This window comes from Cibotium barometz, chromosome 50 (genome assembly GCF_041138505.1).
Source record: "Cibotium barometz isolate CiBa-2024 chromosome 50, ASM4113850v1, whole genome shotgun sequence".
Taxonomy (NCBI): Eukaryota; Viridiplantae; Streptophyta; class Polypodiopsida; order Cyatheales; family Cibotiaceae; genus Cibotium; species Cibotium barometz.
The window spans coordinates 42445804-42589982 of NC_141095.1; the positions used below are offsets into that span (position 1 = coordinate 42445804).

General features: G+C 42.7%; 2 protein-coding genes across 6 annotated transcripts in view; both read left to right on the plus strand.

The window, feature by feature from the left end:
* Nucleotides 1-21254: 21254 nt before the first annotated feature.
* LOC147610122 (UDP-rhamnose/UDP-galactose transporter 4-like) lies at nt 21255-84917 on the plus strand. 2 transcript variants are annotated; one of them, XM_086786775.1, is made up of 5 exons: nt 21255-21726; nt 21819-22003; nt 22091-22291; nt 83923-84084; nt 84176-84917. In XM_086786775.1, exons 1-5 carry the CDS (start codon nt 21594-21596, stop codon nt 84506-84508), a joined length of 1014 nt encoding a protein of 337 aa, XP_086642901.1. In that variant the 5' UTR covers nt 21255-21593; the 3' UTR covers nt 84509-84917. The 2 variants fall into 2 exon arrangements, with proteins under 2 accessions (XP_086642901.1, XP_086642902.1); XM_086786776.1 differs by having other exon boundaries at nt 21256-21726; nt 84344-84917.
* Nucleotides 84918-124386: 39469 nt separating this feature from the next.
* Nucleotides 124387-144179, plus strand: part of LOC147610123 (phosphoglucan phosphatase LSF1, chloroplastic) — a 104557-nt gene continuing 84764 nt past the window's right edge. For 2 of the 4 annotated variants that reach the window (XM_086786778.1, XM_086786781.1), the window contains exons 1-2: nt 124387-124853; nt 126473-126579. In XM_086786778.1, the coding sequence (XP_086642904.1) occupies nt 124503-124853; nt 126473-126579 (458 nt within the window). In that variant the 5' untranslated portion in view covers nt 124387-124502. The remainder of the gene's footprint in view (nt 124854-126472; nt 126580-144179) is intronic. The other 2 variants (XM_086786777.1, XM_086786779.1) reach the window with 2 other exon arrangements.

Below are 144179 nucleotides of genomic sequence, written 5' to 3' on the forward strand. Positions count from 1 at the left end.
CCCAAGTGATGATAACCAATCACACCCCAAAATCACATCAATAGGACCCATCTCCAACACTATCAAGTCACCCTTCCAAGTGTATGACGGAGATAAAACCATCTCAATAGAAGGATATGCCAAACTAGTCTTCCATTGGCTACTTGCACTGGAAAGGTTATGGGTAGTTTCACTGGAGCAAGCTTGAGAGAGTTAATGGATTTGGTTGATGAAGCTATGGGTACTTCCGAAATCCACTAATATATACACGACTCTCCCATTGATGGATCGAACCAAATGTAATATGTTTGAGCTCTTGTAACCCGCCATTAGCTCTTGAGAAATAGAGCATACACTTGCTGAAATTTTTGCATTTGAGGATGCGACTTCATCCAACACATTCCCTTTGTCTTGTCCACTGAGACCAAAAGGAAATTCCCCATCTTCTTTTATGAAGGAGTGATCCTCAAGTGACTCTTTGTGTGTTTCATCATTGCAATCCTCAAATTCTTCCCCATTATGAGAGTCCTTGGCATCTTCCTCCTCATTCATAAGGATCATAGTGGCAACCTTCTTTGACTTGCATTTGTGCCGGGTGAGCACCTTTCTTTGCATTTGAAACATAGGCCCTTCCTCCTTAACTCTTCAATCTTAGGGTCATCTACACTTTGATTTTTATTAAAGGTTGGGGAAGCTTAAAGTTTTGGGAAGGATTTTTGTTAAAGTTATCCCCTTTCTTTGCATCATAATAGGCTCTGCCCTTGGATTGTCCACCCCCATAAACTATAGGGAATCTTGGAATGGATGATTGGGTTGAAGGAAGAGAGCTTTTGCCAAAGTAGGAAGGAGTGTCAATTGGCTTAAAAGAGTCCTTTATGGTACCCATAGGTTGGGATCTCCTATATTTGGGTTCATAAAGCTCCACCATGTCATGGCCTCTTTGATAGTGCTTGGTTGTTGGGCTGAAACATCTACCTTGATGTTGAAATCCAAACCATGCACAAATTTTTTCGTCTTCGTTTCCTCATTCAATCCTTCCACAAAAATTGAAATCTTCATAAACTTCTTGATGTACTCTCTCAACATCCCTTTTTGAGATAGCTCATACCACTCCTCATGGTATCTATCAAGTACCAATGGAAAAATGAATGCCAAATTCATCTCCCTCTTCACACTCATCCCATGAGTGCGGCATGTTCCCTCGTTTGACTATATGTGTCCACCATTGATGAGCATAGTCCTCCATATATACAATTATGCAAATTGAACTTTGTCTTGCTCGTATTTTGGATAGAGCTGAAAGTATGTCTCCAATTTAGCAATTCATTCCTCCAAATCATATGGGTTTGAACCATCACCTTTGAACTTTGAGATTGTGACCTTGTCCTTGACATACTTTGAAGTATGGATTAAGTTCCCAATATGTGGAGAAGGTTTGAATTCCTGCATTTTGGAGTAAGATTCTTGCATCTTGGATTGAGTTCCCAATATGTGGAGAAGGTTTGAATTCCTGCATTTTGGAGTAAGATTCTTGCATCTTGGATTGAGTTCCCAAGACGTGGAGAAGGTCTGAATTTCTGCATTTTGGAGTATAATTCCAAGAATTGAGAGAAATCCTTGTACTCCCACTTGATGAGATGAGGTATGTAAGATTCCTCCTCAGCCTGAATAATGAATAAGCTTTACTTCAATCCCCTGTAATCATTTCCTATTTTTTAATACAATAAAATATTATTTTTCCTTGTTTTTGCCTAGGGAGATGAAAAATTCTAGAAAGAGGTAATTCAATATTGAGATATTTTTGGATAAACAAATTCTCCTAATATCAAAAATATGTTTCCTTGAAACATAAATTCAAAATAAATTTTCCAAGGTGCATTAGGAATCAAATAAAAATGATTTAAAAGACCTTAGCCTAAGGGTCAAGATTTTTTGAAAGTTTTGGATTATGGTCCAATTAAGGTTCCTATGGGTCAATAAGATTAATCCAAGTGTTGAGATGAGATAAATCCAATGAATAAAAGAAAATACCAAAAAATGAGTAAATGCTCACATAAGATGAAGAGTTGACTGAGTACAAGGTTTATTAGTTAAAAACTATGAGATATTAAAAAATGAGATATTTTGATATAATGACACATTTTTGACACCTTGGTAAGGAGGGGGGGAGAATTTAAGGAGGTGCCTATTTCACACGTGGATGAGTTTTTAATTCAAAAATATTAAGATATTTTTATCTCTCCTCTCTCTTGAATCAAATAGATCAAAATGGGAGCTAAACTGGTCCAAATCTTGTCCAAATTTAGCCAAACTGAAGCTGGAAAATTCTCAAACTTAGTTGGACTCAGTTAGTGGCCTCCCTCAACTATAAATAGACCCTCATTCTTTGTATTCTCATCTGTCCTACATAGGAGGTATGCTATTATGTCATAACGTACCATGTGAAAGTGGGTCTATGGCTGTAAATGTCCCTTCTGCATCATGTTCATCAGAGGAACTAGGACATTTCTTAGTACTAACCACAATATTCCATAGCCCTTTAGCTATCAATATATGCTACATCATATAGGACCATAACGGGTAGTTGGTCCTGTCAAGCTAACATCCGAAATACATCATTGTCTACCATTTCTGATAATACCCAATCAAGTAATTGCACAACCCACAAGTGCTAAGTGATCATTTTATATAACCAAGGGGACTACTAATAAGGCCACTGACAATGGAGATCTTCAAGGTGTATGAAAGAAATGCAGAGTAAATTGAGTATAAATTTTACTCATAAGATGTAGAGATCGATGTCGTTAAAGTGTAGCTCATGGACAAGATCTAGTGTGGTGAGTGTCCGATAATTCTTTCATGTGTATCTTCACACCCATTTGTAGTAGATCTGACAATACTACTCCAGAATTTCACGAACAGTGCAAATATTGTCCCGAAGATATCTGTATTAAAAAAACATCAAAAAACTGTGGTGGCGAATGCATCCAAAATAAAAATTTGACTACAAATTTATAGTACAAAAGTACTGCCACACTTAACAGTCCTCCTTCTTCCAGAAGGGTTCCTTGAATCCGATTCAAGAAGACAAGCAACTTGGGGTAAAGGCAGTAGCACAAGGGTGAGGCGCGTAGGCTCTGATACTAAATATTAGAATTAGGGTTGTAAGAATGCACACACACATACACGCATGCATGCACATAACATACACATAATGGAGAAGCTTAAGAGAGCACACAATGAGATGATAGATAGATAATGAGTGTGTGCCATACAAAGATGACAAGTATACCCCAAGATAGGTGGGTGTATACAAGTACGGGGAAAAAACCTCTAAAGATGGAAAGAGTGCCTCGGGTGGACCTAGTGTGTTCACACACATCACTAACAAATATAGCTACATATTTGAAGCTAGAGCTATGTCCCACCAATGACATACAAGGCAAATGATGCCTTTTTTTTGCCAAAATCGCAGGGCATTCCTACTATAACCCTTTTGACTCTTCTATGATTTTAGGAGCAGTGCTACTGATTTTATGAGAACAAATTTGTCCTATGAAGTCAAGGGATTTTGAGGACCCCTTTAATAATTTCATCACATTCTCCAATCCCTTTACCTAGTGCAACTAGTGGGTAAGAAAATAAGGCATATATGCCAACCAAGTTTAGGGTTTAAAATCTCCACATACATTTTTGGAAGGATCATCATCTCCTAAAAAAACACAGGTACATAGTTCTTTTATGTTTCTCTTTCTACTTTGAAAACTCTATAATAACCATTTATGTAAACTAGTTTTTTCTTGCTAAACTCTACAGTAAACATTTAGGTAATCTAGTGCAGTATTTTTTTCTTGCTAAACCTCACCATTAATCCATAGATTTGTGTGGTGGGAAACCCTTGTTTGTTGCTTCTTCTCACTTGTTCTATGTATGGCAAAACAACGTCCCCGCAGACAAACCCTTGTAATCTACAAAAGGTAACTATTTTGTAAGTGCTCATAAAGCCCACCCTAGCATTTCCTCAAACGTCCTCTCTATCTGTAATCTTTATTAAAATTCAATATGCCCCTCCATTATGCTTTTGGATTCCCTCTCCAACCAAGACCCCGTTCTAATGCTTCTCATGTTGCAAACTTGGAGTAGCTTCCCCCAACACCTTACTTTAACCTCAATTCTCAAAATGAGGATGATGGCATGGTTCTTGACTCACAAGTTGGGGCAAGCATGCCAAGATGAGGCCAAGATCAATCCATCAAGGAATGGGATTTTTAACTAGTGGTGGATCAATGGAAATCAACCCGACAACACTTCCAAATGATTTTATAACCATGAATCCACAACAAGTGCACATGCATGTAAATCAACAGAATCCAAATGGTCGAGTTCCTTCAACTATTATAGGAGGATAATCAAACCAACAAGCATGTACTACAAAGAAGAAATCAAGTGACAAGGTGAAGCCTTCATTTGGGTGCATATATTAGGATCTTCACATGTCCCTAATTCTAGTGGAGGCTAAGAATGAGTATGAAATTGTACGTAGCAATTATGGTACAAAAGGCAAGATGAAGACTGCTATGAGTAATGGCAACCTTTATGTCAAGAGAGGGCTAGCAGTCATGAGCCACCAACAACGTGGTGAAAATGGAGAAGGATGTATGATCATTATAAGGAGATCCGTGATTGGGAAAGGAACATCCCTTCAAGAAAGAGTAGCTACTGGGGCATGCATCCTAGCCATGCTGAGGAGAATAGGTTCAGGCATTTGAACTTTGATCGAGGACACTTTGATAGTATAGATCATTATTGGGGCATCCATAGAGTTACTAATCTTATGACAGATGTCATTGACACTTCCAACTCTGAGTAAGCTTGTCCTTTAATATCATGGATGTCTCTTGTGTTTGGTGTTATTCACATATCTGCTATAGTACCTCCATTAACAACTTCTTTGTGTGGTAGTTGCTAAAGAAAACAATCCCATAAATGGTTCCCCCATAACTGTATGAATTGTCAACACTTCAAATTTGCCAAATGGGTTAAGGGAAATAGCTCTACCAATAGTGGTGTGCAAAAGAAAACAAGAAAGAGAGTGTATACAATGGAAACTGGCCTAAAGGATGCAACCTTAGACATCAAAGCTGGTCTTGATGGATGTTAGCCTAAAGGATGTAACCTTAGACATCAAAGCTAGTCTTGATGTTGGCAAAGAAAGGGAGGATTACTCAATATAAAGAACTAGTGAAAATGTGGAGATGCAAAAGATGGACATCGAGCTTAAGAAAGTGGACATTGGCATGGCGATTTCAAAAGGAATGTTGGGCATGGTGGAGGCCATGAATAAAATGGCTAACAAATGATAGATAGATGCAAGTTTACTAGAATCAATAATGTAGGCTAACTGCTGATTTTACAATGAAGCTTTGTTGAATGCAGCCTTTGAGCACTTAGGTTTTTGAAATTTGTGTGTCACTTGTTGCTAGGCATGCAATGAGTTATTGCAAAGTTCTCATTCCTTTTCTTGCTTTGCACATAAATATTTTAAATCAAATGTTTTTTTTTTTACATAAGAGTTTCTTGCCACGTCCATAGCTATGCTTGTATGTATTAGAGGTAAGCATGTTTATAGAGACTAGGGATACAATAGGTGAAAGGATTTTGTCTACTCTATTAGGAAGGTCACAAAGCCCCCTTCTTTGCCTCCTATGAAGCCAACGTTAAATCCTAATGCTACCAAGATTAGGCCTACATCAAAACGTCATAATTATACACATCAAATCCTAATGTAGACCCGCATGAGTAAGTATACATTAGGTCCCAAATGCACCCATTGAGCTTTTATGTGACCCCAATATAGTCTATGATTCAGACCTTACTGAATGCATTAAGCCTACACATGGGGATATAATAGGTGAAAAGATTTTGTCTACTCTATTAGCAAGATCACAAAGCCCCCTTCTTCACCTCCTATGAAGCCAACATCAAATCCTAATGCTACTAGGATTAGGCCTACATTAGCCCCTCATGAGTATACATCAAATCCTAATGCAGATCCCAATGCATCTATTGAGCTTTTATGTGACCTCGATTCAACCTATGATTCAGATCATATTAAATGCATTAAGCCTACACATGGAGATACAATATGTGGTGAAAGGAATTTGTCTACTATTTTAGGAAGGCCACAAAGCCCCCTTTTTGCCTGGGGATACAATAAGTGAAAGGATTTTTTATACACTATTAAGAAGGCCACAAAGCCCCCTTCTTTGCCTTCTATGAAGCCAACATCCAATCCTAATGCTACCAAGATTAGGCCTAAATCAAACCCTCATGAGTATACATTAAATCCAAATGCAGACTCTCATGAGCATAGATCAAATCCTGATACATCCATTGAGCTTTTATGTGACCCCAATTCAGCCTATGATTCACACCTTGCTAAATGCATTAAGCTTACACATGGGGATTGCTAATTTTTAACTCCCATTAGAAAGGTCCTTAAAGGAGAAGTAGATTCATAAACCATATAGGTTAAATAAGCACAAAGATTGGACATGTCTACTCATACCAATGATATAGGTCAAATAACCACACAAGTAAAAAGTTGCTTGAAGGAGAAACAGATTCACCAACCATATAGGTTAAATAACACAACGAAGATTGGACATGTCTACTCATACCACAATATTTGGTGCCTCTTTTTGTGTAGTCAACTCTCAAACTTTTTTTAATGGATTATGTGGATCATAATTACATACATATAGTTGATTGAGAGTAGTATTACATGACTCAGAGTTTGACCAAGAGAAATTATGTATGCAGGTGCAAAAACAAAGAAATAATAATAATAGTAGGTTTGCCATTTTAATCACACCCCATTTCAACTTTATAATCATATTGTTCGATCCTCCTTTGATCTAGGTTTTAATTATTGTAACATCGGCTATCATTTTGCCACCCCTCTATCCTAAATCTAGGAGTAGTAGCATGTTTCTCACCGCCATGAAAAAACTTATTAAAATTATGGCAGCACTAGAAGAAAGACTTGTGAGACAACATGTGACTAATATGTCATGAGGCAATGTGTGCACCATTTTTTTGGGTGTACAACTTTGATTTAGGGGTACTTTGTTAGGTCACTGCACCTTCCACACTAGAAGAAAGACTCGTGCGAAAACACAATGTGACTTGGTCATGAGACAATGTGTGCACAACATTGATGTAGGGGTACTTGGTTACGACACTGCACCTTCCACATGGGTGCAATTAAACGAGAGAGAGAGAGAGAGAGAGAGAGAGAGAGAGAGAGAGAGAGAGAGAGAGAGAGAGAGAGAGAGAGAGAGAGAGAGAGAGAATAGGCCAGGATGTATGTGACTATTTATAGCATTCTTTAACATAAACCTGCCCAAGCTCTAATAAGTACGGCTGGTCCTTCCATGGTCACCCATCTCTTCTAAGTCCTAGGCAATCACCTATGTATAGTAACGTGGTGGTAAAGGGGTCAATTTGGTGCCACTATTAATTTTTAGTGGAAGTCTTTGATCGAGTGATTTTATTGCTACCATTTATCTTGTAAGTTAATTAACAAACACATAAATTCGAAAAAATGAAGCAAAATATTGAATTAGTATTAAAGTATTTTGTGGTCCAAGTTCACTTTGGTGGCAGCGGGGGTGCTGGATGTGATCACCAACATTTTCAGCCATTGATCCCAACACTCCAACCACGTGTGACTTAGTCATGAGGCCGAGTTTACTTGTGGTCCAAGGAAGGGTGTAGAAAAGAGCCACTCTTGTTATGGATTTAATACCAATCTCATATTGACACGTAAGAAGAAGTGTCACTATATTGGAGTGCATTCATTAAAGATTTAGGGCATGAGTGCTATATTGAACAAGGAGGTGATAATATTGAAGTGCATACATTAAAGATTTAGTGCATGAGTGTGATATTGAACAAAGGTTGTAATTTTATTGTACATGATTGTCATTGTAGGGTATTTACAGAAAGGACCATTGCTTGACGTCCTCTAATGCTCGACGCCCGTGGCCATCACATCTTGCCCCAATGCTTGGGTTTTGTGCAGGTAGGCTCCATTTTCTTTGTATAATATATATAATGACTGCGAGTTATATATATATATGAGAGAGAAAGAGGATAGCGGCCACAAGAGAAAATAGACCAGTGGATATGAATGAATCAATGATAAAGAATATAATGAATGGCAAGAGAGACATGTAAAATAACATGAATGAATGTGTAAGAACATGAGAGAGAGAGAGAGAGAGAGAGAGAGGTGAATGACACGTGTAAAATTACTTGAATGAATAGCCACGAGAGAGAGAGAGAGAGAGAGAGAGAGAGAGAGAGAGAGAGAGAGAGAGAGAGAGAGAGAGAGAAATATATGACATTTGAAGAATATTTGAATGAATGATAGATACATGAATGAATGATACTACACATGAATGCCAAATGTGTGTGCACGTACATGTGCGCGTGCATGCATGCGTGTGTGTGTGTGTGTGTGTGTGTGTGTGTGTGTGTGTGTGTGAGAGAGAGAGAGAGAGAGAGAGAGAGAGAGAGAGATGCAGTAATAATCTCTTACCTTATTATGTTACTTATAGATGTCTCCATATTACGAGGAGATTACACTCCCTGATGGGAGAATGGTCGACAATGTCAAGCATCTCAAACGTGCTCCAAGAGGGACTCTACGTATGTTAAGAGAGTCCACATGATGCACCATTTGAAGAATGAGTGGTGGACGTCCCCAAGCTTAAGGTGGGGCGACCTAGAGTTGGCATCCAGAGGTCATACCTTGTCCTTGTTTATGAGCGACAAGCGAAGTCTAGGTTTGAGAATGTGGCGAAGAAGTTTGAGAGGAACCTACACAAGTTTCTTAAGTGTCCACAGATAGTGGAGGGGAAGTGGGAGGCTCTTGAGGACAAGAGCGCCACTACGAGGGAGGCATTTAATGGGAAAACTTAAACATGCTGAGATCTCATACATGGAGACAAAGGAGAGTTGCATCTCGCGCATCGAGAGGCGTATCAAGAGGCCATGGCTATGATAAATTTGTAAGTGATGTAATTACAATAAACTAAATACATTATTATAAAATGAGAATAAGACTTAAACTTTTTGAGTAAATGTGTTGTAGAAACGAAGAAGAAAGGTCGAGGCCGCAATGTGTGAGGAGGAGGATGAAGATATGGATATCCTGGGGAGTCCGGTAAGTCTATGAATATGGGCACGCATTGTCCACATGTCTAGCATCTTGAGAGAATACTAACATTGTCATGAATAAAGATCGAGCATGTGGGCATGGCACCAAAGAAAGATGCTCGAAGAAGAGATTACGATCCCTTCTCCGCAGCAGTGAAGGTATTTGAGGAATGCCTAGGTGAGGAGGATTTGGAGGTTCTTCGATCTCCTACACTTGGCATGGCCAAGAACGAAGTAGTCTTCAGAGTTTCTTACGGCATGATCGAGTGCATGAGCCCTAACTTGGGCGATGAAAAAACCCACTTAGAAAGGTAATATTTGCAATCATGATTGTTTTTTTTTGGCTTCGAGATTTAGAATATAAGATGACATCATGTAATATTGTGCTATAGGTTGAGAGAGGGTGTCACCTATTGGATAGGTGTCATCTCCAGATGGTGTCACGCTAGTGCCACACTCTTTAGTCTCTAGGCATTTTTGGGATTTATAGCATTCATTTCCATTTTTTCCTATTTACACATATTTTTGGGTGGAGGAAAGGGTGGAGGAACTTTCCTATATATATGAGGCATTGTAGTTCATTTTTAATGAAGTTGGCTAGTGGTTCATTAATGAGTTCTTGAGTACATTGTCTCTTCTCTCATCTCTTCTTTCTCCATGGTATCAGAGCAAGGTGGTGGCGCACATAGAGCCTCCTTATCCTTCTTCCTCTCTACCTCTAGTCCTCTTCAACAACCCCGCTTTCAATTGCGTTTTTTCATTCTTTGATTTTCTGCCAAACGAATGCATTTTTGAGGATTGTGCCCGCTGCACCTACTGGAATCATCGTGGTCTACAACTTTGTAGAAGAAAGTTTTCGCAAATTTCTCACCGTTTTTTAGTTATTCTTTGCAGACTGCCTGCATGCAGAATTTCTGCTTGCGTTTTTTACAGAAGCCCTTACTCATCATCCTTGCACTCATTCAATGATGCAAGAGGCTTCAAACCAGCCCCTTACCATCCTCTACAAGTGTGTTTTTAAAGCACTTCAATCCGAGTCCTACAACTTGTAGTGAAAACATTGCCAACTAGTTTTTTTGGAGGCTTCTTGTGGAGAGATTTCTTGGCTGCGTTTTCATCATCAACTTCAGCCCTCTTCATGGTGTTTTGAGGTACATATTCATCCTCTTTTCTACACCTTTCTACCGGCTGAAAATTCCACTTTGCTACACACTTTGTGTTTGCGTTTTTGTGGACAATCAACTCCTCCATACTTCCTCTATCTAAGGCTACATTCTCAGCCCTTTTTTGGTGGTTTCTACTACGGAGTCTATTGGTTCATATATCGGCTGCGTTTTGTGGGGCTGCATTTTTGCACTATCTTTGTGCATATTTTGGAGATACTTCCTTGGTGGACAGCCCATCTATTGGCTGCATTTTTGGAGGTACGACACTTCTTCCCTTGTGTTTTCCCACCCTCCACTCCCTATGGGATCTCGGAAGTCCTCTACTCCAAAAGACAAAGGCAAACTTGAAGATACTATGGATCCTACATCTCCTACGACGGTTGGACTGGCAACTACTACAGTGGAAGTTGGTGCAATTCCTTCTTCGGTAGGTGCTTCTACTTTCTCTTTTCCGTCATATCCATTACCTTCTACGGATCCTTTCTCTCTTTCTTCTTTGTCCTTTATGCCTTCCTATCCACATACTTCTATGTCCTCTATGGTATATCCCCATACATTATCTATGCATTGTATGGCAACTTCATCTACTATGATTCCTCCTTCTACTACTTCCACTACTACTCCTCTCCCCACTTAATCATATCAGCCCTTTAACCCATTCACTCAATCTTTGAGCCTTCCAAGTCTTTCCGATTCACAAAAGCTTACCCCAAACAACTACCACACTTGGTCCTTGTTTATGCAACTTCTTTTGGAAAGCGCCGGGGTGTGGTCTATAATCACTTCTCCTCATATGGTGCCTTCTCAATATCAAACCTATATGGATGCACGGACCAAAGTTTTACTTGTGCATGGCATGTCTACATCGGTTGTGTCTCAATTTCTTTCAACGAGTACGGCTCAACAATTATGGCATGCTATACAAATGCAATATGGAAGACTTTCAACGGTTAAGATGGCTAAGTTGGAAGAAGATTTGGATAAGCTTTCTATCTCTGAATCCGACAACATAGTGGAGAAACTTGGAGAATTCAATCGAATCAAGCGGTAACTTGAAGAGTTTGGTACATTGGTAAGCTCCATTTCACATGCACACGCTTAGGATTGAGTGTTGAAATGGAGGGTAGACTAATTGACAATGACTTTCAAATGGACAAAGACAATGAACATACTTGTGATGTAAGTACACTTTAAAACAACTTTATACAATGCAAATAGATGTGACCTTATGTCTTGCTAACCTCAAGTTCTTGTAGTTTGATGGAGAATAAGCTACCACACGACATTTTCAAGGAAATCTGGTTTGTGGATAGCTTGTGGTATGCATATGTGCCATCTAGGGTTCAGAATCATTTGACGATGGATAACTTTTTTGGGCCCTTGGACTTGGCACAACATGTGCTTACTTTCTTTCCTATCTTGCATAGGTAATACTATGATGGAAGCTCTTTATGTAATACTTTATCTTGCAAGTGTTTATGTAACTTAAACGAGTTTATTTTACAGAAATTATTGGGTTCTTGTGGCAATTTTCAATGGCCACAAGGTCCGTATCCCAGGTTTGCCAAGAGGGAAAAGTGCTATATTGTTCTTCGATTCTTTGTCCATGTGCACCTTGTCGAATTATCTAGACGATGTGTATCAGTAAGTTTCTCAACTATAACTTTTATTCCCTTGTGTCACAGTATTTTATAATAATATACATATAATGACATGTTTAATGGCAGAGTGTTACGGCATCTTAGTCGGCATTACTCTAACTCTGCAATGAAGCATGAGTTGGAGAGCCCACAATTGCACTGTGTCACGCAAGAGGTGGAGGCATATGGACTTAGGGTTTAGGGTAAGCATTTACAGGTATTGTTGCATAAATAATATACATATAATGACATGTTTAATGGCAGAGTGTTACGGCATCTTAGTCGGCATTGCTCTAACTCGACAATGAAGCATGAGTTGGAGAGCCCACAATTGCACTGTGTCACGCAAGAGGTGGAGGCATATGGACTTAGGGTTTAGGGTAAGCATTTACAGGTATTGTTGCATAAATAATCATAATATATAATTTCTTCTACATTGTAGGTACCCGTCAACCTAATGAGGTGGATTGTGGCTTTTATGTAATGGCCACAATTTGGTCTTTGATAGAGGAAGCTATAATTGGTAGGCGGAAGGAACATTGGGTAAGTTGCATTTATGTTTTGAATGTGGCTTGGGAAAAATGCTTAACCTAATTGTTATTTTATTCCTTGTTTTTAATAGTTGAAATCAAATTGTTATACTTATAAAGATGTTGATAAGATCAAGAGCCACCCATTGTCTTGGTGTCATGTCACATTATGTAAAGGGCTATCTTCTTGATGTCATGTGACATGTGGTCTCATTTTATATCGAGATGATATGGATCTTGGTCTGATTTTTTATCTCGGTTTACATTTTGTATTGATGACAGTATCTTGTCACATTTTGTATCTTAATTTACATTTTGTTCCATGATATGTAATCTTGTCTCATTTTGTATCTTGTCACATTTTGTATGTATCTCGTCACATTTTGAATCCATGATATGTATCTTCTCAGATTTTGTATCTCGGTTCATAATCTGAATGGTGAAAATTTGTAATCTGAAAATCTAGGCTTGTGATGAAGAAACCCAAGGTCTTATATGTGTTGGCTCTCTAGAAATGGATTGTGTCCTTTTATTGGCAAATGCAAGTGCTGGCTCTTCTAGAAATGGATTGCGTCTTGCAAATGCAGGTGCTGGCTCATTGGCAAATGGATGTGGACCTGCATCATGTTGGTATGTTCTAAAAATCTAAAATTTGAAAATCTGTCATGTTGCCTATGTAGAGCTATGCCAGAAGGAGGATTTTCATGGTGTTTATTTAGTCTTGGAATCTGGTGTTATTATAGGACTTGGTGGAGAACGAGGAGGTTTAGGGCAAGTGCCATGTGTTGGTATGTTCTGAAATCTGAAAATCTGCCATGTTGCCTATGTAGAGCTATGCTGGAAGGAGGATTTTCATGGTGTTTGTTTAGTCTTGGAATCTGGTGTTATTGCAAGACTTGGAAAATCTGAAATCTGAAAATCTGATTCACCATTTAGAACTTTAGTCTTTGTGTAGGGTTTATCTGTGAATGGTGAAAATCTGTAATATGAAACTCTGAAACTCTGTAATATGAAACTCTGAAAATCTGTAATATGAAACTCTGAAATCTAAAAATTTGAAATCTGAAAATCTGTAATTGATTGGGTCATTGGCAAATGGATGTAGGTGCTGGCTCTTCTAGAAATGGATTGGGTCTTACAAATGGATGTGGACCTGCATGTTGGTATAATCTGAAAATCTAAAATATGAAATTCTATTATCTTGCCTATGTAGATATATGCCAATCTGAAATTCTGTATCTTGCCTATGTAGATATATGCCAATCTGAAAATCTGTCTTTCATTAGAGTTGCTTGCTCTGGTCAGCACATAAGCTCATTCCATGCAGTTTTCCTTTTTAAGATTGCCAATTGAAGGTCATGGAGCAGAATTCAAGGTAATCTAAAAATGATGGCATCATTAGGCATCTGAGTGGTAACATCATTAGTTATAGTCTGATTCACCATTTAGAACTTTAGTCTTTGTGCAGGGTTTATCTGTAATCTTTGTCCGTATTATTTTGTAGCTTCCTAGAAACTGGTTGTATTTACATTTCCTTTGGCCGATTGGAGCAGCTATGGCCATGCTGTCATCAGAAATTGCAACAGATGTAGCAGTAGCCTTACTGTTTCGAGTGTTTTCACAACCGGCTTTGCAGTAATTGTATTCATTTTCAAGGCATCCGGTTAAAGAACAAGGAAGCAAGACATAAGGAAAATGTGCTAATGTGTCTGTTAGAGACCTTGATGCCCAGGATGAGTGAGATTGTAAGAGTTCAATGTGTGGAGCCATCAAGCATGCTGTTTAAGAGTTCAATTGGCAGCCACATCTATCTCCTACGAACATACATTTAAGTTTCATGTACCCATGTTTTGGATGATTTGTTAGTGTTTATGGGCTTCACATTTTGGCAACCTTTTTGCCCTGCAAGCTCAACAGTAGTGATTCACCTATACTCTCTATTTTGTTAAGATGTGGTTGACTGGTTCACAATATTTTACTAACGAATTTAATGTTTTACTGTTCAATTTAATGTTTTGTTGTTTTACCTAATCTGGACTATGGAGAGAGAGAGAGAGAGAGAGAGAGAGAGAGAGTGGCTCCAAGAGCGCATGAAGCCAACATCCACGGCTGAAATTTTTTCACTGATAGATTTCTTATCTCCCATTGTGCTTAAAGAAATGTCTTCTTGTTGTGAGTAAATTGCAGTCAACTTTCCATGAACTCAGCGCAATCCATATATCTAACTCCACAAAGTGAACTCGAACTGTGAAGTAAACTCGGACCGGTCCGAGTTTACTTGTTCAGCCATTTTGTTAAAATATATCTCCCAAAGTAAACTTGGACTCTAAAGTAAACTCGAACCGAGTTTACTTGTACATCCATTTTGTTAAGATATATCTCCCAAAGTAAACTCGGACACTGGTTCGGGTTTACTTTTCCATTCAGTCCTATTGTAGAAATGTATGTCTCCTAAAGTAAATTTGGGGTCTATAAAGTAAACTCGGACCGGCCCGAATTTACTTTTACAGTCCTATATTTTTCTCTCTCGGACTGATTCGAGTTTACTTTGCAATCCCGTTGCTGCTATTTAAGAGTTCAATTGGCAACCACATCTATCTCATACGAATATACATTTAAGTTTCATTTTGGATGATTTGTTGATGTTTATGGGCTTCACATTTTGACAGCAAGCTCAACAATAGTGAGTATACTCTCTATTTTGTTGAGCTGTGGCTAGACGCCGAGTTGCCGAGAGAGAGAGAGAGAGAGAGAGAGAGAGAGAGAGAGAGAGAGAGAGAGAGAGAGAGAGAGAGAGAGAGAGAGAGAGAGAGAGAGAGAGAGAGAGAGAGAGAGAGAGATTGCCAGGTTTTGGATTTATTGTTGGTGTTAATGGGCTTCACATTCTGGCAGCCTTTTTGCCCTACAAGCTCAATAGTAGTGAGTATACTCTCTATTTTGTTGAGTTGTGGCTAGCTGGTGTATGCTAATTTTACTAATGAATTTAATGTTTTACTGTTCAATTTACTGTTTTATTATTTTACCTAATCTGGACGTCAAGCTGCACAAAGAGAGAGAGAGAGAGAGAGAGAGAGAGAGAGAGAGAGAGAGAGAGAGAGAGAGAGAGAGAGAGCGTGGCTCCAAAAGCACATGAAGCCAACATCCAAGGTTGAAATTTTTTCACTGATAGATTTCTTATCTCCCATTATGCTTAAAGAAATGTCTTCTTGTGAGTAGATTGCGGTCAACTAAAGCAAACTCAGAGCAGTCCATATATCCAACTCACAAAGTGAACTCGGACTGGTCCGAGTTTACTTAGGGAGAGGAGACATACATTTCTAAAATAGGACTGACTGGAAAAGTAAACTTAGAGCAGTCCATATATCCAACTCACAAAGTGAACTCGGACCGGTTCGAGTTTACTCAGGGAGAGGAGACATACATTTCTAAAATAGGACTGACTGGAAAAGTAAACTTAGAGCAGTCCATATATCCAACTCATAAAGTGAACTCGGACTATGAAGTAAACTCGGACCGATCTGAGTTTACTTGTACAACCATTTTGTTGAAATATATCTCCCAAAGTAAACTTGGACTGGTCTGAGTTTACTTCACAGTCAGTCTTATTGTAGAAATGTATGTCTCCCATAGTAAACTCAGGGGGCTGTAAAATAAACTCGGACCGGTCTGAGTTTACTTTTACAGTTCTATTGTAGAAATGTATCGGTCACAACAATGTGACTGACTCAATCTTGCACGGGATTGGATGACCTAGATGGACATGGTCTATGTTCCATCTTGCAATGAGCTTTACATACTACAATGATGTCAACATGGCTTATGGGATTATTAGAAGTGCATAAGTGGCATCAATAGCTTTAGAAATGATATTAATGCATGAATTATGAAATTACAAGTACATGAATGGCATCATTCTCGTTTGAGATGCCAATGCTTTCATAGTATCATCAGTCATTGAAGATGCAAAAAAAAGCATCGCTCATCATCTTGAGAGTTTCCATACTCAATTGCCATGATCCTATAACGTCGAGATAAGAAATTACCACAAATTTGCACCTCCTTGTTGATGAGAGTCACCTCAACACCAACAAGTGGGGCATGCCTCATGGTCAAAGGCAACAATGCATGACAAGTGTGACATGATATGGTAACTAGGGGATCTATCATCAATGTTTTTGTACAACAATGAGGACACTAAATGCGAAGTCTCTTTTCAAAGCAAACACAATGCTTGCCTCGTTGTTGTTTTTGCCTTAGGACTCCAGTAACATGAGTACACTTAGGTTGGGGAGAATCCTCGTCTAAACTATTAGGTATCTTGTGTGGAATTCCATGACCCAATCTAGTGCGTGTAACATCTGCTTGAATTTGGCGAATGCTCCCACATGTTGGCATGTCAATCTTCTTTGGAGCTACCAAGCTCATGAGGTTATCCTTGGATATCTTTAATTGTTGTAGTAGAATAGCTTTCTCCATCTCATCTTTGTTTTGCAAACCATCTTCAGTTTGACAAAGGATTTCCCTAAACTCCTCTATACATTTGGGTAACTCCTCACTTGCACCCATCTCACAGAGGTCTTGATCATCATTTTAAAGAACTGGTTCTTCATTAATGCCATGGTTGACCAATGCATGTGCACTATCAACAATTGGCAAGATGGAAAGCAAATATGGAAAGTGGCTAGTGATATCAACCTTATACCAATGAGATGCTTGCAATCACTTCTCCAATCAGGGCAATCACAATAATTAGATTGCATGCTAACATGATACCATTGACCTTTTGTTGAGATGCTTTGTATCTTGAAAAGTAATGTCATCTCATTCACAATTTCCAAACATGACTTGATAATGTTGAAGAATTCGCTTCCCTTCGAGCAATCGTGCCGTATGTATCTTCTATGGTCCATGGATGTTGTAACGTCCACAATCAGCTACCACAACATAAGATGTAAGAAAATGACATGGGACATTGCAAAAGATTCATGCGAGTTGTTGCAAATTACAAAGATATTAGTAGCGGTCAACCTATCTCCTATTTTTGTTTGAAGAACTCAAGCAAAGTTCCACCCATGCGAGTGCCGGTTTGTGAATCTCCAATAAGTGCATGTATAAGATCTACCATAGATCTATTAATCCTTGCATCCAATAGGGTGTACTTGATGTATTTCCATAATCTTTCCACCAAGTTGGTGGTGTCGACATTTCCATAACGAAACAATCATCCAAATTTAGGCCACCTCCTCCTCCATATAAAATTGTGACCACACCACCCCTTTTGTTACATACCGCATGATATTGTTGTGTACTGTGAATACCGCCCTAGAAGCTGACTGTACTGTATCTTGAAGTCTTCTTCTGTGATGGTGTGCAAGAGATTACACATAGATGTGTATACTTCGTCACGAATTTCTTTTGGAATCTAAATTCAAGGTACATAATCCTATTTAGGCTCTCTACAAAAACATGAATGCATTGTCAAAGCAAACTCGGTCTAATAAACCAAACTCGGACTGTGAAAGTAAAATCGGACTGGTCCGAGTTTACTTTTGCTGGACAGAAACCACAATGCTCTATCTGGTAAAGTAAACTCGGACCAATTTGAGTTTACTTTCACAGTCCGAGTTTATTTTTTGTTGTGCAGACACTACAATGCTCTGCCTGGAAAGTAAACTCGGACTGTGAAAGTAAACTAGGACCGGTCCAAGTTTACTTATGCTCTGTCTGTAAGCTTCTGCTCTATCTGGAAAAGTAAACTCGGATTGTGAAAGTAAACTTGGATTGGTCCGAGTTTACTTTTGCTTGTGCATGCAGAAACTACAATGCTCACATTATAGTAAGCTCGGCCTTTGAAAGTAACCTCGGACCAGTCCAAGATTACTTTCACAGGTCGAGTTTATTTTTGCTATGTAGAAACTACAATGCTCTGCCTGAAAAGTAAACTTGGACTGTAAAAGTAAACTCAGACTGGTCCGAGTTTACTTTTGTTGTGCAGAAGCTACGAACTGTGAAAGTAAACTTTATCCAATACATCATGGAAGAATGGAAAATAACACACCACAACCTAGAGGAATATTTCTTCATGTCTTTGGAATCATATTTGTGGAAGAAGATTCTTCACCCATGGCTTCTTCGTATGAAACCAACATAGTAAAACATGGCATGCTATTTGTTGATGACAACCTCTATCATCAACAATCCAACAATGTGTATCTTCATGCATGACCTTAAGTGGGTTGAACATTATTCATTCTTTGAAAAATAATGTGAAGTGTCTGATAAGGCATTTACTTATTGATTGCAACCCAGGTCATTAGAGCACAACATGAACCATATTGGAATGCCTATTCCAATTCGGTTTGGTAAAACTAAAGCATAAAATGGTAGCCCAAAGACATTTGTTTTAAAGGTGCTATCTATGGCCCAAGAATTATTACACACGAGAAGAATCTAGCCATTTGGAACATCCATTCATCTTGTATAATAAGAATAAATGGCTTATCCTTATCTTCTAGTGCATTATGACAATATGGTTGACAATATAGTACCTACATGAGAGTGTCGTCGGTTAAATAATTAAAAGCACAAAACCATGTGACATGATGAATGCTATAAACAAATAACATATTATGGTATCTTATTTTGTTCACGTAGCTTTAAACACTCGATGTACATCATGGTCCAATCATCTTTTGAGATTTTTCCTACAAAGAGAGATAGGTCTTGTTATATTAAATAGAATTAGTATTTAAGTTTGCAAAAGTCACTAAGCAAAAGTCACTTGCATTGCGTACTCCATATGACATCAAAGCCACTTCCTTTGGGATCATAAGCAAAAGTCACTTGCATTGTGTACTCCATATGACATCAAAGCCACTTCCTTTGGGATCATAAAGAACCAATAGATAGTGCGGTCTCCTTTGACATCTTTGCCACATGTTGAGATGTGCCGACGTCAAATAGATCTTCCATGTAACATTCAATGCATTACCTTTGGATGAATGGGTAAGTGATATAAATCACTCTATGACTTCCCGACACATGTCCTTCATGAGTAGAGTGTATATGAATCAAAGCATCTGAATTGCCACTTGGATACTCCACTTGAACCTTGAACGGACAATCACATTTCTTGGTTGATTTTAATCTCCTAATGATTCCCTTTCGGCTAGTTGTACCACCTCTATGGCACATGTAATCAACCACAACCTTGGATGCACCATTTATTTGGGCTGATCGAACCATTACATTATCTCTTTCAAGTGGTATTTCACATTTTTTTAATCTACAGTTAGTACTGTTGCTTGTATTCTTTTTTTTTTTTTGGCTTGGCATTCTAATTCTCCTCCATGGTTTGATCTCTTACAACCACATGCATTGATGAAGTCCCTAATAAAAGAGGTTGGTATCTCGTGCTTTCTAACATCAGTACACCATCTACATTTGATTGTTTCTATTGTCTCATTTACTCCTTGGTGATAATCATCCTCCACAATATAATGAGACAGTGCCATAATGCTTTCCCACTCTTCTAACCATGCAATCCTTAGCTTTGGTGTGCTATTCAAGCAAAGACAAGGCGCACCATCTTCTTTCATCCCCAAGCAAAGACCATCCATCATTTTTCTTCATTTCTTTAAATCTTGATTACCTCTAGAATCATGAGCTTTACCTCTAGAATCATGAGCTTTCAAGGTTTCTAATGTGACTATCACATCTCCTTGAATGGCTCTCATCATAGTTATAGCTTGCCTTGTCAAATGAAAAGTATTTAGGAGACAAATATAACATGGGATTAGGTGAAACAATGTTACTTTGATTGGATCGAACATGAAAACTTTCATTGCTACCTCGAAAGAGATTTTCCATGTCTGAATCATCACTCGATGGAGTGACTTCTATCACCATTGGAGCACTCTTCAATATTGAAGTCGCTCTGGTCTTGGTTCAACAAATTCATCCTTCAAAGAACATAAACTGATTAAGATTGTATAAAGCTTCATTTCAAGAACACAATACATATCCCACATTATCACTTCTATTTCAATCATGCTTTCTGTAATTGAGATTCAATTCCTATCTATTGTAAATGATAACATACATAATCGAAGAATATACTTACAAATTTCAGAGAAAGATAGAAGAAATCTCAATATGGATGGAGAAGTGATGAAAAAAATGTAAAGAAAAATGCATTCTATGGACTGTGTTAAAGCCGAGTTTACTTGGACAACCCGAGTTTACTTTTGGTTCGAGGTTACTTCTGGTCAGAGTTCACTATCAGTATATCCCCCATTAGAGACCATAAATTTTACTTGCGTGTTTGTCGTAATAACAATTATGTTGGTCTGAGTTTACTATTGGTCCGAGATTACTTTAGTTCTCCACACCAGAGCTACTCTACTACAAAAGATACATTGATGACGCTTTAGGTTTTTGGCATGGGTCTCACACCACTTTGTTGACTGTGTTCTCGCCGTTCACTACCCAGTGTGACTGGGCCGAGTTTACTTGTGATCCGAGTTTACTTTGGTGGTGACGGGGGAGATCCGACGGTGCATGATGCTAGATGTGATCACCAACGTTTTCAGCCATTGATCCCAACACTCCAACCCACTGTGACATAGTCATGAGGGTCATCCCGAACAATTTTCACTCCATCCTTAAAAATTCGTACATAAGCGAGATCTAAAAAAACTTGAAGGTTATTTTATTAATTTCTTTTTGGAAAAAATAAGCTAAAAAAACTCGAGAGAGCTACATTCAACCAAGACAAGAAGTACCATCGTCTCTCTCTCTCTCTCTCTTTCTGTGTCTCTGCATGCGCGCTCGCATGGCCTCCGAGTCTTTAATACCACAGGGGTTGCTTTCACGCCCTTAGTCAAAGTTGCCCCTTCGCATGCGCCTTCATTTGCCTCGTGCTAGCGTCGCACCGGGCCTCGTGGGCTTGAGAGGCTGCTCGGCGCTCTCTGGATCTGTGATTGAGGAGGCGAGATGTGGCTCGCGTGAGGCCGCGCTTTTCCAAATCTGTGTCTCTCTACGTGTGTGTGGCGATGGCCCCGGGCAACAGCAAAGCCGATCGCAAGGCCGCTCTGGATGTGGCGGCATGGATGTTTAACGTAAGCACTTCCGTGGGCATCATCATGGTCAACAAGCAGCTCATGGCTGTCCATGGCTTCAGTTTCGGTAAGAGCCCCCACCTACGCTGTCCCTTCGTCGCGGATCCAGCCCCAAGGGCGCTTTTTTGAACACAACATGCTCTTCCTTTCCCTTTGCAGCCACCACATTGACAGGGCTTCACTTTGGCATGACGACACTTATGACTTTTGCTCTTCGCTGGCTCGGTTATTTTCAGCGCTCACATTTGCCTGCTTCCGAGCTAGCCAAGTTCGCTCTCTGTGCTAACTTCTCCATCGTTGGTATGAATGTCAGCCTGATGTGGAATTCCGTGGGTTTCTATCAGGTAACATCTGATAGTCTGTCCTGCACTCTATGGAATCCTCAGAGAAGAGTGTGATTTCTCACAGCGCCCTTGTGTCGGGTCTCACAGATAGCCAAGCTCAGCATGATCCCTGTTTCTTGCCTTTTGGAAGTGCTCTTTGATAAAATTCGTTATTCTAGAGACACCAAGTTGAGTATACTTATAGTGCTGCTGGGGGTAGCCATCTGCACAGTGACCGATGTCAGTGTAAATGGAAAAGGCTTCTTTGCAGCTGCAATAGCTGTTTGGAGCACCGCATTACAACAATATGTGAGTATAATATGAGTCTATATAGAGCTTGGCCATTTTCACTTGAAGTATGCGTACAAAATGCAAGTTCATAATTAGGAGATTTTGCGTCACTAGAATGTATAGCCTTTAATTGAGCATTTCATATCCTGCAAACATAAATAGATTAGCAATGTCCCAAGTTCACCATTTAGCATATCTATGCCAGCACAATTTTCGATCTTGCTGTAAGCAACAGGTGATACTTACCTCCAGTGTCCATATCACTGCACAAGGTACAGAGTCCACACAACATGTTCATTGTGGCCTTGGTGAAAAAATCAACTTAAGTCCTTGTGGAGGATGACAAGAGCCTATCAAATGCCCTTTCGGCTGCACAGGGATTTGCTGCCACCTTCATTACAGTGTGGATTTGACTTATGTAGATTGTGCTCAGGCCTAACCGACTATGTAGCATGGGATGCGCCTGGGGGAAGGGGGGGGGGGGGGTTCTGTGACATTGCGACACAGAAAGCAAAGCATGCCAAGACATCATTGGATGGAGGAAGTTGGTTGTTGCCAGTTGTGGATAGATACATGTTCTACTTTGTGGCAGTAATTTAAGCTTTTTAGTTGGGCGCTTGAACTGGAATGCTCATTTTTTCTCCATCACAAGTAGAAAACCTTGGCTAGTCTGTCTATGAGTCCGAAGGTGTCAAGCATTGCTGAATTGAAGCCTATTTTTCAGACCATAAAGACAGGCTTTAAAAAAATTACCAGTGATTTTATTCACACAATCTTCTTAGGCAGTCCATTTAGTCAAAACACCTCTTGAATGAAGCTGCATCAACATCTGTATGCTGTAAAAACGCAGTTGTACATCCTTAAGCTGGCACAAACAGTAGCGTATAACTGTGCAATAGGATCACGTGCTCTCCTGTCCATTCAGATGTATTGCACACACAAATGCACTATGGCAGGAAGAGCAGGTGCTACTGCAGTATGGTCCCCTATTGATGCCATATAGATGTGTGCTCCGCGGGGGGGGGGGGTGGGAGCTTCATCCCTCTCCACATACCCACCATGGTGATCTATGAGCCTCCATAGCCTGGGACCCCTTATTCCAATATGGTATTAGAGTTTGGGTAAGCTTCATAGCTATGCTTCAAACATGACCTCTGTGTTTTTTAATCATTGCTGTGTTTTGATACTGCTGGCTACTTTGAGATCGCTGCCACTTGCGGCCTTTTCCCTCTTCTGGCTTGCTTTGACAACAGCGCCACCCAGCCGCTGGCTACTTTGAGATCGCTGCCACTGGAGCCAGCTAGCAGCTAGACATCGCCACCAAGCGTTGGCAGCATCCCCTCATCTCTGCCAAACGCTGGCGGCGCGAGTGCCGAGCACACTGGCCGAGCTGCCTGGATTTGCCACTGGCACCGGTTGTGACTCCTAGAAGCGCCCCCCCCCCCCCCCCCCGGGCCTGAACCTCACGCCGGGCCGCCACTGTTCACCTACTCTGCCCGAGCGAGCAGCTCACAACGGCCGCCCCTGCATTATCTCAATGCTAGCTCTACTGTGTGAAGCTCTGCGTTAACATCTATATGCACTGGCCGTAATGCATTAACCCGCCACATGCACCTTGACTACTCGAGCGCCAGCACGTCTTCTTCGACATGCTCTAGACATACCTTCTCATGTTCACCGGCTACTGATCAAACTGCTGCGTCTCTTTCACATCCCCAGCTGCTTGTGTACTGTGTGTGAACAATCATCAACTATAATGGCGTACTCTTGTTCTCCTGAAGATTTTGCAACAACATCGTATGTCAGTAAGGTACTTAGTGCTCATATCATTCATATTTTGAGATAAAATATCATGGAGGAGCTCTTCTTTTTCCTTGGGTCCTCTGCCCTTGCTATCTTGCGTGAAAGGATTGTAGCCATCAGTGTTGTGAGCACCCTCTGTTTATTGCAAGTATACATCCCACACTTGAACATCAAGTGTCGAAACCTTGGAAACGTCGACGCAAGAAGATGACATCAAATCCTCATCGACGTTCTACTGTGTGAGAAGTTTGTTAACTTCCAAAAATCTATCTTTTCAGTTGTATGTGTTGGGTTCTTTGCCAGGTAGTCCCCCAAAATCTGAGTTATATATTTTGGTAACGCCTTGTTTTCTTTCCATGTCTGGTCTTTGATTGTGTTGGAGTATGGGACTATTGAAGGTGATGCACGCAACTCCACCATTACTTCGAAGGGGGGTTTGTTGTGTATTTTGGAGTTAGTGTGGAGTCTGGTTGTAATTGCACCCCGCTAGGAGTAAACTCGTATTGGGCACCGTATCAAAGTTTAGCAACACTTAAATACTTGAAATCCTTATGACAGTGTAAGACAATAGACGAAACTGAAGATAGATAATGCTCAATACACCACACTGGGGCTGGAATCCCGGGCCGACCCCCCTCTCAATACCAAGTATATTATTGGAGTATTTTATTGGTGTAATGTTCCACGGGCTTTTAAGCCAGATTTTCCATAAATGCTCTAGGCATGAATACAAATACCGAACAACTAATTCAGAGAAGAACCCCCTTCGTAATCGATGTTCCTTGAGAAAATCTTCTCACCCTTCACTTGAGTAAACAATCTCGATACTAGTTTTTCGGGTCCACACACAATGTTGGTACTGGTGCTTGGACTGGGTACTCTTGGTGGGAGATAACTCGTTGAACAAAATGGCGATACTGTCCGCCCTAGTCGTGGAGGCAACCAATAGCCACCAACAGTCACGGAGGCGACCAACAACAATATCTGTATGGAAGGTGGCCTGTATGGTTCTCTCAGGCGATCTTCTAGAGTTTCAGGGAAACAAATTCATGAGGGCAACATGTTTGTTAACTATGCTCTTATGTCCTCTATCATTCATGGCCCTTCTGATCCCACTTCTGTGGACGAGGCTCTTTCACATGAGCCTTGGCGTTGTGCTATGCAGGCAGAGCTGGATACTATTGAACGGAATCGCACTTGGATTTTGGTGCCTAGACCACTGCAACGTAAGGTGATTGGTGTGCGCTGGATCTTCAAATCAAAGTTTCGAGCTGATGGCAGTTTGAACAAGCACAAGGCGAGGTTGGTTGCCAAGGGTTATGCTCAGCGCTTTGGAGTCGACTTCGATGAGACCTTCGCTTCGACAGCCCGGGTGACTACCATTCGCACCGTTCTTGCTCTTCCAGGACATCATAGATGGCCCGTATTCTAGATGGATGTCAAGTCGGCTTTCCTGAATGGAGAGCTTACACAGGAGGTTTATGTTGATCAGCCATCGGGATTTGTTGTTCCAAGCAAACAGGATCAGGTGTACCAATTGAAGAAAGCTTTATATGGTTTGAAGCAGGCTCTGCGGGCTTGGTACCGGTGGATTGATGAGTTCTTTCAAAAGCTTGGCCTGTGTCGTTCTCATGAAGATTCAAACCTTTATATCCTCCTTGAGAGGGGGTTGATTGTTATCATTGTGGTCTATGTTAATGACCTCATCTTTACAGGTTCTTATTCTGTGAGGATTCGTTCAGTCATGGATGTTTTGGAGACAGAGTTTGAGATGACGGATCTTCTCCTATGGATACTAGTGAGAAGCTCTCTCTTCTTGATGCTTCTCCAGGGATTGATCAAGGACAGTATCGGGTTCTCGTCGGTTGTTTGGTTTGGTTGACCTACTCCGAATTGGACGTGTGTTTCGCAATCAGCTTATTGAGTTCTTTCTCATCCAAACCCCGTTAGCAGCATTGGCAGTGTGCTCTGGGAGTTCTTCGGTACTTGCGTGGTACTTTGGACTTTGGCATCTTCTATGGCCAAGGATGCACTTTTCTTGGATGGTCTGATTCAGATTGGGTTGGAGATCCAGATACTTGGCGTTCGACCATCGGTTGTGTTTTTTCACTTTGGTCTGGAGCCATTTCATGGAGCAGTAAAAAGCAGCCCACTGTGGCGCTTTCCTCTACGGAGGCGGAGTATCGTGTGGTTTGTTATGTTGCATGCGAGGCAATTTGGTTGTGGAGATTATTGGAGGAGCTTCGCTGTCCTCCTACCAGATCTATCTACTCTTCTTTGGTGTGACAATCGGAGTTGCATCGCCATCGCCAAGAACCCTGTGTTTCATGCTCGTACGAAACACATTGAGATACAGTATCACTATGTTCGTGAACGGGTTCTTGCTGGAGATTTGCGTTTGGAGTATTGTCCTTCAGTGGAGAATGCAACAGATTTGTTCACCAAGCCGGTTTCTCAGGCTTCCTTGGCTCCTCATCTTTGGCTTCTTGGAGTATGTTCAGCATATGATGCTGAGAGGGTGTTAGCACATTCATCCCCAGATTTTGCTCATCATTGGAGTCCCCTTTTTGGTCCCTTTTCATGGCCCTTGGTTGTGGGCTGGCCATCCTATTTTTGTACATTTTTCTGGGATTTTTCCTATGTGGGGTACCCTTTTCCTAGTCGGCCAGCAGATCCATGTCCAGTCGGCGAGCCCCTCTTACCTATAAATAGGTGGGCTGGCCTTCCACTTTTCTCATAGTCTAGTCTTTCCTTTTGCTCCCTCACTTGATTGTATCACTTCAGTATATTCAGCATAGCTGCTTCATATCGCTCTCTCTCTTGCACTTTAGGGCTGAATCTGGGGCAGCAGAGGAGTCGCTGAACTGGGAGCGATGATACCATGAAAGAGTGCACAGAGCGGAAGCAAAGGAGCACTAGAGTGTGCTGAATAGAGAGTGCAAGAGAGAGAGAGAGAGAGAGAGAGAGAGAGAGAGAGAGAGAGATGGAGCAACTATGCTGAATATACTGAAGCAAAACAGTCCCAAGCAAGAGACACAAGTAGTCTCATAAGTGAGGGAGCAAAATATGTACAAGACTGAATAAAAAGTGAGAGGCCAGTCCCACCTATTTATAGGTGAGGAGGGCTGGCCGACTGGAGCTGACTGGAGTTGAATAGCTGGCCGACTGGGAAAATACCAAACAGATTGGGAAAAATCCTAGAAAAATATGTAAAATAGGGGTGGCCAGCCCACAATCAAGGGCCATGCAAAAGGGACCAAAAGGACACCAGAAATGGGCAGAAACTGGGGATGAATGTGCTAACAAAGTGGCCATTACCAGATTGCCACTCTTCACAAAATTGAGGACTTGGGAGAGAGAGTGTTGAAAGTTTGTAAACTCCATTCTCCACTCCGCCTTCCCAAACTACCTGGCCTGTTGCTTTGTCTCGGAGAGCAACAAAATGCTCATCAAACTCCACCTGTATGCCAGTCTTACAAACCTGATGCACTGACAATAGATGAAAACCATCGGGAACTATCTCCAATCTGCTCTCACTGTGAACTGGGATAGTGGATGTATCCCCAATAAGGATGTGACCAGAATACTTGCAGAGATCAACTAAAGCCGAATGGGGGAGTCATGTGCCTGGAAGCACCACTGTCTAGAGTCCACTCCCGAGTATCTGTAGCGGAGAGTCCTCCAACCTCCTCCCTGCACGAAGAAAATGAAACATCGGTGTCCATAACCTCCAGCATAGTTGTCAAGTACGATACCGTACGGTTCGTATGATACGATATCATACGGGAAAATACAGTACGATATAAATTTTTTTCTTATCATACGATAAATTACGGTGTTTTAAAAAAATACTTATAAACTTAGGTATTTCCAAGTCTAGATATGGAGTATTTTAGAGAGGAGGGAAGCATCATAGTAGAGAGGAAGCTCAAACAGCCATATATAAGCAAAAAAAGGACCATTACCTACCAAAAAAATTAATTTTTTTTTGAAAAAAATTAATTTTTTTAATTTTTTTTTGAAAAAATCATACGAATCCGTAATCCTCCCATGTGATGGTGCTAAGCCTGCCACTGGTAATCAACGAAGAGTAAAATGTTGAGTAGTGAGAGGGCAAATGTGACAGCAACGATATGGCCATGTCTTTCGATGATATCTCTTTCCTAACTTGGAGAACTTCCTGCTGAAGAGCCTACAGCTTGTTGATGTGCTCCCGCATCGTCGACGACTTTGCAGGATTCATCACCCGCATTTGAACTTCCAAGGAGATCCTCTTCATGGGCGTTACCGTGTTGTAGAGAGAAGCCAAATGTTGCCAAATACCTTTGGTTAACGTCATATGCTTGATATGATTGATTACCTGTGGTGAGCAATTGAGGAAAATGAAAGAACGGACTTTGGCATTGACACGATCCCATAACTGTGCCTGTGCCTAACATTCCTTCTGAATCGAGGGTAACTCCCCTTCCTCTTAACTGTGCTGCCGAATACGACGAAACGAATATGGCCTGTCTCACGACCAGGTATCACAGCATCTCGGATTCTAACCAAGCCTAACCTGACCATGCGGTTGAGTCGTATGCGTGAAGCATCTCTGTCTGGCCAAACAATGACACGCGACTCCACAAATGTTTCTAAGTGCAAAGAGTTCAAAAGTAGTCTTTCATGACCAAGATCCCATCGAGCCAATAGTAGAACTTCATGCCAAGAAAGGAGAATGTGAGATGAGCGAATACGGATAGGATGAGCCGCATTCACAATGTCCCACCATGAAGCCTGCACACGTGTCCGTCCATGTGACAATCCCTCCAACTCAATCAAGTCACGAGCCATGAATACCCAAGGTTGCTCTTGCAAACACATATCCTGAAAAAGCGCCCACCTACGCGCCACCATATGCAAGCGGACATCCAGTAAAGCAACCCCACCCATTCTTTTGGGCGTCGTAATGTGATTCCAAGCTATCCATGTTTGACCCATAATATTTCCTTGCCTCTTCCACAGCATAAACCGAATGGGAGCAACCAAACGGAGAAGAGATTTGTGCGTCCGAGGTAGCAAAGGCAAAAAATAGGAAATCATGCTAAGCATAATAACCTGAGCTACCTTAACCCTCACGTGTATAGGCCACCCTTGAGCTTTCCAATACACAAATTTATCCGAGATCCGAGCAGAAATCCAAGCAAGAAGCGCTTGGGGGTCCACATCCACACCCACCGGATACCCAAGACGACGAACAATGTCTCCTGTATGCACCACACGGCCTTGCCACCCTAATGCCTCAAGATCAAATTCCGTGCATACAATGAGGGCTGATTTTGTTGAATTTATTTTCAGCCCAGAAGCCAATGCAAAATTATTCCAAGCTTCCATTGCTTGATCTATATTGGCTTTTTCGGCCCTGAGAAACATAAAAGTGTCATCCGCAAGGGCTTGAGCAACTGTCACCAATTGGCCGACCATTTGGTCCATCTCCAGTTTTTTTGTCTCGTTCACATGTGAAGAGGCCAGTGTCTCATGTGAAGAGGCCAGTATTTTGCTGACATGGACGGGAGCCAGACTGGTGCCACCCGTGTATGACCTGGACTGTGTTCTATCCATGGGATTGTCACGCCATGGAAGAGCCAGTATTCGTGCCGTGTCTTGCCTATGGGACTGTCACACCATAGGGAGGCTCGTGCCTGGAACTGTCTTACCTATGGGATTGTCACTCCATAGAAAGACCAGGTTTTTATGTTTTACGTCGTGCCATTTTTGTGCCGACAGATATTTTGTACTTGTTCCATGAACGGGAGATATGTCCATGATACTATTTGCACATGCACACATGTTTGCATGTTTGAAACTGTTTTTGCATGACATGTATTTTTGTGTTTGCCTGCTTGACGTGTTACTTTTACTGAGCGGGGACGCTTGCCAGTGAGTCGTGAAGTCTGCTCTGTCTTCTGACGAGTTTTGGTGCATGTGAACAGGTGGTAAGTATATTGAACATGTTAGTTTAATACTTTTATTTCTAACCTTTTGATTTATAAGGTTACATGTTCACACCCACTTAAAAGTGGGCACCCACTTAGGGGACAAGGTGGGGAGCCCCACTTAAGTGTGTGGGAGTGGGCATGGTCACCTACCACACCCCTTTGGAACTGGCCACCCACATGCAAGCGTGGGGGGCCAGCCAAATCACTAGTCGTATTACTCCCTCTCCAACCTTAATAAAAGAAAGCCATCACCTCCATCGAATGCATGCTGGCGATCATCTCTTTGTATTTATTTTTTTTTACAAACGGCGCCATCTTCACGAAGGCTGCAAGTGGTTGTATTCGCTCCGGCGGCTGCTTCTCCCTCCTCCAACCGGCGGCTGTTCTCCCTGCGCTACAGGCGGTACAAGTTGCAGTCAGCCGCTTCCTGTTCATACAGGCTGTAGCGACTGCAGTCGGCGACGACTCCTTGACCAGTAGGCCGCGTTGTATCCCCAGCAGACTGCCGCCAGGTAACCCAGCAGGTGGTTGTGTGTTCTTTTTTTCATACGGACAGTACAGATTGCTGTACTTTCAGTAGCCGGCTAACAACTTCAGCCAGCTGCACTGAGCAAGCAGCTGCCACCCCCAGAAGGTTTTGCTGCTATCTTCACAGGCTGTTGGTACTATTCCTAGCAGATGGTGCTGCCCTTGTAGGCGCCTGTGTGCTCTCCTGCGCGCCTGTCTTCCAGCAGGTTACCTTTCCACTGCTGCAGGCACCTACACTACCTCCATCTCCTCTTTGCAGTCAGAGTGTTCATCTGCAGCCAGGCAACTATATACTGGTTGCTCTTCCACGCCTCTTGAGGCTGAGCCACCTTCTCCTATACAACAGGTGGCTGTGTTCCTACAGCGAGACTTTACTTCTCCTAAGGCGGCTGCTCTATCGCCTATTTGCAAGAGGTTGCACTTCTTTTCCATTGGCGGCTACAAGAGGATTTCACACCACCTAGGTGGCTATACCTTCTACACAAATACCATGGGTATTGGACTTCCTTCTGCCATCCACAAGTGAGTGAATTTTCAGATTTAAATAAAGTACTTTGTGTTAAATCTGATAAGGGATTTATTTCCCACGGTAACACCCGTTCGGTGTCGGGTAGTCCAAGCTCTATTGGAGAACCTCGGTCCAAAGGTGTTGAGATCGGGAGAGCCGGGCTTTAGTACGAGAGCGCCTGTTTGTGCGTGGTCTCGGAACACCAGTGAGGCGCTCTCCGCGCAGTCCAGTGAAAGCACAGGACCGTAGAGATTGGACCACGCTTGTGGTCGTTCTGCTTTGAGCATCTACTTCGAACGTCGACTTCGAACCTATTTGTTTGGTACTGTATTCATATGTACATGGACATCATCTGGTTCTTGGAACCCATGGAGCATTGTATTTGTTAAATACTCCCAATAAATATATCATATATTGAGGGGGGGGTCGGCCCGTTCTGGCCCCAGTGCTGGTGTCCATCTTTCCATTTCATTTCATTTCAATTCAAGTTGTATTAAGTTGTCCATTTCAAATTGTGGTTTTAAAGTTGTGCTATTACGCGCGTGGGTGCCCAACGGAGTCTTCCCACTTGACGGGATCGGTTTCAGCAATCAATTGCTTGCCATGAGGGAGATGCAAACCAACCACTTCACCATGCGATGCCATAGCATCTAGGCGAGATAACATAGGATGAGTGGCAATGGCAAAGAAAAGAGGGCTAAGAGGACAGCCCTGCCGGAGAGAACGGGTGAGAGAAATACCATCCGAAAGTCCTCCATTGAGCATAATCTGCGTGATAGAGCCAGAGCCAAGTAAATGCACCAAATTAGCCATTTTGGGACCAAAGCCCATGGCTGTCATTAACTGAGAAAGGAAAGACCAGCTGACATGATCAAAAGCTTTTTCAAGATCCAGCTGCACCATCACAATCTCTTACTTCTTTGCCTTGGCATAATCCACTCCAATTTGAACATTAAGAATATTATGCAAAATATTCTTGCCATGCACAAATCCATATTGATATGGATGAATAAGAGTAGGAAGCACCTTCTGCAAGCGATTGGCAAAAATCTTTGTAAAGATTTTATACATAATACCCATAAGTGAGATCGGGCACCATTGAGCCAAAGAAGTAGGCAAAGGGACTTTGGGCAACAAACGAAGTATGCCCAACTTCCAATCGGCAGGCATATATCCCTCATCCCAAACCCTTTGACAAATAAGTGTCAAAGGCTCTGCAAGCTGATCAGCATATTTTCGAAAAACTCATTTGTCAAACCATCCCAACCAGGGCTCTTTCCCATGGGAAGTTTGGAGAGAGCAGCTTCCACTTCCCCTTGAGTAACAGGAGCATCAAGCTGAACCGTCACATCAGGGTCAACTTGATATCGTACTTCAGCAAACAACGACTCCCTTGCAGCCAGGGCAGCCGGCGAGACATCCTCTCGAGGGACAAGCAAATCTTCATAAAACCTGATGCAATGCTGAATAACCTCAGAAGGTTGAGTAACAAGGTTGCCTTGGGCATCCATCAGCGTAACAATATTCTCACGCATATGTTTTTGATGCAACTTATCATAGAAGCGATGATATTGACAGTTAGCATCCTGCAAAGCATCAAGACGTGCAAGTAGTTTAAAGCGAACATATTGTGCTTCTTGCACCCTAGATAGCTCCTTTTTCAGCCATTCTATGGCATCCACAACTTCAGCATCCATAGAGTCAGTAAACATGAACGCCTGCAAGCCCTTTAAAAGCGACTCAAGAAGAGCCACATGCTGTTTTTGTATAGAGGCATTAGCAAGACCATAATGCTGCGCTAATTTCTGAGTGTTGGTAAGGAACACTGGCCAAGCATGATAATCAGCCATGGACACTCTTGTGGAGAAATGTCGTATCAATTGACGCATATAAACATCAAAAACTTCATACTCCAAAAAAGTGTGATTTAAGCGCAAAGGCAAGCGTCCCAACAAGCCTTTATATGCATCCACAGGATGATAGACCATTTCAAACACAAGTGGCCAATGATCCGACAAAACCTGTTTGCTGATCAACCATCATAGTAAGAACCTCTGGCAAAAAGAGATCTTGATGTAAAATATACATCCTATCCAATCTAGCATAAGTGCCCCGAAACTGTTGTGAGGCATAAGTGTAACCCGTTTCATCTGGATGCAACCAAGACCACATGTCTTGTTTTAGCGACCTTGCTGCAAAAGCTTCCCACGCCATTCTCTCCGGGCCATCCATTACAGAATGAGGCGACGTGGCTTGCTCCCTGGAGAGAGACATATTTTGAGCAGCCATGGATGGAAGTACGTGATAAAAAGACACGATTTGTTGTCCCGCGGGGGGATTTCTCAGATGTTGTTAGACGTGGGCCTTTGCGTACAGGGGCCCTTACATACATATGCTCGTCACCCTTTGGGTTGAGGTGCCCAGCAACAGACCAGGATAGAGAGGCCGGGAGGCCAACTTTCTCAGGGTACAGGGGCTCTTGGGGTGGATAGAGTAGAACGCTATCCTATTAGAAGTCGCCTAACAAAAGAAGCACAACAACAATTGCCTCTTGTGTTTGGTTCGAAGGGTGAGGTCATCTCGCCATGGGATGGTCATTACCCTTCGGCACGTGCTCGAGAACTCCAAGGGCAGTCTGAGATCACAAATACCATGTCTAAAAATGCAATGCTTCAAAAGGTTCGTGATTTGGCAGATTGTCCTGGGCCTAGTACACGGCCTTGTTGATTCCTTTTCTAGGAAGGCTTATGAAAATTGTACAATGGAATGTAAAGGGTATTTCTTCGCGCCAAAAGCAGTTCAGGCTTTGGCGTACAACTTTTTGTCATGGTTGGGATGTTTTGTGTGCAGTTGAACATAAGCAGCATAAGTTGGCTGGCAAAGCCTATGTATATAAGGGGTTTCATGTTTTCTACAACGGACATCCTGCTTCGCAATCAGGTGTTATGTTTGCTGTTCGTTCGCAGTTTCAGCCTTCTCTTGTGCTTCAAGATGTTCATGGAAGATTTCTAGTGATACAGATTGTTTGGGATGATACACCTTTATGGTTGTTAGGGGTGTATGCTCCAAATAATGCTCGTGCACGCCGTTTGCTGTGGAATGACTTAGTGTGCTCTTTCAATCTCTCATCTTGGCTTTGTGACTCATTCTGAGCATCCACATGTACATCCATCTGCTGGGCATCACGTAAAGGAGCATCATACTCATCTTCCACGGGCAACTGCCCATCAACGATATCCTTGGTAGCAACAACTTGTTCTTTCTTGGGACATTTGGAGACAAAGTGGCCCATCTCACCACATTTGAAACAGTGGCCAGCAAATGTATCCCACCTCAATTCATACATTAAAGGTTGCAGCCCAGCCATATTGACACGCAAATGTGTCGGCCTAGGTCTCCCAGTATCCCACAACATGCATGGACGATTTCGGTTTCTAGATGTCATTCGAGGCACCACCAAGACATCACCGATACCTCGTGAAACCGGCCTCTGATAGAAACCAGAGTGCGGTAGACTAGCAGTCACCCGTCCACTTGTAGTCTAGATATGAAAACAGAAAAGATTGGGGCTAGAGTGCCCAAATCTGAAAACAAAGCGACACCTGTTGGCCCCAAAGCTTGGCGCCCCTTGCGGTATTTCTTTATTCAATTCCAAAAATATGAATGGCTGAGTACAACAAAAATCAGCCAAGAGATTACACCTGTATGTCCAATCTGACGGCCCACAATACCCTCTTAGCACAGAGGATCTATGCACACAGATCTGTGTCTCAAAATAACACACTATGCCTTCCTCTGATCAGCCAAGACCACTAAGCAGGGCAGCCATGAGCATACACCTGGGATAACTCAAGTACATGATTCAACATCTCAGCTCATACATACATGTACTGTCCAAACTCTGTCTCAACCCTTGTCAATCTGCCATACCCCTCCTCTCACAAGGGGCCAGATAACTCCAATCTGCGCAACAGACATCAAGCAGTAGAAAGAGAGATAGATGAACAGATGCGGAGCTTACCAAAATCAGCCCGTGAATCAGCACTGGAGGAAGCAACGGTACCAATCCGTACTTGCAGGCACTTGTTTCCACAACCGTGCTTCACACGCATGCACGTACTTGTCTGTACCCTCCTCCTTGTGTTCACTTCTATGCTGTCTTTGATTGTACAGATCTGAAAAACAGCCCCGTACCCGTCTGTACTACCTCGGGATACGTGCCAAGAGTTGTCCTTTCAAACGCCGCCTGCAGCCAGCACCTGTACTTGCCTGAACCTGCGCAGTCAGTCTGTCCAGAACCTGTCCAGCGCCGCCAGCAGCAGTTCTGTCCAGCGCAGCCCGTGTCAGTCCTGTCCGTACACTGTACGGCAGTCATACAGTGCTGTATGACCTGTACCTGAACCAGCAGCCTCCTGACAGTCGCCTGCTACAGCCGCCTGCAGCAGCAGATGTACACGCAGCAATTCCTGTGCGTCGCCTGTACCAGAGCATGTACTTGCAGCAGCCTGTCCATACAGTGCTGTACGGCTGGTTTGCACACAGAAATCAGCAACAGCACACCTTCTCAATCGACTCTTCCTCTTCCTACTTTTCCACGCATGAGAACAAGCAAGTTTGCTCCATGACTCTTTTTCCCAAAAGCTAGAGAGAGGGAGAGGAGAGAGAAGCACACACTCCAAAAGTGGTGTGGTCCCCTCCCCATAATAATCCTAGGGCCCCAAACTTTAAAAGTCCCTAGGGGCCACTAAGGCCTAGGGGCAACTTTAATAAACATTAAAAGTTTAATGTTCTAGTTCCCCCCTTCACACCTAGGGATGTCCACACATCTTTAACTCTGTCCGGGCACCCCCATGTGAATCATTCAATATTCTGACTCAGCAACCACCATGCCCACACTTGTGCTGTTCCATTTTCACAGGGCCATGACATACCCCCCTCTTGAAAAATGGCAAGCGTCCTCGATTGCATTCTGGTGATAGAGCAAAATATCCAAAGTGAAATATACAATATGGCAAGATTAGCGTCCCAATCTCTCTAAGCCATGCATATGTATCAACATTCACTGCAAACCAATGGCGTAATAATAGTCCAAGTTGTATACCACTGTGAACCATACATATCCACAAAATCTCATGTGACTAGTACACATATATCATAGAAGTCCCATAAACAGATGTACTGTTAGCCTCAGTACCTTCGGGTGAGATAAAAACTGCACCAAGCGACCTCTAGATGTCATCTGAGCCTGTCTGTATCAAGGGAGTGGAGGTGCTACCCCCCTCTTGAGCATCAGGTAATGCTCCAGACCCATGCTCTGTTGAACCTGAATGAGCCACAATAAGAGTCGGCTCTAACTCAAAGGCATCAAGATAAAGCTGCAAAACTTGAGGTGAATCTGTTAAGTCACCTTCCTCCATCCACTTCGCATCCATCGGTGAATAGTTCTTGAACTTCACAAGATAGCGACGGGAAACTTTACCTCGTACCTTCCTTTCTTTATGTGCCAGTATCTGCTCTGGAATCAGAACCTCATCAAGTTCCTCAACTTCCGGCTGAGCCTCATCTGATACATCCTCAGGCACATCCCCACGGAAAGGTCTAAGAAGACTCACGTGAAAAGCATTGTGAATCCTCCAGTGATCTGGTAACTTCAAACGATAGGTTACCTCACCAATCTTTTCCAAAACCTGAAAAGGCCCATAATAACGCATACTCAACTTAGGGAATAAGCGCTCTTAACCCTTCATCTTCTTGAGTCTAGCCTTTTCAAAGCGCAAAAGAACCCAATCACCCAAAGCAAACTGTAAATCACGTCTGTGACGGTCTGCGGCTTTCTTTTGCTTCTGCTGAGTTTTCTGGAGTGCCAACTTAACTCTCCGATAAGCTTCATCCAAACTTTCCACATACTGATCAGCCTCAAAGATCGTATCCTTTGTATGCAAAATGGGTGGTACCTTCTTCCCTCCTTCCACAATCTCAAAAGGCGCCTTGCCCTTCGAGCTATGTACAGTGTTGTTATATGCAAACTCCACCAAAGGAAGATACTTTTCCCATTGTTGCTTGTGCTCTGACACATAACACTTGAGAAGATCCAACACTGTAGAGTTAGCCTCTTCTGATTGACCATCTGTCTGTGGATGAAATGACGATGAAAACTTGAGAGTTGTACCCATGTTGTCGAACAACCCTCTCCAGAACAAACTCGTCATCCGTGGATCACGGTCACTAATGATAGACGTAGGCAAGCCATGATGTTTGAAGATGTTCGCCATGAACAACTTCACCATATGATCCACTTTGATCGTCTTACGCACGGGAATGAAATGAGCCTGCTTACTGAACCTGCATATGATAGTCCAAATGCCATCATTTCCCGTTTGTGTCCGTGGAAGATCAAATATAAAATCCATGGCAATGCTCTCCCAAGGTCTATCTGGAATAGGTAAAGGTTGTAGTAACCCTGGTGTCTTCTGACGGTCAAACTTTACCTTCTGACATACGATGCATTGCCTCACAAAGGCATTAACATCTCTTCTCAAGGTTGGCCAATAAAAGAAAGTCTCCACTGCTTTTACCGTGGCGTCAATACCTCTATGACCTGCATACGGTGGAGCATGGCTTTCAATCATAACCTTGAGTCGCAATGGCCTGGTAACACACAGTCTGCCATGCATCAATAAAAACCCATCTCTGAGAGTATAGTGCTCATGCTGCTGACCCTCAGACATCTGATCATACAACCTTTCAAAGTCCTCATCATGGGCATACTGCTCTTTCATTTCATCAAGCTCATGATGATAAGCAAGTGAAACTGCAGAGACATGTGGCTTGCGTAACAAAGCATCTGCCACTACATTCTTTTTGCCTTCCACATGGACAATTTGGAAGTGAAACATTGACAAAAAGTTTGCCCAACGCATATGCTTCTCTGAAAGCTTAGTCTGCGTGAGGAAATAACGCAAGGTCTGATGATCTGTCTGCACAGTGAAATCAGTCCCAAGCAAGTAGTGTTTCCATGTAGAAAGAGCGTGAATTACAGCCAACATCTCTTTCTCATAAACCTGTAAATGCTTCTCAGCATCTTGCAAAACTCTACTCTCATAGGCTATCACATGTCCCTCTTGCATGAGAACTGCACCAATGCTACTTCCACATGCATCACACTGGACAACAAAAGCCTTTCAGAGGTCCGGTAACACCAATACTGGATCCGAAGTAAGCTTTTCTTTGAGCTTTTTGAATGCTGTAATTTCCCGATCAGCCCATCTAAACGGAGTTGCCTTCTTCGTCAAAGCATGAAGAGGCGAAGCAATTTCAGCAAAGTGCCGTATGTATCGCCTGTAATAGGAACACAATCCTAAAAAACTGCGTACATCATGTACGATCCTCAAAGCTGGCCAATTAAGAATTGCTTCCACTTTTGCTGGATCCATACGGACTCCATGCGCAGACACAATATGCCCCAAGAAATGTATCTCTTGCAAAAAGAACTCACTCTTCTTGCCATTAACAACCAACCTATGGTTTCTGAGTTCTGCAAACACAATGGCCAAATGCCTTCTATGCTCTTCCTCAGTTTGTGAATGCACAATCATATCATCAAAGAATGTGCCCACAAACTCTCTATGAGGCCTGAAAATCCTGTCCATCATTCTGTTAAATGTGGCAGGCGCATTTGTCAAACCAAAGGGCATAACCAAGAACTCATACAACCCAAACGTGGTTCGGAATGCTGTCTTATGCACATCCTCGGGTCTAATGCGTATCTGATGATACCCGCTTTTCAAGTCAATACGACTAAAAACTGTGGAGCCCTGTAAGCGGTCCAAGATGTCATCGATCCTCGGTATAGGGAATCGATTCTTGATGGTATTCTTGTTCAGCGCCCTGTAATCAATACACATGCGCCAAGAACCATCCTTCTTCTGCACTAAGAGCACAGGTGAACGAAAGGGTGATGAGCTAGGCTGTATCAACCCTTTATTCAAAAGCTCCTGCACCTGACTCATAATCTCTTCCTGTTGGGCTGCACTAACACGGTACGGCGGTCTATTCGGTGGAGTACTACCAGGAATCAGATCTATGGCATGATCTTCTGGCCTCTCAGGAGGTAATTCTCCTGGCAATGACTCGGAAAAACAATCTTGAAACCCACATAAGAAATCAGTCATGTCCTTATCTAACATAGACAAATTAGATTTAGACTCATCATCCTGTGCATCCTTTACATAAATCAAGTACGCGGAAAGATGCTTTTTCATTACTGATGAAATCGCCGAAGCGGATACAATAGGAACAGATTCCCCTTTGAGTTTTACATCCAATACATGTTCTTTCCCTCTATGAGTCAGAGTGATTTTCCTATTGTAAGTATCCACCACCGCATGTACCGTGTGGCACCATGGCATCCCTAACAAAACATCACAGCCATCAAGTGTCATGATAAAGAACTCTTCGCTGTCCACATAACCCTGCAAATGAAGCCGAAGCTTCCCAATGATAAGAGTAACGGGTTCTGCATACCCTGGACAAGCCATATTAGCCTCATGTAACGGCCCCATCTCCTCTGCGTGAATCCCCAATCGGCCAGCCAAATCTGGTGAAATGAAGTTGGCTCTAGCACCTGTGTCAAAGAAGATCAAGGCATTCTGATCTCTCACTTTGCCCCATGCCCTCCACAACTCTGTTGCTTCACCACCTGGCTGTTCCCCCACAAGATCAGGAACTAAGCCTGCAGAAGGCTTTTGTTTCTTTGGCTTGGGCTCTCCTTTATTGTCAGAGTCCTTCTGGGACTTTCTTTTGGGACAATTGAATGACATATGCCCCTCTTCAGTACAGTAAAAACACTTATGAGCATCTCTCAAAGCCTGTCTTTCCTCAGAAGTCCTCTTGGGCATTGGCAACTTCTTATACTTTGTCTCTGAAGACCCTTTTACATCACGAGAAGCATGCCCAAATTTTTCAGCTTTCTTGCCCAATTTCTTACTGCCTTTAAACCCAGATGATCCACCAGTGAGTAACGCATTAGCTGTCAGCACTTTCAATCATCTGTGACATGTTCTTTGCTCGTGTCTTGATACAATAATCTCGCACCTCTTTGGGCAGTCCACAAAGATGAAATTGTTGTTGAGGATGAGTATGTTAGAGATCTGGACACAGCTTTCTCACAGGTACGGACAGCCATACAAAGAACTGAGGAAAAGCATAAGAAAGCTACATATATAAATCGCGGACAAGTGGATTTCAAAGAGGGTGATTGGGTGCTTCTCAAGTTTGAGAAGGCACGTCTTTGAAAGCAACCTGGCAAGGAAGGCCAAAGCTGTCTCCCAAGTACTATGGGCCATTCCAAGTGTTGGAACGGATTAATGAGGTGGCTTTCAAGGTTGCTTTGCTTGAGCATTGGCGCATACATAATGCTTTTCATGTTAGCAGCCTCAAGAAATATGTGGGTCCTGAGCCGCTTGAGCCGGCTATTGAGGACCAACCTGAAATTGATGAGCTTGAAGAAGTGCTTCAACCGGAACAAATTGTGTTTCATAAGGAACGGAGAGCTGTTGGTGGCATGCTTATCCGTAGGTTCCTTGTGAAGTTTAAGAACTACCCTGCTCTGGATGTGAAATGGGTAGATGAAGACAACTTCAAGGATTATCCGGATCTTCTACAGGTTTATTTGGTCGCTTTTTAGTTGCGGACAACTTATTAGAAGCCGGGGAAAATGTCGTATGTATGACTATGCACATGTGGAGGAACACCATGGAAGGGTAGGTATTGACCCTGGTGTGTGTTCCAAGCACGGTTTAGTACATGTGGCATATCTATAGAAATTTTGAAGAGTTGCAAGCACGGGCAACTCACATGGATCCTATCACGATTTTGGGATTCTTTGTGGATGGATTGTCTGATGGATATTAGCTCTAGATCAGGAACAATCGTCGAAGCAAAATGTTGGATGATGCCATCCGATATGCCAAGATTTATGATGAGACCGTGGTGAAGAAACAACCAAAGCAAAACCCAACAACTCTCATTGACAGGCCAGGCAAGATCCTTGCGTAAACGAAAGTTTAAGCATGTGAAGACTACACAGACTCTTGTAGAGACCCTAAGTCGATCACAGACTTTGGGAGACCCCAGTTCGAAGAAATCAAAGAAAGTGGATCAGACTCTTAAGTATATTAAGAAGGGTTGGTGTTGGGTTTCGACAAATCTTGATCCTGTAGCAGAAATACAGAGAAAACAACAAGAACATAGGGGGCATAATGCACATGTAGCACAATCATGGACAGCCCATAGCACTCCCACATCAGCCTGGGACAGCCCTTCATCTTCATCTTCCTCCTGTTTGGCTCACAGGGCAAGTTGACCAGCATTGAAGGGCTGTTTGCAGCAGTCGACCAGCTTGTAGAAGCCACAAGAGAAGTCGACCAGCAGCAATTCACAAGCCAGAAGGTCTCCGATAAGTAGGGAATCCCTTTCACACAAATCGGCCAGCTCTTCTGCTCCTGACCAGCAGCTTTTTAGTGCTGTAAACAGCCGGCCAGCAGTAGAGAAGCTTCTTGAAGAAGTCGACCAGCTTCCCCCATACACCTGGTTAGTTTCTGTTGCGGTAGATGGCAGTAGAAGGCTGTAAAACTGGTCGACCAGCTCTCACATGCACACAGAAAGCATGCGCCTGTCCCAAACCTTGAGTTCTCTCCAGTAATAGGGTCTCTCCGATGAAAATAGCTTAATTGTGTGCTTTTTTGGTCGAGAAGGGGGCGCCTACAACAAAACAGGTATAAATTGGGTTTTTAGGGACACTTACCACCTTCAAACACATGTAGACCACCTGTCAGTCCCAAACAGGTGTGCACATACATGTCCACAGGGTGCCCAGGCGTCCCCGGTCCCATGGACAACACAGGCAGTAATCTCAAGCATTGTCCAGGCAAACAAGACAAGTCATCCAAATATAAAATCAAAGTCATGCACACACATGAGTGTAGCTAGATTGGAGGAAACACCCATCTTCTCAGTTGTATCATGTAAAATGTCCAGGGCTTCATGATCCTTTCGGAATCTTCCAAGAACATAAATACAGAAGATCACCAAGATAGCAAGTCCCTGGAAATCATATCATGCCAGGCTCCATGAGCCACACATGTACACCATGTCAGGCCCCACGAGCCATGCATGTAGCACATTTCTTGGTCAATTCATGCAATGGTGAAGCAATCATTGCAAAATGGAAGATAAATCTCCTGTAGTATGAGCATAAACCAAGAACACTTCGTACTTCATGTATGGATTTGAGTTCTGGACAATCTTTGATGGCTTGGATCTTTGCGGGATCCATTCTCACACTATCTTTGGAGACTATATGTCCCAAGTAGTGAATCTCCAAAAGGAAGAATTCACTCTTTTTGCCATTTATCATAAGTCTGTGTTGCCTCAATTCATCAAAGACCACTCTCAAGTGTTTCTTGTGTTCTTCCTCATTCTTGGAAAACACAAGAATATCATCAAAGAAGACACATGTAAATGCTCTATGATTTCTGAAAATTCGGTCCATCATGCGACTAAATGTAGCTAGAGCATTGGTGAGACCGAAAGGCATAACCAAGTACTTATAGAGACTAAAAGAAGTGCGAAAAGCCATTTTATGTACATTCTTTGGCGTCACTCGCACTTGATGATAGTTGCTCTTTAGATCAATGCTACTAAAACATGATGATCCATTCAATTTGTACAAGATATCATCTATCCTCGGAATTGGAAGCCGATTTTTGATGGTTATTTTGTTTAATGTGTGGGAGAATTAGGGTTAGGTCATGTGGGAGACATACACAGAGAGAAGAACAAGGGAGAGAGAGAGAGAGAGAGTTGTGGGGATAAGTCAACTCATGAGGCATGAGTGTGTGACTCCCCTATCACACATGTATATTGCACTAGAACACATAGTGCACTTAGTACATTAAAAGTACTAAGTGTACTATGTACTATAACTTATGGGCTTGTACACACTATAAGGGTGGGCATAACGCCTTTACCCCAACAACCTCCCACTTAAAGGCAAAGTGCCCTTAAATGAAGGAAAAGAAAAATCAGCATGTACATGATAATATACAAGGCCATATCAAGGCTGAAAGTGGCCTCATCCAATGCCCATCAAGTGTCTGCAATGAGCAAACCGTTCCGGAGGCAAACTCTTCGTCAACAGATCAGCCGGGTTGTCATCCGTATGAATCTTAACAAGCTGAATTTGCTTGTTCTCTATCACCTCTCTGATGAAGTGATACTTCACATCCACATGCTTCGTCTTTGCATGAAAGACAGGGTTCTTTGCCAACTGGATGGCACTCTGACTGTCACAATGCAACAATGGAATATCCCCTGTATAACCCAAATCAACCACTAACCGAGATAGCCATAATGCCTCCTTGCAAGCCTCTGTGGCTGCAATATACTCGGCCTCTGTAGTAGATAAGGCTGTGCACTTCTGCATCCTGGATATCCATGACACAGCACCTCCTGTGAATGTAAACACATAACCGGTAGTAGACTTCCGGTTATCTGGATGACCGGCATAATCCGAATCCGTGTAACCATGCACTAATGCATCCTGTTTGCCAAAGCAAATGCACATATCCTGTGTGCCCTTCAGGTATCTCATGACACCTTTCACTGCTTCCCAATGCTTCTTGCCAGGGTTGGCCATGTATCTAGAAACCACTCCCACTGCAAATGCAATGTCCGGCCTAGTAGCAACCATGGCATACATGAGACTGCCACAAGCTGAAGCATACGGAATCTTGGCCATATCAGCCCTGTCTCTATCCGACTGTGGGCTGTCCATAGCACTGAGTTTCACATATGGAGGCAAAGGAGTACTAGTCTTCTTCCCCCCGTCCATATTGAACCTCTGCAAGACTTTGCCAATGTATTCCTTCTGAGACAAATACAACACATGCTGATTTCTGTCCCGAAGTATCCTTATACCCAAGATGTGATTTGCATCACCCAAATCCTTCATATCAAAGGTTTCATGCAGCCTCTTCTTCAAGGCATCCATCTCTTTACGAGATTTCCCGGCAATCAACATATCATCAACATACAAGATGAGGATCAATAGACTGCCATCCAAAGCTTTCTTGGTGTACAAGCAGTGATCTATGTCACTTCTCCTGAATTTCTGAGATTTCATAAATGTATCAAATTTATGATACCATTCTCTTTGTGCCTGTTTGAGCCCATAAAGACTCTTTTTCAGCTTGCATACAAGCTTCTCCTTTCCACTCACTGCATAACCCTCTGGCTGCTGCATATATATCTCCTCATGGAGATCACCGTGAAGAAAAGCAGTCTTCACATCCATCTGAATCAAGTCCAGATCATCATGCGCAACCAAAGCCAACACAGCTCTAAGTGTGGTCATTTTGACCACTGGAGAGAAGATCTCCTCAAAGTCCACACCATATTCCTGCTTAAAGCCCTTAGTCACTAACTTGGCTTTGTATCTTGGCTTTGCATCTGGTGCAACTTTGAGCCTGTAAACCCACTTGCATGGCAAAACCTTCTTGCCTGCAGGCAAATGCACCAACTTCCAAGTTCCATTTTTGTGCAGAGAATCCATCTCTGACTTCATGGCACGCTCCCATAGAGCTTTGTCTGCCCTCTGTAAAGCCTCTTTATAACATGAGGGCTCCCCACAGTCAGTGAGCATCAAGTAGTCAACCCCTGGAACAAACCTGTCAGGGGCTCTGGAGGGTCTAGTGGACCTCCGTACCCAATGACCATCATTTGCAGGTTGCTGTCCAGCCTGCATATCACCCATTGGTGGCTCCTGTTCCATGCCATAAGGCTGAAAAATCATGCCCGGTATCTCCTTTAACTGTGGTATATCCATAGGGATATCTTCTGCCATCTCTGGCTGTCCATTTGGACCATTTTCAGCACCATTTAAGGGCTGGTTTTCCTGCTGTAATGGCTGATTTACAGCCCTTTGTTGTTGTCCATGATGTCCATCATCATCAAAGATGACTCTGCCAGGCTCCTGTTGCCTTGCAGGCTCCTTATACATGCATGTTTCATCAAAAATGACATCATTGCTGCGTATAATCTTTCTATTCAAGGGATCCCATAGTCTATACCTCATTTCACCTCTGTCACCATATCCTAGGAATATGCATTTGTGAGACTTAGGATCAAGTTTGGTGCGCATTTCCCTGCATATGTGCACGTACGCAACGCAACCAAACACTCTCAAGTGCTTGTATGACGGAGGCTTCCCTGTCCATACTTCTTCTGGCACTTTCCCACCAAGCCTCGTGTTAGGTGACCTATTTATAAGGTGAACGGCTGTCATAACAGCTTCAGCCCAAAAACCATGAGGTAACGCAGCATGTGACAACATAGAACGGACCTTCTCCTGTATGGTCCTGTTCATCCTCTCTGCTGTCCCGTTTTGTGGAGGATCATAAGGAGTAGAGAGCTCCCTCTTGATGCCTTTAGCATCACAAAAGTCCTGAAACTGTTTGGACATATACTCTCCACCATTGTCGGAACGCAAAGCCTTCAGTGTTTTGCCAGTTTGATTCTCAACAAGAGCAACAAACTTCTCAAACACTGAGAATGTATCACTCTTCAAACGAAGAGGATAAACCCACACCTTGCGTGTGGCATCATCAATAAAAGACACAAAATATTTTGCCCCTCCCAAAGAAAGCTGAGGCATCTCACATACATCTGTATGCACAAGCTCTAACTGAGCATCTTTCTGTCCAAGAGCTTTCTTGTGGGGGCACTGTAGTTGCCTACCATAAATACAATGCTCACAAAACTGAAAACTTGAAAACTTTAGAGAAGGCAAGTAACCCAAACGAGACAATTGCTCCATTCCCTTGACACTCATGTGTCCCAACCGGCTATGCCACATAGAAATTTCCGGCAGCTCGGTTGCATTTACATTAGCATGGTGACAAACACCTGCATGCATAAAGTAAAGAGTGTCCACTTTAGAGCCTCTGGCAACAACCAGTGAGCCCTTACTAATTTTCCACTTTCCACTACCAAATGTGGTAACATAATCAGCATCATCAAGCTGTCCAGTAGAAAGCAAATTCTTCTTGATCTCAGGCACATGCCTGACATCATGGAGCATAAGCTGTGAGCCATCTGAAAACACAAGCCTCACATCACCTCTACCAAGAATCTTGCATGCATGGTTATCACCCAAATAAACCACTCCTTCATTGCCAGCAGTGTACCTGACAAACAAGTCTCTGCAACCTGTGACATGAAAGAAGGCACCTGAATCAATGATCCATGAGTGCATACCATGACCATCTGTAAGAAGTGAATGGGCATCAAGTGAAGAAGTAAATAGGACCTCATCCTCACTGCCACCTGCATGTGACACATTGATTTCTTCAATCTTGACTCCACTTTTGCCCTTTGGCTTTACATCTTTGGCTTCATCTTTCTCTTTGTCTTTGCCTTTTCCCTTTTCTTTTTGATCATTTTTCCATTTGTAGCATTGCTTTTTAATGTGTCCCTTCTTGCCACAATAATGGCATTCCAAATTCTTTTTGGAGCGAGACTTGCTCCTTCCCCTTTCTTGGCTTTTCCCCCTTTGCTGGGATCTCCCACGTGCATTCATTGCATTGGACTTTCCAACAGAGTTGTTCTTCCTGTTCATCTCTTCTTGAAGAAGAGCACCCTCAACATCTGCATATGACAGCATAGCATTCGAATTGCTAGTGGCTGTCCTAAATGTGTCCCAACTCTCTGGCAAAGTGCATAACAAAAAAGTGGCTTTGAACTCATCGTCCATTGCCAACTTTTGATTAATGACCTGGCTGACAATACCATTAAACTCATTTAGATGGGCTGTCATAGAAGCCCCTTCCTTCATCTGAAGGCCTATGAGTTTCTTCAACCAATACACTTTGCTTGAGGCACTTTGTTGGGCATACAAGTCCTGCAATCTCTGCCACATTCCCCAAGCTGTCTTCTCTTCACGAATGCTGAAAAGTAATGAATCTAACACAGACAACATGATAGTAGATCTTGCCAGCTCATCCATATCTTCCCACTCTTCAGCAGTAAGAGAAGCGGGCATTACACCCCTTTCTTTGATAGGCTTGTGCTGCTTTTTCTGGAGCAACACATTGTAGCACTGGGTTTGCCAAATATCATAATTATGCGAGCCTTCAAGCTTCTTGATGTGAAGCAATGAAGAGCTCTCACCTGTGGTTGCCATAGCAAAATGCAACCTGTCAATGCCTGACTCCCTGCAAAATGTGCAAACACTGCACCAAAAGCACACAAAGTGCTCACAGTTTTTCTCCCAAGCTTTATCTCCCACTGCGGAAGCAAGAATGCAACTTTTCTCCCACTTTATGTGATGAAATCACCAAAATCTGGTTGCTGCAGATTTTGGACAGCACCTTAAATGTGCTCTGTTGCCCTTCCAAAGTACTGTACAGCAGTACCAAGTGCTCACCAATGATGTACCAAACCTGTACCGGCAAGTACAGCAGCTGAAATTGAACCTTTTGGTCACTCAAAACAGTGTACAGCCATGCCAAAACATGCACAAAGCTGTGCCAAATCTGTACCAGCAGGTACAATAGCAATAAATGCTCTCCTGGCTGTCCAAATGAGTGAAAATCAGACTTTTACAGTCCTGTACACTGCATACAACAGTCCCGAACAGAAATTGGGCAAAAGCCCCTTGACTGCAAGCTGATTTTTGAGGATTCAAGACATAAATGTCTTGCCTGCTGCTTTGCCAAGCTCAACAAGCATACAAACTTGAAAAGCCCCTTGATTTAAGATCAATTTCTGATCATACATGGTACATTGACGCACATGAAGGCATCCAGAGTGTTCACGATGCTTCCCCCTGGCCACATATACATCAAATACATGAAAGCCCCTTGATTTACAGGCACATTGAGTGCTTGTAAGGCATCAACACATTATCCACAGCATCAAATGCGATTGCCTGCATGCAAATCAACCAAATCGGCACAAAAGCCCCTTGATTTGCACTGCAATTTGTTGCAATTTGCTGCAATTTTGCCCAAATGTGCGATTTCTCACATCATACAGCATGTATGAGTGCTTAATTGCACAATTACATCAAAAGCCCCAAATTTCGACATCCAATTTCCTGCAAATTGATCCTGATTGTGACCAATTTCCTGCAAATTGATCTTGATTGTGACCAATGTCACCCAATTTTGCCAATTTTGCTCAAAAATTGAGCAATTGGGCACCTGTACCTGCTCAATTGTTGATTGTACTTGCTCAATTGCAAATCTCAAAAAAAAATTGAGGAAAATACCTTGTAATTTTCTGATTTTTCTCTGATTTGCAGGTTGATGAATTTGGTGCTGCTGTTGGGTCTCTATTATTTTCCAGCTCAGAACTTCTGAAGCTCCTGCTTTCTTCGTGCAGATTTGCTCCTCTTCCAGCAACTCCTACACCATCGGGTCCTTCACCATCTTTTTCATTCAGTGAGAGTGCAGGGCATCTTTTCCAGGCCTGGGATACGCAAGGAAGGCTCCTTCATCAATCTGCGGATAGAGCTGGGACTGGTGGTGAGGCCTCTGGAGCCATAGTTGCTGGGCCTCGCATGGTGGCATGCTAGCCTACCGATTCGACTACGCCTCCGCCAAGTAGCGCTTGAACGCTCCACGCTTGGCTGTGCTTTCGATTCAGGCCCAGCAGTCAGCTCGCCTGCCTTCGCCTAGCTGCCTTCGCTGTGCTGGCGCCTTCGCTCGCCTCCTCGCTAGCGCACGTGACGACGTCACAGCCTCCGACCGGTAGCCAGCCGATCCTGCAGCCGTCGTCACCTTCGCGCACTCACAGCCACGTGTCAGCGTTGCTTTCCTTATGGCTTCGCCGTGTTGATTCGCTACGAGCTCGCCTTCGCCTGTGTGTGATTCAACGCTCACTTCGCCGTCTCCGCCAGCAGCGCTAGAACTCCACGCTTCGACTGCGACTTTGCTGCCTTTGCCGTGTAGAGCTACAGCTCACGTATTGCTGCCCCCTTCGATGGCTAATGCTAGCCAGCCCACGACTGATTCGCTTACGCTTAGCAGCCAGCTACTCTGCTGGATTCCCAAATGCAAAGACTGGATGACTGTAAAAGCCATCAATGCAAGAAACCCTATTCGAGCAGAGGAAGAGATGAATAGCACCGCCTTCTAGGCTCTGATACCAGTTGTGTGGGAGAAGAAGAAATTAGGGTTAGGTCATGTGGGAGACATACACAGAGAGAAGAACAAGGGAGAGAGAGAGAGAGAGAGTTGTGGGGATAAGTCAACTCATGAGGCATGAGTGTGTGACTACCCTATCACACATGTATATTGCACTAGTACACATAGTGCACTTAGTACATTAAAAGTACTAAGTGTACTATGTACTATAACTTATGGGCTTGTACACACTGTAAGGGTGGGCATAACGCCTTTACCCCAACATTTAATGCCTTGTAATTCACACATACGAAATGAATGTCACGTGCATCCCGCACTTGGATGCCACGTAGACATTTCTGTACAGAAGGTGCAGGACCTGGGATGGTGAACTGGTCCCATGTGAGCCCAGTCCGGGACAAGTCAGCCAGGGATCCATCTCAGTCGTCCGAGGTCAGGTGTGCATTGTCCTGCACATGAGTCCAAGGTCAGGTGTGCATTGTCCTGCACATGAAGCAGTGCCAGTCCGCGCTGTGAGTCTCCCTCTGGAATGATGTCAGATGTGCTGTGTATCTGGTTTGCAACTGGATGCCAGACACCTGTAGGCATGTAGGTTTGCATGTAGAGATGGGGCCAGCCCATAGGGCTACCCCAGTGTGAGGATTTGTATTTGCACTTGTAGAATGGGCATGGGGGAGGTATAGAACCATCCCCAAGGGGCCAGGAGGGCCCCCATTGTGCCCACCAGCCATGGCTTGGGCTGGAAGGGCTGTCGGCCAGCCCTAGGGCTGCTGGACAGGCAGCCGACAGGGTCACAAACCCTACCCAGCCAGTCGGCCAGGTGTGGGGGGCAGTCCCACACCCATGCGCATGGTGCCCAGCAGTCAGGAGGCTGTCCCAGAACTCATGCGCAGGCTGGACAGTATTGGCATAGTGTGAAAGCATTAATTATAAGTGTGCAAGCACTTTATATTCAAGACACAGTCGTGGAGCTCCCTGAAGCCAGCCGACTGCATATAATAGAGGGTATAAATACCCAAGACATAAATCATGGCACTCATCTCACAATTCACCAAGAGCTCCAAGCAACCAAGGGCCAGGATAGCCAAGAACATTGCTAAAGCTAAGGGGTGAAGGACTGAAGGTCAAGGGCAGGTTTTCCAGCCAAGAAAAGGTCAAGTACTTTGTATTTGTTCAGATTTACATCATTCTAATAAAGCAAATACACCATCCGTGGTGGGGGCCCTACAGAGGGTAATTGGGACCCAATACTGTGTCCTTCTCCATCTCCCCCTTCTCTCTCTATTTTTCTGCACATCGTCTTTCAGTTTGTGCGTTAATTCCGTCGCGAAAAGAGTGCTGATTTCTGAGTTTTGAAGTACCGATCCTTCTCCGAAGCTTCCGCATATTACAATGAACCATCCTTCTTTCGCACAAGAACGGATGATGTGACCGCTCCCTATAGGAGGCCTACAGATCGGAAGACAATATACACATTTAGAACACTTAATTTAACTGATCTTAAACAATTGAAGCAACATCAGCAACAAGAATACGCAACAAGAATACTGGAAATATTGAAAAATACAAATGACACCAGCACACTGGGGCCAATACTTATTGTATTTCTTGGAGTATTTATATTTGTAGAAGTGTCACGGGCTTGACAAGCCAGATTTCTCCACAAGGGAGTGAAAACAACCAAATAAAACTGGTTCAAGTCGATGAAGAGGTGTTGGTTGGAGTAGCCTCAAATCACGGGCTCATTCCCACCTTCAGTGGGTGCACACTTGCCTTTCACCGGTCTTCTGGGACCGTGCACAGACAGGCACGCCCGTACTAACGTAGGCAACAATGATACATCGTGGAGGGAACGTATCTCGGCTCTCCCAGATAAGCTTTGTACCTGGTTTTTCCTCATACCCTCATGACTTTCACTGGCTCCTCCATAGGTGAGGGCGCAGTCAGGGCAATCATGGGAGAAACCACTACCCAATGCCCATGCCCTTTTTAAGGTGTATGCCACTAGAGAAGAAACTTGCCTACACAAAGCTTGAAATAACAACATTTAACTTCAATTGTTATCTGAATTTGAAATAAAATATTGAAACAAATACCTTAGTATAGTTTTTAATTCAAATCTCAGCGAAGAAGACCATTTTCATTTTTGTTGTACTCCAAATGGGTGCAATCAGTTGTTGTAAACAGAGCAACCAAACGGTACTAATGTGGCAGCCAGCACAGTTGCAAGTACACGTGGGCAACCTCATTGTTTGCAGGTACAACAGGGCTGCAAAGTCAGCACTTCAGGTACACGTGGACAGCCACACTGTTTGCAGGTATAGCAGGGTTGCAAAGCCAGTACTTTAGGTACATGTGGGCAGCCATAGCAGCTCCTTAGGCAGGTACAACAGGCACAGGGAGACGGGTACAGTCGGTACAGGGAGACTGGTATAGTAGAGTAAGGAGGCGGGTACAACAGGCGTGAAGGAGGCAAGAAAAGCCACCAATCTCACACGTGGGTATTTTCCAAAAAGGTTGCATGCAAAAGCCTTAAAAAAAAGGTTATAAAACCTTAAACCAACTTACTACTTTGGGCACTCTCATAAGCAAATGTCCAGTCCCTATTTAAAATGGGTGTTAACACATTACCTTATAAATATTAAGGTTTACTCTAGTTTAGGGATTTCACCTTTTAAAAAGGCCAAAATGAAAATACTTACCACCTGTTTACACGCCACACCACCGAGTTAGCAAACAACACTCCATGGTACACTGGGGGCGTCCCCGTCCAGTGTACTGGCACAGCATAATAGGCAGACACGAAACAAGTCATGCAAAAACAAATTTATGCATGCAGGCATAAATGCATGTGCACATATAATGGACGAAATCTCCCTTCCATGAAACTTGTACAAGAGGTTCTTGTCGGGCATAAAACTGGCGCGACAGAAATATAAAGTAATGTTTGTCTTCCTATGGAGTGATAGTCCCATAGGTAAGACGCCATGCTGGCCATACACGGGTGGCACCAACAGGCTCCCATCCATACAGCACGAAGCAGGTCACACACGGGTGGCATGAAACTGGTTCCCGTCCATGTGACGCAGCACTGATCACACTCGGGTGGCACTAATTTGGCTCCTGTCCATGTGACACCAAAAGACTGGCCCTTTCACATGGGACACTGGCCTGGCCCCATGTGAACATGGCACAAATCTGGTCGCTCTATGGAGTGACAGTCCGATAGAAGTGGCTCCAGAAATGGAGATGGACCAAATGGTGACATCCCCCCGGGCTTCTAAACAGTTGTCCTCAACTGAAAAGCCTCAAGATATGCTTGCAAAAACTGAGGGTAGTCAACAAAATAATCCTCGTCTACCCACTTTGCATCAATTGGCAAATAATTTTTAAATTTCACAAGGTATCTCTTGGAAAGTTTCCCATGTGGTCAACTTCCTCTCCTTGTGAAATACAATCTGCTCTGGTTGAAGAATCTTCTTAAGCCCATCAACTTCTGGCAGATCTTCTGTGACAGGCTCCTCTGGATCTGGTCCCACATACTTCCGCAAAAGACTCACATGAAAAGCATTGTGAATCTTCCAATGACTGGGTAAAGCAAGCCTGAAGGACACTTCATTGATCTTGTCAACCACTTTGAAGGGTCCATAATATCGAGTAGAAAGCTTTGGATATGATCCCTCTCGTCTTGGCCTCTTCCGAAGCCTAGCTTTCTCAAATTTCAGCAATACCCAATCACCTTCCTTGACTTGCATGTCCCTTCTATGCTTGTCAGCAGCCCTTTTATGCTTGTCTTGTGACCTTGCAATGGCTGTCCGCACCTGAGCAAAGGCTACATCCAAGTCACGTACATAGTCAATGTCTTTACGCATGCTTGGCCAAAAGAAATATCTCTCAATCATGTGTGTAGTAGGCATGATACCTCTATGACCAGCATAAGGTGGAGCGTGACATTCCTCCATAACCTTTGGACGCATATCCTTCATCACACATAAGCAGTTATTCTTCATAAGATAACTCTCTTTGATCACATAAGAGGCATGTGAGTGACCAGCCATCAAATCAGTCCATATATGGCAAAAATCAGCATCCAAATGATACAAATCTCGCATGGGAGATAAGTCCCCGTGAGAGGCATTGATACTGCAGCCACATAAGGCCTCTTGGACAATGCATCTGCCACTACATTCTTCTCTCCCGGAGTATGTACAGTCTGAAAATGAAACATGGAAAGAAAGTTTGCCATTCTCATCTGCTTCTCCGAGAGTTTTGTTTGAGATAGAAAATATCTCAGGCTTTGATGATCTGTCTTGACTACAAATTCAGCCGCAAGAAGATAATGTTTCCATATCTTGAAGGCATGAATTACAGCCAAGAGCTCTTTCTCATAGATGTCCATATGAAGCTCGGCATCATGCAATCGACGGCTCTCATATGTAACTGCATGACCTTCTTGATTTAGGACAGCCCCTATACAATTCCCACATGCATCACATTCCACCATGAATGGCTTTCGCAAGTCGGGAACAATCAATACGGGTCTACATATGATAACATTCTTGAGTTGCAAGAAGGCATCCTGCTCCTTAGGAGTCCATTTATAAGTGGCTTTCTTCTTTGTGAGATCATGTACAGGCGTGGCAATCATAGCAAAATGTCTTATGAAGCGTGTGTAATATGAACATAACCCCAAAAAGCTACGTTCTTGATGTACATTTTGCAACTTTGGCCAATTTCGAATGGTTTCAATCTTGGCAGGATCCATTCTTACACCATTCTTGGATACAATGTGGTCCAAATAGTGTATCTCTGAAAGAAAGAACTCATTTTTCTTGGCATTAATGAAGAGTTTATGCTTCCGCAACTCTTGAAACACTGTGGCCAAATGAGTTCTATGCTCTTGCTCATTCTTTGAGAAAACCAAGATTGTCATCAAAGAATACACCTGTGAATTTTTGATGGGGTCAAAATATCCTATCCATCATACAATTGAATGTGGTTTGGACATTGGTGAGACCAAAAGGCATCACCAAAAACTCATACAATCCAAAAGCTGTCCTGAATGCAGTTTCGTGGACATCCTCTGGCACCACTCGTATCTAGTGATAACCACTCTTTAAATCAAAACGGCTGAAACAAGCCAAGCCATCAAGCTTATCCAGAATGTCATCAATGCGCGGGATTGGAAATCTATTCTTGATGATGAGCTTATTTAGAGCTCTATAATCCACACACATGCGGAATGACCCATCTTTCTTTTGAACAAGAAGCACGGGAGAGCAAAAAGGTGAGAAACTTGGCTGAACCAAACCTGTCTCCAAAAGCTCATTAACCTGCTTCATAATCTCTTCTTGTTGTGTGGCACTCACATGATATGCGGGTTTGTTAGGTGGAGAACTACTTGGCACAAGATCTATGCAATGATCTTGGGGCCTTTGAGGAGGTAGTTCACCTGGTAATGCATCAACAAAACAATCTTTGTACGCATGAAGAAAATTCAGCCTATCCTGAGTCAAAACATCCACATTTTCATGACTTGGTTCAATGTTATTACGAACAAAAAACAAGTACGCTAAAAGACTCTTTTTCATTGCTTTATTAATCTGGATGTGAGATACAATTGGGATAGAATCCCCTTCCTTGCTAGCATCAATAACATGCATGTGGCCTCTATGCATAAAGGAAATTTTGTAAGTATTGTACTCTTTGCAGGGCTCAAGCCTATGATGCCATGGCTTGCCAAGCAATACATCACATCCATTAAGTGGGGCAACCAAGAAATGCTCATGATCAAGATAACCCTGAATATGTATGCGTAACTTTTCAATAAGTGGGGTAACCTGCACCTCTTTACCAACAAAGGCAGCTTCTGCTTCAATTTGAGGCTCCATGTCCTATACCTCAATGCCCAAGGTGGCTGCCATCTGGGTAGAGATGAAGTTATGTGTTGCACAATCATCAAACATAAATAGAGCGGGCTAGTCCTTGATTTGACCCTATGCTTTACATACCATCCTCTCTTTTCTAGCATGCTTCGTGTTTCCCTGCACATCGGGAACTACATGCACATTTGCCTTGGGTTGCTTGTTCTCATGCTTTTGTTTGCGGTTGGGGCATTGTCTAAACATATGCTCTTTATTGCCACAAGAAAAGCATTTTCCCTCCTTTGCATGTTGCTCCCTTTGCTCGGGAGTTAAGCCAAATTTGTTCTTCTTTGGCCCATGATCCTTGGATGTGGTATTTTCAGCTTTACCTCCCTTCTGGACATCCCGAAATCTCTTTTTAGGTGGCTGATCACCTTTTTGCAAGTTTGGGACAGCCTTCTCTTTGCCCTTGAAACCACCTTGATCTTGCTTGATTTTGAGCACCAATTGCTCCGTAGCAAGAGCAGATGCTATAAGCTGCTGTAGACTGTGTTTTGGGTGCAATTCAATGGCCGAACGATAAGTTGGTTGCAACTCGGAACGAAACTTTCTTTTCTTTTCATTCTCGGAAAGTTGCATGAAAGGAGTAACCTCGAGCAAAACTCTCCAAAATTTGCTCACATATTACTGCACACTCTCATTATCCTTTTGATCAAGTCTATCCCACTTTGATGTGAGTGTATGCTCTGCATTGGGTGGCAAGAATTGGGCATAAAATCTGTCCTTAAACTCTTTCCAAGTGCAAATGGGGTCTTTGGTGGTCTTTTCAGTGATCCACCAATGGGTAGCTGTCCCCTTCAAAAACATGCTTGCATGACGGATCTTGGACTTCTCAGTGAAGTCCTCTTCACTAAATGCAATATCAAACCGGGCCACAAAAGCAAGCACCTTAGAAGTATCAAACTCCCCATGATAGGCATCAAACTTCACTGACTTGTCCCCTGCCTTGAACTCCTTGAGCTTTTTGGCATGAGGCTCAAGTTCTTACCTCTTTCTCTGTTAGAAGTCATCTCCTGTCCAGTTTTATACACCAGGGCCTTTGTTGTGGGTGTGCCCGCTCTTATGAGGTGTTTTCCCATTTTTCTCCACTCTCCGTATTTTTCCCCCTATTTTTTCCCATTTTTCTGAGGCTTGGGAGGGCTGCCAGGTGATGCCAGGAGCACCCTATTGCTGGCCGACTGTATCTACATCAGTCGTGGGCTGCAGGGCTGCTGGCCGACTGGATTTGATCAGTCGTGGGCACCTGTTTTGCTGGCCGACTGCATTTATGCAGTCGTGGGTCTTTTTTATCAGTCGTGGGCACTCCTGATGCTGGCCGACTGCCCTCTAGGGGGGGTATATATAGGACCCCAGCCCCCATGCCTTATTTGTATCATATCTCGGGATCTTCTTGTGTATATAGAGCAGAGTTACACGCCTATATCTGTCTCTCTCTTGTGCTGTTTTTCTGCCTGCGTTTTTGCTTTTGCTCTTGTGTTCCCAGGCTTGGTCATCATCTCCGCTGCATATTCTGACATTCTCTTGCCCTTGTCCAACGGGGCAACTCTCTCTGTATGAGCTTCATGGGCAATGTTAGGTGTTCCACTAGCCAAAGTGACATGGGTCTTTGGTTCTTGTGGCCCCATTGCATGTGATCTCGTTGAAAGATGCCTTGTCTCGCCACGAGACAACTCTATAGGCAAGGTCTTTTGGCTTGCATGCCGACCAGTGTCCCCATGATGTACATACTTGGAATCCAAATGGCCTTCAGCTGGCATGAATCTTATTCCTCCTGTGCCATGAGAAGTGGATGCATGGCGAGAGCTGACCGATACTTGCAAATATGATCTCAACCTTTGAGAGGCTGGGTCTCCATGTTGCAAACGAGGTGGATTCTTGAACATAAGCTGTCCATCCTCTCCCTCTTTAAAGTCACCCTTTCGGATAAGATAAGAGAGTGCCAACTCCCTTGGCTTCTTGCCAAAACTCGAGCCATAGACTCAAAAGTCATGTCCACCATACCATCAGCTTTCTTGGCTTCTATGACACTTTGTACATGGGGGTCCACATGCAAGAATTTCAGCTCTTGCTCTTTTACCTGCAAGAGCCTCTTCATGTGCTTCAACTTAGCACTCAATGCATTGGGCTCTTCCTCATGCATGGATTCTTTACCACGTGATGGCTGTCCCATGAATGCACTGTCATAGACTCTCTCAAGAGGCTTATGCCTTCATGCAATGCATCGGAATCCCGTGAAGCACTTGATTGGTCCCTTGAATTTGGCACTTCCAATGGGTTGCCCTGGCTATCCATTGAGTCAAGTGTTCGTACTTACTTCCAATCTCAAAACTCCGTGTCTCCTCTTGAAAAGGAGAGACGATCGGGCTGTGATACCAATGTGACCACTCCCTACAGGAGGCCTATAGATCGGAAGACAATATACACATATTTAGAACACTTAATTTAATTGACATTAAACAATGGAAGCAACATCAGCAACAAGAATACTAGAAATATTGAAAAATACAAATGACACCAGCACTGGGGCCGGAAGGGCCGGCTCCCCTCTCAATACTTATTGTATTTCTTGGATATATTTGAACAAGTGTCACGGGCCTGACAGGCCAGATTTCTCCACAAGGGAGTGAAAACAACCAAATAAAACTGGTTCAAGTCAATGAAGAGGTGTTGGTCGGAGTAGCCTCAAATCATGGGCTCATTCCCATCTTCACTGGGTGCACACTTGCCTTTCACTGGTCTTCCGGGACCGTGCACAAATGGGCACGCTCGTACTAACGTAGGCAACAATGATACACTGCAGAGGGAACGTATCTAGGTTCTCCCAGATAAGCTTTGTACTTGGTTTTTCCTCATACCCTCATGACCTTCACTCGCTCCTCCATAGGTGAGGGCGCGGTTAGGGCAATCATGGGAGAAACCACTACCCAATGCCCTTTTTAAGGTGTATGCCATTGGAGAAGAAACTTGCCTACACAAAGCTTGAAATAACAACATTTAACTTCAATTGTTATCTAAATTTGAAATAAATTATTGAAGCAAATACCTGATATAGATTTTAATTCAAATCTCAGCAAAGAAGACCATTTTCATTTTTGTTGTACTCCAAATGGGTGCAATCAGTTGCTGTAAACAGAGCAACCAACCAGTACTAATGTGGCAGCCAGCACAGTTGCAAGTACACGTGGGCAGCCTCAATGTTTGCAGGTACAGCAGGGCTGCAAAGTCAACACTTTAGGTACACGTGGGCAGCCACACTGTTTGCAGGTACAGCAGGGCTGCAAAGCCAGCACTTCAGGTACATGTGGGCAGCCACAGCAGGACCTTAGGCGGGTACAAGAGGCATTCGGAGGCGGGTATAGTTGGTACAGGGAGGCGGGTACAGTAGAGTAAGGAGGCGGGTACAATTGGTACAGCATGCGTGAAGGAGGCGGGTACAGCAGGCGTGAAGGAGGCAAGAAAAGCCACCAACCTCACACGTGGGTATTTTCCAAAAAGGTTCCATGCAAAAGCCTTTAAAAAAACAGGTTATAAAACCTTAAACCAAGTTACTACTTTGGGCACCCTCATAAGCAAATGTCTAGCCCCTATTTAAAATGGGTGTGAACACATTACCTTATAAATATTAAGGTTTACTCTAGTTTAGGGATTTCACCTTTTAAAAAGGCCAAAATGAAAATACTTACCACCTGTTCACACGCCACACCATCGAGTCAGCAAACAGCACTACACGGTACACGGGGAGCGTCCCCGTCCAGTGTACTAGCATGGCATAACAGGCAGACACGTAAACAAGTCATGCAAAAACAAATTTATGCATGTAGGCATAAATGCATGTGCACATATAATGGATGAAATCTCCCTCTCATGAAACTTGTACAAGAGGTTCCTATCGGGCACAAAACTGGCACGACAGAAATATAAAGATATGTCCTCCTCTTTCCCTCAATGGCAGATCTGTTAGAGATGGCCGAGAGGCATGTGAAGATCCCTATACTCTCCACGTTCCCGGTAGACCGTCAGTTGGATGGGAACAACTACGGCATATGGAAGGTTATAATGAAATCTGTTTGCTGATTTCATCGTTGTTGGGGTTCCACGACCGGAAGTAGAAGAAAGGGAGTTACTGTCGATCCGAAAGGACCGGGAGGCACAGGCACAGTCGTGGGATCGTGTCAACGCTAGGGTCCGTTCGTTTATGTTCCTCAACTGCACACCGCAGGTAATCAATCATGTAAAGCATATGATGTTGGCCAGAGGTATATGGCAGCATTTGGCTTCTCTTTACAACAGGGTATCGCCCATGAAGAGGATTTCCTTAGAAGTACAGATGTGGGTTATGAGCCCTGCAAAGTCGTCGACGATGCGGGAGCATATTAACAAGTTGCAAGCTCTTCAGCAAGAAGTTCTTCAGGCTGGGAAGGAGATATCGTCAGAGGACATGGCCATAACGTTGTTGTCGCACTTGCCCGCTCAGTACTCAGCATTTTACTCGTCTTTGATTACCAGTGGGGCAGGCTCAGCACCATCACGTGGGAGGAACTTGTGCCCATGGTCTTGGACCAGGAGGAACGATTCACAAACCCTCCACAGGGCGGAGGTTCGGAGGCCTTAATTGGCCAACAGTCGAAAGGCCGTAACTCGGGCAAAGGGAAGACTTCATCGGAGAAGTCTTTTGAGAAGAAGTCCGATGCTGATCGCGAGAAATTAAAGGCAAAGAGGACCTGTAATGATTGTGGCGAGAAAGGCCACTATTGGAGGCAGTGTCCCAAGCGGAAGACCGAGAAGGGTGAAGATTCCTCAGCAGCAATCATGAAGACTCTGGCTTTTGTGCACCCGAAGGTGATGGACACCAAGGTTTCATTTTCTTCAGGCAGGATTCTTACTCGGGATACATCCACTATCCCAGTTCACAGTGAGGGCAGGTTGGAGATAGTTCCCGATGGCAGAGGGGGAAAGCATTCCTCCTAGGTGTTGTATGTTCCGTCACTTGGTTTTTATCTGTTGTCAGTGCATCAGGTTTGCAAGACTGGCGTACGGGTGGAGTTTGATGAGCATTTTGTTGCTCTCCGGGACAAAGCAACAGGCCAAGTGGTTTGGGAAGGCGGAGTGGAGAATGGAGTTTACAAGCTTTTAGCACTCTCTCCCAGGTTCTTAGGTTTGTGATGAGTGGCAGTCTGGTAATGGCCACTTAACTGTGGATACGCTGCAAGTGCAGGCTTTCCGGGACCAGATCGAGGATAGCTTGCTAGTTGATGGCAGCAGTTGGCAGGAATTTTCTAGTATTGATGTTGGTGGTTCTTGTGCTCGTTAGTTAGAGGAAACTGAACAGGTAACTTATGCTCTGATGTCTCCTAGTACTTGGGACAAAGAAACTCCTGTAGATGAGGATGTTCTTTCCATGGGGACCTCTTGGAAAGCCAAGCAGGTGGCAATTGATTACTTGCAGAAGGAGGTGCATTCTCCAGGCTTTGTAGTTCTGGATTCAGAGGGGGTGGTTGATAGGTTTTAGAAGGCCTTGCGTGGTCTTCAGCAGGTTTCTAGGACTTGGCTTTGCATCGTAACAGGTGTTGATCCTTGTGAGCAGCGTGATGCCTCTTTGACTCGGAAGCAGAATGGTTGATTGATTTGGTTGATGGACACTAGATTGGACGTGAGCTTCCTGATGAGGCAGTTGAGCTCATGGTTGCAGATGACTCTTTGGGAGGTAGGATTGCGTATCTTGTGGTTTTTGCGACATGCGAAGGATCATGAACTCTTTTACTACACAGGAGAGGGATTGATGGATGGAGTCCGACTCCACGGTTGGAGTGACTCAGATTGGGGAAGAGATCCAGACATGAGGAGATCTACTTCAGGCCCACGAGCAGTTTTATGAAGCAGTAAGAGGTAGTCATCTTTTGCCTTGTCGTGGACAGAGGCAGAGTACCGGGCTGCTTGTGATGCTGCTTGTGAGGTGGTGAGGTTGCAGAGGTTGCATTGCAGGATTGGGCTTCCATTGGAAGAACCCATGGACATCCAGAGGCCCTTTGTTCGTGAACAGATCGTTGCTGATGATCTCTTGCTAGAGTTCGGTTCGACAGAGGACAGTACGGTGGACCTCTTCACGAAGTCGCTATCTCAGGATTTGCTCAGGCGGCACCCCAGCTCCCTGTGGTTGGTTTCACAGCCAGGAGCTGAGAGGGGGTGTTAGAAGTCATCTCCTGTCTTTTTGTAGACACCAGGGCCTTTGTTGTGGGTGTGTCCGCCCTTGTAGGTGTTGTTCTCATTTTTCCCCACTCTCCGTATTTTTCCCCCATTTTTTTGGTATCGGAGGTTGCCTTGTGATGGCAGGAGGACCTAGTTGCTGGCCGACTGCATCAATATGCTTGTGTTCACATTCTGGAGGTGGCCGACTGGTCTGGACAGGTCGTGGACCTTTTTATGAAGGGCGACTGCTGTGTGCAGGTCGTTGGCTCTTTTGGTGTCATGTCGGCTGTCTCTGATGTAGGCCGACTTCATGCCTGGGGCCATATAAAATGCCCCCACAGCCCCTTGCCATTGGTGTATCATATTCGAGATCTTCTTTGTGTATATAGAGCAGAGTTACACGCCTCTATCTCTCTTCCTCTCTTGTGCTGTTTTTTTCTGCATTGCGTTTGCTTGTGTTCCCAGATTTGGTCATCATTTCCGCTGTGCATTCTGACAAAGACGCCATCCTGGCCATACACGGGTGGCACCAACAGGCTCCCGTCCATACAGCACGAAGCAGGTTACACACAGGTGGCATGAAACTGGTTCCCGTCCATGTGACATAGCACTGATCACACGGGTGGCACTAATCTTGCTCCCGTCCATGTGACACCAAAAGACAGGCTCTTTCGCATGGGACATTGGCTTGGCCCCATGTGAACATGGCACAAATTTGGCCGCTCTATGGAGTGACAATGCCATAGAAGTGGCTCCATAAATGGAGATGGACCAAACGGTGACAGATGAGCAAAATGGCGATGAGCTTGGTTGCACTAGGCCCTTCTCTAATAGCTCCCCAACCTGTTTCATGATCTCCTCTTGTTGGCAAGTACTCACACGAGATGCTGGCCTATTTGACGGTGAACTTCTCGGCACTAATTCAATATGGTGGTCTTCTGGTCGAATGGTAGGTATACTATCGGGAAGAGAGTCGTCAAAACAATCCTTAAACTCATTTAAAAAGTTCAGCCTATCATGTGTAAGGATATCCATATGTACATTAGCATGTTCCACTTCATCACGTACAAAAACCAAATACGAACAAACACTCTTTTTCATTGCTTTATTGATTTGTACATGAGATACAACGGGTATAGTCTCACCCGACACACCGGCATCTATACAATGTTGTCTACCTTTGTACATAAAAGAGATCTTGTTGGTTTTGTAGTTTTTGGTGGGCTCAAGGCATGCATGCCATGGTTGTCCAAGTAACACATCACATCCACTAAGAGGCGCAGTGAGAAAGTTCTCGTGGTTGAGATACCTTGGATGTGTATTCTCAACTTTCCAATGAGAGGAGTGACCTTCACATCCTTCTCAATAAAGGCTGAACATGCATTTATTTCGGGCCCCATTTCACCTACTTTAATCCCCAAGGCGGCAGCCATATGAGTGGAGATGAAGTTGTCAGTAGAGCAATCATCAAACATGAATAAGGCAGGTTGGTCTTTGAGTTGCCCCCATGCTTTGCATACCATTCTATCCATGCTTGCATGGCCTGTATTACCCTGCACATTATGTATCATGTTTATACGTGGTTTGGGCTCTTCTTCTTTCTTGCTCTTGTTTGGGCATTGAGGAGAAATGTGGTCTTTACTACCACATCTAAAGCATTTCCCTTCACGCATATATTGCATTCTTTGTTGCGGAGATAACCCAAAAGTGCTCTTTTTGAGTGGTTGCTTCTTCTCCTTTGCATCTTCGGTCTTATGCATGCCTTTAGTATCCTTAAAACCAGAATTTTCAGCCTTATGCTCACCTTTTGCATTTCCAAAATCTCTTCTTGGTGGTTGTCCACTCGTTTGAACAAAAGGGCCAGCCTTGTCCTTGCCCTTTCTCAAACTCACATCAATCCTAGATTGCACCCATTTAACATTTAGCTCTTCCGAAGCCAAGACGGAGTTTATAAGTTGGTGTAAAGTTCGATTGGGATAAACTTGCAGCCCTCGTTGGAATTGCAATCCCGATTCAAACTTCCTCTTCTTTTCCTCTTCATTTATCTTCATGACGGGACGTACTTCCATTAGCACCTCCCAAAACTTTGACATATAAGAGGAAATAGATTGCCCTTCTTTTTGTTCCAACCTATCTCATTTCCGGCATGTCTTTGACAAAATTTGGAGGCAAAATACCCACATTCCGTCAGTTGGAGCATATGGCTTGACATCATTCACACTCTCCATGGTCAGTGGGGGAAGTTACAAGGAGGTTCCGACTGCATGCGGAAGCGGCGGGAAGCTTTCTTGAGATTACGGAGACCTGGCCCTTTCCTCACAGAGAGGAGTGGCGATTATTACTGTACCCCACAAAAATACATTTTGTTGCCTTGCCACCAAGCTTTCTTCTCATTTGTTGAGGCCTATGGGCATATGAAGACAACCAAAAACCCTAACATAATCAACTTTAGGCTTTTTAACATACTAGGCCTCATATGGAGTGATGGTTTTCAATGCTTTTGTAGGGCATTTGTTCAAAACATATGTAGCACACATGATTGCCTCCATCCTAAATTTATGAGGCAAACCCTTGCCCTTGCCCATACATTTGGCCATCTCCATGAAGGACCTATTCTTCCTTGACATGTTCTTCCTTGTCTGCTCTTCTTGCAACAAAAGCTCCACCAATTCTTGGAATGTGAGGGGGTTAGGGTTTCCCCTCATAGATAGGTTGAGTAAATTGTGGAAGCTCAAGTATGACTTATGCAAAGACTTAAGTGTCGTAGACTACTTAGTAGCTGGCTGTTCGGAATCACTTCATCAATGTTAACAATTACTCATGAAGCTCTTGGATCTTCGTCAAGTGATCTGACATGGTGTCCCCCTCATTCATATGCATACCATCAAGTTGTCTTTTGTTATGTACCTAGATACTAATCTATGGATTAGGGGGGCACGAGGATTAGGGATTAACAGGCTGATACTTGGATAGGATTCTTGGATTGATAAAACAAGCATAGTGGCCTTTTATAGCGAGTTAGCTATTTATGGCGTAGTTATCACTATATGAGTTAGGCGTGGGTTATTATGGAGACATAGTTGTGCGGATGCACCACTAGCGGTCTGGCTTGGAGACCAGGAGAGCATACATGCTCGTGCCATGCACATGGCGAGTACGTAGGTTGGCGTGTCAAAGGCCCACGGGTGGGCTTTGGTGGTATGGGACGCCAGAGTTAGACACGAGCCTATGGGATTGTTTTTGAGCCCTAGCCTTGGCTCGGGCATGGTTCGATGTACAGTACCTATGGTTGGGAGGTGCGCTAGCCTATTACCTCATGATTTGATTTAAGGCTAACCTTGATTTCCAGCTGTGTTTAGGGAGATTTAGGGGAGGATTTTACAGTTGGTATCAGAGCAAACCTGGCTGAAGAGGTATGCGTGCCTAGGTGATGTTGAGTTGGATTTTCCAGGTATGCCTCTCATCGTTTCTCTTTCTATCAAATTGATGCCCTACAGAAGTTGCACAAGGTTTGTTGGCATCAAGGTTACAACTGTATTTGTGTGTCAGAAGGGATGCAAGGAGTGGATTAGCTGCTGTTTGATGTACGTGTGTATGGGCTGCAAGTACCCGAGTTGGGCGTGAAGGGGGCTGAAGGCTTGTTGGCATGGGGTTGTGAGGCCGGCCTTAGGGCAGTCAAGTGTGCGGTGAGAGGTGGCCAGGCCAGCCAGGCGGCCAAGTCCAACAACTGGCCAAGAGCAGGCAGTTGTGCAGCCTAGACAGCCCCAGCAGGTCGTATTTCTGCAGCAGATTCATGGGCTGCCGCACAGCAAGGGGGCGGCCAGCAGGTAGACTGTGCAGGAAAGCATGGGGTGCCACGACTGAGTGCGAAAGGGAAACCAGGAAAGAAAAGCATGCGCACAGATGCAGGCCGGCAGTTTTAGCATAAAAAGCAGTATCCTTTTTTTTTTTGGTTGGGAAAAGCAAGTTTTTTTCATTTAACTCAAGTGATGGCTTTTTTGCTAAAAAAGGGGAAAGCTTAAATCAATAAAAGCACATGAGAAGTTTTTTTCATTGAAACTGAAAAGCACTAAAGTTTTTTGACAAAAAAAACTCAGAAAGCAAGTGAACCTCTTGACTTTTTAGTATAAAAGGAGGGATTTTCTCGTAAGTTCGCCATATTCAACAAACAATTTCCTTGGTTAAGAGGGCTGAAAGTACACGGCCAGCTTCCAAGAGTGCGATTGGCACCTGTGATCATGGACGAACGGGATTGTGGGCGACACTTCATAATGACACGCTAATTTCCCTTGAGTGCAGTACGATCCTGGGATGGACGAGAATGTCCAGTCTGACGATGGCAATCAGGATGATGATGTGATAGTCGATGACCTAGTCACAAAGGTGGACTTCGAGGCCAGGATGACCTTGTTAGAGCAACAAATTATGAATCCGACTAACACCATGGTTGTTATGCAAGCAACTTTAGCGGGGTTGGTGGCAACAAGGGGAGTAGGAACAACTTTGGTTGCACGTTCTTTTATTCCAGAGCCCTACACGGGGGAGAAAAAGCAGAGGACTCAGGAGAGAGTTGACTCTCGGCGCCACAGGTGGGATACACATTTTGAGTTCCACCCTTGCCCTAAGGATAAAAGGATACAGATGGTACAGGGTTTCCAGACACAGGAAGGGGCCTTACTTGGTGGAAAGAGTTATGCTTGAAACCCACGATATGGGTAGATTTTGAGCAGGTTATCGAGGAAGAGTTCGTGCAAGTCGAGGATGAGTATGACATTATCTCCAAGTTTAGAAAGTTGGAAATGAAGAATATGCCTTTTGACACCTACCTAGAGAAGTTTAGAGAGTTGCAGGCTCGGGCAACTCACATGGATCCTATTACTATTCTTGGATTCTTTGTTGGATGGAATGCTTGACAAATATTAGCTCTAGATCAAGAATAATCGAAGCAAGACATCAAATGATGCTATCCGACATGCTAAGATTTATGATAAAACCATGGCTAAGAAACAACCAAAGAAAACCCAAAAACCCTCTTCCACAGAGTTAGGATCCCAACATAAACGAACGTTTAACCATGGGAAGAATTCCGAGACTGCAGAGCAGAAACCCAAAGTCAACCCTAGACTTCGGGAGACTCCAATTCAAAGAAGGCGAAGAAAGCAGAGCAGACACTCCAGTACATTTAGGAGGGTTAGTGCTTCACGTGTTGTCAGCAGGGGCACATGAGGACAAACTGCCCACATGCTAAGGGCAAGTCAAAGTAGAAGGGAGCCCATTTGACTGAGATGAAGGAAGCTACGAGTGAGGATGCAGCTGAATGAATATGTGTGTTTGGCATGTATCTTAGTCACTATTATTATAGGTTGTCTTTTGTCTAGATAGTGTCCACAATAGGTGATTTTGTTGTTCCATCCATGATTTAGTGGACTCTCTTAAACTTTGTAATAAGATAATTATGAAGTGTGTTGTTCCATTTTATGTGATGCTAATTGGAAGGATTTAGTTAGCTTAGATCTTAGGGTGGGTAGTAGTAAAGCTTCTGAGGAATGAGGGTGCTTCAAGAAGCACAAGTTTGACAAAGGCAACTATATAAATTCCTTCCCGTACGAGTCATTTTTAGAAATAGGTTGTTGAGTGCTGCCTATTTTGAAGGTTGACTTGAAATAGCCAGTACCATTTTTGTAATACCCTTTGGGCTCTTAGATGCTCCTGCTATTGTTAGCAGATACGATATGATTTCTTTAGAGCATAGGTCAAGCAGATCCAAAGGGAGATTGAGTGGTGGACTGTCTCACTAGGTCAGAGACTTTCACATGGTTATGGGATTTACCTTCTCCTCTAGGTTCTAGGGAGTGGATGAGGGATTAATCTAACCTGAGTGTTCCTTTCACAGCCTACCTGCAGGGAGACCATGACATGAGGGGAGGTACAGTTGCATCAAGACAAGGATTGATCACCCTGGCACAATCTTGCTGTCTAAAGGAAGTTTTATATGGGATATATCGTGGTGGCATGGGACACCAGGATCTTCAGCATGTAGAATTTCCTTGATGAGGTTGTATTGTCCAAGGTGAAGTAGTAACCTAGGTGCAAGTGTGTGGGAGGTACGGAAGGAGGGGTTAGGAAAAGTTATAAAGGCTTTAAGTAGAATTGGGGAGGCGAACTAGTTGGGTTTCGCTGAGAAGAGGACTGGCTTTTGTGATTCCTTGAAAGGGCTATGTGAGATTGACATTGTGTAGGTCAATATTGTCAGTAGGTCTAGGTAGGGAGCTCCATTTGATTAGACCATGACTCAGGGATCATACCCTTTATTACGGTGATTATTGGTTAGTACCTCTGATGTTCTAAGTTGATAAGCCAAGGTATCTGATAATGGTGAGACTAGGAGAGGATATCCGATAATGGTGAGACTAGGAGAGGATCCTTTAGCGCGCTTTACTCCTATAGCAAGATATCCAAGGATACAATAGACTTGATTGTAGGGATGGAGGACCATTATTTCTCCAAAGATCCCGAGAATGAATGGGAGATTATACCCATGAATTGTTGGGTTGCCACGAACCAATAGAGAGCATGATGCTATTTGGGTGGTGGTATATGACCGTGGAGACAACCGAAATGGCACAACAGTTGTTGGGTAGCATTTCAGGTTGGACGGTAGGGTGAATTTTCATGATTATTTTCAGTCCTCCAAGCAATAGGAGGATGGATTAAGGCTTGGTGGAAATGTTTTCTGCATATCCCCAAGAGACTATATGATTGGTTGGTTGAGCCTATGAGATGATGAGTGTGATGGTAGGTTACGTTTGGTATGCCTATTTCTTGACATTGAAGGACTTGAATGTATGACAACTTATACTAGATGACCCAAGACAAAGATACTTAGATGCATTTGTTTACCTGATAGTTCTATGTTTGACAGGGAAGTATGTCATGTTATCCCCTAGGTACAAAGATTATTACCACATTAGATTATGGATAGGTAATTGACTGGAATTGACTAAGGATTCTAGTGGTACTAGACTTTCCGAGTGAGGAAAGTGTTGAGACTTGTTGAGGTTGGGTGATCTATCGATTTTTTCCTCGAGATTTAGAGTTCACATTGATTGAGGCTTCAGAGATGGGATCCATTTAGATTGTTTCTGATGGGTTTGATTGTGAGCAAGATTTCAAAGACTAAGAACTTGGTTGGGGCTTGTCCTTGATTAATGATCGTGGGAGTATATTTGATAGCTCAATTTCAGGATCGGAGTTCTAGTGAGACTTTCTCAAATCACTTTACACAAGAGTAAAGGCTTGAAGGGATGTTATGTATCTAGACACTAATCTATGGATTAGGGACTAACCTGGTGAGCTAGGGATTAATAAGCTGATACATGGCTAGGGTTCTTGGGTTGGTAAAAACAAGCTTAATGGCCTTTTAGCGAGTTAGCTATTTATGGTGTAGTTCTCACTATATAAGTAAGGCTTGGGTTATAATGGAGACATAATTGTGCGGATCTTAGCATACATCAAGCTAGGACTGTCTGAAACAACGAGGCCTTCTTTAAACCTGAGTTTGGTGAGTCTTTAGCAATCCTTGAAACAACATACATGAACTGAAAGATATAGTCGAGACGACAACAGATGGGGTCCCAAATTACCCACTGAAGGGGCCCCCATGTAAGCAGGAGTATTTGCTTTATTTCTTCAGGAGAATTGAATACAAGCTGAACTGGGGACCACTGGGGACCAAACGCTAGGCAGAACTGTGCATAAGTTGTAGGCGAACTCTGAAGATATCTTCAAAGAGAATACACTGGCCTGAGATTGAGGATTGGTGTGCTGAGAACTCTGGGAAGAGACTAAGCTTCGGATGCCTTGGCTTGAAAGCACAAAGGAATGCTGAAAGTATGCAAAGGCTGGATGTCTAAACACACGTGCTTGACTGCAGCTGATAACTTGACTTCGAATCTGATGATTTATGGACTAGGAATGACTCACCTTTTTATATGACCATAAGGTGCTGGTCGGCTGGTTTAGAAGCTATCGGCGTGTTTAATCATGTGCCACGACTGAATTATTTGCATTAAATGCTGAAGTGGGTCATGGGCATGTCTGGTTGCTGGCCGACTGCTCCTAACTGCTGGCTGAGGGTATTTGATACCCACACAAGGCTGTCCCTCCTTGGGTAGCCTTGGGGCTTCTACTACATGGATGTAGCGAACATGCCTCTAATGCATACTACTCCTAAGGTTGACATCTACATGCACCTACATGAGGACTACCTGATAGACTTCTATGGCTAGGAGACTGACCTACGTAGCTCGTGCCTGACATGTCCCGGATTGGGGCTCACAAAGGGGTCATGGCATACGAGAAACTATCCTATCAAGGTACTACTTCTGTACATGTTTCGGCACTGTTGATGAGCCAGTTTGTCACCGTGTGCCACAGTGCATGGATGCACGTGACACGGATGCACCACTAGCGGTCTGAGGTTAGCCTTAAACCAAATCATGAGGTAACATGCTAGCTCACCTCTCAACCATAGGCTATGTACATCTAACCACCCCCGAGCCTGGTACATGGCCTCCAAAGTATCCCAAGCATGCTTTGACGTCTTGTAGTTAATCTCGACCGACAAAGCAATTATTAAGGACATGGCCTGTGCATCTCTCGCATCCTATCTTCTTTGCTCTAGGGCGCAATAGGTGCTACAGGTTGGGGTTGGGCTTGGGCTTGCTAACCACCTCGCCCATCACCTCTCTGAGGCGTGCTAGGCGTTGTGGGAGTAGTGTCATCCCTGCTCACAAAACCTCATAGGCCCTTGCCCGCAAGCAAGTTTTTGATCATAAAGCTCCACAGAGAGTAATTACTTCCATTAAGCTTGTGTTCCTTTGCCAATACGCCAAATATATCTCTAGCATTTTGTGCCATTTCTAATTGCAAATGCTTGGGCAACAATGCGTACGGTTTTTGAAATGATTTTTGTCACCTTCCCCTTGGGAAATGCAACTCACTACAAACTGCCTTGTAGCAGTCAATTGCAGAAAAGTCCTGTAGGGAGAAAAATTGACAGCTAAAATCAGAATTGATGAGAAATTTTGTTATCTTAAAGGTTGAATGCCCCAATTTGTGTTGCAATTGGAGAAGCCTCAAATTTTGAGATTTGCAAGTACAAATGAAAGTAGGTACCGACGGTACGAACAAACTACAATACTGATTGTAAGTGCGGCGATTGTACGGGCGTCGTGTGAGGATATAGGAATAGGTTCACGACAATGTGAGGAACAAACTACAATACTGATTGTAAGTGCGGCGATTGTACGGGCGTCGTGTGAGGATATAGGAATAGGTTCACGACAATGCGAGGATGTACGGTTGGGTTCGGGCTCATACAGGTGTATGGACAGGTACGAGGCGACACAAGGATGTACGGTCGGGTATGAGATGACGAAGTTATACAGATGGAAAAAAAAAATAGGGGTTTGACAAATCCTTATGTTTAGCAAAAATACACAGAAAACATTAAGAACATGAAGTAGTGAGCAATAGAGAGCTTGGAAGTGTGGGCACTGGGTACACTAGAATGAAGTGATCAGATGTTATGATCCTTAGTGCTAGGCTTCATTATGGCTGAGCTTGCCCTGTATCTCCGGAGCTCTGACAAAAACTTAGTACACAAACCTTTGTATGAATGTATGCTCTTATGTGTGTGTGTGTGGGGGGGGGGGTGTGTGGGGTAGCATATATTGATACCAAGTTCTACACCCACTATTGGGCACTGATGACGTTAGTGGGGATCATAGTCACATAAAAACGCGTTTATGGATTGAGAAACCCCGAAACCCCGAAAACATTTCGAAACGTTTCAGAAACTCCTAATTTTTTTGGTTTCTAAAAAAAAAGAAGTTTCTCAAAATGTTAAAAGTTCCTATTGTTTGGAACTAAAGCAATGCAAAATTATATAGAAAAAAAACTGAAACCTTGGCATTTCTTAGCCGAAGGCCGAAATGTTTTGCCCCAAAACCCCAAAAGCCCCGAAACGTCAAAAACCCCGAAACGTTTCTGGTGACTATGGTGGGGAAGTCGTAGTATCTAGTCCATACTATGCATGATGGAGTTGATGGTTTATTGTCTTGTGGATGACTACCATGAGGTTATAAATTGCACATTCGAATAAGGTGAATTTGGGCATGTTCCTGGATTCATCTAGGTATATATATATACAACCACAAGTACCCTAAGTACTGTAGGCATATGCTCACTTATGGTAGTGCTATGTGTGAACAGGGCTTAACCAAGGGCACTTTTTCCCATGTGGTTTTTTCCCTTGGACATCAAGTGTGAAAGGACACTCTAACATATAATATTTTGTACTTCTATATTATATGGATGTGGCACACATGCAAGGGTTGACTTGCATTTTGTGGATACCACACTTTTGGCTCTCTCTCTCTCTCTCTCTCATTTGTGAGCTTCTCTACCCTACACCTAACCCTAATGTGCAGGTTTGTGTGTGTGAGTGTGTGAGTCCAACACCCAACATTTGGTATCAGAGCTGGGAGCTTGCCCTGGAGCAGTGCTTGTGTGAATCTGCAGAAAAAAACTGTGAAATTCCGTCAACGTTGTGTTTTTTCCGTCGATTGCGAATTTTCGTCGACGTTGTGTTTTTCCGTCGACGTCCGTCCGTCTGTGGCTTCCGTCCGCCGGTTCCGTCCAGTTCCTCCACCGTCCGGCCGCCAGAGACGGGCGGCACTAGTGGGGAGCCCACCACCTCCGCCCAGGCTCCCAGGCGGCGCTTCCTTTGCAGCCGGCGCCGAACAGCTCCGTCACCATTCGTCCTCCACCGTCGACGTTCCGTTCCAGCCATCTGCCCCGGCTCGACACCGTCGGTTCCGTTCCGGTCCCCGTCCGCCGTCTCCGGCACATCAGCCGTCGGCCGTCGACGATCGTTCTGCTCCCGACTGACGCCCGCCGTCGCCCAGCTTCGACGACGCCCACGTGCGCCTCCGACCTGTCGAGCAGCCGCCGGCCCACCGTGTGTTGCCCCGCCGTCTCTGCTACGTCGACGGTCCATACCTTTCCGTTCCGGGCCCCGTCGCTGTTCCGTCCGTCTACCCAGTACTCGCCGTCTGCTCCGGCCTCCGTGTGCGCTACCTCGTGGCCTTTGTTCAACGCCAGCGCATTATCACATCTGCTTGCGCCCAGCGCTCCCCGTGCTGGCCCACGGCTGCCACTTCCGCCTGCTCGCCTGCCCGCCTGACTCCAGCGCTGGCCTCCTCTTGTCCGACTCCAACGCCTTCACCTGCCATTCGCCTCGCTTCCACCTGGCTGCTGCCCGTCGACAGAAGAGTCTACCTGCCAACAACTCCCTCCACAGTCTCCATCCGGCTACAGATACCCGCCTGCAGCTCGTTGAGTCTCCACCTGCACCGACTCCCAGGTCTCTTCTCGACTGTGCTTTCGTGCTTCGACTTCCCTGGCTGTGCATCATTGCTGCCCAGGTAACTTTGTTTCAGCAAACAGAAAAAAAAAAAAAACAAAGAAAACCAAGGAAGATTTGACAGATTGCAGGTGGTGGATTCAGGCAAATTGGGGAATTTATCAATTTCAGGACAAATTAAAAAAATTGGGCATTTTGCTTTGCCTGCAATTTGGGGGTTTTTGAAATTGAGGTCAAAATTGGCAAATTGAAGCTCTTACATTTGCAGAAATTTGGGGCTTTTCTGAAAATTGGCCAATTAGATGCACATTGAAGCGATTGGAGTGCATAAAAATTGGGGATTTTCTGATTGGAGCATGTAATTGGGCATTACAGCTGCGATTTGTCGCGTATGTATACACATTGAGTGTAATTGGACAATTTGGTGCAGGTTTACACTTGCTTTGGTTTGCAGGCATACATTTGCGCAGGACATTTGGTTGCCTGGCAGTGCACATTGGTGCTTGGTTTGCTTGCAGCTATACTTTGTTGACATGGCACAGAATGCTACGGATGTATTTGGTGTGCTCACCCAGGAGGACAAGCTGGATGGATCTAACTACTCCCTCTGGAGTTTTATGATCCGTAATTTGCTGGTAGCCAAAGGGCTTTGGGGCATCGTGTGTGGTGATGACACACGCCCACATACCATTCAACCAGCCACGCCTCAAAGGGGAGGTGCTCAAAGAGCTCCTGATGTAGATCTTGCTCCCACACAAGAGCAGAAGAGATGGGACTCTAGAGATGCACAGGCCATGTCATTGATAGCCCTTTCAGTGAAAAGGACTATTATTCCGCACATTCGTTCATGCAAGACATCGAAGCTTGCATGGGACACATTGGAAGCAATGTATCAGGTACGCAACGAGGCAAGAGTTGCCTACTTGAAGAGGCAATTGGATCTTCTTTCTATGGATGAGGGTGACTCCATGGCAGATCATCTCACCAAAGTGAAAGATTTACAGGAACAATTGCTCAACATTGATGAGGTTATCCCAGACAGACAGATGGTCACCAACACTCTTCATTCTTTACCGCCTTCCTACTTGGGCTTTCACACCTCTCTCAACCTTTCGATGAGAGGAGGTGGTGATCCCGTCACTTTTGAAGAGCTCGTGGGTTTACTCTTGCAGGAAGAACAAACAAGAGCAAACATATCGAGCAACCGTGGTGGAGAAAAGGCATTTACAGCCAAGGATAAGGGTAAAGCAAAGAACTTTAAGCATGGGGGACAACAGTCTAGCAAGGCTGGTCATGGACAGCCCTCTTCTAGTGGTGAAAAGTCTGACAAAGGGGATGCAAACAAGCCCAAAAAGAAGGGCAAATGTCACTACTGCCATAAGCCTGGACACTACATCAGTGAATGTAGGAAAAGGATTGCAAAAGAGAAAAAGAAAGAAGCAGGCAATGCAGTAGCAGACTCTTCGGATGACAAAGCAAAGCAATCAGCTAATGTAATCCAGGAAGAGTACACTTTTTTGGTCACATGCACTAGTGACACACCAGGTGCTTCAGACACTGATATGTCTTGCATTGCTTCTGACAGACAGAATGCATCATGGTATTTTGATAGTGGTGCTTCGAGCCACATCACTTCATGCAAAGATGTATTTCAGCACTTGGTTTATGCTTCAAATGGCCGCACTGTATCATGTGCAGATCATACCACATATCTAGTAAAGGGAATTGGTAATGTCATAATGTAATACTTATTGCAGCCAATGGTGCCAATATATGTATGAAAAATGTATTGTATGTTCCAGGAATAAAGAAAAATCAGCTCTCCGTCTCAGCCATAAACGACCAAGGTTTAAAGGTTGAATTTGAAGATGGGAAGTGTTTGGTAAAAGACCCATCAAAGGGTTATGAAATAGTCACTTCTGGAACACGATACAAAGGCTTGTATAAGCTGGACAGCTATGACAAGCGCACTTATGATGCAAATACAGTGGCTGCCCACACTCCTGCTATGCATGATGCAGAGCTATGGCATGCTCGTTTTGGGCATGTAAATTTTCAGAGTTTGATGCTTTTGCAGAAGCATCATATGGTTGATAATATGCCGCCTCTTCAGTCTCCGCCAAGACATGTATGTGAGGGGTGTATTTTGGGAAAGATACATCGGAAACCATTCCCCAAAGATGGAGCTGTTAGAGCTGAAAGTAAATTACAGCTCATACATAGTGATGTATGTGGTCCAATGCGGACACCATCCATAGGGGGGCATCTTTACTTCGTCACATTCATTGATGACTACTCCAGGTTTGCTTGGACTTACCCTTTGAAAGCAAAAGAAGATGTGTTTACATGCTTTCGACACTTTGTAGCAATGGCTGAAAATATGTGTGCATGTAAAGTCCAAACACTTCGCTCAGATAGAGGTGGAGAATACATGTCAAATGCATTCAAGGATTATATGCTTCAAAAGGGCATCAAACACCAATGTACTGTGCCTTATACACCGCAGCAGAATGGTGTAGCTGAGAGGAAAAATAGATCTCTCATGGAGATGGCAAGATGCATGGTGAAAGCACAAAATTTGCCTCACAAATTCTGGATGGAAGCTATAATGTGTGCAACTCATGTGTTGAACAGGTGTCCAACAAAAGCTTTGAAAACCATAACACCATTTGAGGCTTGGTATAGCCGAAAACCAACAGTGGATTATATGCGTACATTTGGGTGTTTGGCATATGCACATGTGCAAGAACAACTCCGAACAAAGCTTGATGACAAAGCAATTAAATGCATTTTTGTGGGCTACAGCAATGAAAGCAAAGGATACCGTCTTTATAATCCAACTACACGAAGGATTTTTGTGAGTAGAGATCTGGTATTTGCTGAAAATTCAGAACAGCCCATGGTCACCTTGTATAAAAGCAATGATACAGGCATACAGGACATGTTTGATGGACTTTTACCCGTTGCAATTAGGGGGGATTCAAATCAGCCAGCCCCTACACAAGAAAATCCACATGTAGAACATGTGGAACAGCCAGCCATTCAGCCCCCTTCTGTGGAAGAAGTGGAAGATCTTGTCAGGGAAGAGCAAACAGCCATAGACACAGCCAAGTCAGTGCCAAGATGGTTGCTGAAAACTTTGCAAGAAAGCAAACTTGCAGCTCCACTCACAGGTAGAACAAGGGCTAGTTCCAGCCATGCCTTGAATGTACATCGTGGGGAGTCTGCATTCGCAATGGGTGGTCTCTTTGATTCAGAAGAGCCTTCTTCTTATGAAGAAGCACATGAAAATGAGCATTGGTTGCAAGCTATGCAAGCTGAAATTTCTTCTATCATGAAGAATAATACATGGGATCTTGTGGAATTGCCTAAAGGCAAGCATGTAATTGGAACAAAGTGGGTGTACAAAGTCAAAAGAAAGTCTGATGGTACTATTGACAGGTACAAAGCAAGACTTGTGGCTAAAGGCTACTCCCAGAAAAAGGGAATAGATTATGAAGAGACTTTTGCTCCTACTTCGAGAATGACCACAATAAGATCTGTGATTGCATTGGCTGCCCATAAAGGATGGAAAGTGCATCAATTGGATATCAAAACTGCATTCTTAAATGGGGATTTACAGGAGGAAGTATATGTAAATCAGCCCATTGGTTTTGTAGTTCCTGGTGAGGAACATAAAGTATGCAGGTTGCACAAAGCATTGTATAAGTTAAAGCAAGCTCCAAGAGCTTGGTATGATAAGATACATGCTCATCTAACCAGCCAAGGTTATGAGAATAGTCCAGCTGAAAGCACATTGTATGTGAAGAAAACCGATGCCGATATTATCATAGTCATCTTGTATGTAGATGACATGCTCATTACAGGTACAAGCAAAGCACAAATTTCAGATTTCAAAGCTGATTTGAAAGCTGAATTTGATATGTCAGATTTGGGGCCTTTACACTACTATCTCGGCATACAGTTTATGCATACAGATGATGGCATTGTTATGCAGCAAACTAAGTACATAAGAAGTTTGCTAAAAAGGTTTCACGTGGATGAATGTAAGCCCATTTCTACTCCGGTAGAACCAGGTGTAAGGCTTACTATGCATGATATTGGAGAGCCTTTTGAAGCCGGCCTTTATAGCCAGGCAGTGGGATGCCTCATTTACTTGTGTAACACGAGGCCAGACATATCTTTTGGGGTGTCTTTGTTGAGCAAATTCATGCACAGCCCAGGCACAAAGCATTGGCAAGCAGTCAAACGCATTTTTCGTTATCTTAAGGGTACCCTGGATCTTGGTTTGTTCTATCCCAGGGGGGGCAGCTTGCAGCTTTATGCATACAGTGATTCAGATTGGGCTGGTGATTACGATACCAGGCAATCCACCAGTGGGAATTGTTTTTTTCTTGGCAGCTCATGCATATCTTGGTTGAGTAAAAAGCAACCCACTGTTGCTACATCTACTTGTGAAGCTGAGTACAGGGCAGTCTTTACAGCTACAGTAGATTGTGTATGGTTGAGGAGACTATTGGCTGATCTTTGTGAGTGTCAGCAGACATCCACCACCATTCTCACTGATAGCCAGAGTGCTATGGCCGTGGCACGAAATCCAGTATTTCATGCACGTATCAAGCACATAGAGATTCATTATCACTATGTCAGAGAGAGGCTACATGCAGGGGAGATCAGTTTATCTTATTGCCCTACACAGGATAATGTTGCAGATCTATTCACAAAGGCTTTACCTCGAGAAAAGCTTGAAGCTTTCCGCAAAGCTTTGGGCTTACTCTCATACAGAGAGTGATCTGCTACCTTGTACAGGTTCACACTTCCACTACAGGGGGGATTTGTAGGCATATGCTCACTTATGGTAGTGCTATGTGTGAACAGGGCTTAACCAAGGGCACTTTTTCCCATGTGGTTTTTCCCCTTGGACATCAAGTGTGAAAGGACACTCTAACATATAATATTTTGTACTTCTATATTATATGGATGTGGCACACATGCAAGGGTTGACTTGCATTTTGTGGATACCACACTTTTGGCTCTCTCTCTCTCTCTCTCTCATTTCTGTGTGTGAGCTTCTCTACCCTACACCTAACCCTAATGTGCAGGTTTGTGTGTGTGAGTGTGTGAGTCCAACACCCAACAAGTACAAACCTGAAATGTAAAAATACAGGTGTTCGGACACACCAAATGTCCAAGGGTAAAAAAACTCTATAATGTGTAGGGGAAAAAGGTGCCCTTTTACACTGTCACTACCACATATGTATAATTCTACAATGCTTCGCTTGTGGTCAGCAAGGGTTCATGGGGACGCACTACCCGCAAATGGAGCGCAAGTCCAAGTCAAAGGGAGCCCATGTGACCGAGGCTAAAGGTAAGATTACTATTGTTTAAATCATAGTTCTTGCAAGGACAGTAGCCTTAATATGAACGTTCTTAGTCTTACGGACCTAATACAGATGTATGGGTATGTTGGGAAAATCGTACACATTCTTTTTGACCCTGGGAGTACTTACAACTTTATGAATGCCAAGCTTGTGGAGAAGTTGTGAGTGGAGATGCAACCTAGTGATCACTAGTATCGTGTCGACATGCCGTCAGGCGCACAGTTTTGGGATCGGTGCTCAGTTGTCTATAACCACACAATGCTACTCGGAGCTTGTAGATTTCATGATTATGAATTTGAATAGAGGAGACGTTATTATAGGTAAAAGAGTGGTTTCACAACCATGATGCACATATAGGTTGGAAGGGGGCGTAGCGTAAGCTATCTTTCGTCATGGTAAATGTCCAATTTTGTCTACAAGGTGATTTTGATGTCCCATCCACTACTTTTGTAAACTCAATTGAACTTCGTAATATAGTTAAGGATTCTAATTATGAAGTGTGTCAGTGTGTTCTAGATACCATGTCATCTAATGCTAATTGTGAGTTTAATTCAGCTAGTCTTGATGTATGGGTTTAGAGAAAACTTCAGGGTAGAGTTTGCCAAGAGTTTCCCAACTGAGTTACTTCATGGTCTTTCCTGAGCTGGTCGGTTGACCATAGGATTGATTTAGTTCTAGGGTCCTAGCCTATGAGCATTATGCCTTATAGGATGAGCCAACTGGAAGAGGATGAAATTGTGTGCTGATTGTTGAATATCTTAGGATGGGATAGATTTGTAAGAGTAAATCTTCTTGGGGGCCACTGGTACTTTTGAAACACAAGAAGGACAGAAGTCGGAGAATGTGTGTCAACTACAAAAAATTGAATAAAGTTACGATCAAGAATAGATATCCCCTTCTGAGAGTGGATGATTTGATTGATAACTTGCAGGAGCTTCCTATTTCCTAGCAAAGATTGACCTTCGTATTGGTCTACGGATTAGGGTCTAATCTAGCGGGGTTAGGGGACCCAGGATTAGGGATTAGCAGGCAGATACTTGGCTAGGGTTCCTAGATTGATAAAATAGCCTTAATGGTTGTTTATAGCAGGTTAGCTATTTATGGGGGCAGGTTAGCTATTTATGGCATAGTTTTTTTTTCTGGAAACAAGATTCTTCTATTAGTTAACAAAGAACAACCTCAAAGGCTAGATACAAAGTCGCCTCCATGTACGGAGAGAGGATCAAAGAACAACTAAGGGGGAAGGATGCACTTCTCCTCCGGCAGGCCGCACTATGAGGAGAAGGCTATGTCATACAAGGGACCCGGAGTCTCTTCCAAAAATCTAAGAGAAAGCAAGGTGAGAGGCCTTGAGATTGCCGATGGGCCAACAACCTGTCCGAGAGTCTCTTCCAAAAATCTGAGAGAAAGCAAGGTGAGAGGCCTTGAGATTGCCAGTGTCCTGTTGTTGCGGGGGTGCCCTTGACCTTGGGCATTTGGATCCTACAGCCTAGCTGTGCGGTTTATGCAAAGAACAGGGTAACGGAAGCCTCCTCCCTGTGTGCAGGATCACACCAAGTCCACTCCCTCAGGTTTCATTGGAGGCACATGATGGGCTGGCTCTCCCAAATCCATAAACGCCAGAGTCTCTTTGGCCGGAGGTGGGTCTATGTGCCACTCATGTGCATGGAATCCGATCACCCTCATCCGTTGTAACGTGCATCCCTTGAAGTCCTCCAAGAGGGACTTTGATCTCACTAATTTGCCATGAGGTCCAATGGAAAAAGTGAGCAATGCGGAGCTCTCATCCGTGCTATGAATTGTCAGGAGAATATCATGCCTGGTAAACACTCCTAGCGAGTGTGGGGAACATAGTTGTTCTTTTGAAAAAAATAAAGAAATGTATACGTTTCAAAACGTCCTTGTTTTTGGGAAGCGTTTTTAAGGCAAGTATTTATTTTTTTATTTTTTTATTTTTTTATTTTTTTATTTTTTTGGGATGTGTTTTTTACATGAATGCTTAATGTTGAATGGTCATTGGTAAATCAATATTCAAGCTAATGTTGAATGGCATTGCCACCACCAGACCCATGGGGACTTGGGACCATGTAAATGTATTATCATTATGATTTAATGAATTATGATAGCCATAGGCTTCAAATTGTTCACCCTTGAGTTTTTATGCCCAAGCTTAACTTTTATACATGAAATCTGTGGTTCCTAGGCTTAAAAACTATATATACAAGCCATAATTATAGCTTAAAAAATTAATGAATAAAAAACTTATTTTAATAACTTTCCTAAAAATAAAAAGCGTTTTTTGAAAGTATAAAAGTTGTATATTACTTCCCGTTTTAAAAACGCCTGGCAATGGGGGAAGATGATCTAGGTTTGGGATCAGGGTCAACCACTCAGGAGAAATGGTAGAGTCAATGTTGAAGTTGAGACTGTGTCTGCCCTGGATCCCAGTCTGGTCTCTCTCCTAAGCCCTAGAGACCTAGTAGGAGGAATGGCAGAGTCGATGTTGAAACTGAGTCTGTCTTTGCCCCAGATCCTAGTCTGGCCTCTCTCTCGAGCCACTGGGGGAAGCTGTCTGAATGCAAGCCAATCTCCAAGAGGCCTAGCAGGTCTCGTGCTCAAAGCTTCCCAAGATACATGAGGCCGAGTCCCTAGCATGTGAGCACTGATTTTGGGGGTTCCAAATCAAGGGCTGTCAAAGACGCTCCTCAGATGCTACCAGAAACTGATTTTGCTGGAGGGCCAGTGTGAGGTGATCCCAAGCTTGTAATAGGCTGGCTACAAATCTGTCATCAAAAGCTGGGCTAAAGCTATGGGGCCTCTATCTCCGTGAAGATCCATCTAGTGCTTTGCAGCCAAGGTCTCCCCAGGCTTGGTATACGAGCCGAAATCGTGATAGGAGGAAGTCCTTCAATGGCTCGCTGCCTGGAAGAAGTCCTCTAACAGTCAACTTGCTCAACAAGGCATGACTCTGTATGGTGGGGTCGATGATGTCTAGACCCCCTCTATGGCACGAGCCACCTTGGCCCGGGCAGGCCTCCCATTGTTGCCAACCCACAGAAAATTGCGGATCAACTTGTAACTATTTGGTCCTCCATGCTCTTTTCACATGATAGAACTCATGCCTGGACACATGGTCAGGACGATGGACACATTGAACCAGGGTTCGTAATGCTGGCATTGGAAGAAGCACCAGTCTTGGTTGAAAAGCAAGAAAAAGCAAAAGTCAAAACTTTGTTGACCAAAAAGCTGAGGGCACCGTTTGTAAGAGGACATTGAAGTGGATCAAAAAGCTAAAGCCGCTTTTTCAAAAAGTTACTTTGGGTGCAAAAAGCAAGGCCTTGAAGATTATAAAAGCAAATCAAGAACTTTGGCTTCATTAAAATAATATTTAAAAGAAAAGCAAAAGCAAGAAGATAGAGCAAAAGCAAAGCGTGGCAAAAGTAGACACCCCTTCAATTCAAGTATATAAAGAAGCATGCACCCTCTTGGAGATTCATAGTACTCGTGGAGATTTTTGAGAGCATCATTATCCTCATCTTTCTTCTCTACCCCAAGCACCTCCCAGCTCCTCCACCTCTGCCGGCGGGGCAACAGCGCCCACCTCCACCACTGCACCGCCAGTGCCGCCTAAATCTGACGAATGCGCCAACCTCACAATATCCGGATCAGCTGCAGCTCCGCCAGTCTGCGGACAGTGCAACACTAGTTGCGCCGCCTTGAGCTGTCTGTTCCGCCGCTGCCCTGTAAAACCCTCCGCCTTACAATGCTCGTAATTGTTGCAGTTGCTGCTAGTAGCACCAGTAACGTCAGCAACGCAGCGCCGTCATGGCAACAGCCACCTGTTGCCTTTGCGCAGAACCCCTAGTGCCGTTTGCACTGTCCTCAAAGAAGCGCCGCCCAGAGCTGCTTCTTCTGCTAGCCTGTGCGCACCACCAGCGCTACAATAGCAACGCCGCCACCTGCAACATCAGCCACCCAACGCTGCCACTTGCGCCACAGCTACGCCATTCTGTACAGCACGTTGCTCCGCCACCTATTGCCTGAGGATCACTGCCTTGCACCACCTCTTCCTATCTTTCAGTTGTCGGCAGCCACACACTCAGCGCTGCCACCTTGGTGATTACCCCTATTGAGACTCATTTCCATATTGGGTCCAGAGTTCTTGGGGGTATTTGTGAAACATCATAATCCGGTTCAAATATTGGATATTGGTACTAGCCCGGTGTAAGACTCTTGTGAGTCATCCTCGTGGTGAGCTCGGCATCAGTTATCTTGTGTCTCGACATTGACTTGGTCTAATCTTGACATCGACACTTTTGTTTGATACTGTATTCATTTGTGTATTGGTCTAGGCTTGGAAAAGCCCGTGGATTGTTCATGAAATAAATTCTTGAAGAGGGGGCAGGGCCTGTTCCCCGCTCAGCGTGGTGTACTGTGTGAAACCCCCTATTCCCATCTCTCTCTCCTCTTTCTCTCTCTCTCTATGTTTATCTCTTGTACATGTGGTTGCATCTGTCATTGCACGCTCCGTTGGGCTTACAGAACCGCTGAACCTGACCGATGCAGGCCCGGGAGAAGGCCCATGAAGAAGTAATATACCACATGGTGGCAAGAAGAACTTGGTTCGCCACCACCACTTGGCCAGCTAAGGAAAGCCTCGCTATACTCCAGTAGAGAAGCTTCTGCTGAATGCTTAGAAGAAGAGGGGTTAACTACTTCTCTGGGGAGAAATCGATGCCCACCTGGCATCCAAGATAACAGACTAGAGTGCCTCTTGGGATCCACTAGAAGCCTTGATTGGATGCCAAGTTGGGGCGGTTTGAGAGCCAACCCAAAATCCACACGACTTGTGCTAGTTGAACTGTGCTTTTCATGCATGACAGAAGATCTCTATCACCTTTGCGAATCTCTGAAGATTCCCCACATCTTCGGATAAGTATGCTGGTGTATTTATGGCGTAGTTATCATATATAAGTGAGAGCTTGAGTTATTATGAGAGAGAGTTGTGTGGATGCACCGTTGAAGGTCTGGCTTGGACCAGGAGAGCAAACATGCTCATGCCACGCACACGGTGAGTATGTAGGTTGGTGTGTCGAATGCTTTCGAGAAGGCGTTGGTGGTATGGGATGCTAGAGTTGACACGGGACTTAGGATTGTGCTGCGAGCCCTACTGTTGGCTCGGGGGGGATCGTTGGATGGTGGTTTCGGTTGGGAGGTGAGCTAGCCTGCTACCTCATGATTTAGTTTAGGACTTACTTTGGTTTTTAGCTGTGTTTATGGAGATTTTGGAAAGGACTTCACGGAAGGATTGGCTACATTTTTTTGGTTATGCTTTTTTTTGCTAACCTTCATCATGGTTGAGTTAACCCTTCACCTCCAAAGAGGTGAATAATGGTGGAATATTTTTATGCATAAGCATGCACCTACTTTGGGGTGTTGATTACGTCAGTGCACATAGTCTATGCTACGGAGGATGGAGTTGATGGTCTAAAGCTCTGTGATTACACTCTTACGAGTTAAGATTACAATACGTTTTTTAAAGTTCTGTAAATAGTATGAAATTTCCAGCTTTTCTGTTTGTTTACCGCACGTGTTTAGCTTCATGATTATTAATTGTTATTACTTGCTCTAATGTGCAACGGAAAGTTACGGAAGCAAAGGATATGTTTACTTATGCCATTTCTTCTCCTCTCTTTTGTCGGTGCAGTATGTGCATTCTCTCCAGAAAAAATACTCTCTTGGCTCTTTTGATCTTCTTAGTCACACAGCACCAGTTCAGGCAGCATCTTTATTACTTGCTGGACCTGTTGTTGATTTTTGGCTTACAGAAAAGAGAGTTCACAAGTTTGACTTCAGCGTCCCTTCAGTGGTAAGAGCATGTTAAATATTAAGTTTGGGTTTGCAATGGGCAAGCAAGTTTGAAAGCACAAGCACCTGATGGATGTTTTTATGGAATGCAGTTTTTTATTGTTATCTCGTGCATCATTGCTGTGGGTACCAACCTAAGTCAGTTCATTTGCATTGGGAGATTCACAGCAGTCTCTTTTCAGGTGCTGGGTCACATGAAAACTGTTTTAGTCTTAATCTTGGGCTTCTTCCTATTTGGGAGGGAGGGACTGAATTTGCAGGTTGTCCTAGGCATGCTACTAGCCATTGTAGGGATGATTTGGTACGGCAATGCATCCTCCAAGCCTGGAGGGAAGGAGCGTCGAATTTATCCTTCACTCAGTGACAAAGCTCAAAGAGGTCAGGTTAGTGCTCTAGAAAATGGAGATGTTGATGAAAAGGTTTGATAGTGGTCACACCAAGAGCTGGGACAGTACAAATGCTGTGTGACAGGAGTCTGGGCCATGAGAGCCTGATCATGTAGTGATGAAGGCCAAGATAGCTTGTGAGCAAGAAGAGTAGTTACTCGGCCTATTTCTTTCTATGACTTGATCATGTGACATCAAGCACCTGATTCTTTTACATTTAAGTTGTATGCCTTGGATCTTCAAAGAAAATTCACATCATTGTGGCCTTGTCATTCATTTGGCTAGCATTATCTTTGCTGCTTTACAAGACATGCAATTCTGAGCTTTACCGGACATATCAAAGGCCAATTTGCAGTTTTTGATTGTACTCAGAGGGACTGGTCAACATTGATAGGGAAAGGATGTATTTCATGACGATTCTTGTTTATCTACTACTGGTTTTTTTTTTGGGGGGGGGGGGGGTCTGATAATAAGAGGTTCAAGAAACATCTCATGTTTGAAGGGCAGTTTCGCTTGTTTCTGTTATTTCAAATGCTTAGACTGAAGTTTTTCTTGAAGTCTCAAAAAGGATAAAGGTGCGAATACTTTATAGTTTTTCTTGAAATGCTTTTCATTTAGAAACATTTTTGTGTGTGCATGTGTTTATGTTTGTGACTCTGTTGGAGTTGAAACATTAAAGTCATTGGATGTGGTCCCTAGGATACTGGCCATTGAGGCTTGAGAAGACATGATATGGCTAGAACTTGGTGTCCAGCTAGGCATGGATGCCATTCATGAATGAATGTGTGTGTGTGTGTGTGTGTGTGAGAGAGAGAGAGAGAGAGAGAGAGAGAGAGAGAGAGAATAGGCTTCATGCAAACTCCTCCTACAGAGAGCCTTTTGTTACCACATGGGTTGTGACTTGGCCAGGGAGGGATGATTCCTTCAAGCAGCTGAACCGTATGGCTAGGTTGCGCTTGGTGCGGGTGGCTGATGCATTGATATCGAGGCGGGGCTGGGTTTTCGCTTTCCATTGGATTTGTCAGCATTTTCGGGTTCCCAGGTCTTATAGTTTACCGTGGAGTGTGATTAAGGAGAAATTAGATTCGTTTCGGAATATTCTAGCCCTCGAGGCTGCTATACCATGGGCTAATTGGATGCTTAAAAAGCATGGGGATCTTATGCTAGTGTTTGCTAACCAAGTCTACCATTTGTTGGTTAAGGATAAGAGGTGGGTTATTCAAAAAGCCAACAAAGTTTGGCGTTGAGCTTGAAGATGCTCGTGGTGGAAGCATACATTCATGGGTGTTTGGCGTTCCACGATCCCTTTTCAAGGGAAAGTCTTTGTTTGGCGGGTGTTGGTGGGAGGCTTACCTACAGGGGATCAATTGTGCAGGAGGAAGCTTGCAGCAGGCCTTTGTGTTTTTTGCACCACTTGCCTAGAGAATAGCCGCCATTTATTCATGCATTATTGCTTGGTTGTTGAACGCTTGGTGGTCCATTGCGCGCACACATGTTTCGGTCAAGGATTGGGTTTTCGGCTATCTTCCGGGTGCAATAGTGGAGGCTGCACTTGTGCATTTGTTTCATTTGTTCAGGTGGATTGGCTTGTGACACATATGGCTCACCCGAAATTGATGGCCAGTCGGGCCATATTGGATGAATTTGGTGCTTGTTGTCGTGGTAGCTTTCGGCCATGGCTTCCGCGCATGTGATAGGCCAAGAGTTGGCGGCTTCTTGGATTCGGATCATCCACACAGTTCCATTTCATGCATGGTTGATAGAGGGGTTTTTCCAGCGGCATGGTCACTGTCTAATATTTCTGCCCCCCTCTCCCCTTTTTCCAAGTTTGTGTTATAGCCCAATTGTTGGCCATGAGGCCTATGTACATTACATTTACATAATATTACGTTCTTACCTTTACGGGGAAAAAAAGAGAGAGATATTAAGCGTCTACTAAAGACCCAATGGGCCTATGAGACCAAAGTGATACAATAATATCCATGGCATATCTCATCATGGAATGGAAAATAAAACAGAAACAAAACATAAACATAGCTATCTCATTGGGGTGATACAAAATTGTCCATGTAAACTCATGGAATATACTAGGAACATAGAAACATTAGAGGAGCATCAACCCCCAGTAGATGGTATACCACTCTCCAAAATATCAAGCATGGGGCTAATGAGTATGGCCGAGAGGTCTCCCTTAGCTATGTCACCTAGAAAGGTAGCTCAATGGCTGTGGAGCATATCTTGGATTTGGAGTTGATGAGGAGTCGTGGCCGACGGTTGGGGGACGGGGGACGTTGGGCATGCTTGAGTGCGGAGGCCCAGTGTAAGGTTAACTCGTCTTTGGCGAGGTGGGTGCAGAGCAGCTCGAGGTGGGTCCACAAGATCCATTGTATGCATGACAATTTTTTTGTACTAAAATAAGCAGGTAAGAAACTGTGTGCTTTGTTGTGCGCATGAGCGTCTGAAGTCGAGTTAGTGTGCAATAGCATTGCTAGGAGGCTTATCATGTTAACCCTGAGTTATAAAGAATTTCTCTAATTCCTTTTGCAATCAGAGCAATGTTGAATTGGCCAGCAACAAACCAAGCAATCTGAGTGATGTTGCTAGAAGGTTTAAGAGGTGTGATCCAGAAGTTTAAAGATGTTTTGAGAGAGGAAGTAATAAATGGGAAAAGATAGAGAGAAGTGGAGACATGAAGGAACAAATGCGAAACAGGGCTTGTATCATTTTTCATGTGGTTGGTACAATCTTGAGTAGGCCAAAAAAGTAAAATTTTGAAGCATGTGACACGTGTCTTCGTAAGTATGTTGATTGTTGAATTCAGATTTTACAAAAATCTCAATTCAAAAATGGGAGACTCGTCCTAAATGGTCACCATTTATTTGAAGGGCAAAAAAGGTGGCTCATGGCCCTCCGACGTTATACCTTTGGCCTCATCCCTCCCAAGATTAAGATTCGATTCCTACTCTCAAGTCTTGTGGCGCCCGCCCTCATCAGCGCCTTCTCCCACCAGTGGTAGGCCAACTTGTGAATAGCCCGGAAGTTTCCTAATATGTCGATCGAGTATATGATGTTAGCAGAAAGCGCACACGGTTGTGGTTGGTGCAGCTATGTATGACGTACACAATTCAATGAATTTATGTAGTGCAGAAAAGAAAAAGAATGCCTGCCAAAGTTCTTTGGTTGTGTTGAGAGTAGCATGTGTGCGTGCGTGTTGTTGACAAGTGTGGAGGTGCACTCTTCTTTTGTACTTGTCAAAAATCGCTCATCATTTCCATTTTCCCCCTTTTGTTAGTAGACATAATATGTCTACTTTGAGCAAGGCCTTAATTGGTTGTGGTGGTGACATTGATGTAGTGTTTTACGTCTACATTTTAAATGTGCCATCCTAGTTTACATCCTCAAGCTTCTCCTAAGCAGAAAGTGATATAAACACAAGTCTGTCCAAGGTTTTCAAGAAAATAGAAGATCTATCATGACTCTTCATTCTATGTTGCTGCTAGAAACCTCTCTTGCACATGACAGTGCTAGCAGGTAATATATCCGGACTCTTGATTCTTTTTGCTTTGGGAAAAGCCTCTCCCGCAGCTAGCAGGTAATATAAGAATGATTTGGCAAAGTTTGAATAGCTCTAGAAACATTTGTCTCCACTCTACTTCATTGCCACACCGTGTCCATGTGTGTCAAAGAGACCCTTAGTCGGATATGCCTCCAATAAGGTTGCCACAAAGCATGGCAATTTATTCTCTCATTTATCCTTGTCGACAAGTGGGGATGACCCATTTGCAAATCTATCACAAAGCCAAACCAAAAATTGTCTTGAAAATTTTCCTCGATCTACTTTATCGTTGGGATAGTTTTTAGGTGAGAAGAGCTTTCGTTCCTGCATTGAACAATTGGTAATCAGCAAACCTGACATCGAGTCCCAACAATAATTCTCGAATAAGTCTTTTGCTAAAAGAATATATCCTTCAATATCTCCTAGTCTTGTACTATTAGGAATACTTTCACACTTTAGGATATGCTCAATCATTTCACCCTCCTTATTCTCACACTTAAAAACACCACCATGAGTTTTTTTCAACAATTCTTTAAGGTGTTTTGCACCCCCTCCAAAATAATCTCCCAAATATCTAATCCTTGAGTGTACCCATCACAATGTTCACATGTCTACCAATGATTGTTATGTCGACATGCTCATCTTGAAATTTCAAGTTCAAAATATCAATTTCTTTCAATACATCTGCTAGAAAGTGGATAAGAAATTAAACTTGAAAATTCAGACGCCTTGAGCATACAAGGTCACATTCTTTTGTTTCCAATGTGAAAGAAGAGCAGGCATTATCTTTACTAAGTTGACTATGTAATGCTTTATCAACTATCAAGATGGATAGTATGATATTTTTCATACATCATCGTGTAATTTATAATTTGTCAATGTAAAGTTTTTAAAGTTCAGTTTTCGGTGTGAAAAGGTTTTGTGCTATCGTATCTTAGAAGTTAAATTTATTTCTTGAGAACATTAAAATTTGAAGTTTTCTCTTGAAGATTGGATTTTTTTTTTTGCAAGTGTAAAATTAGAGGGGTTTTTTTTGGTGCAAATAGTATATAGTTTTTGGGGAACATTGGTCGGTCTTGTGCAATGTCTTAAAAAAATATCCATATTTAAACATCCTACAAACATTGTTTTTGTGTAATGATGAGTATATATATATATATATATATATATATATATATATATATATATATATATATATATATAGAGAGAGAGAGAGAGAGAGAGAGAGAGATTGTTAATATAAACAAACTACTTTCTTTGTGTAAGGAGAGTCTTGCAGCAGTCTATTTAAGAATGCTATAATAGTTCTTATAATGAGCATTGCTTTAGATTGCTTGTAATCATCTAAGCTGGTATCATTACAGTTTGTGTCTAGCGTTTATAATTACACTGTTAAATTTTGATCGGTTTTCCTCAGTTCTTTGTTTGGGGCAGTACTACCTTTTAGAATATATTGGCTTAGTGACTTTTAAATATAAAAAAAATCTTCCACGACGACGACATGGGGTTCAGATGAGTTTGTGGAGTCTGCGAGTAGTGGTACGAGACGCGGAGAGAGAGAGAGAGAGAGTCGGGAGAGGCTCTTGAAGTCGCATATCTGTGTGTCTCTCTCACATGCATTCTCTCTATGCCTATATGTCACATGCACAGACACAATCCTCTCTCACACACATACACGTGCACATATTCACTCTCTCTCTCTCTCTGACATACACTCTCTCACACACATAGAACTCTCTCTCAAACACACACACACTCCACTGTGAGGCGTACATATGTGTGTGAATGTGTTTATACATAATTACATTCATATAATATTATTATATATTTACTATATACATAATATGTGTGTGAATGTGTTTATACATAATTACATTCATATAATATTATTATATATTTACTATATGTATATTAATTTATATTTTATTATTATATTATATTACTATATACATATAATTTTAATTTCTTTCTTTGTATATTTTTATTTATTTATTATATATATATTATATTATTATGTATATATATATATATAATTATTATATATTATAATATATTTACTATATGTATATGTATTTAATTTTCTTATTTATACTCATATATTATATAAAAATATAAAATAATATATATTATATACATTATCTTATAATTTAGTAGTATGATTTAAAATAAATAAATTATTATATATTTACTATATGTATATGCATTTAATATATATATATATATATATATACTTAATATCTTTACTTATTATATGTTTATATATTACTATTATATATATTTATATTTTACCTATATTTTATACTTATTTATTATATATCTTTATATTTTTGTATTATATTATTTATTTAAATTTTCTTCTCTTAACATAACCCTACACTCCTCTCTCTCTCTCTCTCTCTCTCTCTCTCTCTCTCTCCCCTCTTTCCCAACAAGTGGCTCCTCCCCTTCCCCATCACAACCCCTTGTCTCTTTCCCCTACCCCAACACTTGGCCCTCTTCCGACTACCATGTGTCCCTTCCGCCTCCCTCCCAAAAACTTGTGCATAATAGATAGTATAGATTTATATATTATACATACATACATACATACACATACACATACACACGCACGCGCACATGTATGTATGTGTGTGTGTTTTTTATTTATACTTATATCATATTCATAACCGAACAATAAATTCGAGAATCCAAACAGTCTGACAAAACAAAAGTATTGTCTACAATAATCATGTCATAAGTTAAGAGAGAATGTGTCTCAGATAGTGAAACATGTGTCTTAAAGCTTAAACTACGAGACATTTGAGAAGGTAGATCCTGTTACCTGCATCCATCCAACATAAACAAACAAATTGTTAGCCTGTATGTGTATTACAGGTGTCCAAGACCTACCACATGTTATAGATGTCACTCAAAGATCCCAATGTTATGGTTGGGTCAATTAGTCCCTTTTTAGACTTCAAGAGTCAATTCCCAATTTTCGGATAGATAACCAGTAAACAAGTCATGTAATCATCCTAAAAAAAGGTAAGACAAATAAATGGCATAATAATCCACATAGTGGGTAGACTAATGGGCCTTGTATGTCCATGCCCAAGCTAAAAACTACTAAAACTAGTCTTCTATTCTAGTGCTAGTCATCCACATTTCCACACATTATTTTAAAGCCAGCTACCAACATCATCAGAAGTAAGAGATAAGAGAGTGAGTTACTATATTCTGCCATAGAATCAGAGGCCCGAATAATCAGTCGAAAAATCAGAGAAGGGGAGAAGATCCATAAGCTACCAAATGCTTATCATGTATCCAAGCACTAGTAGTCAAAACCATAGTTATAATTCTACCCGAACGATAGATACCAATAAACAACTAAGTAGACCCAACTAATCATTAGAGTATTTCCTATCAGTAGAGTCAACCAATTATTGAAAATAAGTATGTATATCCAACACATTATGAATGTATTCAATAAACAGTATTTCCTATCAATAGAGTCAACCAATTATTGAAAATAAGTATGTATATCCAACACATTATGAATGTATTCCATAAATAAAAGAATAATTCAGAATGCCTGGTCGGCAATCAACCGCGTTGCTACCATAAACATCATCACCCTTATGTGGCGATCAAACAATACAATGTTCGGATTATTAGTGAACTATTCTAACAATCCTAGAGCAAGCCATATGAATTAAATATTGTTATCTCTAAAACAACCCTGCATGAGTATTTATATATATAAAAACCTCTTAATACAAGGTTTGAGATTAGCGATACATTATTCACTGGCAATGGCCAGATTATTATATAGGTCAAGCTTGATAAGAGTCATTCATTACATCGAACCAGTAGTAGTAGCCTGGTTTGAGATTAATCCAATACTACTCATCCCTAATAGCGTGTTGATAGCCCGATCCTTTGCATGACTAGCCCCTTATTAAGGGCTAATAGTCATATTATCAGAAAAAGCGAGAACCCCCAAAAAATATATAGATGCACTGAGTATAACAACCAGTGTAATCGAACCCCCATATTCTAATGCAGTGTAGGTAACCGATACTACATGAGCCCTCCAATCAACATTAGGAATAGCAACACAACACCAAACAATTATTCAAAATAACATGTCAACAGAAATACATAAGATTCTTTAACGGAGGAGATGAATACCTTCTGACAAAAATGCATGTGCATTTTTTATGCCAAATAATCACAAAATATAAAGAGATTAACAGAGTTTATATATGCATGCATGTTTTTTAGGGTAAAAATTTAGTTTTATGGAAAATCCAAAGAGTATCGGAGTTAGAATGATTCATGTATCCACAACATGGAGATGCCATAACAAAGTAACAATCCACAAAAAGTCCTTCATATGGGATTCATAAGATCATTATCCCAAGAGTGCAGAGACTACCGTCGGCAGTAAGAAAACTAGGACTCAAACCCAAGGCACCATGTTTACCTGAGAAGAGGAACTCCCAGCCGAAGCCAGCACAAGCGACATGGTCGAAAAAAACCAATAATACACAACATGCTAAGTGAGTATGTAAAACTCACATGCAAGGTGGCCATTTTATACCCGCAGTCCGCGAAGAGGATGCCAGCTACCACTGCCATGCGCGTTCAAGGAGAATCCCTCGGCGATTTTTGTGCAGAGCTCCCGCCTCATGTGTTGCCAACAAGCATGACCAGTGTGGTTATGCCCCATAATGGGGGTACCACCAAAAATGCATAGGTAACAGTTATCGCTAAAAAACCCTAAATCGTTTAAGATAAGAAACTCTAGGAGTGTTGTGTGTGTGTGTGTGTGTGCGCGCGCGCGCGCGCATGTATTTATAAATGTAAATAGAAATATACACACACACACACACATTTTTTGGTTCCCTTTATGTAAGTAATAGTTGAGATCTACTTTTATGCTCTCTCTCTAATTTAATTTATATTTTATTAAAATATACTTTTATGCTCTCTCTCTCTCTCTCTCTCTCTCTCTCTCTCTCTCTCTCTCTCTCCCCCCCAAGCCTGCTCCCATCTTACTCTCTCTTCGTATGTGTGTGTGTGTGTCTCTCTCTCTCTCTCCCCCCCCCACACACATGCACCCTCTCTCTCTCTCTCTCTCTCTCTCTCTCACACACACACACTCAAATGTTGAAACTCTCTTTATCTCTCTCTCTCTCTCTCTCTCTCTCTCTCTCTCTCTCACACACACACACACACACACACACACTCCGTCTCTTCTCACACACATTCTGCCACACATAGAAACTCTCTCTCTCTCTCTCTCTCTCTCTCTCTCTCTCTCTCTCTCTCTCTCTTACACACATGTAAATATATATTAGTTATAATATTATATTATATTTAAAAACATATACCTACACACATATATATGTGTATGGGTGGTTGCAAGATGAGGGTACTCACTTTCGTTTACTCTCTCTAAAATTGGGACATCGACACAACGGGGGGAACGGAGTATCTTGATCGTGATATCGCCATAAACATGACACATCCCTCCCGAGCCAAAAGCTCCATATCTCGTTTGAGATACCAACAAATGCCACACCAGCAGGCTCGGGAGGCAAGTCATCATCCATGTCACAAGTACATGTCACCGCCACCTCGTTATCTCTATCGAAATATATAGGCCACTCGGATCCACCTCAATGCCACAGTGGATCCCTCTCAACTACCCACTTGGATGTACATTCAGCATATTCAGTGATGTCGTCTCCACTGTCCACGTATCTCGAATGAGATAAGGAAATATAATCTCGACCATTGTTGTATCTCGATCGAGGTGGTATGGAGATGTGATCTCATCCGTTCATATACCTCAATTGAGATACCAAGATGCAATCAAAGCCGTAGAAATACGTCGATCGAGATACGTCTATATAATCCAACCCATCCATTCAAATCCATTCCAAGATGCGATCTCAACCATTGACATATCTCGACCGAGATATGTTGTCGGATCGCGACCATCAAACATATCTCGATTGAGGTACTCACTCAAAATCGAAGCTGTACATTTATCTTGAACGAGATACCTATTTCAAATCGAAGCAGTCGATCACCACCAACCCTAAAATCAAACAAATATCTAGGACGTTTGTTTCACTAACTCTAAAACCACGTGTACATCCGGGGCATTGATCTTGCAAACACGAAAATGCACGCCACCAAACCTCATTCGAGATTATAAAACCGCAAAGTTTTTTTTTCCTCTCATTCTCTCACGTCGTTTTCACTCTCCTTGCTGTCTTGGATTGAAGCACAATTAGTGGGCTTTGAATCCATCATTAGTGTTGTTTTATAGCTTCATTAGTGCTACATTAAGCACTAAGCATTAGACTTTTCACATTAGCCTTTCACAATTGACGTGTTCGTTTGTGTTAAGCTTAGGGTCTAGCATGGAGTCATGCGAGGAGGGCCGCTCGTCTATTGCGGACCTCATTCGCGGAGATAGACCATGAGTTAGCAACTATCCGTATAGGAATGCTAGAGACACATCATCTACATTACATATCGTGTTGTTGGACTTGGAGGCAATGCTCCCATCCCTTTGTAGCCTTCACGATATTGTTTATGTAGATGAGTGGATAGCATACCATTGCATTGCTCTAGTATCACATGGCCTGACATATTGTCAAGTCTATGAGCTTGGTCCAATTAGGGATGGAGCCTACTTAGACCTTTCCCTTGATAGCCATGGGATGCGGCCTGGTGTTTGCCCCTTACTATTTCGTGGTGTTTGCATCCTTGTATGATGGCGGCACATATCTATTGATATGTTACTGCATATGGGAGGATGCCAAACAACTGCTAGATTCCCATATACTTTACAAAGTAATTATATGCAGAGTTTATCTTAGGGGAGTAGGTGGACTACACTAGCCATCGGCCTGGTGGCGGTGCTGGTCGAGGTCATCTCCAACACTAGGGTAGGCAGCCTCCACCAGCCCTTCATGTAGTTTGCTACCTACAGATCCTATGTTTGTGCCTTTGTCTACGGTTGAGGCACTAGGCTCCCAGGTGGGTATCGACGTATGGAGTACCACCACACAGAGTTCATCTAGCACGTGGTGCGCTTGTTTTCACGATCGATACCGACAGATGTCGAGGTATTTATACATATTTGTTGCTTGTTTAGGTTTTTCATAGTCATTTGTTTACATGTTTATATGCACTTTTCTATCTTTTTAAAATGAGCGGCATGGTTGATTGTGTCATATAGGGTCCCACACATACCAGTGAGAGACTTACTCAATCACGAGTTGATAGAGGCAAGAGCGGAGATTGACGGTCTTAGAGTAACATTACATATGGCAAATGTAGCCCCATTGCAGAGGCGCGCCATGCGAGAGAGTCTGACATCCACCAGGTAGGTCTCTCTTATATGTAAAATAGTTATAATTAAGGTCTAAAGTTGTAAATTTCTTTAAGTAATACATAATGAGAGAGACTAATCAATTATTTGTATGTTTTACTTTTTGAGTAGGCCTTTTTTAGTAGGCCCGGACCGAAGTAGAGAGTGTTAGAGTTGAGGCAGAGAAACACATGATTATGGAGATGATTGTGTAGCACAGGGTAGAGCAGTTGATCGTGCATGTTGGGGAGTTTCGCAGTTCTTCTGACATGACAACGATTTACTTGCCTTTATATCCATGGCATGTTACGGAGGTTTTTCACGATGACCTCTCCCTCAAGATGCACCACCATTCCTCCATGATAACTACTGTGCTCTATGATGCCTCGAGGACATTGACAGTACTGGGATGTGGACATTTTTTCCATTTGTCCTGCATCACCACAGGAGGAGCTAGTACGCTTCTCGGCATGTCCCTCTTTCCGAGCATGAGTCAACCTGGCGACATACACAGAGTTCTTGGCATTAACAATCTTCACCCAGGCTTCACGAGTCGATGTGCTAGGACTGGCAGGCCACTTGATTTTACATCAGCTATTGACTTAGGACTTGATGCCGATGATGACAGAGATCAAGAGCCTCAGGTGCCTCCAAAGATTAAGAAGAGTGCACACGAGTTTGATGGATACTAGAGAGTCCTTCAAGAGAGCCGGCTCATAGCACACTAGCGTGTGGGTGGTGCTGGTCCCAGTGGCACCTCGGGTGATGGTGCTGGGCAGCATTGCTGCTTCGCATGAGTAGCGTGTCCTTACATTAAAGGAGCTTACATGCGCAGAGTGGCAAGCACGAACCATTGCTGATTATAGATTTTGGGTTTATAGACAGAGACGTCTTGCATTAGTACAACATAGAGAGAGGGAGAGGGTTGTAGCAGCCTATGAGGCTCGTGAACTCCTGAGTACACCAGCACCAACTTATGATCCTGCCTTTGAGGCCAACCTCCCCATAGATATTCAAGGACCCCCGTAGTCGACACAGCCTCCTCGACGTGCATAGCAGCCTCGACGTGCACGTCGACCAACAATGAGAGAAGACGATTTTGATTAGGTTCCTATTGATAGTGACTAAACTCAGACTAGCTAGGTTAGCTCACTTACATGTACTTAGATTTTTTGGCAATGACTAACCTCAGATTAGCTGGGGTAGCACATTTTCATTATGCCTTGATTTATTGATTTAGAGGCTAAACCTAAAGTAGCTGGATTAGCTCACATTCTGATGTACTTAGTTTTTATGTCATTATGAGTTTTTTCATTATGAGTTTTTTCATTATTGAGGATCATTCTGATGTACTTAGTTGATGTTTATATCGTTATCGAGGATGTACTTAGCTGATGTTTATATCGTTATGAGTTTTTTCATTATTGAGGATCATTACATTTTAGTTGTTCATGATTTTTGGATTTTTAAATAAAAATCCCCATGCCATCGTACCCAAACATGCTCCGATGCTTACCAAACTTTGCAAGCATGTGGGGAGTGATCAAACTTTGCAAGCATGGGGGGACCCGCCCCCACATGCTCGTAAAGTTTGGTCAACATATCGGAGCATGTTTCGATTAGCAATTAGTACCCAGTGCGGATTTTCAAGTCTCTTAGTGCTTGAGAGGCTCTCCATGCCATCATACATAAACATGCTCTAATGCTGACCAAACTTTGCGAGCATATGGGGGGGACCTACCCCCACATGCTAGCAAAGTTTGGTCAACATCGGAGCGTGTTTGGATTAGAAATTAGCGCCCAGTGCAGATTTTTTAAGTCTCTAAGTGCTCAAGAGGCCATGAAAAATCCTACTCTTCCTCATGCCATCGTACCCAAACATGCTCCGATGGTGACCAAACTTTGCAAGCATGTGGGGGGGACCCACCCCCATATGCTCGCAAAGTTTGGTCACCATCGGAGTATGTTTGGATTAGTAATTAGCATTGTGTATGGATTTTTCAAGTCTCTTAGTACTTGAGAGGCCATGGAAAATCTTGCTCTTCCCCATGCCATCGTACCCAAACATGCTCAGATGGTGACTAAACTTTGTGAGCATGTGGGGGGGACCCACCCCCACATGCTCAACAAAGTTTGGTTTTACCAGCATCGGAGCATGTTTGGATTAGCAATTAGCATCGTGTGAAGATTTTTCAAGTCTCTTAGTGCTTTGAGAGGCCATGAAAAATCTCGTGCTTCCCCATGCCATCGTACCCAAACATGTTCCAATAGTGGTGACCAAACTTTGCGAGCATGTTTGGAGGACCCACCCCCACTTGCTCGCAAAGCTTGGTCACCATTGGAGCATTTTTGGATTAGCAATTAGAGTGTGCGTATTTTTCAAGTCTCTTAGTGCTCAAGATGCCATGGAAAATCCCACTCTTTCCCATGCCATCGTACCCAAACATGCTCCAATGGTGACCAAACTTTGCGAGTATGTGGGAGGGACCCACCCCCACATGCTCGCAAAGTTTGGTCACCACATCGAAGCATGTTTGGATTAGCAATTAGTGCCGTGTGTGGATTTTTCAAGTCTCTTAGTGCTCGAGAGGCCATGGAAAATTTCGCTCTTCTCCCCATGCCATCATACCCAAGCATGCTCCGATAGTGACCAAACTCTGATAGTATGTGGAGAGACCCACCCCCACATGCTTGTTGGAATTAGGGTTAGGGTTGCAACAATGCACTCACTAAATTAGAATGAACAAATGTGTGCCAGATACAAAAGATAAGTACACACCCCAAAATGAGTAGATAAGAGGGTGTACATACGTATGGGGGAACAACCTCCTAGTGAGGGAAAAAGTACCCCGGTGGTCCTCAGTGTGTTCACACACATCACTACCATATAATGCTACAAATCCTCCCTGCTGGAGTGATAATGTAAACATGTACAGGGTATGGCCGATCAATCCTGAAAAGGAAGTAAGCCCAAAGATTTACGAAAAGCTTTAAACTTTTCACGAGGAAGAGCCTTCGTAAATAAATCTACCATGTTGTCATGTGTAGGCACATATGTGTAGGCACATAGACCAAGCTGATCTCTGCTATAGAGAGTCTTTCCTTGACATAGTGGTAATGCACCTCAATGTTCTTAGTGCGAGCATGAAACACTGGGTTCCTCACAACTGCTAATGTGCTCTAGCTATCAGTGAAAATCGTAGTGTTAGACGACTCTCCAACACCCAAATCAGCCATTAGACGTCTGAGCCACATACACTCAACTGTAGCTGTAAAAGCTGCCCTGTACTCAGCTTCACAGCTGGAAGTGGCCACTGTAGGCTTCTTCTTGCTGAGCCATGATATACATGAATCACCAAGGCGAAAGCAAAACCTACTAGTGGACACTTGTGTGTCATAACATCCAGCCCAATTTGAATCACTAAAAGCATGCAACTGTGACTCACCCCCTTTTGGATAAAACAATCCAAAATGCTGAGTGCCTTGTAAATAGTGGAAAACCCACTTAATAGCCTGCCAATGCTTCGTACCTAGGCTATGCATAAATTTGCTCAACTGTGAGACCGCATACTGTATATATGGCCTCGTGTTGCATACATAAAGAAGGGATCCAATAGCCTACTGATACAAAATGAACACAAGGTTCACTCATAAAATAGAACTAATGTATATCAAAATGTTGCACACTAATGTGCACATAAAATATCATTTCCACTATCGAATAAAAAATTGCAACCACGTGCCATGCGTCAATAGATTTCCGTCGAAGCAAGCCCAATGGATCCATGCACATCCCGCACACTAACCCTGCCCCACTGATCTGCACTGACATTCACAATATAAGTTCAAAATATGTGACAAGTTAGAGGTGATCAGTCTCGCTTGCACATAAAATAAATATCCATCAAATAAATCCATAAATTCTAAATAATGTGAATAATTCCAACAGCTCTGATGGTGGGTGACCAAACTTTGCGAGCATTGTAGCATTATATGGTAGTGATGTGTGTGAACACACTTAGGACCACCGGGGTACTTTTTTCCTCACTAGGAGGTTTTTTCCCCGTGCATATGTACACCCTCTTATCTACTCATTTTGGGGTGTGTACTTATCTTTTGTATCTAGCACATATTTGTTCATTCTAATCTAGTGAGTTTGTGTGCTCTCAAGCTTCTCTATCTTTTGTGTGTGCATTGTTGTAACCCTAACCCTAATTCCAACAATTGGTATCAGAGCTAGCTTCCTTGACACTTGATCTAGTAGTCTACCTCCTCCTCTCATCACGACCTTGTTTTTCTATCTCTGATTGAGATACCCTCTTAGGAGAAGAAGGTATATACTTTAGTGTATTGTATACAAAGTATACAAAAAATTTTGGGTCCGCGGTGCAATTCGGGTGCATTTTGGCACCGTAAGGTTTCTACGCAAGCGTTCTAGAGAGGCATCATTTTGGATTAGTTTTGCTTGATTTTGGGTATTTGGGCTGTGTAGCGGCAAAGATTTGGTGTTCAGTAGTATCCACAATGTTTCAACAACATTGACCATCATACTTTTGCCAGTAATACTCTATTCTCTACTCTATGTTATTTTTCATACACTTTGAGGTGATTCAGTCAGAGGTTGTAGCCATCCACCCAGGGTTGCATTTAGTGAGTACTTGCAGTGTGTTGAAAGATTTTGCATTTGCTAGAAAGTCATGGCCTGGCAGTAGTGATGTATTCAACATGTTGTCTGCTCTGCTGAGGACAAACTTGATGGGACTAACTACTCATTGTGGTCCTATATGATGATGCATATATTGGTTGCTAAAGGCCTTTGGAATGTGGTCAGTGAAACTCGTCCTATTTCACAAGTACCAGTGCAACCAGGTGCTACAGCAGGTACATCTGAAGTAGAATCTGATACAGATTAGGCTCCTCCACATGCACCATCAGTATCTTCCACTGCTTCTCAAACGAGATGGGATGAAAGAGATGCACAGGCACATGCATTGCTTGCACTTTCTGTGAGGCGAAGCATTATTCCTCATATTTGATCATGTAAGACTTCAAAACAAGCATGGGATGTACTTACTGCATTATACCAGGTGCGCAATGAAGCACATGTTGCATATCTGCACAAATAGTTGGAGTCTAAACACATGAATGGACAGCGGCTTCTTGACCAAGATCAAAGATTTTAAGTAGCAGCTTACTAGTGTGGATAAGGTATATCCTGATAGTACATTGGTGCCCACAGTTCCTAATGCATTGCTGGATTCTTATCAGAGTTTTGCCTCTACCCTTAGACTCATGATGAAGGGAAATCCAGATTCCCTTACATTTGATGAGCTAGTTTCAATACTCTTACAAGAAGAGCAGTCTAGGCAAAACAAATCTGTTATGCGAGTTGATGAGACCAAGCTTTTATTGCCAATCAGAAAGGCAAAGTTAAAGCTACTTTGCATGGTGACTATAAGCCAAAATCAGAATCCTCAGGTAAGAATGTAGAGAAAGAAGGTGATAAGACTAAAAAGAAGGGCAAGTGTCACTATTGCAAGAAACCCTGGCACTACATAAATGAGTGCAAGAAAAGGCTAGAGAAGGAAATATCAAGGGCTATGACCATTAAAAGTTATAGAGCTTACCTCCCAAAGATGTAGTGGCTCACATCAAAACCATTGATGGAGTAAAGATGCAGGGCTGCATAAATAGTAGAAAACTCAAAAAAATAATATGGACTCTAACCTAAGACATGTTGGAAGAGTCGTGCAAAAAGAAACAAGAAAAGCTGAAATAAGAGAGACTCGAGAAAGAGGCACAAGAAGAGGTTAAGGCAAGGGTAGCCAAAGACAAAGTAAAACAAAATGGCTTAACATTAAAAATAAACATGGCTACTCTAGCCCTAATCGAAGAAGAAGACCTTGAGATTGAGTATACTTATCTCAAAGTTGGACTCTTTATGGAGGGAAAAACACCAAATCTTCTTGCAATGATTGACTTGGAGGAAAGTCACAACTTACTCTTATATGAACATGGGTGAAGCTGAAGAAACCAGAGTTAGAGTCAACATCAACTAAAGTTAAAAGTGTGTATGTAGGAATAGTTAGGGGCCTTGGGAGGTTTAAAAGTTAATATTTCCACCAAAAATATCCCTTGGCCATGTAAGGTTTTTGTAATGCTTGCAGGTCCCTTGGAAGAGGAAATGCTGCTTACACAAACTTGGACCTTAGCTATGGGCTACAAAGTGGATTGGGAGCAAAGGATGGCACACTTACCATCTAAGTGATCCAGATATATATCCCCATTGTGGAGTGTCCTAAACTGGAGTAGTAATCTAAAGTTTGAATAGTCAAAGCCACCTAAGACTTTATTATGGTTTCCTGCTCCAAAAACACCACAAGTACCCCAACAACGAAAGGAGGCGAGTGTGTCAACAAGAAAAGGCAAGAGTTCTATCTCACAACAAACCTTTAAGAGCCAAAAGCCTCATGTTCACATCAATGTTGGATTCCCAAACTACGGCTAAGGGCCTAGGAATCCTATGAAGTGAACATGAAGATTTGGGTGCCTAAACAACAAAGCAATGTAGTAAAGCCATCTATGCAAGAACCTTGCCCACCATCAACCACCAATCACCCAAATTACGGGCCCCAATAAATGAAATGACGATCCTATAGAATAGGCTATGAAGAACTAACTTGCTAAATTGAGTTCTAACATTACTAACAATCCTCTAGAAATCACTTCACTCATAATCCAATCAAATTCACCACACGGCTGTGATTCGTGATCTCCAAAATCATGTCACTAAAGATTTCCCCAATTCATCTTGAAAGCCATATATGACTCTCACAATGAATCATCTTTCACTCTGGAACCTCACATACCTATAAACTTACAGTCTTCTCACTTCCCTCAGGATGTGTTGTGATTGCTTATGCTTGAGGTACAGTACTTTGATGCATATCACTTGACGTGATTCGCATCGTGATTCATCATGATCACAACCATTATTAATGTGATCACATGATAACAATAGACATGATCACGACCCGTATTTCAAGGTCAATGAGGTGTTGTCACATGCATTAATCTCCTAGTTTTTGTCACCATGTGATCTCACTAGCTATAAATAGGTGAGTCCTTCATCTTTTTTCATCGTCTTTTCCATTTTTCAAGTTTTCAAGTCTTCATCTTCAATTTTTTGTACCTATGCTGCTACTCTCACACCTTTAACCACTGTCACAGCTTCATCATCTGCCTAAGCCTTACCATTTTTGCTCTCACACCTTCATCACCCAACAACTGACCACAGTCATCTCCAAGTAGGAGCATCTTCCGTCCCCTGCATCCTTCTTAGGCGTTCTTCATGTGCATCTTAACATATATGCTTAATTGGTCGTCTTGTTCTCGTCGGGTAGGTATGGTTCAATGTAATCTTCTCTCTCACCTTCTTCCCCTCCTATCCCTCTAACTGAATGTACAATCACTTACTTATGAAGCAGGACCTACACACTCTTTCCAAACCTCAATCTCAATATCTCTTGAGCAAAACCGTGATTATGCAGCTTGAAAAATTATGGTCATCTATCACCACCATTAATTGCATAATCCCGATGGCCTAAATCATACCAAGTCAAAAATTGCCCCTTCTACAGTGTCATTTAAGGTGCCAATGGCTCTCATTGATGCCCAGTAAATTCAATGCCTAATTTCTCCATTATCATCATTGATAAGCTAAGGTTCAATGCATAGAAGGATCGACGATGATCCAAACTTATTTCTACCACACATTTCCTCTTGGTTTGCGACCATAAGAAAAGATGTTGGTAGGGTTGACCACAGTAAAATTCTTTGACCTCCTCCACAGATAGTGTCATTTTATCATATCTCTATCCGAGGTTAGATGCACAAAAGAAGCTATTTTCATCACTTCCTAAAAGTGTGGGCTATGGTCTGGTTTTGAGCTATATAATAAGACCCTACATCCATTCACAATTTATTTACTAACTTGATCCCTTTATTTGCTATTCTAGCCAAAATACTTTTCAATAAAATTTTGATCTTTTTACCTTATTAATCTCTAGCATGACTTCCAAACTATGTAAGCTTGTCTCTCCATAACTTATGATGCGGGAGGTATAAAATCAAGGAATTTATCCTTGTAATGAACTCTCCTAAGTACATGGATTTACATAAAGGACAAATTTGTTTGATACACTATCCCTTCTGGCACTCCACAGAAAGCATCTTTTAGAGAGGAAAAGATTGTCCCATATGTTCTTCATAACTTATTCTCTAGCTAGATAAGGACTAGAGGATAGGTAAATGCTACTCTATCTTGGCATTCATCAATCCCTATAAGTCTCGATAACTAGGTAGACATCTTTCCAGTCCAATTTCTAGCTTTTTGAGAATATTTATGATTGAAAATAATTACTCTCTCATGGAAACATGGAAAAAAGGCCAACATAAATTATTTTAGGGATTAAACCATTACCTAGGAATTATTTATTTAAATTATTTCAAGGACTAAACCCATTACCTAGGAATTTCAAACAATGTTGGAACTATTCGATCTTCGTAAAATTCTCACTTATGAACTGAATAATAATTTAGAAACTTCCTCAAGTTAATTTGTAAAAAACTTACGTTCTTAAGATAAAAAGGAAAAGAAAAGTTTTTATTTCACTATCTAGAGTTTATTTATATACAAGGAGATTCATTGGTCTTCTAGGACTCCTCAACTTGCTCTTCTACTCTCATCTAAGCTCTCTTGACTCTTTCACACATAGACCTAACATATTCTCTAGCCAGAATGCCATGATAGACACAATCTGTAACTCAATGAGGGACAATTATCTAGGGAGAGGTAGTACAAAATATTTGATGATTCTATAAATTCTTTGATACAATCTAAAGTCTCGATGTAGAGGCCCATTATAGACGAAGCTCGGGTGCTACTTTGATTCTAGAAAAGATCATGGTCAAACATAAATTTTCTCTAAGCATTGATAATGGTATGCCCTTGGAATCAATAGTGTCTTTGATCAATATGAGTAGGAAAGTAAAGCTACTTGAAGTGACGTTTTGATACAATCTAAAGTCTTCATCTAGAGGCCCATATAGGCGAATCTTGGGGGCTACTTTGATTATAAAAAAGATAATGGTCAAATATAAATTTACTCTAAGCATCCCATCTTGACTACAATAGGCATTAATAACGGTACGCCCTTGGAACCAACAGTGTCTTTGATCAATATGAGTAGGAAAGTAAAGGTGCTCAAGAGCACAGTGGCACAACTCTACAACATTAAGTACCAAGAGCACAAATCAATGCAAGATTATATCTTTTAACTCAAGCACTTGAACTCTCGATGAACTTTGGGAGAGGATGAGAAATTATTGCCATGTTTTCAAAAGGGAGTACGAGATCCTAAAATGTATGATTATTTATCCATGCTGGTTGGATACATGCTGCAAGGTGGCCATAGAATTTGAGGATAATATATTAGAACTACCACAATGATTAGATGATAATAAGACTCCCTTATTGGCTGCACCTTCCTGTGTGTCTAGCCATCATAACACTGATACAACAAGAAAATAAGTGAAGAACGTGACAATTAATTAATTAACCTTGGCCATCTTAGAAAAGATTAAGGTAAAGGAGGTAAGATAACTTCCAAGTAATGCTCACTTGTGTCCAAGAAGAGATATTGGGGGAGGAGGAAGAGCTTGAGCTCTTACAAACACACACACACTCATTCAATAATGGATAATACACACACAAGGATGGAAGGCTAAAATTTCTTCTTCTTCTTCTTTCTCTCAAAAGAAGGCTATAAAAGATAATAACCAACATAAGTAATAGATTACTATCTACAAGAGGTCCATAATGTGAACATGTTAAACAGGTGAGCTGGCAAGATAAGTATGCCATAACTTGGTTGGACTAGGTAGGGGTAGTCTAGCTATAGAACCACTGGCGAAGATCTATCGTGTTGTCAGCTACCAAACACACTACTGGTATAAATGTGTAACGGTCACCTAGACACACACACACACACATTTTATGCTTCCCTTTATGTAAGTAATAGTTGAGATCTACTTTTATGCTCTCTCTCTAATTTAATTTAAATTATATTTATATTTTATTAAAATATACTTTTATGCTCTCTCTCTCTCTCTCTCTCTCTCTCTCTCTCCCCCCCAAGCCTGCTCCCATCTTACTCTCTCTTTGTGTGTGTGTGTCTCTCTCTCTCTCTCTCCCCCCCCCACACACACATGTACCCTCTCTCTCTCTCTCTCTCTCTCTCTCTCACGCACACACACACACACACACTCAAATGTTGAAACTCTCTTTATCTCTCTCTCTCTCTGTCTCTCTCTCTCTCTCACACACACACACACTCAAATGTTGAAACTCTCTTTATCTCTCTCTCTCTCTCTCTCTCTCTCTCTCTCACACACACACACACACACACACTCCGTCTCTCTTCTCACACACATTCTACCACACATAGAAACTCTCTCTCTCTCTCTCTCTCTCTCTCTCTCTCTCTCTCTCTCTCTCTCTCTCTCTCTCTCTCTCTCTCTCTCTCTCTTACACACATGTAAATATATATTAGTTATAATATTATATTATATTTAGAAACATATACCTATACACATATATATGTGTATGGGTGGTTGCAAGATGAGGGTACTCACTTTTGTTTACTCTCTCTAAAATTGGGACATCAACGCAATGGGCGAATCACTCCGGCGGAGTATCTTGATCGTGATATTGCCATAAACATGACACATCCCTCCCAAGCCAAAAGCCCCATATCTCCTTTGAGATACCAACAAATGCCACACCAGCAAGCTCGGGAGGCAAGTCACCATCCATGTCACAAGTACATGTCACCGCCACCTCGTTATCTCTATCGAGATATATAGGCCACTCGAATCCACGTCAATGCCACAGTGGATCCCTCTCAACTGCCCACTTGGATGTACATTCAACATATTCAGTGATGCCGTCTCCACTGTCCACGTATCTCGAATGAGATAAGGAAATATAATCTCGACCATTGTTGTATCTCGATCGAGGTGGTATGGAGATGTGATCTCATCCGTTCATATACCTCGTTTAAGATACCAAGATGCAATCAAAGCCGTAGAAATACCTCGATCGAGATACGTCTATATAATCCAACCCGTCCATTCAAATCCATTCCAAGATGCGATCTCGACCATTGACATATCTCGACCGAGATATGTTGTCGGATCGCGACCGTCAAACATATCTCGATTGAGGTACTCACTCAAAATCGAAGCTGTCCATTTATCTTGAAGGAGATACCTATTACAAATCAGAGCAGTTGATCACCACCAACCCTAAAATCAAACAAATATCTAGGACGTTTGTTTCACTAACTCTAAAACCATGTGTACATCCGGGGCATTGATCTTGCAAACACAAAAATGCACGCCACCAAACCTCATTTGAGATTATAAAACCGTAAAGTTTTTTTCCCTCTCATTCTCTCACGTCGTTTTCACTCTCCTTGCTCTCTTGGATTGAAGCACAATTAGTGGGCTTTGAATCCATCATTAGTGTTGTTTTATAGCTTCATTAGTGCTACATTAAGCACTAAGCATTAGACTTTTCACATTAGCCTTTCACAATTGACGTGTTCGTTTGTGTTAAGCTTAGGGTCTAGCATGGAGTCATGCGAGGAGGGCCGCTCATCTATTGCGGACCTCATTCACGGAGATAGACCATGAGTTAGCGACTATCCGTATAGGAATGCTAGAGACACATCGTCTACATTACATATCGTGTTGTTGGACTTCGAGGCAATGCTCCCATCCCTTTGTAGCCTTCACGATATTGTTTATGTAGATGAGTGGATAGCACACCATTGCATAAAAGAGATGATCCCTTTATGTAAAAGGATATCAGCTTGATTCTCCACGAGCTAATCCATTCCCAAAATTCCATTATATAATCCTTAGGGTAAAACTTTGAATTTGCACTTGGTTAGATTCCCACCTAATGAGAATTGAGTTGTGTTTGTCTCATGGGCAAGTAGTGAGAAGTTTCCCACTAGCCAATTCCACTTCTATCGCTTTCCCATGCCATTGTTCTAAAACTAGTCTACACATGCATCCAGGCAAAATGAAGTGTGAATTCGTCCCTTTTCCTCTTCTTCTTCCTACTCGCGATAATCATCACAGCCTTGTACATAGCCAGTTGAGTGCTAAACCATTCTCAAGAATTTCCCTAGTCTTGAGAAGGGGGTTACTCGGAATTGAAAGAGCTGGTACTTGGAAGTGAGGTCTCTGATCATTTTGGATACGCATCCTGATATTCACCTGATTTAGACATTCAAAAGCCATATGGTATGATTTCTTACACTTAAAACACACAATGGCTCAATATAAGGTATTCCTTTGTTCTTCATATAGAAAGGGAACACTTGGGGTAGACATTTGAGGTTGCTAACTCCCCCCCACCTCAAATGCAAAGGGAACACTTAGAGTAGACATCTAAGGTTAATAACTCCCCCTACCTCTGGGACCATTGAACCTTGGCCCTTGGCTTCCATTTGATCCACAACTCTCCTCTTAAGGCTTTCAAGATTTGGTCCAGATCTTTAGGAGAAGTTCCTTTTTAAAGTGTAGGATGGTGCTTTTAAAAATCTTCACATGGAAAGGCCTTACCAAAATCTTCTACCATCTTGATGGCTTTAGAAATAGATGTTGGCTTAGCAAGTCCACCAATGGAGGGTTCAGTTTCCCAACAAATTGATGTAGTAGTGTTGTCTCATCTATCTGAGGGGCAAAGCAAAGGAGATTAGAAAATGCTTAATACCCTTCTACATATAGTCTTGCTCTTTTGGTAGACTTCTAAGAATTCATTCATCTTATCTTCAATAGTATTGCCCTTCCAAGAATTCATTTATCTTATTTTCTCAGGGGTATAAATCGATCGCAATGATAATCTCTCATATTATCCCATGACATGTCTATTTGACCTAGACCATTGGTCTTACAAATAAATTTTCTATCCAGCCCTGGCTACTCCAATGACTTCCAGTCAACAAGCCAAAGCCAGCTTACTTTTCTCATTGTATCCCACCACATCAAAGTACTCATCCATAGATTTGATCTAGGACTCCATGGCTTCTCTGAGATTCCTTCCCTCTCCTTTGAAAAATCTTGGTTGTGCTTTATGTAGGACTTCTTGTACAACGTGATCAAGTGGCTCATTATCATCTATAAGGTTAGCCTGATTGCAATTTCATGATCCATGTCCAAGGAGAGTGTCATTGTGACTTTGTTATGTTATCACATAACATGCTTCACAATTTATTAACTCTATCTAGCTTCCAATCCTTGTTTAAAAAAGAATGCATATAAGGGGAAAAAAACTTGTATTGCATTTACTAAATTTATCACATCATTAGAGATCCTTTTTCGGAGGTTTAAAATAATCGAGGGAGGTGGTAGTATCCAATAATTATAAACTTTTCTTGAGATAAATACAATTAGACATGGTGAAGTTTAGAGATCCATTCATCTAAGGGTAAAGGAGAACTGCTAAAAAATATATATTCTTTTGAAAAGAATATCCACAATACTTTCATTGTGATTATATAGTTTACAAAATAACGATCGTGATTGACATGTCACTAATCACATTGTGCCATGTCACTAATTAGAGTTTTGTAAGACATGCCATGATTGCCATGCCATCTCTACAAAATATGTCATTGATCGTAACTACACAAACATGAAAAATATCCATCATGCGTAAATCTAATTCTTAATCCTCCATAATTTTCCAGTGTTTTGCTACCCAACAAGTCAAAAACCATGAGGTTTGTTAGACTGTAATTCTATAGTATACTGAATCACGGCCTTGATTATCTTTCTAGAGAGTTGAAATTCATCCTCTAGGACCCTGAATAATTTTGTGCTAGACTCCGCAGTCTAGCCCATCACAAAATTCTAACAAAAAAACTCTAACAAGGGAAAATGGTGCTCCTTCTAGTCAGTGGACTGATAAATCTTTCTATGTTTAACAAGGACATGAAATAGGCATGACCCATTGTATGAGGACCCCCGATCACAAAGGGAGATGACAAAACACCCAAGAAGAGGACCAAGGGAAAAGCAATAAATCTAGTCCACCAGAAGACTGCTACCTCGAGCCTCTCATGGATCAATGCCAAGGCACTATACTCGGCCACACCAAGACAATGGAGAATAAGAAGATTTGTCTTTAGTACCATTCTCCCCGGTGTATGCAACTAGTGAATGATGTAGAGGTCAAGGAGAAGCTTAAACAAACAAGGCTCGGAACTCTAGTAGAGGCAGTACAATGTAAGGTGAATACCAAGCTCTGCATAGAATTTCTAGCCTCTTACCAGTAGGGATCCAAAAGAGGCACAATCAAACTGACATTGATGGGTCAAAGAAGGAAATCTTAATCACAAAAAATCTCATCCAGGAAAGCTCTCTACCTACCCTTTGGTACTAAGCCTATGCACACCCTTCTCAAAGAAGCTGGATTTCTTAAATATTTACCTAGCCAACAAGGTTAACAACAATGGCACTGAATTCTATGCCCTCAAAGATCCAAAGTTAGAGACAGCATGCTAGGTGACATTGATAATTATGCAAGTCAAGCCAGTTGACAGGTACAACAGAGTTAATATGCACAACTTTACATGTTACATAGATTGGGCTAGCATGCTCCATCAAGACTTCACTCATTACCTAAGCAAGCCTAAAAATAAAGTGATAAACCCTTCTATCCTCACACAGGTGCTAAGCCACACTGTGTGTCGGGATTCCCTTTCTAGAGAGCCACCCCCAAGAACTCAAAGAGCTTCCCCTATATAGAGCAGCATTGCAAAAGGGATTTGGATACTATGATAGCAAAGACAAAGGAGTTAACAACAAAGCTTGGGTTGGGCTCCCTAGAATAGGCAAAGAAGGAGAGAGTCGAGACTACTCCCAATGCGCAATATCTATTTCCCCACCATCATCAACCCCACTCATGCGAAGGGGTAGGAAAGTACCATATAGGTGAAGTCCTTAGAACTCCACCACTGCCTTCTCCATCTCAGCAAAACAAGAACCCATAACCCTGGAAGTCCATGAGGAGGCCACTCTCCCTAGCATGCCCATCCTAAAGCCTAAGGTATTGAGCATTGTACAGAGCCAAAAATAAATCCTAAACAAGAGCAAGCGACACCTTCTTAGGATTTAGCTGACCCTTTTAAGTTAGAAGAATTGATTGCCTGAGTCCAAAACCTGAGCCTCAATTGAACCCTCTTCCTCCAAACAAGAAGCATGCACAAACAGAAAGTATTCAAGTAAGTTCTAGGGTGAGGAGGTGGAAACGACACCAAAGAAGCAAAAGGGCAGGAAGAAGAGAACAAAGAAGAGGGATCCTTCAAGCTGCTTCTCCTCCATGGACACAACAACTACGAGGGTGGCTATATATAAGCTCGAGAAGGGACTTCTTCACTACCTCCACCCAAAGTACAATAGGGTGGAAGAATACTTGAAAAAGGGTGAAAGAGAGGATTATGAAATGGTGGCCTATGTTTTGGACGTTAGCATACTGTTACCCAGATGATGAAGCACAATTTCCACATTCAAGCCTCTACCAATAGCATGCTCAAAAGACATGCTAGCACCCTGATAAAGATAAATGCCCAAGTTATGGCAAAGGTGAATCAAGTCATCAAAGAAGCTGAGCTTAAGCATAAAAAGTTGGTTGATTCCCTCACCACACAAATACAAGTGCTCCTCGAGCAGCTAGAGTCCCATAAACAAGAAGGGCTACTACACAACTATAGATCCACGTGAAGAACCTCACCAAACACCACAAGCTCGAAGTCACTAAATTGTAAGCCAAGGCACATACCCAAAAGCTAGACATACAAACCAAGATAACAATGAGGAGGATAGCTACCATGCCCTTGAAAAAAAACTGGAAGAAAAGGAGAAGAAGCTCAAGCTTGAAGGTACAAATGGTAGTTTTAGAAGGATAACTAGTGTAAGCCTAGGAAATATATGAGAGCTATGAAAATTATGAAATCCAAGCAAAAGATCTCAAGGAATCCTTACAAACAGCAATTCTTGTAAATAAAAAAGATAACTGTGTTACAAAGCTATCAATAGCATAGGTGATCTCACATTTAAATGAGTAAATTTTGGATGCCAGTGGTCGTCCTCTCACAAAGGAAAGAGATGGCCTTGTCATTTAGAACCTGCAGGCTCATTGAAGCCTACCAATAAAGGGAACTAGAGGTGCCCAAAGTCTTAGCCAACCAAGAAGCTTAAGTAACAATTGTCCAACAATAACTCCACTAGCACAAGAAGCCGGTCAAGGCCAACGATGATCTTTTCAGTAAGCTAGTAACTAGGGGCTATAGCCCCTTTGGCACCTTCCAGTGGTTCCTCAAGCCTACACATACGTTTGCCTTGTTCTTTGCCTCAGTAACACTCTCTCTCTGTCATATAACATTAATCTCAGTCAAGAACTAACCCAAGGGAATCTAGTACTAATACAACAAAATATCACATGCTATAAACACCATATTGGGGAATATGGGAATTTCCCACAAGTTTGGGACACGTGGTCAAAAGTTTGGATTAACCATAACTTGAACACCACTAATCCAAAATGAGCGCATTATAGCTCTTTAGATTCCATTTTTCAAGCGCTTTCCAATGATAGGTCATATGATAGGGTTTTGAGAAACTTACAAATATGTTATCCATGTCCCCCTTTTTTAAGTATTCAAAAATGAGAATTGGGAAATTCCCGAATTCACTAATATGGTGTTTATACCGATCCCACAGTCATAATGGTCGTATTTACAAGAACTCTTGAGCTAACAGAGAGTCAAGCTATATATATATATATATCCCTTACACCCAATTGTACTTAACTTTAGATCTTGGTGTAGATTTCTCATACATTAAAGTAGCTTTAACAAGGGTGAAGAGCTCCTAGAGCTAATGAAACCTTGTTAAAGTAGCTTTAACAAGGGTGAAGAGCTCCTAGAGCTAATGAAACCTACTAACATTAATTATTTTATTTCTCCCCTCCCTAAAATACAACAAAGCCTTGATTGGATGCTCCAACATGGCTGGGTAGAAGCCTAGGATACACACCATCACCTTCTCCTTTATAATAGTAAAATTTACCATCCTTATGGCATCCTAAACCTTTTTGATATCATTTGTGCACATCTCCATACTTTAGTAACGTTATTAGTATATGATTTTGAGTAAGTGCACATAGAATACCCCTTATTCCCTGAGGAAGAAGACTTCCATGCACTATACAATTTCTTTATAACTAAAAAACCACCACCACCTTCCGATGACATGGATAAGGATAGGTGAGGAGAAGAAGAGGACAATACCTACGTGGTGTTTACTCCCATCACATCTTATTTATCTAATATATATGATAATAAAAATAAGAATAACACTAATGCACCACTAAATTGAAAGTGATTTTCCCTCTTTCTCTTTTGATTTCACAACTAACACTCTTGACCTCAAGGAGAACTTGGACGGCTAGGATAGGTGAGGAGAAGAAAAGGACAACACTTACATGGTGGTGTTTAGTCCCATCACATATTATTTATCTAATATATATGATAATAAAAATAAGAATGACACTAACACACCACACTAACTATGAGTGATTTTCCCTCTCTCTTTTGATTTCACAACTAACACTCTTGACTCCGAGAAGAACCTGGACGACCAGCTAGAGGCCGAACCTACTACTCTCACAAACATCCCATGATGTAGCATATTCCATAATCAACCCACTCTTGGATCTCCTGATGTAAGAATATGAGCAGATCATTATCAGGGAATCCTTTACTTAAACTTCATCTCATGCAGCAAGCCCTCTTACAAATAACCCCCTTTTAATCCCACCACTCCTACACAAGGAGAGGCTTATACACAACGGTGGCCCAAACTATAGGACTACCATATCCTTTAGTCGAGGAGACAGACTAGAAGTAAGAGAGCTTGGGCAATCAGGATAACCAAAATCAATGTGGTCAAATGTAGCAAGAAGTTGGCTTGTTGATTTACTCAAAATTATTTGCATTACCATCTTTATGATCGCCCATGCTTATAAACGATGGAAGTGGGAGCATTTACTAGAGTCATGGTGGCGGCCCGGGTGGAGGCGAGGAGGTTATGAAGAGATACAAGCACAAACACTCATGGTTGGCCAAGTTCTAGTGGTGGACAACTTTGGTATCTAGCCAACTAGCCTCCTAGAGGGTGCCATTGCTTATTGCCATAAAGGAATATGCTGACATCTATAGAGCATCCACACCAATGACATGTCTACATTAACCCCTTGTACATGCCAATCAAAATAAGATTCACTAAAAGCGAGTTCAAGGAAACACTTCCTTTATAACTTTCCTTAATTTTTGCATAGTAGATTCAAGACTCTCAACAAACAACCGTACTTTATGATCACCCCCACAGTGCACGTATGGAGGGAAATCCCAGATCTAGCTATAGTAGTCCCACTATGTGGTTTTTCAAGCAAATTATTCTTCTCATTGATATCTAGGATGACTATGTCCACAACTACAACCATGAGGGGACGTGCTTCAATCTTAACAGTGGGCCTTTTGACAATGGTATCATGTATTGTCACCATAGACTATGCTATCTATGCCATCTTACATGTATACTACTTTTAAAGATATGATCCATACAAACTTCTGGAGGAGGTTGCTCTACTTTCTTCGAAGAACACTTTGCACCCTCTAGACTAGAAAGAGCCGCTATAAAGAATACTTAGGGTAATATAATCTAAGGATGGAATCTCCAACGGGTAGGAGGGATGTTAACCCATTTTGAGGTTAATCTAGCACCTCTCAATTATATAAGAAAGATAGCACAATAAGTGTCATGAAACGGCACTATAAATGTTGTAATTATGAGAATGGCTGGCAATGCCCCAATTTATGCATCTTGTAATCATTTAGCTCATCTAGTTTGAAGTTTTGGATGCCCAAGTGTGAAAAAGAGCAAGTTCTATCAATAACAAATTCTCATAATGCAAGACAATCCCCCTTTGTGCCAATTGAATTTATTCTTATCTCCTTGTTTCTCTCTTATGTCTATGGTGTGAGAAACAAAGTTGAGGGAAGAAAGAGCTTCATAATTAGTGCATGTTTCTGTTATGCTTATGTTTATGAGTGTGAGAATAGAGAGGTGTGAGTGTCCTTGTATGACAAGAGGCAACCCATGGTGATAACTTGAGGAAGGAGGCAAAGGAGTGAAGTTAGCTACCACTAGCACAGCTTGGAGTCATTAAAGATACGAGCTTAGATGTTGATAAGTTCCCCATACAACATGTTAAGGTGAGCATTGACCATTACAATAGGGGAGGGGTAGTGTAGCCTATAACTCAGAACCATGTAGCATCGCTCAACCAAAAACATGGTTTAGCGATAAGGAGTTGTTGGAGGCCCAAGGCTACTATGCCGGGTAGAAACAACTATGGCTACCTAAAGCAGCGTAGTCCACCCTATATCGTCGAGTATGATGATCTCTATAAAAATTCATTATCCTAAGATATTGGGTGTGCCTAACACACTTCTAGTGTCCCAAGGGTATTATGAAAGTAACATAAGCATTTGGGTCCCTAAGGTCACACCATTAGTTCCCCCAACTTTTCCATCTCATAACAATAGGAACCAAGAGATGGCAATGGCAACCCAAGGTTCTAGCAACACAAAAACCCTCAACGTAAACCTCATAAAGGCTAAGGGAAAAATTGACCAATTGATGGAATCCCATGACCATCTCCAAACAGTCCCGGGATAGGATACTAATTCTACCTTGAACTCCACAGCTTACGATGAGGTTGAAGGCCCTGTACCACCCCTTTCCCTATTGTAACTAGCCTCCTTTCCCTACCATAACCATCCTCCCTCAAGCCTCGCTAAGTGGGCCAAAATAGGTATCTCATCCATGTCAAATAGGTATCTCATCCATGTCAAATAAAGAGGGATACCAATAAAAAAAGTTTATTAAAATTGTCAAAGAAAGCCAAAAAAAAAAAAGAGAGTTGAAGAAAGCAATGAGAAGAAGCAAGAAAGAAAGCAAAAATGGAAAAAAGCAACGGGAAGACAACTTGTGAAGGAGAGTTTGCAAGGATGCCAACAGTATTCATGATGTAACTTGGTTCTCTAATCAATGGCCTTCTAGTTACATTTTAGCATGGGGAGGCCATGGCGGGTGAAAACTTGGCCCATGGTACGGCCCATCGCCTTGATTTCTAGTGATTAGAATAGCACTAACTAAGGCACTCCATTAATATTAATAACAATAATCAAAGAAACTACCAAAGTTTTCAAACATTATAACAAAATGTAATTTCTCTAAGCTAGGCCATAATCCCATAAGGATACATTCCTAAAACAATAAATCCCTCAAAATTATCACATAAATTTGGCTGCTTGCCTACTAAATTGCTTGAGTGCCATGAGCACATGAGAGAGGACATTCCTACATGTAGAGGTGCATATAGGTTGATGATACTTTTGAAACCATGACACAAGGTTTGGGCTAAAACCTAGATAATTTCCCTTCTCTTTTCTCATCTAGAATGGGGACGTGTTACATGGAAAGGAAGGTGAGATGTGATTCAAGAAGCCACCTTGTTTAAATCCAAGTCAAACGACCTCTCAAAGGTTAAAATCTATAGTGATCCCATTAAGCCGAAGAAAAAGATTGGGTATAAAAGGCCTAACTATGGGCTCTGACACCAAAGAAAAGGGAGTAATATGTGCATGAAGGGAAGTACTACAAATGTGGAAGCAAAGACCACATTGTATTTGCTTCATGGGCCTGCTGGGGCTTTTTTTGCCCTCTCCCTCATGTGCTTTGGCCATGGTCATGCATGACCTTGAAGACCATGAAGACATGCAACACTAGGTAATCATATGTCCATGCATCACATTTGTGATAATTCTAGCATAGGGCGAGTCTTGATCCATGATTCAAACAGGTGAAAAAGTAGCATCATCAAAAGATGCTTTCAAGCAAATCTTGGGAAGATGAAGAATCATTAGAAGATACTTTCACGCAAATCTTTTAAGGCAAAATCTTCCACTTCAAAGCTCTTTATCCAAACATTAAATTTGAACTTTGCTAGTGTAAGCATTGCTTGTAGTGCATATACAAGCATGTAAGCATTTCATCTAGCATAAGAGCCACTACCACTAGTACTACAAGCATACAAATAGCACTAGCACATTGCTACTACCACTACTAGTATCACCAAAAGCATGCATACAGCACTTGAAGCACAACTAATAACACTATAAGCATGCTACCAACACTAGGAGCATTGCTAATAGCACTAGAAGCAATCTACTAGTACTAGGAGCACTACTAGTAGCACTAGAAGCAATCTACTAGTACTAGGAGCATTGCTAATAGCACTAGAAGCAATCTACTAGTACTAGGAGCACTATTAGTAGCACTAGAAGCACTCCCTCTAGCACAACAATCACTAGTAGCACTAGAAGCATGTTGCTAGCACTACTAGCAGCACTAGAAGCATGTTACTAGCACTATAAGCACTCCCTCTAGTATGACAATCACTAGTAGCCCTAGAAGCATACTGCTAGCACTAGAAGCACTCCCTCCTAGGATGACAATCACTACTAATAGCACTAGAATCATACTACTAGCACAACAATAGAATAACACTATAAGCACTTTTAATAGCATTAAAGCACTGCTAATGATACTAGAAGCATTCTACTAACACTATAAGCACTATTAATGATACTAGAAGCATGTTAGTAGCACAGAAAGTATTGTTAGTAACCCTCCTAGTGCTATTAGAAATGTTATTAATAATACTAGCATGCTAGTAGCATTGTAGCAAATGTTGCTAGTACTATAACCAATGGTAACACTATAACAAATGTTATTAGCACTACAACCACACTACTAACACTATAACAAATGTTGCTAGCACTAAAACCACTTTTAGTAACGCTACATGCATAGTATTAGCACAAGAAGCACTACTATTAAAATTGCTAGCATGATGCTAACATTGTAACAATTGTTGCTAGTACTACAACCCTGTGAGTAACACCACAAGCACGCTACTAACATAAGAATCACTATTAGTAACAATACTTGCATGATAATAGTGTTGGAATATGGTGCCCATCATGTCATATATGGTGCCCATCATGTCATACATGGGGCATATGTATGTGGGAGCAAGGTAGATGGAGCTTAGGATGTCATGAAATTAAAATCGATGAAGCCTAAGATTATTAGGAGATGTGAATGGATCAATGTAAAGGGAGTCAATGGTCAAAAAAGTAGGCATATGTATGTGGGAGCAAGGTAGATGGAGCTTAGGATGTCATGAAATTAAAATCGATGAAGTCTAAGATTATTAGGAGATGTGAATGGATCAATGTAAAGGGAGTCAATGGTCAAAAAAGTAGGCACATGGAAGGTGCAAGGGTGTACAATGAAGACACATGGACACTTATAAACACATGAATGTCACAAGGGTGCTTAGAGCATGTGGATGAGAGCTACAAATAGTTATATACAAGCTCATTTTCTAATATATGCTAATTGTGATTTCTTGATTAGAATTGCTAATTGTGATTTCTTGATTAGAATTGCTTTGAATCAAACCTATCCTTTAAACTATGTATTTCTTAATTTTAATCCTCCTTAATCTAGTCAAGCTATGTATCTTTTTAATGTGGTATCCAAAACCAGGTTTGCACTATGTATCTTTTTAACGTGGTATCCAAAGCCAGGTTTGCACTATGCTTCTCTTCCGTTCTACCTAGAAGTAGCTATACCTTATCTATCTCTCACTTGAGCATGTAGTGTAAGCACTTGGTAACAGTGGAGCCAAGAAGCACTTTCAGGTTTCGTGCAATAACAATATCCAAGTGGCACTGTGAGGTTCAATCGAGGCTGATTTGTAGGGTGGCGTAAAGCGCATCAAGATTGTTGTGACCTACACATAACACCTTTGCTTTAAAATCACGACTATCATGTGTGTGTCTCCATTAAGGGGGGGAGAGGGGGGGGGAAATGTCATGTCTATGTATGTCACATTACCTTCTTGTTGGGAGGGATGAGACCCATTTGGGCACCAAGGGGGTTGCTGAAATATGGTGCCCGTCATGTCATGTATGGGGCATATGTATGTGGGAGCAAGGTAGATGGAGCTTAGGATGTCATGAAATTAGAATCGATGAAATCTAAGGTTATTAGGAGATGTGAATGGATGAATGTAAAAGGGAGTCGATAGTCAAAAAGTAGGCACATGGAAGGTGCAAGGGTGCACAAGACACATGGGCACTTATGAACACGTGAATGGCACAAGGGTGCTTGGAGCATGTGGACGAGAGCTACAAATAGTTGTATGCAAGCTCATTTTCTAATATATGCTGATTGTGGTTTCTTGATTGTAATTTCTTTACATCTCAATCATTGTAATTAGTATCAAACCTAATCTTTAAACCATGTAATTAGTATCAAACCTAATCTTTAAACCATGTATTCTTTGTTTTCAATCCTCCTTAATCTAGTCAAGCTATGTATCTTTTTAACAACTAGCATAAGAAGCACTAGTACTAGTAATGATACTAGCATAAGAAGCACTAGTACTAGTAACAATATTAGCATAAGAAGCACTAGTACTAGTACTAGAACAACAACCACTTCTCATAACACTACAAGCTACTAGTAACCCTTCTAATGTCTAGAAGCATGGTTGTGTGAAGCATCTTAGATTTTAGTGGTCTCTTTAGCATTGCTAGTAACCCTTCTAATGTGATTATTACTGACTACTAGCAGCATTGTGTGTGAAGCATCTTAGATTTTAGTGGTCTCTTTTTAATCTTGGTTGATGAAGAATGCAATCAAACAATGAGTTTACATTCTGATTTGTATTTTGTAGGTTCAAATCTCTTTATCCGTCCCTTTAAGTAGCACATTAATGGACTCTAACCAAATTGCTTGAGTGCCATGACCCTGACTTGAAAGCTCTTTTGTCTATAACAAATTTGGAGGATTCATGTACTTTGATCCAAGTGCATTAGAGCATGAGCCAAATGTACTTTGATCCAAGTGCATTATGTGAATTTGTAGGATCTATTTAACCATGTAAGAAACACTTCATATACATAGAACGATGGCCAATGCACATGAGAAAGAGGGCAAAACAAGGCAAAAACAAAACTAACAGCCCCATGTTAATAGCACAAGAAGCACTTCTAATAACCCTCCTAGTGCCATTAGAACTGTTATTAATGATATTGGCATGCTAATAGCATTGTAACAAATGTTGCTAGCACTACAACCACAAGTAGCATTGCAACAAATGTTACTATTACTCTACAACCATTGCTAACATTATAACAAATGTTGCTAGCACTAGAAGCATGGTACTAGCACAAGAAGCACTAATAGTAAAATTGCTATCATGATACTAGCATTGTAGCATTTGTTGCTAGTAATACAACCACCACTGCTAGTAGCACCACAAGCATGCTACTAGCATAAGAATCACTACTAGTAACAATACTTGCATGATGCTAGCATAAGAAGCACTAGTACTAGTAACAATATTAGCATGACAAGGAAACTTCTATTAATACTACATGCATGCTACTAGCAGAACAAGAAGCACCACTCGTAACACTACGGCATGATGGGCACTAATAGTGGCATAATAAGAATGTTACTAGCACAAGAAGCACTAGTAGTAAACATTAGCACTACTAGTAACCCTTACTATGAGCACTATAAGCTTGGTTGTGTGAAGCATCTTAGATTTTAGTGGTCTCTTTAACATAGCTAGAAACGCTCCTAATTCTATTGCACTGACTAGCAACATTATTGTGTGAAGTATCTTAGATTTTAGGTGGTCTCTTTTTAATCTTGGTTGATGAAGAATGCAATAAAACAATGAGTTTACATTTTGATTACATTATAGGCCAAACACCAAAAGTTCAAAGCTCTTTAAGAAACACATTAATGGACTCTAACTAGCACTTCCCTAAAATTGCTTCAGTGCCATGACCTTGAATTGAAAGCGCTTTTCCTTGTCTATAAGGAGCCATTGGTACTTGATAGATACCGTGAGGAGTGGTATGAGCTATCTCAAAAACCTATGTTTGTGAGAGAGTACATCAAGAAGTTTATGAAGCTTTAAATGTTTGTGGAAGGATTGAATGAGGACATGAAGATGAAAAAGTTTGTGCATGGTTTGGATTTCAACATCACGGCGGATGTTTCAGCTCAAAGACCAAGCACTATTAAAGAGGCCACCATGAGATTGACGGAGCTTTATTAACCCAAATATAGGAGATCCCAACCTATGGGTATCATGAACGATTCTTCTCTAAGCCAACCATCATTGCTCCCCACTGTGGCAAAAGCTAAGCCTCCCTAAACCTTCAAAGAGTAGATGACCCTGAGATTGAAGAGTCGAGGAGCAAAGGTCTATGTTTCAAATGCACAAAAGGTGGTCACCCGGGCACAAATGCAAGTCAAAGAAGGTTGTGGCCACTATGATCCTCATGGATGAGAAGGAAGATACCAAGGACTCTCATGATGGGGAAGAATTTGAGGATTACAATAAATAAGCACACGATGAGTCACTTGAGGATTACTCCTTCATAAAAGAAGATTGAGAAGTCCATTTTAATCCCGATGGAGGAGACAAAGGGAATGTGTTGGATGCAGTTGTATCCACAAATGCAAAATTTTCAGCAAGTGTACACTCTTTTTCCCAAGAGTTAATGGCGGGTTGCAAGAGCCCAAACACCCTACGTTTGGTTGGATTCATTAATGGGAGAGTTGTGCATATATTAGTAGATCTTGGAAGTACCCATAGTTTCATCAATTCCAAATCCATTAACTCTCTCAAGCTTGCTCCAGTGGAACTACCCATAACCTTTCAAGTGCAAGTAAACAATGGAGAAAATGACAAGACTAGCTTGGCATATCCTTCTATTGAGATTATTTTATATCCTTCACACACTTGGAAGAGTGCCTTGGTACTGTTGGAGATGGATCCCATAGATGTGATTTTGGGGTGTGATTGGTTATATCACTTGGGAATTTCCACATAAATTGTCAACAAGGGATTATGAGTTTCATGCATCATGGACAACAAGTGTTATTAGCTAGAAATCACTTAAAGAAGCTCTCTTTGCTCACCCCAAAGGAACTTAAGAGGGAACTCAAGACTCTTGGCACTATTTATATGTTACCTCTTGCTCAAGAAGGGATGGAAAGCAGTGGACATCACATAGAAAAAGATATGGTAGCCCTTCTTAACGAGTTTGAAGATATTTTTCAAGTGCCAAAGAGTTTGCCTCCTAAGAGAAAGATTGATCATATCATTGTTCTTGAATTAAATGCAAAGGTCGTCATAACAAGCCTCCCTATTGGTTGTCCAAGGTGGAAAGAGAGGAAGTGGCAAAGAAAGTGCAAGATTTACTTTCCATGGGTCTTATTCAACACTCGCAATCTCCATTTGCTTCTCCTGTTCTATTGGTGAAGAAGAACAATGGGTCCTTTCGCATATGCATTGATTATCGTGACTTGAACAAAGTCAACATCAAGAATAGTTACCCCCATTCCACACATTGATGATCTCTTGGATGAGCTCAAGAGAGCAAGATTTTTCACCAAGATTGATTTAATATTGAGATACCATCAAATAAGGATGAAGGAGGGTGATGAAGAGGAGATCACATTTAGGACCGAAAGAGGATTGTTTCACTTTATGGTCATGCCCTTTGGTCTTACAAATGCATTGGCCACTTTCCAAGAATTGATGAATAGGGTATTGGCTTCTTTCCTATTCAAGTTTGTGCTAGTGTTCTTCAATGATATATTGATATATAACAAGAGCAAAGAAGAGCACCTATCTCATGTGAAGCAAGTGTTTGAAGTGATGAGGGAGTATAAGCTATTTGTAAAAGAGAGAAAATGCTCATTCATGGTCAATGAAGTGGAATATCTTGGGCATTTGGTGGGAGAGAATGGCATAAGAGCCGATCCAAAGAAGGTGGCATGTGTCAAAGATTGGCCAACACCAAGCAATTCAACTCAATTGAGAGGAAGACCATATTAGGGAGTTTAGGAAAATCTCATTAGTTTGGAAATTTTAATTTCAATATACTTTTTAGTGTATCTTCAACATTTCAAATCGAAAGTTGTTGGAGAATGTGGATTTAGAACCTACTCTTCAAGAGCTTTCCAATGATATGTCAGATGAGTTAGTTTTGACAAAACTTGAAAAGGCTTCACTGTGCCCCCATATTTTTGATCTTGCAAAATGGGAATTGGGATTTTCCCAAACTTCCTAATATGGTCGTGAGGATTTTTGCGGTTATCTTTCATGGAGCATTATGCATCTATAGTGGCACCACTTACCGATCTTCTCAAGGGGGAAGCTTTGTTTTGGTATTCTATTGCTGACAAAAGCTTCAATGAGCTCAAAGCTTTGCTTACATTGGCCCCCATTCTTGTTTGTCTTGATTTCTCCAAGACTTTTTATGTGAGAGTGGATGCAAGTGGAAAAAGACTTGGGGCTGTTTTGTATCAAGAGCATGTAGTCATTACTTTGAGAGTAGAAAGCTTACCAAAAAGGAGATGTCATTACATGTTTATGAGCTCTTGCTATCCTTCATGCTATCAAGAAATGGCATCATTACTTGTATGGTTCCCACTTCAAGGTGAGAAGTGATCATAGGGTGCTGAAATTTTTCTTATCCTAACCAACTCTCTCTCCCAAGCAAAAGAGGTGGTTGGCCACTCTTTAAAGTTATGATTTCGAGATATCATACATACTGGGCAAGGACAATGAATATGGGCTTGCACTATGACATCAATTATGGAGGTTTATAGTGGTTGGATCAAGGAAATTTAAGAGGAATACCTCCTAAATGAGGTTGCACTATGGCATCAATTATGGAGGTTTATAGTGATTGGATTAAGGGAATTTCAGAGGAATACCTCCTAAATGAGGTTGTTGCCCACATTTATAGGAAATTACAACAAGGCGATCATGAAGATATTTCTCATTAGAAGCTTCACAACAACCTCTTATGGTACAAGGATCGAGTGTATCTTATTTCTACCACATCCTACATACCAAAGGTGCTTCATGAGATGCATTCTTCTCCACTTATGGGTCATCTTGGTGTATTGAAGACATATGACAAAGTGAGCAAAAGTTTATTTGGAAAGGCATGTGGAGGTATGTCAAGAAGTTTATGATGGAGTGTCCTTTATGTCAAAGAAACAAGGATAGCCATTAACTACCCGATGGTTTACTTCATTCTTTATCCATTGTGGATGGGAAGTGGACTCACATATCAATGGATTTCATTATACGAGTCTTCCCAGGACTAAGCATAGGTGGGATTAAATATTTGTGATAGTTGATCGGCTTACCAAATCAACCCATTTCATTGCTTCCAAGGTCACGTATGGAGCATGTATTCAACCCATTTCATTGCTTCCAAGGTCACGTATGGAGCACCTTAAAATTGCCAAACAATTCATGGAGCATGTATTCAAGTTGCATGGGTTGCCACTCAACATAGTGTGATAGAGACACCAAGTTCATGGGGACTTTTTGGAGATCTTTATATGAGAGCATGTATTCAAGTTGCATGGGTTGCCACTCAACATAGTGTGTAATAGAGACACCAAGTTCAGAGGACTTTTTGGAGATTTTTATATGAGAACATAGGCACACAAATCACTCTATCTACAACCTTCAAACCGATGGGCAAATAGAGTGTCAAACAAGTAACGGTATTAGACAAGGGTCATCCTCCTAATGGGCCCTAGCATTACACTCCCACACCGGTGTCACCTCTACTAAAACATTATAAAAGTAAATTGAACTATAAAGCATTTCTTTTTTGCGGGAGAGGTAAGGTAAAGTGCACCACCTGTGATGGAAATATCCCACAGCGTCCTTATAGGTAGAGGAGCTCAGCGTCTTGTCAGCGATCCCTGAGCGGATGATGGAGGGGGTCTTCAGCAGCTGCGAGATTACTCAGTGCGCTTTCGTGAAGGGGGAGGCTGCGATCCCACTACTTCGTGGATTTGTTCTAAAACGAAATGCTGCTGCTGCCAGTGGCACTGGAAGGGTGCACGCTCTGAGGTGCCCCACCACAATCTCTTGGGTGAGCAGAGGGGCCCAGCTTGCCGTGCGGGCAGGCCATGAGGATGGCGGAGGGGTTGGTCTGGGCGTGAGCAATACCTACAAAATGAATCTAAATGAGTACATGGTCACCCTCGACAAACCTCTGGGCATTCGATTCGCCCAGACTCTGGATGGGAAGGTTTATGTTGAAGCACTTGCCAAGCAAGTAATAATCGCTCCTCTTTATGTGTATCAACTTTGGATTTTCTGTATGGTCCGTTGTTGAGCAATGCGTATGGTTTAGCTTGCTTGTAGCCAAGAAACAGGCTATATTACGTGGGGAGGGAAGGCTGGTTCGGGGTCATCATCATGATCTTCATGCCCGGGATGCTTTGATACCAATAGGAAAAGACCATGGATGATTGGATTAAATTGATGGTAAATGGCTGAAATTGCAAATGCGGAAGGGACTTATCTGCCACACTTATGCAAATCGCCCTTGGTATGAACTGGACTGATGGGGTTTCTAGGGTGCTAGTAGCAGGGTTGGAATATAAGGATACTGCTGAGTGCTATTAACTGCTGCAATCAACATACGGAAAAGATATCAGAAGGCTTTCTAACAACTCTAATCTATGAAGCAATCTTGATGGCCAAAGAATTTGCGAGCAAGTGCACTGCAGCCAATGGGGAAGCCTTTTGTCATACAATCGAAGGGGTGACTTCCTGTTATCCCCTACAATAAAAAAGGAGGAGGTGATGAGTGTCTGTTGTTGAAGAGTAGTCATCAACCTCTCTTGGAGCTGCCTCATCTTGAAGAGGAAGATGCTCAAGCATCTTTGACGAGGATGTGTGATGGAAGTCCAAAACCATATGGAATAAGCCATGATGGTGCTTCCTCTGTCTTAGTCTCCCCTGTCCCGTATAGCTAACATGTGCTGTGAATGCTCAATGATTGTTCTAACATCTCTAGCTGCTCTACATATACTCTGGCGTCACATGTCCCGTATTGATGAGATTTTCCTGGCGACTGGTGGGTAATTAGGGACTCTAGAAGGCTTAACCAATGTTTGAGGCGAGGAAATACCTAGGGGGACGCCCATAGGCATTAATTGTTTATGAAGGTGTAACGCCCAAAAGGTTAATTGGCCACATCTCAAGCATCGGGAGGGGATTCAGTCAAGCATGTGATTAGGGGCACTTAGTAAGGAAATACCAAAAAAGGGGCTAGAGGATAAGGGAATCGTGTCTGCTAGGTCATGGATGGGAAGAGGAGAAACCCTCTTTAAGTATCAAGAAGTTGTGTGGTGTCAAATTGAAGTATTTAAACTTTTAATTGTCTGACTAGAGTTTGGAACTGCTTACCTGTGATGTTTGAAGAGCAATTAGGCGATTTGCAACACTGATGAACCTGAATTTGTATACAAGTGTTTCCCATATCTTGCAATGTGGTTTCCCAAGTCATTATAAAAAAAACCATTGCATCTTCTTGAAAGTCTCCCAAGTCATTATAAAAAGAACCATTGCATTTTCTTGAAAGTCTATCATCTCTGTTTGTTTCTGTAGCAAATACTAAATCTTCCATGTATCTGCCAAAGAGGTCTTTAATCCGTTTCTGCCCGTGTGTGTGTGTGTGTGTGTGAGAGAGAGAGAGAGAGAGAGAGAGAGAGAGAGAGAGAGAGGTCTTTAATCCGTTTCTGCCCGTGTGTGTGTGTGTGTGTGTGTGTGTGTGTGTGAGAGAGAGAGAGAGAGAGAGAGAGAGAGAGAGAGTTGGCACATCATGAATTTTGATGAGATTGTGAATTTTCTAACTTGTAAATATATGGGCATGAACGCTTGTATTAGGGTAATGCAGAGAGCTCAAGAATGGTAATGGTTGGTGATATACTCAAGAAGACTAGCTCCGTCTTTGGTGAGGCCATGTGGGATGTTGAAGACTTTAGTCGTACAATGTATGCGCTTTTTGTTATATTATTCTTTTCTTCTTGAGGTTTTTATCAAATTTTTAATGGCTGTCATGTCATATGAATTGTAGCTCTTTAGATAATTTTGCCACTTGAATGAAATTTTTGATCACTTTGTTTTGTCGCTTTGTGATGGTTTCCTTGGAACTTTGTTCTCATACATATCCATAAAAAATCAGTAGAGACTCAGTCTATTCATTAGGCAGTCTCTTAGACTATATCATCTTCTGGTTTTGTGAATAAGCCTTCATGCCTTGCGGTTGGACGGACGGCATTGCTGCAAACTATTGGAAAACATCACCAAATCTAGATATATATTTTTTAAAATGATACACACAATTCTCTCTCTCTCTCTCTCTCTCTCTCACACACACACACACACACACACATTTTTTTTTTGTGGAATCATAAGTATATTAGATTTACAAGATGACTATCCAAAGTAGATAGTCTCAAAGTACATCAACTGAAGATGTCAATATAAGACAAATATACATCATGATCTATTTGGTCAACCTGCATGCAATCGAAGAAAGATTGATGCAAGGAGTACCGAAAGAAAGAAAAAGCAGAAAAGCCGCATCACCGAAAACTCCATGGTTGCGAACTTTCCATAGTGTCCATAAAGCCCAGTAGCGCACCCATGAGAAGAAAAGAGTGAATTCTGGTCTGGGCAAATGAAGACCAAATAGCCAGAAAAACTTTCCAAATTTCATATTTGGAAATCTAGCCCGCAGAAGTTGGATGATAGGAAGAAAAAACTGACGAGAAGAAGGACAGTTCCAGAAAATATGAATGACTGTCTCCCTGGAAGCAGAGCATCTATGGCAAGTGGATGAGGATATATGTCTGCCTGCCAGAAACTGTCCTGAGGGAATAACAGCCAAAAGAACGCGCCACAAAAAAAGCTGTTGTCGAAGAGGAAGCTTCGAATGCCAAAGAGATCGCAATCGTCTTTTCCACCACAAAGACGACCGATGCATATGCCAGAAGAGATTTGCTGGTTCAGAAACCCAAGGCAATGGCAACAAATGTTTATACAGACCAGCAACTGTAATATCAGATAGCCACAAGGGATGGCATGAAGAATCAAAAGAGGAGATAGTCCAATCCTGTAGGCGATCTCGAATTTCCAACAGTGGAATCGGCAAAAAAGGCTGAAGCATCTGAATTATATCACGCCAAAGACGACGATAGTGAGGTCCCAAGCCATAATGTGCAGCAGCCTGTGGAAAAGAAAGAGGGGAGCCATCAAGATGGATGACATATCCCACAGAGGTAACACCCTTTGAGTGGAGAAAATATGAACGCCGGGGTTCTTGCACCGCCAGGGGAACTGAAAATGCTTTGGACCAATGGATGCTCTCAGCGCAGAGAGAGTTGCCTTGTAAGGAGTCACGACCATTCCATTTTAAATTTGAGAGGACAAGCTTCCAATCAGCAAGTAAGCCAGAAATGAGAGGACAGCCCTTAATTTTGCCAGTCATGTAACCAAGAATAAATTCCCAATGAGTAGGTTGCCAATGGCCAAAAGCCGAAGTCGTCGGATGAAGTAATAAATGACGGATCATCGCTGTCCAAGGCTGAGTGCCTTCCAGAAATTGAAGCATCAGTTTACCTCTGTGGGCAAGAATATGCACCTGTAAATTAAGGATATTCAAGCCTCCATGCATTTTAGGGGTACACAAACGATTTGCCGAAAGCAAACGTACACTCTTTTTCCCCTGCTTCGATCTCCAGAATATCTCCAAGATGGTGGACATAAATAATTTCAGCTCCCCCTGAGAAAACCTGATGAGAGGAAGGTAGAACTGAATATAGGCAACCAAGATGGATTGGAGAATCCGTAAACGAACATGCAAAGGCCATGTTGCAAGTTTCCAGTATTCCAACTTTTTCTTGAGCTTTGCCAAGACCCAATCTGTTTGTTGACGGCGAGTGGCTGTCCATCCCAAAGGATATCCCAAATGCCGAATCAAATGAGTGGAGTGAACTATTTCCCCTGGCCATAGCAAATTATGCCACTGTTTTGAATGCAAAGGCAGCAATTTAGATTTCTGAAAATTGATTTGTAGGCCAGCCGCAAGTGCAAACAAAGAAAGAGCCTGCATCAAAGTAGAGAGATCCTGATGTGTATTGCGAGGAAGAAAAAAAGAATCGTCAGCATAAGCTTGAGCAACCAACTGACGTCTATTTTGAATGTCCAATCCATGAAGACTGCCAGTATCAACCAAATGATCCATATAAAGAAGCATGGGATGCGTCGCTATAGCATACAAAAGAGCACTTGAAGGGCATCCCTGCCTAACTGAACGATGCAAAGTCCATGATTCTGAGAGATCTCCTGACAATATACAAGCCGCCTGACTATCAGCATAAAGCCAGTAAATGATATTCTGCATTTTTTCTCCAAATCCCAGAGCACGCATGGTTTCTTGAATGAACCCCCATTTAATAGTATCAAAAGCCTTAGCAATATCCACTTGCAATAATAAGACATCCTGCTGCGTGTATTTGGCATATTCAATGCCAATATAAGCATTTGCAATGTTATCTGTAATGTGCCTGCGAGGAATAAATCCATACTGTGCAGAATGAAGTCCATCATTCAAGTAACCCTTAATGCGATCGACAACCATTTTACTGATAATCTTGTATATCACCGGCATAAGGGTAATTGGTCTCCAGTCTGCCAAAGACTCACATAAGTGTTTTTTAGGCAACAGCTTCACTAATCCTTTTTTCCAGGAAGCTGGCATTTGCCTTGTCTCCCAGGCAATGTTTACCATATGCAGCAAAGGTAATTTGAGGGTGTCCCAATATGCAAGAAAAAATTCAACTGTAAGGCCATCCCATCCTGGAGCTTTCCATCGGCCACAAGACCTGATTGCATCAGACAGTTCTTGTTCAGAGAATTTTGTTTCTAGTTGTTGCGCTTGAGTAGTAGAAAGGATGGGGGATACATGCTGTAATAACTGATGACGTGCATCATACACTTCCATGGCGTGAGAATCATCCTCATCAAATTGAGAGGAGAAATGGGCAACACAAGTCGCAGCCAATTGTGCTCGGGTGGAGGTCCACGTGTCATCTGAAATTAAAGTGCGACATATAGATGCAGCTTGTTTTCTGGAATGTAAACTCTTGAAATTTTTTTTGGAAGAGCAGCCTTTGTCCAAAAGCGCCTGTTGTCGTGCCCGTATCTCCCATTTGACAAGCTTTCGATGATCATTTACCTGAATACAGTGACGAGCTTGACATAAAGAAGTGGCTTCAGCCAAAGTTAGAGAGCGAAGATGACTAAGCTCAATTAATGATTGGCATGTTTGCTTAGCATAAGCAACAGTCTGTCTCCAACCTTTCAGATACTGTTTACCATAATCACGGATGACTGATTGCATGCGAGCAATAAAAGCTGTCCATGCATAATCCAAGTCAATGAAAGATTGAGGAAAGAGTGGCTGACAGGCCTCAAGTATCAGTGCTTTGAATGCATCATGCTCCAAGTAACTATTATTGATGATAAGCAACCTTCGAAGTGGCAATTTGTCATCGGGCATGTCATGCAGATGAACTCTGAGCCATAAGGGTACATGATCTGAATATGTAAATGTATAATCTAGCCACAATTTGGTTGTGAGAGTATCATAATGAAACGGATCAAGCTGATACCATCGATCCAATCGAGCTTTGTAAGTGGATTGAGCATTATGTTGGAAGGTATACCCAGGCATCAGAGGCTGAGATTCTTTCCAAATATCAATCAGATTAAGCGTCGCTACAAAATCTGCCCACGAAGACCTCTCAGTAGCAAGCATATGTGTACGACCGGATGTATTATCACCAGGTTGAGGGGCATTATTGAAATCTCTACATATGAATGCTTTCTGTCTCCAAGGGTACAATTTCATTTGTTGCCATATCTGTCCTCTAGCCTGAGAGGATTGAGGTGCATATATCGATGCAAATTCAAAGATTTCACCCTGAATAAAGCACTGCATAACCATCCATCTGCCTTGGAAGTCATTGAATGCCATGACTGGCTGCAAATGATGTTTCACAAGAAAAAGTACACCCGAAAAGGCATGGTGGCCTGCATAAAAAATATCATAACCAGCATAATGGCCTTGCTATCCAGCATAGTGATGTTGATTGTGCACACACACACACACACACACACACACACACACACACGTGTGCGCGCACATTTTGTTTGCATGTCTTACACACATTTTTTTTTTGGGTGAAAACATTGTTTATATTAAATAGTAAACTGCACAGTCATAGTCACCCGAAGCTAAAAATTCTTCAAACTACCGGAGAGAAAGCTTGCCAAGATCATAGCAATCTCGAAAAGACCGGCGTAGTGCAGCACGAAAATAGGGGAAGGGATGAACAACATCACCAGAAACGTGCAGATGATTTTTGGTGGAATAGATGGTCCAAAGAGCCCATAATCACATCCATGCAAAGAAATCATCATACCTTGGTAAGGCCGAGGATAATCTGCCAAAAGTCCAAAAAAGTCGCCCAAAGCGCTGTCGAGGGAATCTATACTACATCAATGCTGTCAAGTGGTGAAGAAGATCGCGAGAATGCAAGCAACTCCACAATAAGTGAGGTACGGTCTGGGGCATAATGCGGAAACACCGACATAAAGCTGGAGCAATACGCCTTTGAGCTAGCAGAGTACCAACTAGTAGCGCTCCTGTAATGCATTGCCAAAAAAAGACCTGCTGCTTAAGTGGCAACTTTGACTCCCACACCTTTTTTAAAGTTAATTTCCACCAGGGTAAAGGCTTATCCAAGTGCCATAGCTCGTTCCCATGTTTCACTTAAAGAGAATGTGGGGGAGAAGGAGAGCTTCAAACCCTAGCAAGCAAACACACACACTCAAGAGAGAGCAAGACACGAGAGAGATGGATAGCTGAATTTTCTTCTTATGTTCTTCTTCTTCTCTACTCAACCAACATAACATAAAGATAAGAGTACACATTATATGGGTTAGTACTCAACTACTACAACATACAAGGGTTGGTCCATAATGTGAACCCGACTAAATGAGCTGGCACTATAACTATGCCAGTCTCTAGTAATCCAAAATGGCTGTCACATAGCCTGTCATCCCACTGGCCGTATATCATCCATAATCTCACCAACCATAGATGCGGAAGCTATCACCCAGGCGGGTCATCAATGTCCGCTGTAGCACTAGTTGAGCTCGATATCTCAACACTCTCCCTCTAGCTCAATTCCACACACTGCACTCCAAGTAAGCTCCTAAACGTGTGGAGCTTCTATGTGTCCAATGCCTTCGTGAAGATGTTAGCTACCCGATCCTCTGTGCGGACATATGCCAAATCTACTGGCCAACTGTATGCTGCTCATGTTGTCACAATATATGACAACTACCCTATCCACGGGCTCTCCCATGTCACCAAGTAGCTTCTGAAACCAAGCTACCTCACAAGCTGCAATAGCAGCACCCCTGTATTTTGCCTCTGTACTCGACAAGGCAACTGTTGGCTGCTTCTTACTGCTCCAACTCACAGCAGCACTCCCAAATGAGAACATAAAACCACTGGTAGATCTTCTGTCTGCAATACTACCAGTCCAATCAGCATTTGTGTACCCATGCAATTGTATCTTTGTACCAGCCTCATAGAAAAGTCCATAATCAACTATGGACTTTATGTACCTGAGGATCTGTCTAGCCGTATCCAAGTGTGGCTTCCTAGGGGCTTGCATAAACTAACTCACAAGTCCAACAACATAGCTCAAGTCTGGCCTTGTAATGGTCACGTAGATCAAACTACCCACTATGCGCCTGTATGTAGTGGGGTTCTCCAAAAGCTCACTTGTATCTGCAGAAAGCTTTGTGTTCTGCTCCAATGGCACTGAAATAGACTTATAGCCTGTCATACCATACTTGGACAACATGTCCAAGCCATACTGCCTCTGCAATAGCAAAATGCCATGAGGTGATCTCACCACCTCTATGCCCAAGAAAAACCGCAGCTCACCCAAATTCTTCATCTCAAACTTCTGCTTCAAAAGCATTCTGACATCATGTATGTCTGCATCACTATCACCAATGATAATCAAGTCATCCACATAGATTACTAATAGCATGATCCCTCTATCTAACTTTTTCACTATCACCAATGATAATCAAGTCATCCACATAGATGACTAATAGCATGATCCCTCTATCTAACTTTTTCACATATAGTGAAAAATCTGCATTGCATATATGAAATCCAATGATAACGAGATACTCCGCGATCTTGTTTGACCATGCTCTGGGTGCTTGCTTCAAGCCATACAAGGCTTTGCGTAACCTGCACACAAAATCTGGATGTGCATCACTCTCATAACCTGGTGGGTGAATCATGTACACTTCTGTTAGAAGTCATCTCCTGTCTTTATGTAGACACCAGGGCGTTTGTTGTGGGTGTGTCCGCCCTTGTAGGTGTTTTCTCATTTTTCCTCACTCCTTGTATTTTTCCTCATATTTTTCCCATTTTTTCTTGGGCCTGGGGTGGCAGTCGTGTGCTGGCAGATGTTGTTCTCTTGTTCTTCTTTGGCCGACTGTACCTGACCTTGGGATAGTGCTGGCTGACTGGCCTTTAGAGCAGGTCGTGGAGAACTGGACCCAGTCGGCTGCCTCTGGAGCAGCAGGCCGATTGCTGCCTGGGGTCCATATATAATGGACCCCCCACTCCCTTGCCATTGTGTCTTGTATTCGGGATCTTCTTTATGTATATAGAGCAGAGTTACACGCCTCTCTCTCTCTCTCTCTCTCTCTCTCTCGTGCTATTTTTTTGCATTGCGTTTGCTCGTGTTCCCAGATTTGGTTATCATCTCCGTTGCGTATTCTGACATGGTATCAGAGCCCTAGGCTCTTGATAGTTCTTGGGATTTGTGTGAGCAAGAAGGGGATTGTTGTGTTGCTGATTAGTGGATTGTACGGGACTGCTCGGGAAGGAGGATAAGCAAGAGAACGGTGGGCTGATTTGCTAGATAGCCACTTGTAGGTGTAAGTTCTTCTTTATTCCCACCCACCCACCCTTTTTCAGAGTACATCCTTGCAATGGCAGATTTGTTAGAGATGGCCGAGAGGCATGTGAAGATCCCTACACTCCCCATGTTCCCGGTGGACCGTCAGTTGGACGGGAACAACTACGGCATATGGAAGGCTATGATGGAATCTGTTCTGGAGTCTTACGACCTTGCTGATTTCATCGTTGTTGGGGTTCCACGATCGGAAGTAGAGGAAGGGGAGTTACCGTCGACCCGAAAGGACCGGGAGGCACAGGCACAGTTGTGGGATCGTGTCAACACCAGGGTGCGTTCATTTATCTTCCTCAACTGCACACCGCAGGTAATCAATCATGTAAAGCATATGACGCTGGCCAGAGGTATATGGCAGCATTTGGCTTCTCTTTACAACAGGGTATCACCCATGAAGAGGATTTCCTTGGAAGTACAGATGCGGGTTATGAGCCTTGCAAAGTCGTCGACAATGCGGGAGCATATTAACAAGCTGCAGGCTCTTCAGCGAGAAGTTTTCCAGGTTGGGAAGGAGATATCGTCAGAGGACATGGCCATAACGTTGTTGTTGCATTTGCTCTCTTAGTACTTAGCATTTTACTCGTCTTTGATTACCAGTGGTAGGCTCAGCACCATCACGTGGGAGGAGCTTGTGCCCATGGTCTTGGACTAGGAGGAACGATTCACGAACCCTCCACAGGGCGGAGTTTCGGAGGCCTTAACTGGCCAACGGTCGAAAGGCCGTAACACGGGCAAAGGGAAGGCTTCATCGGAGAAGTCTTCTGAGAAGAAGTCCGTCGTTGACTGCGAGAAACTGAAGGCAAAGAGGACCTGTAATGATTGTGGCGAGAAAGGCCACTATTGGAGGCAGTGTCCCAAGCAGAAGACCGAGAAGGGTGAAGATTCCTCAGCAGCAATCATGAAGACTCCGGCTTTTGTGCACTTGGAGATGATGGACACCGATGCTTCATTTTCTTCAGGCAGGGAGGAGGTTGGAGGACTCGCCACTATGGATACTCGGGAGTGGATTCTAGATAGTGGTGCTTCCAGGCACATGACTCCTTCCCGTTTAGATTTACAGGATCTCTGCAGGTATTCTGGTCACATTCTTACTGGGGATACATCCACTATCCCAGTTCACAGTGAGGGCAGGTTGGAGATAGTTCCCGATGGCAGAGGGGGGAAGCACTCCTCCTAGGTGTTGTATGTTCCGGCACTTGGTTTTCATCTGTTCAGTGCATCAAGTTTGCAAGACTAGCGTACGGGTGGAGTTTGATGAGCATTTTGTTCCTCTCCGGGACAAGGCAACAGGCCAGGTAGTTTGGGAAGGCGGAGTGGAGAATGTAGTTTACAAACTTTCAGCACTCTCTCTCCCAGGTCCTTAGGATTGTGATGAGTGGCAGTCTGGTAATGGCCACTTAAGTGTGGATATGCTACAGCAGCAGGCTTTCCGGGACCAGATGGAGGATAGCTTGCTAGTTGATGGTAGCAGTTAGTTGGCAGGAACTTTCTAGTACTGATGTTGGTGGTTCTTGTGTTCGTCAGTCAGAGGAAACTGAAGAGGTAACTTATGCTCTGATGTCTCGTAGTATTCGGGACAAAGAAACTCCTGTAGATGAGGATGTTCTTTCCACGGGGACCTCTCGGAAAGCTAGGCAAGTGGCATTTGATTACTTGCAGAAGGAGGTGGATTCTCCAGGCTTTGTGGTTCCGGATTCAGAGGGGGTGGTTGACAGGTTTCAGAAGGCCTTGCGTAGTCTTCAACAGGTTTCGAGGATTTGGCTTCACACCGTAACAGGTGTTGATCCTTGTGAGAGCAGTGTGATGCCTCTTTGACTCGGAAGCAGAATGGTTCATTGATTTGGTTGATGGATACCAGATTGGACGGGAGCTTCTTGATGAGGCAGTTGAGCTCATGGTTGCAGATGACTCTTTGGGAGGTAGGATTGCGTATCTTGTGTTTTTTGCGGCAGGCGAAGGATCATGGACTCTTTTACACAGGAGGAGGATTGATGGTTGGAGTCCGACTCCACGGTTGGAGTGACTCAGATTGGGGAGTAGATCCAGACATGAGGAGATCCACTTCAGGCCCAGGAGCAGTTTTACGGAGCAGTAAGAGGCAGTCATCTTCTGCCTTGTCGTCGTCGACAGAGGCAGAGTACCGGGCTGCTTGTGATGCTGCTTGTGAGGTGGTAAGGTTGCAGAGGTTGCATGGCAGGATTGGGCTTCCACTGGAGGAACCCACGGTCATCCAGAGGCACTTTGTTCGTGAACAGTTCGTTGTTGCTGATGACATCTTGCTAGAGTTCTGTTCGACGGAGGATAGTTAGGTGGACCTCTTCACGAAGTCGCTATCTCAGGATTTGCTCAGGCAGCACCCCAGCTCCCTGTGGTTGGTTTCACAGCTAGGAGCTGAGAGGGGGTGTTAGAAGTCATCTCCTGTCTTTATGTAGACACCAGGGCCTTTGTTGTGGGTGTGCTTGCCCTTGTAGGTGTTTTCTCATTTTTCCTCACTCCTCGTATTTTTTCCCATATTTTTTCTATTTTTTCTTGGCCTGGGGTGGCAGTCGTGTGTTGGCAGCTGTTGTTCTCTTGTTCTTCTCTGGCCGACTGTACTCGACCTTGGGATAGTGCTGGCCGACCCTGTTTGTGCTGGCTGACTGGCCTTTAGAGCAAGTCGTGGAGAACTGGACCCAGTCGGCTGCCTCTGGAGCAGGCCGACTGTTGCTTGGGGTCCATATATAATGGACCCCCCACTCCCTTGCCATTGTGTCTTGTATTCGGGATCTTCTTTGTGTATATAGAGCAGAGTTACACGCCTCTCTCTCTGTCTCTCTCTTGTGCTGTTTTTCTGCATTGCGTTTGCTCGTGTTCCCAGATTTGGTCATTATCTACGCCGCGTATTCTGACAACTTCTTCTTGCAAATCACCATGCAAGAAAGCATTCTTTACATCCATTTGATGTAAAGACCAACCCTTCGGTGCAGCCATAGCAATAAAAGCTCTCACGGTTTCCATTCTTGCAACTGGGCTGAATGTCTCCTCATAGTCTATACCATAAGTCTGCGCATAGCCCTTGGCAACCAATCTTGCCTTGTACCTGCTCACTGAACCATCAGCATTGTGCTTGACTTTATACACCCACTTACATCCAATTGCCTTCTTTTCCTTAGGCAAAGGCACTAACTTCCATGTTGCATTTGCATCCTGATCCAATGCTGCCATCTTCTCATCCATGGCATCTTCCCATTTCTTATTTTCAATTGCTTGCTCAAAGCAAGTGGACTCAACCTCCTGTATTGCTTTTACCATGTAAGCATAATGATGGGCTGTATATCCATCATATCTCAACTTGTCAATAGGATATCTAACCCTCGTAGACCTGCATACACTTGGATCACTGCTAGGTGTCCTCAAAACAACCCTGGCTCTCCTTACACCAGGAGTAACGACAAATGGAATCCCAAGCTCCTCATCAAGGCTCTGCTCAGAGCCACTAGAGTCACCATCCACATATGAGTGACCTGCTGACAGATCAGGCACAAAAGGTTGATCTACCTTTTCCTTCCCTTTCCGTGATACATGTGTACTTGTCAACCTGCCTGACCATGGGCTAACATTGGATCCACTGTTGGAGAACTCCCTAGGTCCACTCAGCACCTGTGATTGCTACTCTACATGTGGTGCAACATCAGCACTTCTTACATATGCATCTTCTGTTGCCTTCACTACTGGTGCATACCAGCTACTCATCTCATCGAAGACAACATCTCTGCTTACTCGCATCTCACGAGTGGTAGGGTTATAGCATCTATAACCTTTTTGCTCCATAGCGTAACCAATGAGGAGGCATTTCTCTGTGGATCCAACTTTGTTCTCACTTCATTGGAAACATCTACATATGCAATACACCCAGACACTTTCAAGTGAGACAAATCCGGTCTTATGCTCGTAAACTTCTGTTCAGGAGTCATACCATGAACAGCTGCAGTGAGTGTCCTATTCATAATGTACACAGCAGTTGCTACTGCTTCTATCCAAAAGTAATGTGGTATATTCTTTTCAGCCATCAAGGCACGTGCCACTTCTGCAATGTGCCTTTTTTTCCTTTCTGCAACACCATTCTGTTGCTGAGTGTACCTGCACGTAAACTGCCTCTTGATTCCTTGCTTTCTTAGGAAATCGGTGAACTCATTGGAGAAATATTCTCCCCCACCATCTGATCTTAGGCATTTTATTTGCATGCCTTTTTCTTTCTTGACCAAGGCTTTAAATCTCTGAAAGTGAGTAAACACCTCACTTTTCTCTTTCATGAAATAAACCCACACTTTCCTAGTGTGGTCATCAATGAATGTAACATAGTACCTGCAACTTGCAATTGTTGCAGTTTTGGTCGGTCCCCATACATCTGAATGTATGATATCCAATGGCCTTGCACTGACATGCTTTTCATGTGGGAAAGTATGTTTGGCTTGCTTACCAAGTTGGCATGCTTCACATACCTTATGTATACCGTCAACCTTAAACTTTGGCAAACCTGCAACAATATTTTGGGCTTGCATAGATTTCAGTTGCTGTTTATTCACATGACCAATGCGCTTGTGCCATATATCAATATCTGCAATGACACCTGTTCCATGCGCAAACATGGTTGCCTTTATCTCAAGCATGTTCACATCCAAAGTAAATATCCTGCCATTTCTGTTATCCTTTGCATCGAAGCGACACTTATTTTTGAAGTCTTTCACAAAACATCCTTGAGGATTAAACCTCACTTGCAGACCTTGCTCAACCATCCGTCCAACAGAAACTAGGTTCTTTGTAATATTCGGAACATGAAGTACATAAGCCAAGTACTTCATTTTGCCATCCTGCATAGACAATGGTACTTTACCAACATGCGCAATGGGATGCGCAGTATCATCACCCGTTTCTACATAACCTGGTTTTTTCATTTTCTGCATATCTCTAAACCACTCAGCATGACTGGTCATGTGGTTAGAGGCGTCAGAATCCACATACCATATATCTTGAGATCCTAACACATCTCCTGTTATGGAACTAAGCATGTGCTGCGTCACAAACAACTGCTCACTTCTGTCATCACCTCCATGTTTGCTAGATGATGCATAGTTGCCTTGCTGCAACTTCCCACTTTTAATGTCATTATGCTTTTTGTAGCAGTCCTTTGTCATGTGTCCTGGTTTGCCACAGTAATAGCACTCTATGCTATTTGCATTTTGATTTCTTTGCCAACCACCTCGGCCTCTTTGGCTCCCCCTGCCTCTAGACTGGCCTCTTCCATTTGTGTATGATTGGTGCTGTGAATCATTGGACTGTTGTTGTCCAAAATTCAGATTTCCTTGTCGGCCACCACCTTGGCCTTGACCACAGCCTCTACCTGAATTAGAGTAGAAGGCTGTTCCGATGTGTTCTTGCTTTGTGAAGAAGAATCCTCACCTAAAGCCTTTTCTTTTATGAGCAGCATAGATATCAAGTCCCGAAAGTTGGGAATATTCTCCCTAACTGTAATGGAGGTCTTGAATGGCTTGTACTCTTTGCCAAGCCCATTCAGATAGACACTCACCAAATCATCATCCTCCACTGATACATTGATAGATCCAAGGGATTCAACAATACCCTTGATCTTTAAGGTATATTCATTGATGGACATGCTTTTCTTTTCCACAGTATGTAACTCTTGCTTTAATCGCAACTTCCTTGCCTTTGTGTTAGTCTGGAACATCTGAACCAGATTCTGCCATGCAACTGCTGGAGTGTTTGTATCCTGTATGTGTCCTATCATAGTGTCCGTGACACTAATTGAAAGCCAGTACATGACTTTTCTTGCACCTTGATTCCAATCCTTGAATGCCTTTATATTAGCAAGAGTGGCATTCTTCTCAGGTAACTCTGGAGGCTCCTCATTGTCTCCTTCTATATAATCCCAAAATCCTTTACCCATTAGGAAATTGGTGATTTTGAACTTCCAGGCATGGAAGTTATTCTTATCTAGCTTCTCACTAACAATCTGATTAATTTCTTCAGACATGTTTTCCAGCAGCAATCAAATAACTTGCAAATAGACAACTTCTGTATGCAACCTGTAATACGACAGTATCTCCTGTAGCTGCTGCAGCAGCGGTACTTCAGCACAGCCTGTGTGTCACCAAATGTAACCAGAGTACATGTACATACACCCAGTATTAACAATACATGTTCAAACCCTGTCTGCACTTCCAAAATGCACTGTTCCACTGCAATAACCAGATTTCGAGCAGAAACAGTTCTCTACCAAAACTTCCAAAAAATTGTCGAAAATACCCTGCAGTGACGAAACGGGGCCCATAACGCGCCCGATACGCGAATCTGGCTGGAAAAACTTGGTCCAATAGAACAATATACCTACCGTGTAGCTCCGCTCCCGCGAAGACAGCTCCTCAATCGGAGATTTGTAGCTTCCAGAGCTACTGAGGGGGTGTTGTACCTAAACCAAGAAGGGGAAAGAGATGATGGTGCTCTTACCCGTGTAGTACCGCTTCCCTCCTTCCTTGCTTGTTCTTGCCTCTTGCTTGCCTCCTTAGCTCTCACACGAACCAGGCTCTGATACCATAAAGAGAATGTGGGGGAGAGGGAGAGCTTCAAACCCTAGCAAGCAAACACACACACAAGAGAGATGGATAGCTGAATTTTCTTCTATCTTCTTCTTCTCTACTCAACCAACATAACATAAAGATAAGAGTATATACTATATGGGTTAGTACTGTCAGAATGCGCAGCGGAAGACTAACGCACGTAGGAGACGCATCACCATCGAGCTCCACGAACATCCCCAACGGGCACTGCAGCATCCCTCCATCGGGCTCCCATCTCCTGGTGAGCTGCCTCCCAAAACACCGGCCAGAGGAGATGACTATGACAAGGTGCCACCACACCCTATATATGGCGCTTCAACTTTCCATGCTTCCACTTATGGGATAATCCAAGGCACGCTCTAGCCATAGATCACAAGCTCGAAATTGCCAACCTTCCAACACCCTCCCTCGATTCGAGCTCCGCAAGCCACCGAGGCGCGAGGGGGTCGCCCAGGACCACACACACCGAGCCACCTAGGACCATACACGCCCGGGCTCTGATTCCATGTCAGAATGCGCAGCGGAAGACTAATGCACGTAGGAGACGCATCACCATCGACCTCCACGAACACCCCCAACGGGCACTGCAGCATCCCTCCACCGGGCTCCCATCTCCCGGTGAGCTGCCTCCCAAAACACCGGCCGGAGGAGATGACTATGACAAGGTGCCACCACTCCCTATATATGGCGCTTCAACTTCCCATGCTTCCACTTATGGGATAATCCAAGGCATGCTCTAGCCATCGATCACAAGCTCGAAATCGCCAACCTTCCAACAAGTACTCAACTACTACAACATACAAGGATCGGTCCATAATGTGAACCCGACTAGATGAGCTGGCGCTATAACTATGCCAGTCTCTAGTAATCCAAAATGGCTGTCACACAGCCTGTCATCCCAACCACTGGCCGCACGCATATCACCCATAATCTCACGAACCATGCCAGTGGTGTAGATGCAGAAGCTATCACCAGTGGGTCATTAATGTCCGCCGTAGCACTAGTTGAGCTCGATATCTCAACATCACTATCCAAGGCTGAGGAATAAGCAAACGGTAGGCCTTGGAAGCAGTGAGGAGATGGAATGGGAATGAGGCATAACCCGGCTGTTGACAATCAAAATGCCAATCTTGTAATGAATCCTCCTCCTCAAGAGGGGGTACCGACTGAAATGGAGCCAGAAGTTCAGCTATGGCATGCCATATTGGCCTATGATGCATGCCCGGATGCCATTGCCTGGTGGCCCCGGGAAAGAAATATTCATCAACCACATCCTGTACCATACGTATTCCCAAAGTCGATAGATGATAAGCCTTTCTTGGGTGATCCAGCGCTAAAGGCTGAGGAAAGGCTTGACTCCAATGAATGCTCTGAGATCGGAGTGAGTTCCCTGTATGTGGAGGTCTACGTGACTAGTGGATGAAACATAAGATCTGCTGCCAAGCTGTAATCAAAGAAGTGGCATAAGGGCAACCTGGTATGCGCCCAGTAAGATGACCAAAAATGACATCCGAGTGATCCAAAACCCAGTGACCATAAGCATCTACTTTCATGTGTGCACACATGGCTGCCAACATCTTTGTCCAGGGCTGAGTTTGACGGACAAAGTCAATAAGCAATGTGGCCTTACGTGCCAGCATGTGATAGTGAATGTCAAGAATGTTCAAGCCCTCGTGCATTTTTGGCGAGCACACATAAGCACATTTGAGCAGATGAAGCCCTTTGCGATCTGATTGTGTACGCTAGAGACAGGCAATGGCACGAGACATACCATCTCATCTTTCAAAGAAACATCCCAACCAATCGGATATCCCAAATGCTTGACCAACTGACCGGGTGGAACAATCTGACCTGGCCAAAGATTAGAATGCCAAAGATAGTGGCGGATTGATAACAGCTTCGACTTTCGAAAATTGACATGCAACCCAGCTGCCAGCCCATAAAGCAAAAGGGCATCCATAATCCGTTGCAAAATCTGCTGGGGTATTTCGAGGGAAGGAGGAGTCGTCCTCAGCATAGGCCTGTGCGACAAAGTGAGAACCATCCGGCATCGCAATACCATGCAAGCTGCCCTGTTGGGTAAGCTTGTCAATATATAATAGCAAGGGTTGTGTGGCAATGGCATAAAGCAGCGCACAAAGTGGGCAGCCTTGACGTACCGCTTTACCCAAAGTCCAAGTGGCAGAAAGTTCCCGACCAAAAATGCATTGAGCAGTACCCCCCCTGGTATAGCCAATAAATCACATTTCGCATTTTGGGTCCAAAACCCATCCGATCCATCACCCCAGCTATGAAGTCCGAGTGGACAGTGTCAAATGCTTTAGCAATATCTATGCATGATCAGGACATACTGGTCGGTGTACTTTGCATACTCAATACCCATGTAGGCATTTGCTATGTTGTCCATAATTTGCCACCTGGGAACAAAACCGTATTGTGTCGGGTGCAATCCCGAGAGTGAAGGTAGCCCTTAATGCGATTAACTATCATTTTGGTGACCAGTTTATAAACAACTGGCATAAGGGAGATGGGCCTCCAGTCACCTAAATTCTCACAGAGTTGCTTTTTTGGGAGCAATTTCAACAAGCCTTCCTTCCAAGAATGAGGCAACATGTCGTCACGCCAACATTGATTAATCATGCATAGCAATGGAAGCTTCAATTCCGGCCAAAACGTGTAAAAGAATTCAACCGTCAAACCATCCCACCCGGGAGACTTCCATTTGTCCAAACCTCTAAGTGCAGCTTGTAGTTCTTCCTCCATAAAGTAGTCTTCCAAGTCTTGTGCCTCATCAAGTGATAGGATCGGTGTAACCTCATCCAAAAGCATAGTGCGGGCAGCCAATGCATCCTGTGTAAGTTGCATAGGACGGGCAAACAAATCCCTAAAATGAGAGTGACATATTTCCGCAAATTGAAGCGGTCCAGTTACGAGTGGGGGCCACACGGGGTTTTGCATGGATTGGCTTTTTAGGCCATTGCCATGCTGATGCATCATCTTTCTCTACACTTTTGGCCTAAGTAGAAATAACCTGTGGGACTGCTGGCATCTTGCCTTTTTCTTTATCGCGAATTAGTTCCCCAGAAGCAACTGGTTTGCCCTTTTGTTGCTGCCGCATTTGAGTTAATTCAGCCGCTTTTGAAGGATGCATGGCTGCAAGGTTGCAGGAGGGTCTGAGGGCATTCCGAGGCCATGTGTCCAAATTTTTATCTGAAACTAAGTTAAGACTTTTGATTTTGATCTGAGAATCAAGTTAACAAAATTCGAGGAGTTCTGTTTGGAATTCAGACCTGGATCTAGAAGTATTGGGATACGGATTTAAGATTTATTCATGGTATTCAAACAAATCAAAACTGAAAACTTGCATAGAAACCCTGTTTTCTTAAAGGACTGTCTTACGCCAGAATGCTGGAGGGAGCATTTGGCATATATGTTTATCTAAGGGAAGTTCAGTTGCAACAGCTGGCGGGGAGTGTTCAAGGGACAGCTCACGCGACAAAAACCTGCCCAGGTCTTGACCAGTCTCGGTATGGTGAAAAATGGTGTGCTTCCGGTACGATGGGCAAGGGCCGACGGTAGGGTGGTGGCTAACCCATGGGCCGGATGGGGTAGGCTGGAATCAGTGGAGTTTTAATAATCAAACTGAAAAATATTAGGATTACGGTAGGATTCGAGTAGTTAGTTAATTCCCTGATAATTTTCTCAATTGAGTGGATCAACGGCTGTGCTTGATCTTGATTAGGAAAAAAGCGTTGAAATCGCTCAAATGATCAAATTATATCAGTGATAGTTTCCTTCTATCTGGTTTATTCAGGTGAAGGATAGTTTAGATTTGATCTCGTTAGAAAAATTCGTTAAGAAAATTCAAAAATGTGAAATCGTCTCCGCTTTCCGAGCATG

What these genes read in the sequence shown, in the direction of transcription:
- LOC147610122 (XM_086786775.1), top strand. Translation starts at nt 21,594, where the DNA reads ATGGCCCCGGGCAACAGCAAAGCCGATCGCAAGGCCGCTCTGGATGTG. An exon ending in TGTCCATGGCTTCAGTTTCG is followed by an intron (nt 21,727 to 21,818) that starts GTAAGAGCCCCC and finishes TTCCCTTTGCAG; the next exon opens with CCACCACATTGACAGGGCTT. An exon ending in ATTCCGTGGGTTTCTATCAG is followed by an intron (nt 22,004 to 22,090) that starts GTAACATCTGAT and finishes CGGGTCTCACAG; the next exon opens with ATAGCCAAGCTCAGCATGAT.